The following is a 144,179-nucleotide window of genomic DNA, read 5'->3' on the forward strand; positions in this document are numbered from 1 at the left end:
TGTGTTCAATTTAGTTCTATGTCGAAACAAATCAAGAGATCGAGAAACAAATGCTGGACAATAAGTAAGACCATGTTCCATGTGTTTGTCCGGCTGATATCATGAGAACAGAGGATTATATGATCACTTATCTTAAATGGCGTATCATCATCATCTCAGTTCCGAGAGACTTTGAAAGAGCTACGATTGCTAGTCGGATTTTGAAGTCATATTCGCAAATATAGTTATTAGACTTATCCAAGTGGGAGACTGTTGAATATAGTGTCTAAGTCCATAACTTTATTTGGTATGTACTTGACCCGACCCGGCATGGTCCATTTGGGTTGCATGGCATTGCAATACTTGGATAGACTAAATGAGAGAATAAGGCACTTATGATTATTAATATATTATAAGTTCTAATATATTAATAATAGTATTATTTAATTAGTATTGATCAAGTATTAATCTAGGATTAATTTGGTGATCAAAGTGAGACTAATTAAATATATATAGGGTTGATTATGACAATCATCAATTCTTTTATGGTGGATTAATGGTCCATGGTTTATGGGTTATGGATGTAACCAAATGGAGCTCCATGGATAGTCCATGGGAGTTACAAATCCATGGGTCATGGGAAATCAAGAGTCATGACAATTAAGGGCATTCATGTGTAAACCCTAATTGTGACAACACTATAAAAGGAACCCTATGGCTAGCAAAATCATGATCTAGTGGACCTAGTGTTACTAGAGAGGGCATAACCAATTTTGAGTGCTAGAAGTATTCTCTCAAGTTATTCCAAGTCTTGTGGTGTTGTGTGAAGCATTTGAGGCACAACATTTGGGGTGCTAGGCTCACAAAGTCTTGAAGGAATCCAAGCAACAACAAGGTATGTATTTCTACTAGTTTCTATGTTTTATGTAATCCCCATGCCATGCTAGTTAGGAAATAACCTTGAAAAAGAAATTTGCATGTATATAGAGAAAACATAGATTCAAGGTTATTAGGGTTGCATGTACACTTAGGAAGTGTTAGAATGCTCAAAGCCCATCAGTATATGGTACAGCGGACCCCATAAAGGTAATGACTTCAAATCTTGAGAGCGAATACCACCGTTCCCAACTCTAAATCATGAGTATGGTATCTTGTCTCGTGCGACTTCAGTTGCCGCAAATCCATGATGTGTCTCAAACTCTTGTGGTCCGTGTATATGGTACAACGGACCCCATAAAGGTAATGACTCAAAATCTAGAGAGCGAATACCATCGTTCCCAACTCAAAATCATGAGTAGGGTATCTTGTCTCATGTGGCTTCAGCTGCCGTGAAGCATATGCTATAACCCGTACCCTCTGCATAAGAACGGCTCCCAGTCCTGTGATGGATGCATCACAGAAAACCACAAAATACTCCGCTCCCTCGGGGAGGGTCAAGACTAGGGCCTCGCACAATCACTATCTGAGGGTCTCAAACGCCCTCTGCTGCTCGGGGCCCTACCAGAATTCCACCCCCTTCCTCGTCAGACAAGTGAAGGGTATTGCAATCTTGGAGAAATCCTGAATGAATCTCCGGTAGTACCCTGCCAAACCCAAAAAGCTCCTGATATCTGAGGGAGATTTCAGAACCTCCCATTGCATAACCACCTTGATTTTGGCCGGATCGAACAAAATCCCATCCTGGTTCACAAGGTGCCCAAGGAGCTGAACCTCTCGTAACCAAAACTCGCACTTTGAAAACTTGGCACAAAGCCGTTCTCGCCTCAAAACTCCTAATAGTTCCCGTAGATGCTCCTCATGCTGCTCTCGAGTCTTGGAATACACCAAAATGTCATCTATAAACACGATGACCGAGCGATCGAGCATCGGTCTATAGACCCAATTCATCAGGTCCATGAATAATGCTGGCGTGTTGGTGAGCCCAAATGACATCACTACGAACTCATAATGCCCATAACGAGTCCAAAACGCAGTCTTCTCCACATCTTCCTCTCTAACCCTGAACTGGTGATACCCAGACCTCAAGTCTATCTTGGAAAACCAAGATGCACCCTGTAATTGATCAAATAAATCATCTATCCTCGGGAGTGGGTAACGGTTATTCACCGTTAACTTGTTCAACTCTCGGTAGTCGATGCACATCCGGTGTGAACCATCTTTCTTCCGGACGAAGAGGATCGGTGCTCCCCATGGAGAACTGTTTGGTCGAATGAACTGCTTGCCTAGCAGTTCCTACAGCTGTGATGACATCTCCTGCATCTCTGGTGGCGCCAATCGGTACGGCACCTTGGCGATAGTGGCCGCACCTCGCACCAGGTCGATCCGAAACTCGACCTGTCCCTCAGGAGGTATCCCTGGTAACTCCTCCGGAAACACGTCAGCAAACTCCCTGACCACTGGAACCTCTGACACTGAAATTCGATCCCTGATTCGCGTATCCACCACATACGCTAGATAACCCGCACACCCGTGCTGAATATACTACCGAGCCCTGGCGGCTGAACAAAAACCTGATCCCACTCTGGTACCCTCACCATAGACAATCAGCTCTCCCCCACTTGGGGTTCGAACCACTACCCGCTGACCCTCGCAGTCTATCATGGCACCGAATCGACTAAGCCAGTCCATCCCTACAATCATACAAACATCCCCCATGGGGATCAGAATCAAGTCGATCGGGAAAGATACCCTGAAGATCTCTAACACACACCCCCGGTAAACCGACGAAGCAGAAACCCCGTGTTCGTTGGCGATAGAGACTTGCAACGGACACTCTAGCTCTCCTACTGGCACACCGAACTCCCTACTAAATGTCTTAGATACAAAAGACCAGACTCGCCCCCGAGTCAAATAAGACCAATGCAGGCAATGAGTTCACTAAAAACGTACCTAATCACAGGTACAACCTGTAAGCATAAACCAGATACAATCAATAAGATAAAGGATAGAAACATACCAGCAATCACATCCGGTGCTGCTCTGGCCTCATCCGCTGTGAGCTGGAAGGCACGTCCCTGAGCCCTCGGGGGCTCCGCCCTACCCTGCCTCCCGTCAGTAATCCTCAGTGTAGCCGGCGCTGGAGCCTGTATCGGCCTAGCAGTGAGCTGCGGACAGTTGGTCTTCACATGACCAACCTGATGACAGTGGTAGCAGATCCTCATATCCTGAACCGGGGCCGTCTGGCGACAATCCCTCATGAAATGCCCCTCCTGGCCGCATTTGCGGCATCTGCTACCCAATCTACAAACCCCTGAATGACCCTTCCCGCACTTGCCACAAGTGCGGCCCTGCTGTCCCCCAGCTCTAGAATTAGCGGTCTTAGACCGCTTCGGCACCGGCTGCGACTGTGCTGGGGCCCGCCGCTGCTCCCTCAACTGCAGCTCAATCTCCAACTCACGCCGCCTAGCGGCCACCTATAGCTCTAGCAGGGTATCACACCGCTGAGTAGCAACAAACTGACGGATGTAAGTCTTGAGCATGCTCAGTTAATGCGTCATCTGAGCCTGCTCAGAGGCAAACTCCGGGCAGAACATAGCCCTCTCCGTGAACATGCGGGTGATCTCAGTCAACGTCTCACTATCCTGTCTCAACTCCAGAAACTCCTGAGCTAGCCACTCCCGCTCGACCCGTGGAATGTAGCGAGCGCGGAACATATCTCGAAACTGCTCCCAAGTAATTGCGGCTCTCTGATCATCCGAATAAGCTCCAGTCATCAACCTCCACTAGTCCTTTGCCCCAGACCTCAGCAGGTTCAGGGAACACCTAACCTTCTGGTCAGTAGGACATAAACACGTGAAGAAACACCCCTCCACGTCAGATATCCTCCTCATGGCTTTGATGGGGTCCTGAGTCCCATCAAAAGTAGGGGGCTTCGTGTTGTCGAAGTCCCGATACTGGAAAGTCCGACTGGCTCCCACCCCTACAGCAGATACATCCGATGTAGCTGCTACGGCAACCGCCTCAGTGAGGGCTGCATAGCGATCATAGAAATACTCTACCATGGCGGTCTTGATAGAACCAAACATCTCCGGTAACTGAGCCCAGAACATCGTAGCCACCTCATCATGCAGGATCTCCCTGATCCTGGTGTCCATCTCATCTAGCCCCATCTGGTCGATAGTCTCAGGCCCCATGGGTGCCTCCTGTCCACCATCTCTTGATCCTGACCTGGATCTAGTCACTAATCGTCGAGTAACCAACATGCTGAAAATATACCAGAAAGATATCAGACGTTCCATATAACAACACGTGAACCAACTCCCAACGACAACCTAGGGGTTGTGACTTCCTTGCTACGTGTATGGGTCCTGTGCTTTCAGTAGTACGGGCCCATACTACCTTCCACACCTACACATATTTGTCTCAAGTATCATCACAACACCCTAAAAAAACTATACGCAAGCATGGCATGCACTCAATCCTCACTCCTAAAGGGAGGCTACGCATCTCATAACTGGCGGACTCATCCCAAACAACCTATCCATGAAACTTACACCAACCCTGCAACACTCGTGTATGCTAGCCATACATAACGTTGGACCCTATAGACTTTTGAATATTCGATCCTACCCTAAGCCCCTAATCAAATAAGAACAGAACATAAGGCCAAACCAAACATTCTCAGGCTATAAGATCTTAATTATGTATAACCGTAATGCATACACTAAGCAACTATAGTAATGATGTCAATTTCATATAAAGAAACCCTAGGCTAGCAGGAATCATATAATCAGGAAATTCTATCATGCAATTCCTGAAGATCCCTAGCCTATCTTTAGTTTGAGATCGGATTCACACGAGTGTTCCTCCAATTCACTCAAACCAAGGCTCTGATACCAACTTGTAACATCGATAAAAATCAAGCCAATTTAAAACTTTTTCAATCAATCAAAAACCATTAGTTATTACAATTGTTTTCAAAATAGTTTTCATATCAGAGTATTCCCAGAATCAAATCATAAACATGAGGTGGTGCACAATCACTAACATAACAACCATCTTATAACCAGGATACAAATCAATAAGCATATCATGCAATAAACCCGGATACAAATCCGACAAGGGCCGACATTGGTGCCTTAGACCCGGTTGATATAGTGAGGAGAACTCACCTCTCAACTGTCGAATCGAAGTTATAAACTCAAACTCTCGAACTACGTCCATGAACTCCACCACCTATATTTGCCATAAGACCAATTTCATAAATTTCCAATTTACTAAAATACCCCCATAAATCAAGCTAGTCAACCGTTGGTCAAAGTTAAAGTCAACGGTCAAGGTCAACAGTCCATGTTGACCCAACTCGTCGAGTGCAGCTTACTGACTCGTCGAGTCCTTCCAGAACTCGAGAAGTCATGAATCCCCCAGTTGACTCGTTGAGTTACCCTGCAACTCGCCGAGTCCATGCATATCCAAACATCGGGAAAACTCTAACTGACTCGCCGAGTCGTCCTACTGAGTCACAGAGCTCATGCAGAACCCTGCATGGCAATCTTCATCGGACTCGCCGAGTTGGCCATACAACTCGTCGATCCCCTTCAGTCCTTTATCCATACAGATGCTTTTAAGCCATCCCAAGCTTCCATATTGCAGATCCAACTTCCCAAGGCATGTTTATCACATAAAGTTGCAAACTTTACGTGTATGCAAGGCTCTAAAAGCTTAGAATGTCAATTCCAAACTTATAATGGGGTTTAACTCAGCAAGGAATGTTCATACTTGCTAAAGCTGGAGACTTTATGGCTATAGAGGCCAATATAAGCTCAGATCTGAAGTGCAACTTCAGATCCTAGCCCATACCCGAAAATGGTTATCACCCATGCTATAAAAGCCCTAATCTTCAACATGAAGAGATCTAGAAGGAGGGAAAGTCAAGGTAACGACTTGTTACCTTCAAACTGGTGCCAATGAACAGAAGAGTCAGATCTCCAGCTCCTCTTTGCACAAATCCTCTTATACTTCAAGTCTTCTTCTTCCAATTCACCTTCTAAGCTTGCAAATCACACAAAATGAAGCACACACACAAATTAGGGTTTCTGGACTCACAAGGGGTTGTAAGGGGAGGCTAAGGGGGCAAATGATCCTTTAAATAGGGTGCAAAACCCCGAAATCTAGGGTTTCATCCTCCATCTCGAACTCGTCGAGTCATGCCTCCGACTCGGCGAGTTGGTCACTTGAACACGTGGCCGAAAACGTTCCTACTCGGCGAGTCAAAGCATCCGACTCGTCGAGTAGACCTTTGAAACATGGAAAACAAAGCTGTAAAATCAATACCTAAGAGTTGGGGAGTTACAAATCGATCCTATATCTGAAGCATATAGGAGTCGATTATGTCCTACATAAAGACCTGATATCTGCTCAGTCTCTTGCTATAATATTTCCATATATTGAATTTCCTATGTTTAACCATTTCAACACGATATTTATATATGTTCAAGACTAAGTTTCATTAAAATCCTTTAATCTAAACTTTTAGACTTGAAACAAAGTATGAGTGCCCTCTCCCTTAAATCTATTTATAGCGAAACAATTTCCGAACTTTGCAACTTGCAAATTTGTAAACTTTGTTTCCTACAATTAGTATTGCCAACTTGCACCACTTAGCATAACTACCATGCTCCCACTAGCATAACAATTATGCTCCCACTAGCTTTGACATGTATTCAGAAATCAACTGGACTTCCAGAAATCTATACTTTTTGACTCTCTTACTAAAGTGCAGAGTTCTAATATGTGATGCTTCAATGAGTCTTCATCTAGACTTCTCAAGCTTATACACCTTCATTAGATAGTATAAGTGTGTGTTTAAACCCTTTCAGAACTTATAGCTATAAGTCCTGAATGTTCAAACTATTTCTTGCCACTTCTTACAATTCGAACTATGAAAAGGGATGTCGTAATTATATTGCGAATTTGAGAACACAATTAACACAAACACTAACCTAAATGATATTTATCAATCTTTAAAATGTACTAGCGAAAGTAATTGCTCATAATCATTTTCATGAATTAGAGCGAAACCTTTTGCCACCTAGATTTTATGGTGTATGTGATCCATGTGAATCTATGATTACTAACCTACAATCATAAGACAAGGTTTATGACAAATTCAAATTCTAATTTAGCTTTCATGGACTAAACTTTACTTGTTCTTAATTTCTTGCCTTCTGGTAGCACAAGGCCTACCAGGGCTTCCATATTGTTTAAGCAACTCACCTCCATTGACCAATGTACTATCACTGATCAACGCGCTCTGCCTTTTGCATTCAAATGAGAACAATAGAACTCATAAGCATTTCCAACTCAACTGGAAGGTGCACAGAAACAAGAATATATCAACTTTAACACGATAGGTTATCAACCTCAAGTTGTGTGCTAGTGATAACTAACATGTTTATTCTTGATTGACTCCTGAAACTCTTCAAGACCAATAAGACTCCCACTGGCTTCTTGACATATAAGTTTTTTTCTCAAGGAACAATCATTGATGAGAAAAAACACATATTCAAACGTTAGTATGGATTCTCAACAAGAAAACACTTCATGGAATTGGTCTTATTTCATCCTTTGTTTTAACCATCACATCCAATTCCAAATGTTCTAGAGTAAGAAAATATTATTACTCTACATTTCATGAGGTGTTATAAACCTACTTAGTATGAAAGCAAGCTTCAAGATATGATTTGTAGTTACTAGAATATGATTCTAAAACTTAAATTGGATACAAAGTATGACTCATCTCTTGATTAAACCATTTCACCAATATCCGATTCCTCTTCTTAGTCGAAACAATTGTACTAAGATGTTCTTTGAGGATCAATTGTGATATAGTTTCACAATCCTTAAGATGATCACAAAACACGATACTAAAGTACTCTCATTTCCTTTCAGATTGGAGAAACTTTTATCTTTTTGCCTAATAGATTCTTTTATTCGTTCTGCTACTCTTTAAATCTTTTTCAAAGTGTCAGAATTATGCTTAATCTTATAAACACAACCATGTTTACTAAACTATCAGTAAATCATGACGCATATACTTCTCATCCTTTGTGGTGGATCTAATCTGTCCATATCAATATGTACTAGATCCATTAGTCCTTCACTTTGACTCACATAAACATGTGATCAATGAATTAGTCATAATCTTCCAACGATCAAGATTCTCATACATCATGCAATTAAAATTGCATGACTCCAAGTTTATATCCAGTTGAAACTTGGGCGGTGAGAATTCCTTTTCACTTGGTTAATTATGACAATACCACAAACGATATAACAATAATCAAATCCATAATTAATATTGCTAATTATAAAAATGTAACCAACACTTTCATAAATGCCATTGCAAAGAAATATAAAGTAAACTAGATAAATCAAAAATTCACTTTATTGATAATAAGCAATAAATTTGGAACTTGTCCTTATAATGCAAAATGAAAACTATGTTTCTAAACATCTCCTAACCAATCTATTAAATTATCATAACTCCCAAGAGTAGCTTCCAAAATCTGATCATCGAACAATGCGATCGAAATCCATCTCTCACGATCAGATTCAGCTTATTCTTCTTAAGCGCCACTCTTTCTCTTAGATCCTGCAAAACATCAAAATGTGATCATCACATCATGTATTAATAATCTACTAATAGGAACTTATTAAAATAAAATAATGGAGTTAGATAATGGATGTACCTGAAGTGGAGTCATACGACTTGACTTTACCATCTCCGAGATCTTTCAGGTAATCAGGGCAGCTTCGCAACCAATGCCCCTCCAATTGGCAATAGAAACATATGGACCTTTTAGGATTAGCACATGGAACTATCAAAGAACTAGCCTTTCTCTTTACCATATGGTCAAACAGTTTGATCTTGTTCGATCCCTTTCCATTGGGAAGAGAAAACTTTTCTAGACTACCATTGTTGCCATTTTCAATATCCATGGGAATTTGGGAGACATATCCTTCAAACACTCTTGCTTCGATTATGCTCTTAAACATTTCTGCTTCAGCAACAATCAACATATGTGTTAGATCAATTAGTGTCACGTCATGGTTACTCATATAAAAGTCTTTAATGAACTTACTATATGACTCAGGAAGCGAAAGTAGAACCAAGTCAATAGATAGATCCCTTGGGAAAACGACACCCAACATACCCAATTACTCAATGTATGATTTCATTTTGAGAACATACTCACACATAGACTTTCCATTTAGATGTTTACATGCCAATAGGGCTTGAGTAATTTCGTGTTTTTCAACTTGAAGGAAACATGACTTAAGGAGAGTCACTGGAGAAGGAGGGGGAAGAGTTGAAGAAGCATGACCTCCATTTCCACCATTGCTCGAAGATGGGAACATACTTTCACCATGATCAGAATGTGGAAGATCATCTTCAGAAGGTATAGGAAAAACATTTCCAGAAGAACGAGGAAGACCATTGTTATCTGAACTTGACATCTATAATAGGAGAAAAGAGAGTTCAAGTTAGTTAATTTTAATCCTTAATTATCAACCCATAAATTTAAATTAAGGCTACAATCCATATTTTCGATTCGAACTTTGAAGAGGGATGCCGTAATCAAATTCGAATCTATTTTAGGTAGGTAAAGCATTACCAATTTCAATCTCATGAAACTCCTAGATCATTTGAGATTCATTGAATCTAATCAATGACATATTTAATCTCGATTATGCTCTCACTTTGTGATTGGGATGCCGAGGATCACAAACAAGATGTGAATAACCATGCAAATTAGCTTGGATATCTCGATGTTATTTATCATCTCATTTTAATGTGCCGGTTAACCACACGCGCTCAATTAATCAACGATAATTTTCAAGACGCCTATTACCACCCTTTGTTAGTCCATATTAGTGTGTCGGTTAGCCACACACGCTCCACTAACGACTTCTAAAGAGTAATGTGCAATTTCATGGGTTAGCATCGAATTCATATTTTTCCTAAAGTAACTAAGAATGAGATTTTTGAAAATAGTTTAGTTACTTTTCATCATTATACTTTTAATGAGGTTATGTCCTATCAAACTAGTTCGACTAACGACCCTCCACCAATCAAGGGAGCGGTGGGTAAGAGTGGATACCCAATGGCGGTTATTTTATTGGCCGCTTCCTTAAACTCTCCTTATAGACCGACTTTGTGAATGAGGCGTACTAGCGGTTCGACTGACTTAGTCTTATACATATAGTAAATATAAAACATTTAATTTTACATATAGTATAAGGAGTATTTTAAAACATTTTAAAATTCCAAGGGTTTAATCTTTTAATAAATTAAACTTTTAATTTAATTAAATTTAAACTATCTTATGGATTTATTGATTACATTTTAATTAATCATTTAATTAAATTAATAATAAGATCCATAATGATGTATTTTAAACTTTTAAAAATACTAGGGTTTTTAAATTTTAAAATTAAAAGAATTTTAATTTAAATTTAAAAATTAAAAACAAATGATTTAATAATTATCTTATTAGTTAAAAATTTAATTAATTTATTAAAATAAATAAGGATTATCCAATTAAATTAATTAACATAATTTAATCCTAATCATATCCCCCTAATTTTCAAAAATATGGGAGGGCTAAAACAAATTTTATAATTATCCAATTAATCAAATAAGGAGATAATTACCAAAAATAAGATAACCCTACCAAAAACCCTAATTTTCGAAAATAGAAAATCTTGGGGAGGAAGGAAAGGATTTCAATCCTTGCAATTTTTGAAATTATGGAGGGTTAAGGAAACCCTAAATTTTGAAACTTGTAAGGCAATGGAAAGGGTTAAAACCCTTTCCTAATTTTTGAAACCTAAGGCTTAAGGAAACCCTAATTTCGAAAATCCCTAAGTCCAAAAGGGTTTAATTGTCATAAACCCTAATTGATCAAATTCAACAATTGTAATCAATTCAATAGGAAACAAGCCAAGGCTATGGTACCACTGATGGGTTTTGAGCATAACAAACAAAACCTATGTGTGCATGTAACCCTAATTTTCCCGATCTATGTTTTCTCTAATTGAGCATACAACATTTGAACATCAATTGGGAAACCATAATACTACTAGTATAATTTAATTAATCACTAATAGGGTTAGGAAAATAAACCTTAATTATTATATAGCAATAACAATGAAATCCTAGTCTTCTTGAACTTTGAGAGCAAGAGTGACAAGTGTCATGCCTCTAGTGGTTCACACCCAATACAAGTAAGAGGATTAGAGAGGAGAGAGGTGAGGAGTGCTAGGAATTTAAGCTATTCCTTTAGGGTTTCAAGTGGCCGAAAATGTGAAGGGTTAATGTTCTTTATATAGGTGAGGTAGCTTAGAGCCAAAGCTAGGGTTTTAAGAGGAACCCTAATCCCTTAGCTTAAGGACCAAGCAACCCAAGAATTCCCATCCAAGAACCCTTAGACCAAAATTCTAGGGCCTTCCTAGAAGTTTTCATCCAACCTCTTCTAAGGAGATTCTAGAGCCTCTTTCCTCAACTATCAATAAAATGCCAGACAGCCCCTGTACTTTTAATTAATTCAATTAATCCCAAAGTTAATTCCAATTAATTTCTGATTAATTATTAATTAAATAATATGATTTCTAATTAATATATTATTCTCATAATATATTAACAAATCATTTATTTCAATTTATTAATCAAATAATAAAGTTGACCTGTCTAGGTTCTAGTTTTGAGGGCAACCCAAAAGGACCGTGCTACCATCAATTCAAGCATATACCAATTATAGTTATGGGCTTAGACACCTAATCCAACAAAAATACCTAGCGTCACCTATGTCGTATTCACCATTTCCTAGGTTGCGGTAAATCTGCATTATCAAATTCGAGTTCTTACAATATACACATCTTTTCACTTCTATTGTAGGTATCTATAACATTCCTTTTCAGGATTGATCAGATAAAGACAATGGACATTAAGGAAAAGTTTTTGAGGAAAACCTTCCGCCATGGTACGGTAGCTAGGGTGTCACGATACAACCATGTGTTTAAGTTATCGTGTGCTTTAGTTCATGTCCGTTATATGATAGCCTCCACATCCCAAAATGCTAGGTTTTGGGCCTTGGGCCCTATTTAAGGAAATATATGTTTAGGGTTTGCTCTATCTCCAATCATTTTTATCAAGAAAGAAACCTCGGTCCTTGTGTGTGCCTTATGTGCATGTTCTTGGTGTTTTGATCTTGGAAGAGCATTGGAAGGATAATATGCTTATTGCTTGAAGTGTGGTTCCCGCATTAGATCTTATATCTCTTGCATCTTCTTGAGTTGGAGAAGGTATGAAGCTCATACCTTTTGAGTTCTTAAGCTTATATTATGGATGAAATCTTTGTTTTGGTCCCTTTATGAATTCCTTGGGAGTTGGAAGAACTCTAATGTTTTAGAAAGTATTACTTGTCTTATGGACCTTTTGAGTTGGAAAAATGAGAAGTTTTGCACCATGTTTGAACCTTGCACGAGTTATGGTCATTTTGCGTCAAGTTGGGAAACCTGGTGAGCACATTGGATTTTCAACCCACGATGATATAATTATTATCTTTAATCAATAAACAATCAACCCAATTACCCATCCCCATTATCTTCTTTATTCTTAAAGATCTATCCTGAGAATCATCTATCCTTCATTCAGTCATTCCTAAGGATCTTCATAAGGAATAGGCACGAAGTCCATCGCTGCCAGGGTTTATCTAACATGCACTAAGTCCATAGCTGCCAGGGTTTTTAAATTACAACTGGTGAACACGTAGTTCAAAACATCTGGTGAAAACTTACTTCAAAAATACCTAGTGAACGGTTAGTTCAAAAATACTTAATGAACACCTAGTTCAAAAACACATACTGGTTACGAACGTGCTAACATTCCACTGGACTATCTAGAATAGTCCGTGATCATTGTCTATACTCTGCTAGATGAGTAGATCATCTTAAACATCGAGACCTCTCATCAATTTTTATTTCATCATACATCATATAATTCATCTACCCATGTTTTACCCAACATATTGTAGATATAAAATACATATACAATTTAAATCATTTAAAACATGTATAAAATTGTTCATCCAGCATAGATATCAAGAACACAGATAATATGCATACATTGCACGTAATTTATATTAAATAATTCATATCTATGTGTAAGATGAAAGTAACTATGCACTCACCTTAGTAGTGTGATTTGATAGAATCTAACTTCAAACGCTCAGCGGTTCGTGATCGTCGGGCTCGGGATGCAGAATGCCTTCAGCAAACGAGAGAGAGAGAGAGAGAGAGAAAAGAATTTGGTGTAAGGAATGAAAGAGTCGAATTTGCTATTTATAGGGTGTTTTGGCTCTCTCACGTAGTGAGAATCAATGCTCACGTCGTGAGCTATGGCTGTATCATCTCGTAGACTTGCCATTTGTGTTTCTAGCTTCGAAAGGTGTCCGTTTGACTCCTCACGTCGTGAGAAAACATGCTCATGTCGTGAGCCCTAAACTTATCACTCCGTAGACTTTCCATCTGCATTCTAGCCTTGAAAAGTGTCCATTTGACTCCTCACATCGTGAGAAAAACTGCTCACGTTGTGAGCCCTGACAGATTAACGTTTTTGCCACGTATTATGCTCTTAGACAGCTACATCTTCGAGAGATCATAACTTTTGCATACAAGCTCTGTTTTTTATGTTCTTTATATCCACGCGTAGGTGGAGAAGTACTCTACAAATTGTTTTTAGAACACTAAGTCTAAAAAGTACTTTATCGTAAACTCACTTTCTTTTTACGATTCCCGGTGTCGTACCGGTTTTATCGCGAAACTTCGATAGGTCATAACTTCTTCGTTATAACTTGGATTTTGGTGTTCTTTATATGTATAGAACCCTTGTGAAATGTAATATAACTTAGTTAAGATTATTTATTATAAATTATCTTCTATCAAAAAGTCATTTTTGACGCTTATTGTCTCTAAATTAACTAGCCCGAATTTGTGGGCGTTACAATTATCTCCCCCTTAGGATGATTACGTCCCAGAATCATCAACGCAACAGGGTTTTTTTAATGACTCCATATGTTATATATTCATCCTAGGTAATAACCGTAATTTCTATGTTCCTTCGAATGAGTATCTAACTCTTGGACTTCTTGACTGCAGGCGGTGCTCAATCTTGCACCCACTCTCTATCTCGCGTTGGAATTTCAATCGTAACCTTCGAGTTACAAAATAAATCCTTATTAAATACTCATTCTTCTTCTTAACAGACTTAAGACAAATTCTTTCATTCAATTACCATAATAGACTGATGGTTCATGTTCTAATGACCTCTCATCGTATGATGCAACGCTTAGACTTAGGTCTTTTAGAGTCAAATTCCATAATGGAATATACCTTCCTTCATATTCTAATGTGATATAATCACATTCTAGCATGTAGCACTTCTAGCTACAAGCTTCTTTCTTTAACAAAAATCGCGATACTTCTATTGATCGCTTCGATTATCTTTCACTTCAATCTTTTGGCTTAAGTCAGATGTTACATCGAACTTGGACCTCTAAACCATGTAACATACTCATCTTAGTCAGACTCGATTTGATATGACCACTAGGGTCGGAATAACAATCATCTTCTTAGTCATTACCGAAACAATGCTAACGACAGGCATGAACAAAACAGAATCAATTACTAGCGCTTTGGTAACCTTGTGACTTTCCCTGATCCAAGTGCGAGTCCTGTACTTCCAGTAGAATAGGCCTCTACTACCATTCACACCTACTCATACTCGTCCCAAGTATTTTCTCATAGTCCCCAAGTTCTTATTTCCTAAAATCACAAAACGATTTAACACATACAAATGTGTCTAAATAATCATAGAAATTTCCATAGACTCCACTAGGACTTCTTCCATGCGTATCTTCAATCATCAATTTTTCTTCAACTCGATTGGTGGTGGAAACACCAGACGATGGGACAACTTCAGGAATTATGCCAGTCGTTTTATCATCCAACCTATCGAAAGTGTACTTCGGACGTATCGTACTCCTCTAGACGTACTGTTATTTTATCATATGTATTATAAAGGTAAGATACCAATCTTTCGATATCTTCTGATAGATATCATCTTCAATCGTAATCCTTCTCATTTCCTCCATTTTCTCAATCCGCTACGAGTCCTTATCATGTCGTTCCATACACCGTAAAGTTGTTCATGTAACGCCCGCAGATTCGGGCTAGTCAATTTAAAGACAATGAGCGTCAAAAATGACTTTTCGATAGAAGAGTGTTTAGAATAAATAATCTTAACCAAGTTGTAGTATATATCACAAGGTTTTCATACATATAAAGAACGCTGAAATCCGAGTTATAACGAAGAAGTTATGACCAGTCGAAGTTTTGCAACAGAACCGACACGACACAGCGCGATGTAAATAGTGAATTTACGATGGAGCGATTTTTGGCCTTAGTGATCTAAACGAAAGTTGTAGAATACGTTAAACCGAGAGCGTGCATAAAAAGAACACCCAAATCTGACTTCGCATGAGGAAGTTATGATTTTTCTAAGTCTCGACTTAGCAGTATGCAGACCAAAACTCGAATATGAGACCGAGTGATTTCTAGCCAAAACAATCTAAATGAGAATCGAAGATCTCGTTAATAGTAGCGCAACGGTAAAAAGACAGACGAAAACGGACGTCGGATGAAGAAGATATGAATTTTTAACGGACTTCTCCTGTCCCGGCCTGTTAAAAATATAATAATAAAAATAAAATCAAAATTAGCCGACGGAGTCTAAACGAGAGTTGTAGAGCATAATCTCACCTATGCGTGGATATAAATAACGTTGAAAACGGAGCTCGTATGCAAAAGATATGATTTTCTAAAGTTCGGGGCGCGAACTTCCACACTATGTTAGAGCTCACGGCGTAAGCATAGGGCTCACGACGTGAACTCTGAGATTTGACCCCTTCAGAGCCTGCAGACCCAAGTTGCGATGACGCACCGGATGATGGTCGACCTCACGACGTGAGCACTTGAAACTCACGACGTGAGTATAGGATTTTTGCCCTATAAATAGAAATCGAAGGGCAGCCGGTCATAGTTGCTAATTCCTTCACTCTCTCGCTCCCGATACCCTATCTAGCCCTCTTGAAGTACCCCCGAAGCTCTGGTATCATCCCGAAGCCCGAAGCGAGTCCCGACGCTCCGAAGATCCCGAGAAGAAAAGAGTTTCAAGCCGGAGCTGTGCCTGCGAGAAGCCCGGTGTGTGACGATATCCCGGTTACATCAAAAGAATAGTACTTGAAGAGTCGTAGTGCTGTCCGAGCATCGTCTAATCAAGTGAGTGTGTAGTTACTTTCTTCTAACACATAAATATGAAGTATTTGTCATGAAATACGTGCTATGTGTTTATATATTGTTGTTTATTTGAGATGAGTGTGGAATGGATGTTTTATATAGTTTTTAAATGATTTAAAATGTATATGTATTTATATCTACGAAAATGTTGGGTAGAACAGGGGTAGATGAAATAGTTGGTGTGTGATGAAATATGGTATGAGTAAACCCTGGCGACTATGCGACGTAGTGCCTATAGAGTAAACCCTGGCGACTATGCGACGTAATGCCTATAGAGTAAATCCTGGCGACTATGAGACGTAATGCCTATTGAGTAAACCCTGACGACTATGAGACGTAGTGCCTATTGAGTAAACCCTGGCGACTATGAGATGTAGTGCCTATTGAGTAAACCCTGGCGACTATGAGACGTAGTGCCTATTGTATAAACCCTGGCGACTATGAGACGTAGTGCATGTCGTGTGAACCTTGGTAGCAATGGGCTTTGGATAAATTCCTTAGGTCAATTCTTAGGAATGAATGGATGAAGGATAGTTGATTCTTAGGGTAAATCCTTAAGAAATAAAGGAGATATGGGGATGGGTAATTAGGGTTATTGTTTGATGATTGAATATAATAATTGTACTATTGTGGGTTGAAAACCCTATATGCTCATCATGCTCCCAAGCCTGACCCACTCAGTTTATTTGTATCATAGGTATCGATACGAAGCTGCTTTGCACTGAGAGATTAAAGGAGATGTAAATCACTAGTGTAAATGAATGTATGTTCTGTTTATGCTTTTGGTCTGTATCGATTTGGACATCCTGAGTTTTGTAATAAAACGAAAATACATTTCTTTAAGAAATGCTTTGATAAATATTTATTATATTTTGTTTTGGGGACAAATTCCGCAACACCTTTTGAAAGATTACTCCGATTTGATTTCAAAAAGCATAAACGAAATTGGTCTTTTCTGGCCGTGAAATTGGGGATGTCATAGTTGGTATCAGAGCATTAGTTTAAGCGAACTAGGAATTTGTAGGATTTCTAGACTTAAACTCAGAATGCTAAGTGATGATTGTGAGATGAGTGTCTACTATATTTTAGACACGAGCACTAGTATATTTTAGGAAAGCTGCCTAATATGCTTTTATGTGCTAAATGTTATATGTTTTCCATATATGATATTATTTTTTTGGATCTATGGTTTGTTTCCGACCGGATCTGGAAACCTTATGTGTTTAGAATTCTAAGCGTATAGCTATGATATTAGAACTAGCATGTAAATGTTTTGGAGTGATCAAGAGGAATCTAAATATCTATCGTGAACGAGGATCTAAATTTCACCTTATTCGGTTTATAGATCAAATATGGCAAGAACCAGAAGTGGAGTTGGAAATGCGAATGAAAACAAGAATCAACCACCTGTGATTGAGCAAGTAGATGTTGCAGCAGCAGCACCTAAGCCAATGACAACGGCTGGGGTACAAGCGATGATTCAAATGATGTTGGATCGTCAAATGGAGGAAACTAGACATCTGCTTCAGCAAAAATCGTGAGTAACATACAATACCAATTGAAGAGCCCGAAGTGAATGAAGGGCAGTCGGAAGGAGGAAACTTCAGTGGGACTATTGGTCAAGCCAACCCACCGATTGTTAGGCAAAAAAAACTAGGATGGAGGAAACGATGGTCACAGATGCAAGTATAAAGATTTAATGGCATCCAAACCACCGTGTCTATCTGGAAGCCCGACACCATTGGAAGTTATGGACTGGATCTCCGAGATGGAGACAATGTTTGAGAGTTTCAAGTGCAGCAACAGACAGAAGACCGCTCTTGCAATTCCTCTGTTAAAATCTGGAGTATTGAGCTGGTGGAAGTTACTGGCTGGTTCGATGCCCAAGGGGGAAGCTAACAAGATGTCTTGGGAAGAGTTTGTGGTGCAACTAAAAATGCAATACTGCTCTGAGCAGGATCTTCTGGAAGTTAACAATGAGTTCCAAAATCTGAAGAAGGGAAGAATGAGAGTCACCGAGTACGCTACTGGTTTTACAGAAAATATGAAGCTTATTCCTTATCTAATTCCAACTGAACTCTCCAAGGTTAACAAGTTTGCCCAAGGATTACCAGCGGACTTTGGTCTGATAGTCAAGCTAGCAACCACTTTGAAAGCCTCCATCTGGGATGCTAAGAATTTCGAGACTCAGATAAGAGAGAAGGGTGTGGAGAGAGCTGAAGTTGGAGAGAAAAGGAAGCATGAGGGATCTTCAATGAATAACAAAGAAAGAAAATTCTCGAAATCTGGAGGAAGATATGAAGCTAAGTGGTGTGAGAAGTGTAAAAAGAAACACTCTGAGAAGTGTAGCGAGGAGATGACTTGCTACAAATGTGGGAAGACATGTCATTTCGCCAACAAATGTGCAGCTAACAAGAAGGTGTGCCACGGATGTAACGTAGAAGGGCATATTTCTAGAGACTGCCCAAAGAAAAACACATCGCCACAGCCAAGGGCATTCCACATCATCCTCGACGAAGCAGAAAACAATGCGAGGATTCAAAGATGAAGACTTCATATCAATATATAAAGTCTGTATCAGGAAGTGTAGCCTATTAGAGGCATATAATAAAGTGAACTTGAACCTTTGTGTAATCGTTTCAAGAAATAATATAAACCCTGGTTTTGTGATCTGATGTGTTGAATGATTGTATGATTTATGTATGGTGACTTGCTCGACTGCGGGACAATACTTGGGATGAGTATGAGTAGGTGTGAATGGTAGTATAGGCCTATACTACCGGAAGCACAGGACTCACACTTGGATCAGGGAAAGTCACAAGGTTACCAAGAAGCCAGTGATTGATTCCGTTTTATTCGGATATGTCATTACCATTGTTTCGGTAATGACTAAGCAGATGATTGTTATTCTGACCCTAGTGGTCGTATCAAATTGAGTCCGACTACGATGAGTTTGTTACGTGGTTCCGAGAACCGAGTTCGATGTAGCATCTGACTTAAGTCAGAAGGTTGAAATCAATGTGATTAATAGTATCGTGCTCCTTGTTAAAAGAAGTTTGTAGCTAGAAAGGCTACACGCTAAAAATGTGATTATATCACATTATAATATGAAGGAAGGTATATTCCGTTCTGGAATTTAACTCTAAAAGACATGAGTCTAAGTGTGGCATCATGCGATGAGAGGTCATTAGAGCACGACCCATCGTTCTGTTACAATAGATAAAGGAAAGTATTTATCCTAAGAAGAAGAAGGACTCCACAATAAGGACTTATTTTGTAACTTGAAGGTTATGATTGAAAGTCCAACATAGTACGAAAAGCAGATGCAAGATTTAGCATCATCTGCAGTCAGGAAGCCCTACAGTTAGATACTCTTTCAAGGAAACATAGAAGTTATGATTATTACCTTGGATGAAGAGATAACGTATGGAATCATTATGCAAGCCCTATTTCGTTGATGACTCCGGGACGTAATCATCCTAAGGGGGAGATAATTGTAACGCCCGCAGATTTAGGCTAGTCAATTTAAGGACAATGAGCATCAAAAATGACTTTTCGATAGAAGAGTGTTTAGAATAAATAATCTTAACCAAGTTGTAGTATATGTCACAAGTTTCCCGTACATATAAAGAACGCTAAAATCCGAGTTATAACGAAGAAGTTATGACCAGTCGAAGTTTCGCAACAGAACCGGCACGACACAACGCGACATAAATAGTGAATTTACGATGGAGAGATTTTTGGCCTTAGTGATCTAAACGAAAGTTGTAGAATACATTAAACCGAGAGTGTGCATAAAAAGAACGCCCAAATATGACTTCGTATGAGGAAGTTATGATTTTTCTAAGTTTCGACTTAGCAGTATGCAGACCAAAACTCGAATATGAGATCGAGTGATTTCTATCCAAAACAATCTAAACGAGAATCGAAGATCTCGTTAATAGTATCGCAACGGTAAAAAGACAGACGAAAACGGACGTTTATGAATTTTGAACGGACTTTTCCTGTCCCGGCCTATTTAAAATATAATAATAAAAATAAAGTCAAAATAAGCCGACGGAGTCTAAACGAGAGTTGTAGAGCATAATCTCACCTATGCGTGTATATAAGGAACGTCAAAAATGAAGCTCGTATGTGAAAGATATAAATTTCTGAAGTTCGGGGCGCGAACTTCCACACTGTGTCAGAGCTCACGACGTGAACTCTGAGATTTGACCCCTTCAGAGCCTGCAGACCCAAGTTGCGATGACGCATCAGATGATGGTCGAGCTCATGACGTGAGCACTTGAAACTCACGACGTGAGTATAGGATTTTTGCCCTATAAATAGAAATCGAAGGGCAGCCGACCATAGTTGCTAATTCATTCACTCTCTCACTCCCGATACCCTATCTAGCCCTCTTGAAGTGCCCCCGAAGCCCCGATATCATCACGACGCCCGAAGCGAGTCTCGACGCTCCGAAGATCCCGAGAAGAAAAGAGTTTCAAGCCGAAGCTCTGCCCGCGAGAAGCCCGGTGTGTGAAGATATCCCGGTTACATCAAAAGAATAGTACTTGAAGAGTCGTAGTGTTGTCCGAGCATCGTCTAATCAAGTAAGTGTGTAGTTACTTTCTTCTAACACATAAATATGAAGTATTTGTTATGAAATACGTGCTATATGTTTATATATTGTTGTTTATTTGAGATGAGTGTGGAATGGATGTTTTATATAGTTTTTAAATGATTTAAACTGTATATGTATTTATATCTATGAAAATGTTGGGTAGAACAGGGGTAGATGAAATAGTTGGTGTGTGATGAAAGATGGTATGAGTAAACCCTGGCGACTATGGGACGTAGTGCCTATAGAGTAAACCCTGGCGACTTTGAGACGTAGTGCCTATTGAGTAAACCCTGTCGACTATGCGACGTAGTGCCTATTGAGTAAACCCTGGAGACTATGAGACGTAGTGCCTATTGAGTAAACCCCGACGACTATGAGACGTAGTGCCTATTGTATAAACCCTGGCGACTATGAGACGTAGTGCCTGTCGTGTGAACCTTGGTAGCAATGGAGTTTGGATAAATTCCTTAGGTCAATTCTTAGGAATGAATGGATGAAGGATAGTTGATTCTTAGGGTAAATCCTTAAGAAATAAAGGAGATATGAGGATGGGTAATTGGGTTGATTGTTTGATGATTGAATATAATAATTGTAGTATTTTGGGTTGAAAAACCTATATGCTCACCAGGCTCCCAAGCCTGACCCACTCTGTTTATTTGTATCACAGGTATGGATACGAAGCTGCTTTTCACTGAGAGATTAAAGGAGATGTAAATCACTAGTGTAAATGAATGTATGTTCTGTTTATGTTTTTGGTCTGTATCGATGTGGACATCCCGAGTTTTGTAATAAAACAAAAATACATTTCTTTAAGAAATGCTTTGATAAATATTTATTATATTTTGTTTTGGGGACAAATTCCGCAACACTTTTTGAAAGATTACTCTGATTTTATTTCAAAAAGCATAAACGAAATCGGTCTTTTCTGGCCGTGAAATTGGGGATGTCACAGTTCAATACGAGAAATTTAAGATAGAGAAGGTTTAGACGCATAATCCTCCTTATTACTCCGAAAAGTTACTTGTCAGTTCTAATATCGTAATTAAATGTTTAGAAATCTGAACACATAAAATTTTCAGATCCGGTCGGCAATAGAACATGGATCCGATCAAATAATAGCATCATAAAGCATATAAGGCTATAACATAAATCATTTAGCACATAAAAGCAATTTAGGCCTCTAATCCTAAAGTAAGCTAGTGTGTGTGTCAATTCAGGTGTACTACCTAAAATATAATAGACACACTCCTCACGATCATCACTTAGCATTCTAAGTTCTAGAAATTCTACAAATTCCTAATTCGCTTAAACTAATGCTCTAATACCAACTGTGACATCCCCATTTTCACGGCCAGAAAAGACCGATTTGTTTATGCTTTATTTTAAAAATCGGAGTATCCGTTTAAAGAAAAGTGTTGCGGAATTTGTTCCCAGAAAACATGATAAACATATTATCAAAGCATTTCCGAAGAAATGTATTTTTTTTATATTAAAACTTTGAGATGTCATTGTCAATACAGAAACATTACCATAAACAGACCTTACATTCATTTAAACTAGTGATCTACATCTCTTTTAATCTCTCAGTGTAATGTAGCTTCGTATCACCACCTATGATATAAATAAGCTGAGTTGGTCAGGTTGGCTAACCTGGAGAGCACATAGGGTTTTCAACCCACAATAATATAATTATTATGTTTAATCATCAAACAATCAACCCAATTACCCATCCTCATTATCTTCTTTATTCTTCAATATCTATCCTAAGAATCATATATCCTTCATTCATTCATTCCTAAGGATCTTCCTAAGGAATAGACATGAAGTCCATCGCTGCCAGGGTTTATCTAACAGGCACTAAGTCCATAGTTGCCAGGGTTTTTAAATTACAATTGGTGAACACGTAGTTCAAAACATCTGGTGAACACTTAGTTCAAAAATACCTAGTGAACACTTAGTTCAAAAGTACTTAATGAACACCTAGTTCAAAAACACATACAGGTTACGAACCTGCTAACGTTCCACTGGACTATCTAGAATAGTCCGTGATCGTTGTCTATACTCTGCTAGATGAGTAGATCATCTTAAACATCGAGACCTCTCATCAATTTTTATTTCATCACACATCATATAATTCGTCTACCCATGTTTTACCCAACATATTTGTAGATATAAAATACATATATAATTTAAATAATTTAAAACATGTATAAAATTGTTCATCAAGCATAGATATCAAGAACACAGATAATATTCACATATTGCACGTAATTTATATTAAATACTTCATATCTATGTGTAAGATGAAATTAACAATGCAAACACCTTAATAGTGTGATTTAATAGAATCTAACTAGAAAAAGTCAGCAGTTCGTGATCGTCGGGTCGGGACGCAAAATGCCTTCAGCAAACGGAGAGAGATAAAAGAATTTGGTGTAAGGAATGAAAAAGTCGAACTTGCTATTTATAGGGTGTTTTTGGCTATCTCACGTCATGAGAATCAATGCTCACGTCGTGATCCAAGGCTGTATCATCTTGTAGACTTGCCATTTGCGTTTCTAGCTTCAAAAGGTGTCCGTCTGACTCCTCACGTCGTGAGAAAACATGCTCACCTCGTGATCCCTAAACTTATCACTCCGTAGACTTGCCATCTGAATTCTAGCCTTGAAAAGTGTCCATTTGACTCCTCACATCGTGAGAAAACATGTTGTGACATCTCCAATTTCACGGCCAGAAAAGACTGAATTGTTTATGCTTTGTTTTTAAAATCAGAGTAATCGTTTAAAGAAAACTGTTGCGGAATTTGTCCCCAAAACAAAATATAATAAATATTTATCAAAGCATTTCTTAAAGAAATGTATTTTCGTGTTATTACAAAACTCGGGATGTCCACATCGATACAGACCAAAAGCATAAACAGAACATACATTCATTTACACTAGTGATTTACATCTCCTTTAATCTCTCAGTGCAAAGCAGCTTCGTATCGATACCTGTGATACAAATAAACTGAGTGGGTCAGGATTGGGAGCCTGGTGAGCATATAGGGTTTTCAACCCACAATGTTATATCATATATATATATATATATATATATATATATATATATATATATATATATATATATATATATATATATATATATATTAGAACTCACAAACTTATACAATTTCACCAAAAGCAACTCTTATCCCACCCCATCGATCCTCACAACGACACGATCTAAACTCTCGTATTTAAAATTTTCCTCTTTACCTGATCCCTACTTACGGATCTAAAACTAATCTCTTCACCTGATCCATACTCACGGATCTAAAACTAACCTCTTGGTCTGATCCATACTCCCGGATCTAAAACTAATCTCCTGATCTGATCCATACTCCCGGATCTAAAACTGTGCCCAATCCATACTCCCGGACTAGGGACAATTAACTATGTCTTAATCCATACTCCCGGATTAATAACAAGTTTATCTCGTTTATTGACAGTATCGTTTTCGAGTCCCTCTCACAATACATGTCAATGGGTTTTTAGAGTACATCGGTGAACATCAAGTTCACAACACCTACAAGTTGCGAGCTTGCTAGTGCTCCATTGGACTGTCTAGAATAGTCCATGGTTGTCATCCCTACTCTGTTGAATGACGGGGCCATCGCTTGGGTCATCGCTTGGTTCATCGCTTGGCTCATCGCTTCTCACCATATCTTACCACTCATATATCATCGCTCATCTTTCATCGCTCATCACTTATCTCATCATTTTATCACACATCAACTATCTACCCATGTTTTAACCCAACATATTTGTAGATAAAAATACATATACAGTTTAAAACTTGTATAAAACAAATATTCAACACTTATTTCAGATAAACAAATAATGTATAACCACATAGCACGTATTTCATAGCAAATACTTCATATTTATGTGTTAGAAGAAAGTAACTACACACTCACTTGGTAAGACGATGATCGGACAACGCCTTGTCTCTTAAAATAATCTTTTCAGATAAAACCGGGATGTTTTCTCCAAAACCGGGCTTCACGCGGGCAGAGTTTTGGCTCGAAAACTATCTTTCTCGGGATCTTCGGGGCTTCGGGACTTGCTTCGGGTGTCGGGATTGATACCGGGGCTTCGGGGGTATTTCTTGCAAAGTAGAAGAAAGAAAAAGGGGTGAAGAAGTGGAAATTAGCAAATGAAATCGGCAGCCCTCACATCCTATTTATAGGGTGCTGAACTCTCGATTACGCTGGGCGTAACTTCAGAGTACGCGGGGCGTACTCCCTCTTCAACGCGTACGCTGGGCGTACTGGCTCGTCGACATGTACGTTGGGCGTACTCTTCAAGTACGTTGGGCGTACTAAGCGGATTAGATCGGATGCGTCATGGCTTCGGGCCCGAGGCACTCGAGTGGTGGAGTGGGGCGATGTGGCCCAATTCAGACCATGTTCATGAGTACGCTGGGCGTACTCCGCATTTCCAAACTTCAAAAATTCGTATCTTTCGCATACAAGCTCCGTTTTTACGTTCTTTATATCTACGCGTAGGTGAGACTATGCTCTACAACTTTTATTTGGATTCCGTCGGCTAATTTTGACTTTATTTTTATTATTATATTTTTAGCAGGCCGGGACAGGAAAAGTCCGTTAAAAATTCATATATTCTTCATCCAACGTCCATTTTCGTCTGTCTTTTTACCATTGCGCTACTATTAACGAGATCTTCAATTCTCGTTTAGATTGTTTCGGCTAGAAATCACTCGATCTCATATTCGAGTTTTGGGCTGCATACTGCTAAGTCGAAACTTAGAAAAATCATAACTTCCTCATACGAAATCAGATTTGGGCGTTCTTTTTATGCACGCTCTCGGTTTAACGTATTCTACAACTTTCGTTTAGATTACTAACGCCAAAAATCGCTCCATCGTAAATTCACTATTTACGTCGCGTTGTGTAGTGCCGGTTCTGTCGCGAAACTTCGACAAGTCATAACTTCTTCGTTATAACTAGGATTTCAGCGTTCTTTATATGTACGGAAACCTTGTGACATATACTACAACTTGGTTAAGATTATTTATTCTAAACACGATTATATCGAAAAGTCATTTTTGACGCTTATCGTCTCTAAATTGACTAGCCCTGATCTACGGGCGTTACAATTATCTCCCCCTTAGGATGATTATGTCCCAGAATCATCAACGAAATAGGGCTTGCATAATGATTCCATACGTTATCTCTTCATCCTAGGTAATAACCGTAACTTCTATGTTTCCTCGAAAGAGTATTTAACTCTAGGGCTTCCTGACTGCAGAAGATGCTCAATCTTGCATCTGCTTTTCGTATTATGTTGGACTTTCAATCGTAACCTTCAAGTTACAAAATAATTCGTTATTGTGGACTCCTTCTTCTTATTAGGATAAATGATTTCCTTTATCTATTGTAACAGACCGATGGGTCGTGCTCTAATGACCTCTCATCGCATGATGCAACGCTTAGACTCATGCCTTTTAGAGTTAAATTCCAAAATGGAATATACATTCCTTCATATTCTAATGTGATATAATCACATTTTTAGCATGTAGCCTTTCTAGCTACAAACCTCTTTTAACAACGAGTGTGATACTATTGATCGCATTGATTTCAATCTTCTGACTTAAGTCAGATGCTACATCGAACTCGGTTCTCTGAACCACGTAACAAACTCATCGTAGTCGGACTCAACTTTGATATGACCACTAGGGTCGGAATAACAACCATCATACTAGTCATTACCGAAACAAGGGTAATGACATACCTGAATAAAACAGAATCAATTACTAGTTTCTTGGTAACCTTGTGAATCTACTACCTTTCACACCTACTCATACTCGTTCCAAGTATTGTCTCACAGTCTCCAAGTCCTAAAATCACAAAACAATTTAACACATAGGAATGTGTCCAAATAATCATCAAAATTTCCCTAGACTCTACTAGGACTTTTTCATTGCGTATCTTCAATCATCAATTCTACTTCAACTCGATTGGTGATGGAAATACCAGATGATAGGACAACTTCAAGAATTACACCAATCGTTCCATCATCCTGCCAATCGAAAGTGTACTTCAGACGTACCGTACTCCTCTAAACGTAATTTTATTTTATCAGGCGTATTCTAAAGGCAAGATACCACTCTTACGATATCTTCTGATAGGTGTCGTTCATCATCATAAGCCTTTTCATTTCCTCCATTTACTTAATTCTCTACGAGTCTTCACCATGATGTTCTGCACACCAAAGCGGTCGTTCGATGTATCGAGATGAGAATATAGATAGAGGAAGGTTTAGACGCATATTCCTCCTCATTACTTCGAAAAATTACATGCCAGTTCTAATATCGTAATTAAACGTTTAGAAACCAGATCACATAAAATTCCCAGATCCGGTCGACAACAGACCATAGATCCGAACAAATAATAGCATATAACATTTAGCACATAAAGGCATTTTAGGCATCTTTCCTAAAATAAACTAGTGCTCGTGTCAATTTAGGTGTACTACCTAAAATATATTAGACACACTCCTCACGATCATTACTTAGCATTCTAAGTTTAAGTCTAGAAATTTCCTACAAATTCCTAGTTCGCTTACACTAATGCTTTGATACCAACTGTGACATCCCCAATTTCACGGCCAGAAAAGACCGATTTGTTTATGCTTTGTTTTTAAAATCAGAGTAATCGTTTAAAGAAAACTGTTGCGGAATTTGTCTCCAAAACAAAATATAATAAATATTTATCAAAGCATTTCTTAAAGAAATGTATTTTCGTGTTATTACAAAACTCGGGATGTCCACATCGATACAGACCAAAAGCATAAACAGAACATACATTCATTTACACTAGTGATTTACATCTCCTTTAATCTCTCAATGCAAAGCAGTTTCGTATCGATACCTGTGATACAAATAAACTCAGTGGGTAAGGCTTGGGAGCCTGGTGAGCATATAGGGTTTTCAACCCACAATGTTATATCATATATATATATATATATATATATATATATATATATATATATATATATATATATATATATATATTAGAACTCACAAACTTATACAATTTCACCATATAAAAGCAACTCTTATCCCACCCCATCGATGCTCACAACGACACGATCTAAACTCTCGTATTTAAAATTTTCCTCTTTACCTGATCCATACTCATGGATCTAAAACTAACCTCTTGGTCTGATCCATACTCCCGGATCTAAAACTAACCTCCTGATCTGATCCATACTCCCGCATCTAAAACTGTGCCCAATCCATACTCCCGGACTAGGGACAATTAACTATGTCTTAATCCATACTTCCGGATTAATAACAAGTTTATCTCGTTTATTGACAGTATCATTTTCGATCCCCTCTCGCAATACATGTCAATGGGTTTTTAGAGTACATCGGTGAACATCAAGTTCACAACACCTACAAGTTGCGAGCTTGCTAGTGTTCCACTGGACTGTCTAGAATAGTCCGTGGTTGTCATCCCTACTCTACTGAATGACGGGGCCATCGCTTGGGTCATCGTTTGGTTCATCGCTTGGCTAATCGCTTCTCACCATATCTTACCACTCATATATCATCGCTCATCTTTCATCGCTCATCACTTATCTCATCATTTTATCACACATCAACTATCTACCCATGTTTTAACCCAACATATTTGTAGATAAAAATACATATACAGTTTAAAACTTGTATAAAACATTTATTCAACACTTATTTCAAATAAACAAATAATATATAAACACATAGCACGTATTTCATAGTAAATACTTCATATTTATGTGTTAGAAGAAAGTAACTACACACTCACTTGATAAGACGATGATCGGACAGCACCTTGTCTCTTAAAATAATCTTTTCAGATAAAACTGGGATGTTTTCTCCAAAACCGGGCTTCACGCGAGCATAGTTTCGGCTTAAAAACTATTTTTCTCGGGATCTTCGGGGCTTCGGGACTTGCTTCGGGTGTCGGAATTGATACCGGGGCTTCGGGGGTATTTCTTGCAAAGTAGAAGAAAGAAAAAGGGGTGAAGAAGTGGAAATTAGCAAATGAAAGTGAAGACTAAAGCTGTAACGGATCGTTTTTAAAAAAATATGTACACTTACATGTCAACTTTAAAATGTAAGTTCTAGAGTTACTAGTTTGTTATTTTTAATGTACTCGTACTTTTAATTTTTTTTAAGTTATTATATATGAGCGGAAAAAATATTTGATGTCACTATAACTGTCAGACGTATGTCCCTGATTTTAGACGTTCCGTTTGCAACCTTAAACATGGGCTAATTTCTTTCTTGATTATTTTTTTTAATGTATTTTGACTATTTTCTATCTATGGTATATGGTCTACTAGTGGATATATGTATATAACTATTATTTGAGATTTTTTTTTCAACATTAGGACATGTTTCGATTGATTGAGTTAGGTATGATTTGATTTTACTTTCTTGGCGACAAAGATGGGATCGAATTTCACTTGGATATAAGTTAAAGAGGATTAAGTTTTAACTTGAAAAATGTTATCATTATGTTGTAGCTAGGGCTGTAAACCAGCCAAACGAATACGAGCGAGGCTTGTTCATGTTCGTTCGTTTAAGTTAGCTGAACAAATAAAAGAACACGAATGGATAAACGAACAAGTTTTCTTGTTCATGTTTGTTCGTTTAACAAATTACATTGTTTATGTTCGTTCTTTTATGTTCATAAACATGCTAAACGAACATAAACGAACGAGCATAACTAAACAAAGATAAAAGAAACATAATTGAACATATGACATATTAATATAATCAAACACAATTAAGCATATATGAACATAAAAGGAAGTTAGGTGAACGAACATAAACGAATGTAAACAAAAAACATAAACGAACGTTCACGGACATAACTGAACGGATGAGACCATTGTTCATGTTCGTTCGTTTAATTAAACGAACGAGAATTTGTGTTCATGTTCGTTCATTTATTAAATAAACGAATATAAACGAACTTCCAACCGAACGGTTCACGAACAGTTTATTGAACGTTCAGTTCGTTTACAGCCCTAGTTGTAGCAATGATTTTATTAAGAGGATAGAATCCAAGCAAGATCGTTTAAAGGAAAGAGTATTAGTATTTATATATTATGAATTGTTTTAGCCGAGAGACGTTTTTAAGCAAAACTGTATGTATGGATTATGATTATGTTGAATGTTAGATGGTTAGTGGTTTAATATTATATAATTGTATTAAATCTTTATATAGTTTGCATACTCTTCAATATGTTTAGTGGAATTTTAGTTAACGTTACTTGTTATTTTCTTTTAGTATTATGATATGTATTTTAAATAAATTTATAGATGTTTCTCTTTAGCAATTAAGCTTATTAGTCTTAAGATTAAATATATTGTGGTTGTAATATACATATATGACTTCATTGTGGTTGTACCAACATAACAATCATAGGGTATCATTAAACACTTTCATCTTGGACATCAAATACCTTTAGACCGAACCTGATTATGTGCTATGTGGAAAGTAGTATCTTAGTAGAATCAGAGGTAAACAATTTTAAATATACATACTATAATTTTTATTCAAACAAAGTTATTGAAGGTAAACAATACAAACGAATTTATTCAACACAAGAAACAAAAATCAAACTCTTCGAATATCACTTACAAAGCGTCATTGGAAAACCACCTCATAAGCATCATTAAACATTCATTTGGTTTATAATCCGGAGCAATGTGACCTCCTCCCTTTAAGAACAAAAATATATCAAACATCATGGTCATCATGACATGAAATGGTTCTTTTGCCTCATAAAAATGGCAAACTTTCTTTCTATTTCAAAAGGTTTACAAACATGTCATCAAGCTGAAATTAAAGTTTAAGTTCACAAGTATTGCTACATTAAAAAAAAATAGTAAGCCTTTTAAAAAATCCAAACATTACCATTTTCACGAGACAATAACACAATGTGGTAGAGAAGTTAATGGAAGGAAGATTTTGTACCTTTATAGTAGCAAATGTTAAGTTGTAGTCATTATGTAAATATTTCATAGTGTAGCTGCAAGAAAATAAAATAGAAAATCAGATTGAAACATTAGAAAAAAATTATAGAATTTAATTAATCTGACATAGTAAATCATGTCTCTCCTAATGAAAAAAACAACTAACCCGGCTACTTGTCCATCGACAAACCAAGGTCCCCAATCATTATTGACTAATAAATTTAGCGATTCAATCCATTTCAACGTACTCAAATAGGAAACGGACATGTCTAGATCTCCACTGCTCAAACAAAGAAGGAAAAAAATTCCACAATGTAAAGGATGTTAGTTTGATTTCAAGTTCTATATGTACTAAGTGCATGCATGAATAATTCGAGCAATAGTGACTATAGTTTCGTAAGCAATTAGTAACTAAATCAAGATATGTGACAAACACTTGGATAAAAATTAAGAAAGGTAACGAATAAAGGTAATACCTATATACAAGAGATCGACAGTTTTTATTAGCAAGGTGTCGATGATAGGCAACATTACTCCATTTATTATGTGTGTATGATATGGGTTCCTTGTCATAATAAAATCTCAAGCTTTCATTGCATCCCACCCACTCAATTTCATTAAATACCTGGTGGATATAAGCTCATCGGATTATTATCTTAAATTAGAATATAAAAAGAAAGATAAGTGAAAATAGTGGTGGAAAGAAAGAGTTATTACAAAAACATAGTTATATTGAAAAAGAAATTGATGGTCGACGTGTCTCTCAACCATTGTTGGATAATCGTCAGTATTATTAGTAAGCTTCGTGACTTAGAACAAAAAAAAATGCTGGATTTATGTCAAAAAGCTAAGATTAAATAGGCAATAAAAGGAGATGAAAACTCAAAATATTATCATATGATGAGATTATAAATAAAAAAAGACGACATCTTGCTATAAGTGGAATAAAAAATATGGAGTTTGGATTCACGAACTGGAGAACGTTAAAGATGTGTTATTTTTGAGTATTTTAAAGAAAAAATTCAAGAAATTTGATGGGGTTACGCTTCAAAACCGTAGCCAAAAGTTTAAAAGCCTGACTTTGGCTCAAGCGTATGCCGTCGAGTTGCCTTTCTCGGTTGAGGAGTTTCGTGAAGCCGTTTGGTCTTGTAGTGGTAATAAGTCACTATGTCCAAATAGTTTTTCATTTCAGTTTGTGAAAAGAATTGGGATATTTTGAAGAATGAAATTATGGATTTTGTAACGGAATTTTATTTTGAAGCAAAGATCCGATTTGGATGTAATGTGTCCTTCATCACGTTGATTCCAAAGATTTCAAGCCCGATGGTAATTTCTGATTATCGTCCAATTACTTTAATTGGTTTGCACTACAAAATAATTTTCAAACTATTAGCAAATCGGATTGCTAGGGTGGTAAATAATATTGTTAGTTTGGAGCAATCTGCGTTCGTTAAAAATAGGCAAATCTTCGATGGTCCATTAATAGTCAATGAGATTGTAGAGTGGCATAAGAAAAGAAAAAAAGATGGTGTTATTGAAAGTTGATTTTGCTAAGGCTTATGACTCGTTCATTTGGGATTACTTACCAAAAATTATGAAGTTTATGGAGTTTGAGAACAAATGGATAGGATGGATTAAAGTTTGTCTGGTGTCGGCCACAACTTTAATTTTGGTTAATGGTAGTCCAACCGATGAATTTTGATTGGAAAGGGGGTTAAGACAATGTGATCTATTATCTTCTTTTTTTTATATTAGCTATGGAAGGTCTTCATGTGGCGATTAAAGATGCGGATGATGCAGGTCTTATTCATGATTTAAAGCTTGGTAAAAATAAGTTCCCATTATCACATCTTTTTTATGTGGATGATGTTTTAATGACGGGTGATTGGAAGGTTTAAAATGTTGTAAATATTGTGTCAGTTTTCACCTGTTTTTAAATGGCTTCGGCCTTGAGATTGAATCTACAAAAATCAAAATTATATGGGGTAAAGGTGGATTTCGATGATGTCAACCACATGGCGATTTTGATGGGTTGTGTCGCAGACAAAATTCCTTTTTTGTATTTAGGGATCCTTGTGGGTTTAAATATGACTCAAATTCAAGGATGGCATGTGATTGTTGATAGATTTGAAAAAAAAAGTTGTCTAAATGGAAATCAAATATGCTTTTGATTAGTGGAAGGTCAATGCTACTATCGGCTGCTCTTGGCTCTCTTGGAATCTATTATATGTCACTTTTTTATGCCTTTACAGGTTAAAAGAAAGTTGGAGGCTTTACGAGCAAGATTTTTCTAGGGTGTTGATGAAAATTCCAAGAAGATTCATTGGGTCAGTTGGGATCTAACGATTGCTTCGAAAGAAAAAGGTTGTATTGGAATTGGAAGATTAGAAGCTTTCAATCATGTGCTTCTTCAAAAATGGCAATGGAGGTTTATGTATGAAAAAGACACGTTATAGGTTCATGTTATTAAATCAATCTGTCGGAAGAATGCATATATGGTGGGAGGTGTAAAACCTCGTGGGCAATGTATTTGGCCGAGGATTATGATGGCTTGGCACAAAATGAATCATAAAGGTATTGTTCTAATGTCTTCTTTGCTTAGAAAAGTACTTAGTGGCGAAGATATTATTTTTTGGGAAGATGTGTGGATTGGTAGTATTCATTTAAGGATTTGTTTCGCTACTCTAATTGGTCTTGAGAACAATAAATGATGCATGTTAAAGATCATTGGGTCGATAATTAGTGGAGATGAGATTGGCATAGGGACCTCCATGAGGATGTAGAAATTGATCAATTAAATGCTTTATTATCTTTGCCAAGTAACATCAAACTAGAAGATGGGTTCAATGCTTGGATTTGGGAATTTAGTAATGATGAAAACTTTGATGTTAAATATAAGAGAAAACAAATTGAAGATATTATTTTGCCGGATAGTGAAAGGGAGAATTCTTGGAACAAATTCATTCCTAGGAAAATTAATAATTTTTTTTGGCGTTTATCGATAGATAGGTTACTCACTCGTATTAATTTGGCTTATAGAGGTGTTGGCATTCCTAATACTTGGTGTTCGTTGTGTAACATGTTTCCGAAGACGATATCTCATGTTTTTTGGAATGCCAGATTGCTAAGAAGACATGGAAAGGTTAGATATGGACATTCCATGGGAGATGGGAATTGTGAACTTAATTACGTGGGTTGAATTTTTGGAAGTTTCTCACGTAAAGAAATAAAATACCGATGTTACAGTTAGATCTACTTGTTGGCTGTTTTGGAAATACAAAAATTGGGTCACATTTACGGATTCTATGTGGAGAAGAGATCCTATATTTGATTCAATTGTTGGTTTGTCTTTTTTTCAAATAGATACCAAAAGAATTTTATGTCTTGGGTTTCTTGGCTTCAAAACCAATTGAACTTTATGTTATTTCCCTAGCTTTTTGCTAATTTACGTTTATATTTCATTTAGCTATTCAAAAAGAAAAGATTATTATCCTAAATGGCACGATAAACATGAATATAGTTGATAATAAATTGAACTGCATACAAACCTCACGGACGTGAAGAGCCTCTCGCACATCTCTTCTATTAGCCCATACATAGGCGTACATCGGTTTATCCTGTAACAAGTATATATGAAAGATAAAAATCTTGAAAATTATCATCTAAAAAATATACATTTCTCTTTTGAATATATGAAACACTATCAACCTTAATATATTAAATTTATGTTCAATTATGAACATACCAATGTTAAACCATGAATATATATATATATATATATATATATATATATATATATATATATATATATATATATATAGTGGTGTTTATTATGATGACATGTGCAGAATTAGAAAGATCTAGTGAATCATCATGTAAAATCAAGAACACAAGGAGTAAATAAATCTTTGTAAGCTCATATTAGATCTAGAAAGGATATACAAATGGATTTGTACACAATTTCTCTCTCTAGTCTAACACTCCAAATGGTTCCTTTCATAATGGGAGTCACTCACTTCCTATTTATAGGAAAGACTCAACCCATTTACACATACAAGAGGGTAAGTCTAAAATACTACATCCAAGAGTGACTTTGCACCCTAACATTCTCCCCCTCAAAGTTAGGATTGGATGACCCGGCTTCAGTCTCCAACGAGCTAGCGCGATCAAGACCAAACTCCCCCTCGAAGTAACACCGGTCTTCAAATCCGCAAATGAATATTCGACAAACCCGAGAAGCTTCGAATACCCATCATTCTCCCCCTTTTTATAATCAAAAAATGATTATAAAACTCACTAAGGGTGAGAAGCGCCCGAGGAATAGTCTTCACGATACTCCCCCTTGATGTGTACCAAAAATGAATCACCAAAAATCTTGCACGGAGAAACAATCACGAAAAAGCCACAAAAAAATTTCCAATTTTTGACTTTTTGGGTGAAAGTTGCAAGATTATTCAAAAACCGGGTAAAAAATGTAACTTTCTGAATTCTGCAGGGACCCGTTGCGCCCAAAACAGCCAAATATGCAAAACTCTCCCCCTTTTCCAAAGCTGGGTAGAAAGCGTCAATTTGCACAAACTGTAGGGGCCTGAAATGTATTTTCTTCAAATTTAAGCAAAAACAGTCCTTTTTCGAATTTGGGTATGAACCGCCAAACATTCGAAGCCTCAGGGACTATTTTCGAAAATTCTGTCATTTGTGTTCCAAACATACGAAGAGTTGTCCCAAATATTCGAAACTTCAAAAAAAATTTCGAATTTGGGTGAAAAGTGTCAAACATTCGAAACTTCAATTAATTGTTGAGGTTGTCAAATATTCGAAAGTTCAGGGGCTGAATTCGAAAATTATGCTTTTTGATCAAAACATACGGAAATTTGATCATTCATACTAAGCCTTTTTCTATTTGTCAACCATTCGAAATTTGAGGGACTACATTCGAAAATTTTACTTCTTCATTCCAAACATACGAAAATTTTGCATCCAAACATATGAAAATTTTGCCATTCGTACGAAATTGTCATGTGACAAACATGTGAATCTTCAAGGACCATTTTCGAAACATTTCTTTCTTCTTTCTAAATCATACGAAAAATCCTCTATGAGAAGCCTATCCAATGAACAGTAATAAACAGTAACTTCTTTCTTAGCTTCATCCAACCTCTGAATCTAACATTTCGTTCTTACAGTTCTTCCAAAATCATTAACAACAAACTCAATCTTCATCACCTATCGATTTTGACTTCAAGTAAGGGACTTTAGTTCCCAACAACAGTCGATCGATTCTCGATTTCAACTGTAAACCATGGCTTCGCATTTTGAAAAAAAGCGTCGATATCAAAATCAACAATCCGTGACCATCGAATTTTCAACATCCAAACACAGTTCTTCGTTCCTTACAGTTCTTCCCAAACTATTACTTTTGAATCACATCCCCAGATCTATTACTTTGCCAAGACATTCGAACAATCCCAAGTCCAGTCTAAATCGATTCCTTTGTACATCACACTTCGTTCCATTCGTTCTTTAAATCTCAACATAAACTGATCATTAACCCTTCGAATCTTCATCATTAACAAATCTCATGAAAAGGCATCCATATATCATTCGAATATTAAACCCAGTTACAAAAATCTTCTTATCAAAATCGAATTCTTCAAACCCACAAAACAAACCTTCACAAATCGAATCTCCAAATAAAACTTGTTGTCATCCCAACCTAATTTCAGTTGAATTCGATGTGAGCGATTCCAAGAATGGATTTTTTTTTTTCGTTCTAGACACAAACAGCAACACCCACTTCGATTCTAAGAACCCCATGAACACAAATTTTAGTCAAAATTAGTTTGACTCCAATAAACATCGTTCAATCCTTCATAGATGCAAACAATCTAAAATCGAAACTGAAGAATATCATCGAAAGTCGATTTCAAACTACGAACTCAAGAAGCAGACAAAATCGAAATCATCCAAAACGACGTTGAATCAAATACGACTCCAAGAATCGGTAACAGAAACTAATTTCGATCCTAATTTCAAATTCGTATGAATCGAGTATCAATTTAATTACAATCTCACAGACAAAAGTCGACTTTGACTTTTAATGGACATTCGATTTCAAATCAACAATTTCGATTCAATGTTAGACACTTTTAGAACTGAATAAGAATGGAAGATATCGTAAACTTGAGCTTGATACATGAACAGTAACGAGTTATCAATTTGGGCCTAAATTGAACTCAATGAATGAACAGTAAATGATTGTAGATCTGAATCGAAACTGTTTGGGCTCAAAAGTATAAATGGATGAATTATAAAATTGATTTTGAAATCATCAATCGAATTCAGCGTTCATCTTGAAATCGGATGATTTATATGATTTTGGGCTCCAAAAGTTCTTGAACAGTAACAAATATTTGAGATTTGGGCTCACTAAAATGGATCGATGAACAGTGCATTTCAAAAGAGTTTAATTTGGATTTTGGGTTTAAATCAAAAACAATTTGGCTTGAATGAATAGTGATTTTCGAAAAAAAAAAATTGAGAATAAGATTTTGATTTTAAATTGATCTAAACAAAAATAATTGGATCAATCAATGGGGTTTGAAACGGTTTTGATCCAATGAGGCAAATCGATCAAAAATGAAAAACGCAAAATACGAATCGAAATCATGGATGTTTTGGAATCCATTTGAGAATTTGAGATACCTTTTTGACGAATCGAGTTCCATTTTCAACGAACGAATCAAATTTAGAAGATCTTGGTTCTTTTGTTGGAATGAGAAAATCTTCAATTTGAACATTGTACCACCCACTATGCGAGATGTATAACTCGTTCTTCGTGTTCTCATCAAACCAAGAACATCTTCAAAAGAACCACCAACACTTTTGGGTTTTGACTTCAAATTTAATGCAACCTTTGGAGATTGTTGCTTTGGAACCCAAATTTGCTTCACGGATTTCGACTTCACAACATTTGACGATTTTTGTGAGTAAACCCGCTTGTTTTTCCGATTAATCTTCTTCTTCTTTTTCTTTCTCATCTTTTTGCATCTTGAAGACTTGATCTCATGAACAAACCCACTTTTCACAACTTCAACTTTATGAGTTTGAATCAAATCTTTTGGAGTTTGATACTTGTGAATTTCTTGGATCATCGGCTTCTGATAAGGAATCATTCCTTCAAACGAATCACAAGAACACAAAATATCATCGGTTTGAACTCCAATCGAGCAAAAAACTTTTTCATCATAAGAATCAACTTGAACTCCTTTTTCTTGAACATCATGAACATCCGGGTAAGAAGCAAGAACATTATCACCATATTTGCATTCATCAAGACTAATTCCTTCAATTACTTCACCATCTTTCTTCTTCTTCCTTCTTTCATGATAAGTTGTTACCAAACGATCAAGCAACACCTTATGATTATCATGATCTATAGGATAGCCATTGAAATTTCCACATTCACATTTCTCCTTAGAAATGCGTGCTTTTCGCTTAAAATACCCGGTTACAAAACAATTGAGAACTCCTTCAAAAGTGAATGACCATGGAAGATCCTCTACAAACCAATTTTCACGAATTGTTTCTTCCATTTTTGATCGATCGATAAGATATTGGGTTTTTCTAGAGAGAGAAAGTGAATATGAACCAAATTCTAGTGAGAGAAAGTGGTACAAACAAGTATTCTAGAGAGAAAAAATCGAATTATGGATTAACTCAAGGAAAAATTCGATTTCTAGAACACAAAACAATCTCTAAACACGAAGATCAATAAGAGCATGAAGAATCACCAAATCTAGATAGCCATCAATGATCAATTCTTGATCTAATCAAGAACACCCGCTCTGATACCAATTGTAGTGGTGTTTATTATGATGGCATGTGCGGAATTAGAAAGATCTAGTGAATCATCATGTAAAATCAAGAACACAAGGAGTAAATAAATCTTTGTAAGCTCATATTAGATCTAGAAATGATATACAAATGGGTTTGTACACAATTTCTCTCTCTAGTCTAACACTCCAAATGGTTCCTTTCATAATGGGAGTCACTCACTTCCTATTTATAGGAAAGACTCAACCCATTTACACATATAAGAGGGTAAGCCTAAAACACTACATCCAAGAGTGACTTTGCACCCTAACAATATATATATATATATATATATATATATATATATATATATATATATATATATATATATATATATATATATATATATATATATATATATATATATATATATTCTCTTACAAAAGGTCATATTTTTCATTTGGTTTTAAAATAAATCATTCGTTTTGAATTATATTCGTTTGAAGCTTTTAAAACCTTCCATCTTATCTTTTAATAGGGATGAGCAAAAACCGAACCGAAAACCAAAAAAACCGAGAAAAACCGACATAACCGAAACCGAAAAACCGAAACCAAAGCAATAACCGACGATTTAGGTTTGAATTTTACAAAAACCGAAAAATAACGGTTTGGTTCGGTTTTGATGTATAAAACCGCCCATAAAAACCGAACCGACCCACATACATATTATTTATTATGTTTTAAACTTTTAGTTTTAGACATTAGACTTTATCCCTTTAGTACTTTATGTTTATTTTCAACAAACTATTAATTGTGTTAAACTTTGATCTTTTGAACACTTTTATGTTTTTAGAATACTAGAATCCATAATGTTTATTTTAGTATATTTAAAGTAGATACAATACTATTTATCGCAACGTACTTTCACTAGGTTTAAACCCAAAAACAATAAAAAAAAACAGGAGCTCATAAACCCACGGTTTAAAACCGAAAACCCATAAACCCAACCCTGAAAACCGAAAAACCAAACCACGCAAAAACCGAACCTATATGGGTTTAAAAAGCGAAAAAACGAATTTCTACGGTTTGGTTTGGTTTTAGCCAAAAACCGACCCAAACCGACCCATGTTCATCTTTATCTTTTAATTACTGCTTCTCGAAACATTTCTTATAACTAAGAAAAGTAAATTGTTTAATTAACAAGTAATGTTTATTTTTACATTTTGAAGCTATTTAATAACGCAAAAATTTATTTATTTAAATAATAAAGTATATTTTCTATTATTAATAAAAGTAAATAAAATAAAAGTATTTAATTTAATGTTATGTAATTTTAAATTTGCATAATAATTATACTATACGTGAGAATGTCTCTTGAATGCTTTGTATATTAGTTATTAAAATATCAAAAATTCATTCAAAAAATATTTTTAACTTACTATTTTTTGAAGTTTAATATATAATTTGTAAGATATTTAATTCCAATGAGACTATAAAAATAAATTATCATGAAAGGATACATTAAAAAACACAATTAATTATCATCTTGATGACCTAGTGGTAGAAAGGCTTGTGAAAACACACTCCAATAGCGACCCAAGTTCAATCCCTACTTGGTTTAACATAATTATTTAAAATTTTATTTAATTTTTTAATTTAAATATCTATAATTTTGGTGGAGGTATTTTTTAGTCTCACATAAGTCTCTTATATTGACATAAACCATATTTGATACTTATATATGGTAGTAGTTTTATAACCTTCAATTTTATAATATTTCATGACAATATTAATTTAAACTAGGTGTAAGACTCATGTATTATATAGGTTAATTAAAAAAATTAAATATAAAAGTCTAAATATTTAAAAACTTTGGATTTATAAGAAAATAAAAAAATAATAAATTATTAAAATTGATTTTTTTTATCTTTTAAATTTAAATAGATAAACAAAATAAACTAATGAGCTTTACTTTAGGAATTTTAAAATAAGAAGGTAAATCTATTAGTGAAAATTGATATTCATTATTACTACATTTATTGTAATTATACATTAAAATATTATGTGAAATTTATTAAAATAGAAAAAGCCATAAAATGACATGTGGAAAAGAAATTAATTCAAAATAACTATAAAATGACATTTGGTAAATTGAATGAGAGTGTGACATGTGACAAAAAACATTCATTTATTAGAGTAGATATTTTGAAGTGCATTATATTTGGAAATTTTAGTTACATCAACACAAGAATTAAAAAAGAGGAATATTATTGATGAAACCGAAGGTTTAATAGATATATAAGTTTATTATTTATTGTTAGATAATGTATTTAATATGTTAATAAATATATTTGTTAATTTAAATATCATAACTTTACTTGCGGTATTTGTTCGGTGATGTTTGTTTTTTTGCAAAATCTTTTCCTGACTTCTTATGTCTGCGTCGTGCAGATGACGCGCAAACATTTGCCTCACAAACTGTTTGTTTTTGGAAGACCGCAGACAAAAAAAAATATGCGCGTCCAGATATGGATCTATGTCTTCAGGCCTCTTCTAATATTTTTTTATTTACCTCGTGCCGGATAAAAATAAACACCTTTAATTATGAAGCGAAAAATGAATTTAAAGTTTGTTTGTCTCTTCTTAAATTTCCTTGTTTCATCTTTTTTCTATATAAATAAATATATTTAATTATGTATGATAAGTAGGCAACGAAATCTATAATAATTATCAATAATGTTCCATATCTTTTTCTAAGAATTTCCTAGAATGAAAATACACCACCCTTTTTTATTATACTATTTAATTTTCAAACATTTTTGGATAGTTATATATATATATATATATATATATATATATATATATATATATATATATATATATATATATATATATATATATATATATATATATATATATATATATATATATAAAAGTAAGTTCAATTGAGAAAATAAAAAAAGTTGAGAATGGGGGAATCACTTTCAGCCACTCATTTATTTTTGCCGCAAAAGCCTTCGTTGTACCAGCGGAAATGGATAAAGAATACACATGTGTTTCCAACAAAACATGTTTCCTTAAACTATGCTAATCATTACCTTAATATATATACAAAAACATAGTTTTTTTCGTTTTTTTAATTTTTAAGAAGCTATTTTTATCGAAAAATGATTTTAAATATACCAAAATTCATGATTTTTTATTCTCTACAAAAAGACATCCATATTGATATACTTTTAAGATAAAATAATTTTTTTTATATTTTCAGCTATCGTTATTCATAAGTGAATAAAAATGCATCAGATTTTTGCTACAGTACATTCGTTATTCACTTATGAATAAAAATATATAATTAATTTTTTTACAGTTTAAGTATCATTTATACTACTTATTCATATATGAATAAGAAATTAACTGTAACAAAAATCTGATAAATGTTTTATTCATATATGAATATAAAATATGACGACAACTAATATACATTTTATTCATATATAAATATAATATATGACGAAAGATGATGTAAAGAAATATATTTTAAGTAAGAAAAACTTTATTACGTGTCATATTCATATATGAACGATACTTAAACTATAAAAAAAAAATTTAAGCATACATTTTATTCATAAGTGAATAACGAATGTACTATAATGAAAATCTGATAGATTTTTATTCACTTATGAATAACAAGAGCTGAAACTCTAAAAAAAAAAAATTTTTTATTTTATCTTAAAACTATATCAATATGGATGTCTATTTATAGAGAATAAAAAATTATGAATTTTGATATATTTAAAATATTTTTCGATAAAAATGGCTTTCTAAAAAAAACAAAAAAAAAAATATGTTTTTATGTATATTAAGGTAATGATTAGCATAGTTTAAGGAAACATGTTTGGTTGGAAAACACATGTTTATCCGTTATCCATTTCCGACGATACGCTTAAATGTTTTGCGGCAAAATAAATGTGTGGCTGAGAATGATTCTCCCATTCTCAATCTTTTTTTTTCTCAATTGAACCCTCCTCTCTCTCTCTCTCTCTCTCTCTCTCTATATATATATATATATATATATATATATATATATATATATATATATATATATATATTCTCTTTTTCTAAATAATTATATGTTTATATATTTAAAAAAAACATTTCTTCATGTATTTGTAATATAATTATATCTTTTTTTTAAACTTTATCAATATCAATCTATACTTATTAGAAATAAAAATTGTGAGCTCTTGATTTATAAGTATGATTGTTTTATTGGTTGATAGTTTTTAGAAAATCTAAAATTATTAAACTATATATAATTAGTTCTTAGGGTCTTTATATGTTTATATTCTTTTAACTATTCTTATTAACCAATTAAATTCCTTAAAACATATACTATTCGAAAGAATGGTAGTACATCATGTCAGGAATATATTGCTCAGCTACGAGATGAAATTGGTGAATGCAAAATATGGAATCAATAATTTATAAAAATTGTTATTATTGTTGTATGAATTAGTTTTAGAATTATCAGTTTACTATAATTAATTTGTTAAACTTAAATTGAATATTATATTTGACTTTGATCTTTAATCTACAAATATAAGTCACTGGGATAATCCAGTTATCATAGATTTCTCTTTTATCACATGATCCATACTAGTTAACATGTTTTATATCAAATTTGTATAAAAATTATTATTATTCAATAATAAGTGAAAATGACATAAGTACTTTTCTCTCTCTCTCTCTATATATATATATATATATATATATATATATATATATATATATATATATATATATATATATATATATATATATATCAAGATTATAATTAAATATTTGTATTATGTACAATGTATAGACATTAACCTAATATATATCACCATAGATGTCGAGTTCCACAACTATCTTAAGGAATGTGGTATTGTTTCACAGTTAACTTTTCCCATAACACCACAACTGAATGGTGTAGCTATGAGGCGTAATCGAACCTTGCTAGATATGGTTTGTTCCATGATGAGTCGAGCTTCACTTCCTATTCATTTATGAGTGTATGTCATAGAGATAGCCATCCATATTTTGAATCTTGTTCCAACAAAGAAGGTTGGAAAACTACATCATCAGATGTGGATAGGAAAAGCTCTCTCACTTGCACATATCAAGGTTTGAGGTTGTGACACACTCGTAAGACGAGAGACACATGAAAAACTAGAACCCTTAACCGAGAAGTGTTATTTCATTGGCTACCCATAGAAGTCCTTTGGATACTTGTTCTATACACCAAGTGAGAACATGGTCTTTGTAGATCGAAGATGAGTCTTTTGCGAGAGAGAGCTCATATTCAAAGAGAACAATGGGAGTGTTATTGATCTTGAAGAAATTCAAGAGTCATCCAATGAAAGAACCCCAGACAACACTGGCACTCAACATGAGGAAAAGGTTTCAGTTGAGATAGTTGGCAACTCGTTACCCCTTCTACATTCGAGTAGGGTTAGCATGCCACATGAGTTCTATGGTTTCCATATTATTGCTGATGGTGACATGTTTATTAGTGGTCGTACACTGATAAATTTGGATGAACCTGCTAACTACAAGGAATCTATGGTAGTCCCTAAAGCTGCTAAATGGAAGGAGGCAATGGACAGTGAGATCCAGTCCATGTACGATAACCAAGTGTGGAACCTAGTTGATCTTGTACCTGGTCGAAAGATAGTCGGGTGCAAATGGATCTTGAAAAAGAAGACCTACATGTATGAGAAAGTACACACTTATAAACTAGGATGGTTTCAAATGGCTTAACTCAAACCCAAGGGATTGACTATGATGAGACCTTTTCACCAGTAACTAAGATAAATTATATCAGGATTATGCTTGCTATAGCTGCATTTCATGATTATGAAATTTGGCAAATGGATGTTAAAACTGCTTTCCTTAATGGGAAAATATCTGAGGACGTCTATATGAGTCAGCTAGAGGGTTTTGTGTATGCCAAGTTTCCTGATTGGGTGTGTAAGCTTGAGAAATCCATTTATGAATTAAAACAACCATCTCGCAGTTGGAATCTTAGCTTTCGTGAGGAAGTCAAAGAGTTTGGGTTCTCTATAAGTGAAGACAAGTCTTGTGTATATGTCAAAGCTAGTGGGAGTATAGTGACTTTCCTATTCTTGTATGTGTTGGATTAGATGTTTAAGCCCATAACTATTATTAGTATGTACTTGACCCGAGAGTAGCATGGTCCATTTGGGTTGCATATCATCAGGACAATTTGTTAGGATGGACTTTTGAGAGAAGGTTATTTATGGTTTATTAATATATTATAAGTTATAATATATTAATATGAAATCATATGTTTTAATTAGTATCGATCAAGAATTAATTTGGAATTAATTTAGTGATCAAAAGAGACTAATTAAATCTATGGGGACTAATTATGATAATTAGTTATATTTATATGTGTTGGGCTTATGATCCATGTTGGACCAAGTTTATGTATGGATACATAAAGAGTTGGGCCACATGAACCATGGATCATAAAACCCATGGGTGTGGATTATGGGTTATACCCATGACCCTTAGAATCCTACATATAAATAGGTTACTCCATAGCCAAAATCACCACTTCTTTTCTTAGAGAAATATAGAGGTGTTTTGGTGCATGGAATTCTCTCTCAAGAGCCACCTTTGTCCTAGGTGTGTTGTGATTCCATTTGAGGCATTTCATAATATTGGTGCTAAGCTCTTAAGGCCAAATACATCAAGACTTCAAGCCACATAAAATGTATGTTTCCCTAACTAGTATATTATATGGTTTATGTCAAATGCATGCTAGTTATAGGTTTAATGCCTTGGAAACCATTTGCATGTATAATAGAGAAAACATAGATCCAAGGTATTTAGGGTTGTATGTGCACCATAGGATGTTGTAGTATACTAAAACCCAACAGTGGTATCAGAGCCAGGTTGTTTTCTATTATATTTGATGCAAATGTTTTATTTTCAAGTTGAAAAAAAAAAGGAAAAAAAAAACATGACGTTTGTCAAATTTTAAGATAATTACTTGTTTTTTGAAAAACGAATTATTTGTAAATTTTGAATCATTTGTTATATGAGTTGAATTAGGTCAAATTTAGTAAAAGATAAAATGATATGATTATTTTATTAGTTTTAAAAGTTTGATCTAAATGTTTTAAGGAGTTACATATTTTGTCATAAAATTTTGGAGCTCAAAAGTTTTTTTTAAAGTTGTGATCTTAAGGGTTTTTGAAACTTCCATAAGTTATGGATATGAAAGTTTTTTTTTAAAAAAAAAAAAAATTTTGATTCAAAGTTTTTATGGAGTTACAAAATTTGGTATTAATGTTTTAAAGAATTCCATAACTTGTTCTTAAGTTATGGAACATGGAAAGTTTCATCATAAAACTCCATTAATTCCATAAGTTATGGAATCCAAAGGTTTTCAAGAATTACAAAACTTGCCCTCAAGTTTTGGAATTTGAGAAAAGTTTTTTATGAAAAAAAAAAGAATTGAATTCTAAAACTCTTGGGTTCATAACTTAAACAATTAATTAAATGGTTTTAATTTTGAGTTTAATAATTGGAATTATGATGTTTTGTTGAATAGTTCAAATTAACTCTTATGGACTTTATTAATAGTTAATTAAAGCGTTTAATTAAAAGAGTATTATTAAATCCATAAATATATGGTTTGAGTTTAATTAAATTAAAAGTCTAGTTTAATTAATAGATTAAACCACCAAGTATTTTAAATGTCTAAAATACACCCTTATACTATTATAATATTACAAGTTTAATATATTATATGTATAAGAGCAAGTCGTCTTACCATTAGTAGGCCTCATTCACGAAGCCGGTCTATAAGGGGGGTATAAGGTTACTGCCTATAAAATGGCAGTTTAATGGGTGTCCACTCTCACTCACCGCTTCCTTGACCGGTGGAGGGTCGTTAGCCGAACAGGTAGGACAAGGACTATAATTCTCCCTTCATTATAAGTATAATGATAAATACTAAGTAACTAAACACTTATAAATTCCCAATCTTAGTTACTTAGGAAAATGTGAATAAGGTGCTAATCCATGAAATTACACTTTGCACTTTGTTTAAGCTGTTAGTGGAGCGTGTGTGGTTAACCGGCACACTAACCTGGACTTAACAAGGTAGGCAAAGGGTAACTTAATGTTTATCATAGTATCGTTGGAGCGTGTGTGGTTAACCGACACATCGATTGAGGGGTAAATATTAAGGGTACCAAGTATATTTGCATGGTTACTTCACACCTTGTTTTATGATCCTCGACATCCCAGTCACAAAACCTGAAGGGCACACTCGAGATTGAAACATGCCATTGAAAAGTTCAATGAATCTCAAAAGAATCTAGGAGTTTCAAAACCAATTAAAACCTAATAATACATTTCGTTTATCTTGATGGAAATTGGTGAATCGTCATTCACCTACCTTCAAATATTTTATAGCTTGGATTACGGAATCCCTCTTCCAAGTTATAAAATAGTTTGTTGGGTCCTAGCCTTAATATATCATATTGGGTGTTATATTAAGGACTTAAATCAACTTTACATGAATTTCTCCCATTGTTGATGTCTGGTTTAGACAACAATGATCTTCCCAAACCAAGCTTTCCTAATGAATATGACTTCCCGAGTTTGGCTCATGGAAGTCAAATTTCTCTTCCTCCACCTCCTCCAACTATTCTCCCTAACCCACAAGTTCAAGGTCACTCAAGCCCTAATGGCAAGCAAGGTCTATGTGTGATCACATCTTAGAGATGAAGTCACATATTGACAAGCCGGGAGAGTTGGGTGTCAAAGTCTTGAGAAAGTTGGATGTTCAATCACTTTCTAAGTCACATAGTGAGTTCCTTTGGGACTACTATGAAACAGACTATGACATGAACCTTAATGATCATATCTATTTGCTTGGTGCTGCTGAATCACCAATGATTTGGAACGATAGTAAAGCAAATTTGATTAGAAGATCAACTTCCCAAAAACTTTATGGACAGTGACAATGGTGACACTGGAAATCCAGAAAAAGCATTCTCTTCCCAATGGAAAGGGATTGGCCATAGTCAACCCGGTTGACCAAATGGTAAAGAAAAAGGCTAAGTCTGAGATAGTCCCATTACCAAAGGGTCCATATGTTTATTTTGCCAAAGGAAGGGGCGTTGATTGCAAAGCTGCCAAATTTACCTAAGCATGTTAAAGTCAATAAGTTTGACTCTACATCAGGTAGAGCCCATTATCTAACTCTGTTAAGTTCTATTCTGAGATCCTCATTACATGATGTGACTGAGTCACATGTTGATGTTTTAAGAATCAAAGAATAGAGAGAAATCTTAAAGGAAGTATATGCTGATTCTAATCGCGAAGGTGGATTTCGATCGCATCAGAATTTTGAGCAGTTGCTTAAGAAGTTATGATATATTGCTAAGGAATAGATAACAACAATTTTCCATGTGGATTGTAAGGATAAGTTTTTCTGCAAATTTTTAAAATAAAAGAAAATTTGTTTAATTTTGTTTATTTGAAGTATCCTTACAATGGCATTTGTGGAAAATTGTTACTTATATGATTCCACTGACAGCAATATTGGAAAATGGATTTGATTCTTTCATTTGTGGTAGTGTCTAAATTTACCAAATCAGGAAAGTTCCTCATCACCCAAGTTTCAATTGGACCGAAACTTGGAATCATGCAAGTTGAATAGTATGATGAATGAGAACTTTCAAGCATTGGAAAATCCAGACTAATTACTTGTTCACATGGATGTGTGAGTCAAGTGAAGGGCTAAAGGGATCGAGTACACATTCTTGTGCACTGGTCATGTCCACCACAAATCTCGTTAAGACTATTTGATTTACTAAAGTTTAGTAAATATGGTTATACTTACAAGTTTAAGTATAATTCTGAAACATTGGAAAAGTCTCAATGTATGGCAGAACGAATGGGAAGAATCAAATTAGGCAGAAAGATAAAAGTTTCTCAAATCTGAAAAGATGGGAGAGTACTTTAGTATCATGTTTGTGACCATCTTAATGATTTAGAAATCATATCACAATTAGTCCTCTAAAGGTCATCTTAGTGCATTCTTATGACTAAGAAGAGGAGTCATGAATTGTTGAAATGGTTAGATCAGGAAGATGAGTCATACTTTGTTCCAAAACAATTCTTAGAGTCATACTCCAAGATTGTAACTTGAGTGACATATCTTAAAGAAAGGTTTAAAACACTTGTCAAATGTAAGAGTAAAAGTGTCCTACTCTTGTACATTTGAAATTGGTAAGTTGTGATGTTTTGGATAAAACAAAGACCAACTAAGGCCAATTGTGTGAAGTGTTTGTCTTGATAAAGAATCCGCACTATCTCTTGAATATTTGGCAAGATAGTCTTATATGTCAAGAGGATAGTGGGAGTCTTAAAGATCCTAAAAAGAATTTCAAGAACTAATCAAGAATAAAACCTGAGGTTCTTCACTAGCACACGACTTGAGGTTTATAACCTATCGTGTTGACATATTTTGTGCCCATTCCAGTTAAAGTTGGCTTTGCATAGGAGTTCTGAAAGTTCTTAATTGGTTGCATAACAACTTGGAAGCAATGGCAGGCCCTGTACTGCCAGGTGGCAAGAAGTTAAGATTGCATAAGTTCAGTCCATATGAGTTTGGATTTGTCATTATCCTTGTCTTGTGACTATGGTTTTGACGATTCACATGGATAAGAACACATACACCATAAAATCTAAGGGTCATAAGGTTTCTCTCCGATTCATGAAAATGATGGTGAGGAAACACTTCCACCAAGTAGATTTGAAGCAGATGACAAAAGGTCTAAACAATTGAGACTATGATTACGACATCCCTTTTCATAGTTCTGAAATTGTTTAGACACACATGCATGCTATCTAAGGAAAGGTGTATGATTTTGATAAAGTTTTATCAAAGCATCTCGTATCAGAAATCTGAACTTTGGTAAGAAAGTCAATAAAGTATTGATTTCTAGAAGTCCAGCTGATTACTGAGTACATGTCAAAGCTAGTGGGAGCATAAGTGTTATGCTAATAATCATCATGTTAGTGGGAGCATGATAATTATTGTTAGTGTTGCAAGTTAGCAATGTTAATTATAGAAAACAAAAGTTTCAATTCGTGAGGCTGCAGGGATTGAAAAAGTTGTTTTGCTATAATTAAGGGAGAGGATATACTTCATTTCAGTTCTAAAGGCTTAGATTGAGACCTTAATCATCTTTAGTCAAGAATATATATATGAATTTCATGTTGGATTGGTTCAACTTAAGGAAATTCTATATATTGCGTTCTCAAAATTCGATTATGATTACGGCATCCCTCTTCATAGTCAAATTTTGAAAACATGGCAAATAAAAATATTGTAGCAAAAGACTGGTCTAGAATCATGTCTTTATGTGAGACATCATGAATCGTGTACCATTTGCTTTGGGTACAGGATCGATTGCATGTGCTATAATATTTGTCATTTCTAAATTTTTCCAAATGCCCAGAGGCATTAAGAAGGGAAAAGGTCTAGAATTGGATATGACTAAAATGATTAAGCAATTGTCGAGGACAATCTGAGGTTTACCAAAGATTGGTTGCTCAGGGACAGTTGGAAGTATAGTGCTAATTTTGGAAGGACCATATTGACATATTCTGAAAAGAGGCATCTCTTATTCACAAGTGATAGTCAAAATGAGAATATGGAGTTGTCTCCATAGGTGGAAGTTATCTGTGTAAGATTAGAAAACTTAATGCAAGAAGCATGTCCAAAGCAATGTACTTTGAATATGAGACTTAGTTTCCATGGAGTTGATCTCCATTGGAATACCTTATAATGACTGTTGACAAGTCTTTGTGACTTTGTACATATTCATTACAGGAGGGTCAGTGCATATAAGTTTAAAATCTAAACAGATTTCGATAAATGATAGGAATTTGAAATTCTCACATTTTTCGATAAGGATTTGGGAGTGTGAAATTAGAATCATTGAAATTATGTTCAATTGGTTTATTTCACAAAGTAAGGATCATAGATAAACATAGAGTGCATACTTGGTGTATGGCAAAGATATTGTTTAAGAAAAACATAGTGTACATGCTTGGAGCATGGGACAACTAGTGTTTTTAATTCAAGTATAAAGTTGATAAAACCGAAACAATGAATAATGAGTAATCAGTATGGTGATAAATAAAAGTGTTTATTTATATTCATAGGGTTTTATACCATATTTGATTCATTTATTCTTGTGTTTCACTTTGCATGTTTTGACTTCCAGAATAACTAAGTCGCTCTTCCCGAGTGATTAAGTTATTCAAACCATCCACAGTCGGTCATATGTTGGAAGTAGATATGAATCAAGACTGTCATGGGTTGGTTTGTAGAGGTCCAAGTTGGTGGACAAAGTGGTGCTACAACACTCATGAGTGCTCATAAGTTCTGAGTATTGGATTCAACCCGCTCATTTGAATCACTTCATGGATTTTATCACGAGTGATCATGAGACGATAATATCTTATATTCTTCAAACCTAGAGATATGAGTTGTTACTATGAGTTGGTTATACATTGATTGCACGAAAACGCATTTGGTAACTCGATGTTATAAAACGTGCCTTTGTGTATGATTCAACAAGTAGTAGAACAAGCCATATGAGTCGAAGTTTATCCATTCCTTTTACCTTTGGGATAAAAGCGATATCTGTGGGCCCCTCGATGATTTAGCGATGACACATGTGAGTGCTTGGCCAAGCCAGGACTGATTTGATTTGTTCAATCAGTCAGTCATCATAAATCGAAAATCGGGAAACAACAAATGGACAGAGAGAATGATTATAATCCATGTCTCAGTCCATATGATATCTAGAATGGAGGAATATATGATCCCTTATCTAATGGACGCGTCATTGATTTGTTCAGAGTTCGACAGCGGCTTTAAGAGCTACGATTGCTAGTCGGGTTATGAAGTCGTACTTGCAATAATAGTTTTAGACTTATCCAAGTGGGAGACTGTTGGATTAGATGTCTAAGCCCATAACTATTATTGGTATGTACTTGACCCGAGAGTAGCATGGTCCATTTGGGTTGCATATCATCAGGACAATTTGTTAGGATGGACTTTTGAGAGAAGGTTATTTATGGTTTATTAATATATTATAAGTTATAATATATTAATATGAAATCATATGTTTTAATTAGTATCGATCAAGAATTAATTTGGAATTAATTTAGTGATCAAAAGAGACTAATTAAATCTATGGGGACTAATTATGATAATTAGTTATATTTATATGTGTTGGGCTTATGATCCATGTTGGACCAAGTTTATGTATGGATACATAAAGAGTTGGGCCACATGAACCATGGATCATAAAACCCATGGGTATGGATTATGGGTTATGCCCATGACCCTTGGAATCCTACATATAAATAGGTTACTCCATAGCCAAAATCACCACTTCTTTTCTTAGAGAAATATGGAGGTGTTTTGGTGCATGGAACTCTCTCTCAAGAGCCACCTTTGTCCTAGGTGTGTTGTGATTCCATTTGAGGCATTTCATAATATTGGTGCTAAGCTCTTAAGGCCAAATACATCAAGACTTCAAGCCACATAAAAGGTATGTTTCCCTAACTAGTATATTATATGGTTTATGTCAAATGCATGCTAGTTATAGGTTTAATGCCTTGGAAACCATTTGCATGTATAATAGAGAAAACATAGATCCAAGGTATTTAGGGTTGTATGTGCACCATAGGATGTTGTAGTATACTAAAACCCAATAGTATGTTGATGACATACTCCGTATAGGAAATGACTTTCCAACTTTGCAAGAAGTTAAGTATTGGCTTAGGATGTATTTCACTATAAAACATCTAGGGGAAGCGTCATATATTGTAGGAATAAGGATTCATCAGGATAGAAAGAATCGTGGTCTTAGCCAGAGTACATATTTGGATAAAATACTAAAGCGTTTCAGTATGGAGAATTCAGAGAAATGGGAATTGCCTATTCATAATACTATCAATTTGAGTAAGACTCAAATTCCAAGTACTGATGAAGAGATAGCTAACATGAGTCAAGTCCCATATGCTTCGGTTGTAGGATCGATCATGTATGTAATGATATATACTATACTCGCCTTGAGGTGTCTTATTTTTTGAGCATGGTTAGTCGATTTCAGGGAAATCCTGGCAGATCCCATTGGATTGCAGTGAAGAATATTCTTAAGTATCTGCGAAGAACGAAAGACATGTTCCTAGTTTTTAGTGGCAATGATACGTTAAGAGTAAGTGGTTACAGTAACGCTAGTTTTCAAACAGACCAAGACAACTTTTGTTCGCAGTCTGGCTGGGTATTCTTACTGAATGGAGGAGCGGTTACTTGACAAAGTTCCAAACAAGACATAGTGGTTGATTCCACATGTGAGTCTGAGTACACTGCAGCGAGTGAAGCATCAAAGGAAGTGACTTGGCTAAAGAAATTTATCAAAGTTCTCAAAGTTTTTCCATCTATTCAGGAACCCATAGAACTGTTATGTGATAATGAAGGCATGGTTTCTTTGACAAAAGAACCAAAGGATCATGGTAGATCCATGCATATCGACATAAAGTACCATGACATTCAACGTCGGGTAGAACAAGGACACCTTCTGGTGAATAGAGTATCATCAGAAGATAATGTTGCAGATCCTTTCACAACGGCCCTAAGCAGAGTCAAACACTACTAGCATGCTAGGTGCATAGGCCTAAGAGACGATGTTAGTTTTAGTAGTTAGGTGATATGTTTGAAACTTGTAACAAAATAAATGGAATTGATTTGGTCAATGAATAATAGAGAATTATTTATGAGTATCACACTTCCGTATTCAATTATTTATTCTTGTGTTTCTTTTTTCATGTTTACACTTCCTAAGTAATTTGAATTATTCAAACTTCCACAGTCGTTCATGCTTTTGGAAGTAAGTAGTAAATTAAGAATGTCATGAATTGATTGTAAATTGTCGATTGAGGTTAAGACATTGCAATACGAATTATGATAATATTCATAAGTACTTTGAAAATAAGGATTTTAAGTATTAGATAAACCCACGCTTAGATATTACTTCATGGATCTCATCACGAGTAATTCTAGGATGATAATATATTTTATTCTTAAAAAAGAGATATATAGTTCATAGTTTATAGATCAGTTATACATTGGTTTACTCAAATGCATCTCGTAACTAGATGTTATAAAGGGTTATTCCATGTGTAATTTGATGTGTGAATTGCATGACTATGTTGTCAAAGTAATTCATTCCTTTTTCCCTAATAGGAAAATCGATATCATTAGGCCCCTTGATGATTTGATGTTGACTATATATAGTGTTAGGCCTAGCCAGGACTAATTTATGTGTTCAATTTGAAGTCCTATAAAGTTTTTGTAAATCGGGAAATCAGGAAACATAATCATGTACAATGAGATTGATTATGATCCATGTCTTGTGTCCATACGGTATCTTGAAGAACGAAGGAATAGGTGATCACTTATCTTAGGGCCAATAGCTGATTTGAATCAGAGTTGACAGTGACTTTGGAATGCACACTTTGGCAGTGACTTTGCAATTGTAGTTACAAACTTATCCAAGTGGGAGTCTATTAGATTAAGGTGTCTAAGTCAATAACTAAATTGGTATATTCTTGAATTAAAAGCAAAGTCCTTTTTGGGTTGCCCTCATAACCGATAACTGAATAGAATGATTTTTGGAGAGAGAGGTTGATTTTTTAATTTATTATATGATAAATAAATTGTAACAAATGATTTGTTAATATATTATATGATTAATATATTAATTATAAATGACAATTATTAATTTGAAATTAATTAGAAATTGATTGGAATTAATTTTGTGATTAATTGAAATAATTGGAAGTACAGGGGGTGAGCTGTAATTGTTCAATAGTTGAACAAAATAGGGTTTCTAGAACCTTATAAACGTGACCAAATTTTTGGCTTATCTTTTAGGTTTTTAGTATAAGCCTATTAGATAATTATGAATTTGGATAATTACCAATTTGAAATATATTATTATATTGTTCAAATTAGGGTTTTAAGGGTTCTTTATCAGCTATAAATAAGACCATTATGAACCCCATTTTCATCCACATCTATAGACTCACAAGAGCCGGAAATTTTCTCTATCCTCCCCTCTCCTCAAGTCTTCTAGTTATTAGGGTTTTGGGTACAAGCCATTATAGGCACACATTCCTTTGGTGCTAGTTTTCCAAGATCTTGAAGAAGGATTCTGCTATGATTATTTACTATAATAATCAAAAGGTATGTAACCCTAATTTGATATGAATTTTTATTTCACAGTCTCTCTCCTTGGGTTTCTTAATATTCATAGTGAATTGCTATCAATAGAGAAAACAAAGATCCTTTCTAGGTTATATATGAACTTAAGGGTTTAAGTGTTTTTCAGCCACATGTAAAAAAAATATAACCTAGTAAACCTATCATTTATATCTTCAGGTAAGAGAGGGAATTATAAGAATATAATTTTATCAGAATTTAAGAAAGGCTTGAAGGTTAAGTAATCAGATACCAAATAGAACACTACAATTAAAGAGAAGATAAAGAAGTATAAATATAAGTATTATAAGAGTAATGCAATAAAACACATGTTGAGTAATGTTATAATTGCTATGTATGTTCTCGGAAAGAAAAAGATCCATCTAGCTCTAGCTCGCTAAGTTTTCAAGTTCAAGGAGGTAAGTAATACTAACTCTTCTATCATATAGGCATTAATTGTTTTATGCTATTGTCCACGGATACCCTAATCTGGTAGAGTGAACAAGAAAAGGTAGAATGTGGTTTGTTCTCTAGTGAGACAAGTTGCACTATTATCTCTTATTTCCCTATTAGGGAGTAAAAGGATGGGTAGTTACCGGAAGGGGGAACAAGGTTATGGTTGGTACCAACAGCATGTGTTAGGAATGTTTATGTTTATGTTATGTTTTATGTTATGTTTTATGTGAAATGTGTTATATGTTATGTGTGCTATGTGTAAGTAAGTGATCTATAAAATGTAGAGTAATGTGTTTGCTCACTAAGCATTTAGCTTACCCGTTGTTATTTAACATTTTTCAGGAACATCAGGTATTGCCTAGGGAAAGAGACCGGGTGAATGCAGACGACATTCTCTTAAAGATTCATGAAGTTACAATATTATGTTTTAAACCTGGGATGTTTTTTTCTTCCCCAAAGTTTTTAGAAATATTATTTTATAAAAGTAGTTGAATGTTTTTGAAAACTTTAATTATATTTTTTTAAAGGGTAACGACTGTCTTTACTTTGTGTTTATATATTAAAAAAATTGGGTCGTTACAAGTTGGTATTGGAGCATGGTTTGAGGGATTTAGAGGCACGCTAGTGTGTTTAAACTCAAAACCAAGGCTCGAAGTTTTTCAAAAATGTTTACAATAAGAATTTAAAAATAAAAATAAATGTTTGAAAGTTAAAGTTTGAGAAAAGAAAGAGAACGTGAAGCATGCAGTCATCTGGAGCTTAATGAGTAGTAAGCCACTTAGTCACAATAGGTCATATGTAAAAGTGTTAAGATATTTGTAATTTTATGCTTTGCATGCTAGAATTGACTATTAGGTTGCTTATGTGATTATCATGTGTATTTGCTTATGATGCTTATGTGTTATGATGCTTATGTGCTTATGATGCTTATGTGATTATGTGCTTTATATGTACCTTATATAAAGTCTGTTTTTTAGTAGTACTCAGTTGATCCTTATAGGCGGCATGTATCTTGAAAGCTATGATTGTATACATCTAGGATCATATAGGTTTAGAGAACTTATTTGTACTTACTTCTTGTTCCTCGTTTGGTTGTGTTCTTAGGGTAGAATCAACTTCTTTAAGTCCTATTCTGGTTTGAGGGTAGGCATCATCATGCATCCATGGTGTACGCTTGTGTATAGGAGAAACGTGCGATAACATGAAATGATAGAGTAGGAATGTATCCTCATGATGAGCTAAGAATAATAAAATGATATATAAGTAGATTAATATCTGACCCGTCATGTAGATAGAGAAGTTTCATGTGATCTCTCCAGACAAATATCTATAGGTGTGAAAGATTGTAAGGGACCTTACTATCTGAAACGCAAGATAGACATTTGAGTCAGGAAGAATCAAGAAAAGGCCTGAAGGATTGATGAGGTAATATAAAAATAATGTATAAATGATCAAAATATTAATGTTATAATACCCATGAATCATGTTTTAGAAAATAGTGAATACTAGAGGCAGACTATCAAACGTATATGGGGTTCTGAGACACCCAATCTTAGGGAACTAGTGGTGAGTGAGGTTCATGAAGCCATCTAGGAACTTTTTCGTGAGTTGTTTGTACAAATCAAAGATAGAATAGAAGACTTAGTGGATGGAAAGATTGCCTCAGTGATGCAAAATCCAAGGGATTTAGGTTAGGGAAAATTTAGGGGATGGATTTACCGATACTTCTCGGCCTGCAGCCGCTACCTTTTGGTGGGAAGAAAGATCCCTTAGTAAGTAGTCAGTGGCTAGCTGACATTGAGGGTGCCTTTCTCACCGATTTTTGTCCTACTAAGGCAAATATATCTTTAGCTACTATCTTGTTGCGAGATGTAGTAAGAGAGATTGGTAGGGCCTGATGAAGAAGTCTCATATCGATGTAGAGGTGGCAGCCATAACATGGGAATAATTTAAAGAACTATTTTGGAAAGAGTATATTCCACAAGTAGAGATCAAGGTATCCTAAGTCTTCAAGAACTGTATTATGGAGATCTCTGATGTAAGGTTCTCTATTGAAATCCTATCCTAATAAGGGAGATTAGCATGGCGGTAGATATGGATTGGTTGGGGTGAACCCTTGCTCTAATCGACTGAGAGAAACTATTAGTGCACGTTCTAATCCCAAGTGGGTGGAGATATGGTTAATCCTAATGAGAAGAGAGAAGTGGTTCTTATGAAGTAAGGGAAATTTATCTTTTATGCTTCGAGATAGTTGAAGCTACATGAGTTGAGGCATTTGACTCACAATTTGGAGCTTGGAACTATAGTTTTTATTCTAAAGATATGGAGACATTACATATATCAGTAGGATTTGAACATAAAGTATTGTAGATAGTTGATGTGCTTAAAGATCGTGATTATGAGATACTTTACCACTTGGGTAAAGCAAATCTAGTAGCTGATGTGCTTAGTAGAGAGAAAGTTGAAACAGTAGTTCATGCTACATACTTGAGGATGACTAAATTTATCCTGCTATAAGGTATGATCAAGAAGGCGCAAGAGGAGGCAGTTGCAGTTGTAAAAATGCAATGGTGACATCAACATAGGTCAAAATAGACGTGGGAGCCAAAGAGGAAATATAATCATATTATCCATAGTTATCGAAGATGGAAATGTCAAAGAAGAAATTTTAATAAGTGCGGGAGAGTTGTAACATCTTATTTCTCGTTAGTAATTCAGGAAACGATTTTATAAGTTAATAAGAATAATCATATACTTAGGGATAAATATATTAAGGAGTTATATCGGTAAATAAAGCGAATAAAATGCATTCGATAAATTTGAAGTGGTTAAATAATAAATAAAGAAAAAAATTAATAAATAAAATAACCTAAATTAAAATAATGTCAAATAACACTCAAAACAATAATGATAGACGTTTCTAAGTTTTTGGGCAGAAAATGTCAAGTTTTAAAACTGCTATTTGTCAAGAATTCTATTTTGAGGGTTAAAAGTGTCATTATGGAAAAGTTAGGGGGTCAAAAGTGTAAAATACGAAATTAAGACTTCTTGGATCGGTATTTAGCATGGGCTTATTTTTGGTCAACCGATTCCATCGTTCCATGAGTATCTGAGCAAAACCCTAACACCAAACACCCCATAATCTTGCGTTCATATTTTGGCGTCCAAAGAAGAAGACGGGAACCAAGAAAGAAAAAGGAGAAATAAATGTAGAAAACTACTCATTGGGTGCCATTAGATCACCTTGAAGGAATGTAATCTTCATTTTAATGCCTTACATGAGTATGAGTGAAAAGAGAAGAAAAAAGGGATAAAAAGGTTTGATTTTCGAAGTTGGAAGTTGCATGTCCTAAAACAAGTGCAACGATGGACTTAGGGCTATGATTTTTTAAATCTCGCTTTACTATTTCATATTTCATAAGTAAAGCTATGTTTCTAGAGTTTTTAGAGGAAAAATGGTAGAGATAATGTTGAAATCGATGACGTGAGAGACAACATGTCCAAAGAGATGTTGGGCTGAAAAAAAAAGAAAAAAAAACAAGAGGATTATTTTGACGCAAGGTTTTCTCATGGAATCTATAACTCCACACATACTAGGTAAGAAATTTCCTTTTTTGTATTCTTCTAAAAATGTACTCATATGTGTTGCCTCTATATTTCTTATTGGGTTAAGCCATACCCTACACAAATTTATGATTTCATGTCATTAAACTCTTGAATTGGAAGTGCAAATTTATAAATCATAGACACATAATTCCTTGAGATTAAACATCTAATTAGGATATTTTCCTATATATTAATAAGTTCATGTGTTAATGGCTAAAGTCCATTGCTCTATGCCTTAGTATAAGAAGTCATTGAAATCAATGAATGAGAAAGTTTGTAAATTTGCTGCAATCTGCCCCAATGTTCAAAAAATCACATAAGATTGTGAGACTGTCCAAATTATATTATCTTTAAATCCCTCGAAAGGTACGAATGTCTACTAGATTTCATCTTTGAAGTGCTTAAGCTAGTTCGAGCTCTATAAAGCTAGCAATGACATTTGTTGAGGTTATCCATTGTACCAATTCCAATCTTGTAAAAAAATCTTCAAATTCAAATTCTCATTAAGCCATGTTTTAAAAGAATTAAGTTAAGTTAACTTGTATACCCTTATAACCTAATAAGTAACCATTGAATGTGTTAAAAGTGTTCATGTTAAATCTAAATCATTAAGTTCTTAATGGGACACCAAAAGTAACTTAAAAGTTAATATGACCTATATCTCAGAATATGTCCTCCAACTTCTAAATATCGTGAAGGACTATAAGAGTGTCCAAAAATCATGAGACATAGTTTTCTGGAAAGCTTATTTTGTCTAGTTCCTCTGAACTTTGAATCACTTTACCTAATTCCAAATCCTTGAAGGGTATAATTGTCAATGCTCTAAGACTGGTATGTGCTTTCACATATTTCATTTTTTGTCTTTCAAAAATTCATAATAAATTCATTATGATTCCAAATGTCAAATTTATAGAGCCTATAGTTAGATATAAATGTGTAGTCTCCCCCATATAGAAGGGCTTGATGTAATTCCTAGTATATTTGTACAGTTTATTCAAAGAATGATGAGTGGTCTGAAAAGCGATTGAAATTATACATCAACTTGTGACATGCATAATTAATTCTACAAAACTCCAACACATGAAGATTCAGATGATATGGTTAAGTTATAATGTCTATTATATCATGAATTACTCCTATGATTTATCTTTTAATCCTCTTATAGTAAAAGTTACCACCTTTGCATGTGTGTCCAGAAAGTAACACTCCGAGTTGCTAACTTGTAAAATTAATATAAAATCAACCAAGATTAGTTAGAACTAGGTCATTATATCCCAGAAAACTAAGAGAGGGGAATTTATGAATATAATTTTATCATAATTTAAGAATGGCATGAAAGTTAAGTACTTAGATGCCAAACATAACACTATAATGAAAAAGAAGATAAAGAAGTATAAATACAAATATTATAAGGGTAATGCAATAAATCAAATGTTGAGTAATGTTATAATTGTTTTGAAGGTTCTCGCAAAGGAAAATATCCATCTAGCTCCAGTTAGCTAAGTTTTCAAGTTCAAGGAGGTGAGTAACACTAACTCTCATATTATATAAGCATTACTTTGTTTTTATGTTATTGTTTATAGATAACTTAATCCGGTAGAGTGAACAAGGAAATGCATAATGTGGTTTGTTCTCTAGTCACTCTTATATCATATTTCCATATTAGGGACTAAGGGGAGGGGTAGTTCCTAGAAGGGGGAACAAGGTTATGGTTGGTACCAGCAGGAATGTTTATGTTTATGTTATGTTTTATATGAAATGTGTTATGTATGATACGTGTAACTAAGTGATCTATATAAAGGTAGAGTAATGTGTATGCTTACTAAGCGTTTTGCTTACCTGTTGTTATTTAACATATTTCAGGATCACCATGTATTGACAAGGGAAAGAGATCAGTATGATTGCAGGTAACATCCTCTTAAAGATTTTTGAAGATACTATATTATGTTTTAAATCTGAGATCTTTTTCTGCTTCTGCAATGTTTTTAGAAATATAATTTTATAAAATTGGTTGAATGTTTTTGAAAACTATAATTATATTAAAAAAAACAGGTAACGATTGTCATTACTTTATGTTTATCTATTAAAAAATTGTCACATGTCAATCTATTGATTCTCCATTTCAAATTTCAAATTTTAAAATTTTCACTCTAATTATATTAAATTAAATAATAGAATATTAGAATAAAAAATAAATTAAAATTAATACATATTATAAGGTCACGTATCTATTTACATAAATGGTTATAATTTTATATAACAAAAAAAATCCCTTAATTAATAATTTATTTAAAATAATTGATTAATAATTTTGAGTTTTTTTACTATGAAAGTTTAATTAATTTTGTAACTTTGGTTCCCACGGGTTATAAACTAATATATATATATATATATATATATATATATATATATATATATATATATATATATATATATATATATATATATATATATATATATATATAGGGTGAAGTTCAATAGACAACCATAATTAACCAATGAACCAATCTTTTTTTCAACCTTTAGAATTTATTTTTTATAAAAAAAACTAAAAATACAGAAATTCATAACTTTTTATCATTTTTCCAATGATATCAAATTCGATAAAAAATTTTTTTCGACAAATTCAAAATGTAAATCTTTGAAAATTCACAATGTGAATCTAAATTCACACGGTGAATCCGAAAAATATATTAAATATTCACAATGTTAAGTTATAATTTTAGATTTTTTTAGTTTTTGTTTTCGATAAAGAATAAGCTCTAGAACTTGAAAAAAATATTTGGTTTCTTGGAGAGAACCAATAATTATGGTTCTCTATTGAACTTTTCCATATATATATATATATATATATATATATATATATATATATATATATATATATATATATATATATATATAGTGAGGTTCAATAGAGAACCTTTATTAACCATGAAACCAAGGAACCAATTTTTTTTCTTCAATTTTTAGAGTTTATTTTTATAAAAAAAACTAAAAATACAAAAATTTATAACTTTTTATACTTTTTCCAATGATATCAAATTCGATAAAAAAAATTAATTTTTTTTTGTCAAATTCACAGTGTGAATCTGTACAGATTTACAATGTGAATCTAAACTCACACGGTGAATTCAAAAAACGTATTTAGCATTTAGAATGTGAAGTTATGAATTAAGATATTTTTAATGTTTTTTTTCGATAAAGAATAAACTCTAAAACTTAAAAAATAATTGGTTCCTTGAGTACAATTGATAATGGTTTTCTATTCAACTTTTATATATATATATATATATATATATATATATATATATATATATGTGTGTGTGTGTGTGTGTGTGTGTGTGTGTGTGTGTGAGAGAGAGAGAGAGAGAGAGAAATACATTACACTCTTCCATTTGAAAATGCTTCTCAATAGATCTTAAATCACTCCCGGATCGAGAAGATTTCAAGGTAATTAAAGGGTCACAATATGGTTCTAAAACGTTTTCCTGTTTAATTCTTTTGAGACACTATATTTCAAAAATAAGAAACCATTAAACGAAATATAGATTCGAGATATGACGTCACTAATTAGCAAGTTATTAAATTTGAAGTCGAGATGATGTACCTTATCTACTACATTAAGATCATGTACACACAGACTATTGTTGGAATCCACATTCAAGTACTCTCCTCGACAATTTCTTTTTGTTGACTACAAAAAGATAGCAACTTAATTCATGTAGATATTTTTAATGTTATTGGGTGCAAGATGTGCCTAGAATTTTGTTAGAAACTGATATCCACATACTAAGTGCATTATAAAACAGCTCAATAATTCTAATTTACCTTGTAGATGGTATTTGATAAGAGTGCCAGACGATGAGCAAATGGAATCCTTAAATTATATTCTGCACTTGTGTCTGTAACAGGATTACCAATAACATACCCCTAAGCAATAAAACATATATCAAATATAGTGATCCGTGTAAAGATTACATAATATTATTTACAAGCACTATGGTGATCAAATCCAATGTAATCAAGCTTAAGAAGCATAAATTTTTCATTTTACAATTTAAAGGAACTAATATAATCTATACACTAATAAATAAATATCAAATTACATTGATCAAATAGATTAATCCATACATACATTGATGTTGATATGTGGCTCTTCTCCAATTTCATTACCTACAATTTTAGTACAAGCCAAAACATTATGTATCTCGACATGAGCTCTCTCAAGAAATACCTTTATTTAGTCGGATATTAAGAAACACCTTTATATATTTCTTGAACAATCATTGGAACCAATAAGCCACCATAGGAATCAGCACCAACATATAATGGATTCTTGAAAAACTTAGGATGATCATCAAGCCACTGTTCGGATAAAATTGATATTTGTTAATTTGTATCTATTTTCAAGGAAATAAATCGAACCTATGTGTAAGCATTGAAAACTATACATGGAGGTATCTATCAGTGATAATGTAAATTTTTTCAATAGTAAAGTACTTTACCTTCCTTAAAAATTGGTAAGCTTGCATTGCCGATAATGTATCGTTTGTTATATAAGACTCTGGATTTTTTGCATAGGAGAATCCAGTGCCAGCAGGGTGATCAATAGAAATTATGTTTGCCACCTATAATTTTAACACTGATTTTATTATATCACTAAAATTACACTCATTGGCTTGCTAATATAAAAAAAACTATAAAAAGGTATATTAAGAACACATCACACTTGAGTATATATATATATATATATATATATATATATATATATATATATATATATATATATATATATATATATATATATATATATATATATAACATTCAAGAGATTTGCCTAAATGAGTGATTCTCAATGTACTTTCATTAAAATGAAATTTTATTTTCAAGTCAAATGGTGGTTTATTTTTGATTAAGAACTATATATATATATATATATATATATATATATATATATATATATATATATATATATATATATATATATATATATATATATATATAAAAGGAGTAAAAGTACATTGTAAAACTAGATGTACCTTAGTCCAACTATAAGGATTTATCTCGAGTGTGGGATTCTCTAAAGTGGAATTTGCGTAGTTGAAATTGAACGGACCTATGGGCATTAACATGTTAAATGGAAGGAAATTTTACAAATTAAACATTTTTTTTATGTAAATACATTAATATCATGACAATAGATACTAATTAATAACAAGAAGTTATAAAAGTTACTATAAAAATAATCATTGGAATCTACTTATCCAAATGAAAATATTTTCCCATCGATTACTTTAGTCAACCAAATGATTAGAATCTCATTCATAAATTAAGGGTTTTTTTTAATATCCATTAGGCTAAGATACTAAGAGGTAAGTAGATAAATAGAAAACAACATAAACGTTTTCAAGGTAAAAACATTTTCATGAAAAAAACACGAAGAACTAGAGGATATATTATTAATCGAATAAGGAAGGGAGGGTAGTTTTTAAGAAAATCGATGGAGGGATATATTTTGGATGCCTAGGTTAAAAGTAGTAGCCTATTCAAAGACTAGTAACTAGAATCATACGCTAATGCAAACATTATACGTACCAAATCTAAACAAATTAAAATAAGATAACTTTAAACCCATTAAAACTAGTAGGAATCCGGATCACCAAATAAACAACATTAACTTTGACACAAATTCCCTCCTTTAAGCAACAATTATTATTTTAAATCCATGAGTAAATATTGAGTAAAGATCAAACTTGGTAACAAGAACTGAATTTGTCAGCATTGAAATAGGGTTATTATAAGTAACCCTAGACAAATCCACACAAATAGACAAACCAGTTGCTTGCAAATTTCTTGAAACACCCTTAGACATCATATGTTTTATCTTTTCCTTTATGTCCAAGGCTTCATAAACCTCATCAAGATTGAGGGTATTGTGACTATAAAGAATGGCATCTCTTAAACTAGACTAACAAATCGACAATGATCATAATAGGAAAAACCTAAATCTTCCTCTTCATGGTTAACTTCCATCAATTCTAGTTCAACTAAAATTTATTTGCAATAAAACATGTTTTTGCAGTTTCTTCTATCTTATAGCTTATCTAGAAATAGTTTATTATTTCTTGAGATGAAATTTACCAGTGAGATTTTCTTTTCATGCATTTCTTTCACTTTTAGCCAAAGTGCATTTACATTCTTTTCATTAAGAACCTCATACATAATTTTGTTATGAAGATGGAGATGAATATGAGCTAAGGATTTATATTATTTCTTCTATTGTTTAGTAGTCAAGTCTGTTTGTCTTTTACTCCGTATTCTATACATTATATCATTATAATACGTTTAGACTAATAACACTATCATCATGACTTTTCATAATGAGAACTAGAAGTCTGGATTTAGCATAAAAATATTATACTTCATTGATATCATACTATCTACTAAAACCTTTTTGATGTTTAAATAAAGCCAACTAAAACCTTTATAGATTTAAGGAAAACTGACTATAACATTTCGAAGTTTAAAGAAATCATGTTTAATGCCACTAGGCTAAGAGAGAACTATATAAAGAGGAAAACAAACACAATTTTGGGATGAAAACCCTTTTGAAGAAAACCCAAAAACACAAGACTATATAATTAATAGATAAAGGTGGAAGGAAGGGTTATAAGAAAATCAATAGGGGATATAACTTTTGGATGTACGGGATTAAAGACATCCTACTTAAAGACTAACAACTAGAATCCTATACTTACTCTAAACTATACCTAACGAAACAAATAATGAGAAAACTACCATAAAATCAAGATGAACTCAGAGAATCTCGAATACCAAATCAAAAGGGGCTGCAGATATTTCAGCAACTACTATTTTGGAAATATATTTGTCCATTGGTTGGATCCTTGAGAGTTGTCTTTATTAGTTAATGTTTTACAATTTTTGTACACAATGAAGTTAAATAAAAGTGACTTGCTAGCTCCATTTTTATAATGAAAAATTATATATATTTACAATGGATTTTATTAGAAGTACTTAAAAGGAACACAATCTTACAAATACATGTATTATACACAATACCAATTTGTAAAACAACATAAACAAATAAACCAAAAACTAAAAATTTTAGCAATACCTGTATTAGACACAATCTTACTCAAGCCAGAACAACCTGGCCCACCGGAGAGCATAAACATTATAGGGTCGTTACTCGGAATCCCTTCAGACTCGACGAAGTAGTAAAATAATTGCACATCATCAGATTCTCCCACTCCAATGTAACTAAAAGTACATTAATTAGAATATTAAAATAATTTTAAATCGTCAAATTGAAAGAATCTATAAGTTGCTATAAGAATAGAAATAAGTTTTATCCTTAATTAAATCTCTTTAATTTTGGAAGCTATTAACTACTCTATGATCATTTATTCTTTCAAAACACCACTACAAAATCATTCTTACATTATTCTCGTGATATATATATATATATATATATATATATATATATATATATATATATATATATATATATATATATATATAAGCTTAGGTATCTAAACCCACGATACTATATCATTCTGTATCATATATGTTGAACAATGCTCTTAAGCTTCAACTCTTAACTTCATTTATTTCCAAAATTTTCGAAATTTCACTATTATATTCATGTTACATCACAACTTTCTGCTGAACATATACTAGACTAAATTTATTATAGTTGCAAAAAAATTATGTAATAAGATGATAATGGTGAAATTTTTAAAAATCTTGGAAGTAAATAAAGTTAGGAGTTGAATTTTAAAAATTTTGTACGATTACAACGCATATATATATATATATATATATATATATATATATATATATATATATATATATATATATATATATTAAACAATAATAATAATAATAATTTTCGGGCCCTAAATTTTCTAAATTTTCCCGGGCTTTGTGCGACGGAACATTTTGAACACCCCTAGGGTCGGTTCTATATATATATATATATATATATATATATATATATATATATATATATTAAACAATAATAATAATAATAATTTTCGGGCCCTAAATTTTCTAAATTTTCCCGGGCTTTGTGCGACGGAACATTTTGAACACCCCTAGGGTCGGTTCTATATATATATATATATATATATATATATATATATATATATATATATATATATATATATATATATATATATATATATATTAAATCAAAGCAAAGCTTTACCCTGTTTCGAGTGATACATTAAGATCACCAGATAAACCCGGCAATGTTTTAATCATGAACTTGGACCCAATAACCTCGGAGGGAACTACCAAAAAGAACAGACCAACGAATACCAGACTCATGAGCTTGTTAAAGAGCTTACACGGATGACATTGAGATTTCGACCATGGTTTCATGGTTATTCTCTATAAGAAAGGGTTAAGTGACAAGGAGAGATTAATAGAACTCAAGATTCCTATTGTTTGTGTATCGTAATAATGCATATTGGTCATTACCATTTTAAATGAAGAATAAAATTCTAAATAAGTTTTTGTTCAGATAGTATATAAGACGACTAACACGTTTTTTTGCAACAAATGTTAATTTGAAATGGAAACGTGTTGTTTGAATTTTGGGTCCCAATGAAGCTCAATCTTCCTTTTTTTATTTTTTATTTTTTTTGAAAAGTGAAATAATGTAATCTTCATTTCTATATTTGATCGTAACTAGGGATGAGCATATGGACCGGGGAACCGGCCGGAACCGGTCGGGCCGGGACCGATACTATAATTTCGACAATTTTTGGAACCGGGACCCGGTAAGAACCGGTCGTTGGAACCGGCCCAAAACCAGGAACCGGACCGGATAACTCACTCAAATTTTGAAAGTTGTATAACTCACTCAATTTAACTTTTTTTGACCTGAATCTTTTTCCTACATGTAGATTATGATTTGTAGTTAAGTTTATACTATAAAAACGTTTGATTTGGTTAAAAATTGAATGAGTTACAAGCCCCGCAAGGAAGGGTGTCAAATCAGAATTTTTTTTTATGTTTCAGCAATTAAATGTAATCTGACTTTGTTGTTCAAATGTGCATAACTCACTCAATTTAACTTTTTTTGACCTGAATCTTTTTCCTGCATGTAGATTAGGATTTGTAGTTAAGTTTAGACTATAAAAACGCTTGATTTGGTTAAAAACTGAATGAGTTACAAGCCCCACAAGGAAGGGTGTCAAATCAAATTTTTTTTTTATGTTTCAGCAATTAAATATAATCTGACTTTGTTGTTCAAATGTGCATAACTCACTCAATTTAACTTGTTTTGACCAGAATCTTTTTCCTACATGTAGATTATGATTTGTAGTTAAGTTTAGACTATAAAAACGCTTGATTTGGTTAAAAATTGAATGAGTTACAAGCCCCACAAGGAAGCGTGTCAAATCAGAATTCTTTTATGTTACAGCAATTAAACGTAATCTGACTTTGTTGTTCAAATCTGCATAACTCACTCAATTTAAGTTTTTTTGACCTGAATCTTTTTCCTGCACGTAGTTTAGGTTTTGAAGTTAAGGTTAGACTACAAAAACGCTTGATTTGGTTAAAAATTGAATGAGTTACAAGCCCCGCAAGAAAGTGTGTCAAATCAGATCGGTTCCAAAATCAAAAACCCGACAAAAACCGGTAGAACCGCCGGGCCGGTTCGGTTTTTGATTTTGGCCGAGACCGGTTCTGGGTCGGGTTCGGGTCGGACCGGTTCCGACCGGTGTGGTCTGTTTGCTCATGTCTAGTTGTAACAACACTTGCCAAAAAAAGTAAAAACGAAAACATACTAAAAGTGACAATTTCGATGTTATAAATACAATTTATTAATTTGATCCCATTTATGTAATCCACATTTTCCTCATTTATCCTCAATGGAGCATGTAATCCACACCTTTCTTATTTATCCTCAATAGGTGTCCAAAAAACAAATGTAAGAGTTTCCCTTCTCACTTATTCAATTTTTCTCTAAGTTTTATAAGATTTTAGCTTGAATAATGTAAGGTTTGATAATTTATCTCACATGTATAATATATTTATTTCATTATATCTTAACTTTCGTAGTTTGTGGCATACACAATATTTGTAGGATCGCAAATGCCCTTCTTGCCCATGTGGGACGTGCGGAGGGATGGGTAAAATGGTAGCTACACAAGGCCTAACTTTTTTTATTATATATATATATATATATATATATATATATATATATATATATATAAATAGTGATAAATGTTTTTTTTTCCGGCTCGTCAATGACACTTGAGGATATTTAAATCTCAAGGCCAACCCAACTTGCCCTACGAATGATTTCGGGGAACAAAGATACGTCGGAATTTCCTATAAAGTTCCAAGAGGATTATGAGAAAGAGTGACGAACGTGTTTTTAATTTATTAAATTATATTCCCTCAAAAATCCACCGGAAGTTCCTATGCATTTGAAGGGATATAAACACATAAAAGGGAAAAAAAACATACAACACCAAAGATTCAAGCATGAGTTTGCAATTTTATCCAAGTGTTCTAATGTTGAATTTTATAATTAGGGTTTTATCATTATTATTTCCTTGAAAATCTCTGGGAAATTATTATTATTATTATTATTATTATTATTATTACACATACATACAAATAGTAATAATAGCTAGTGAAGATTCCTCGGCTTTGCAAGGGTTGGAAATCATTGAATGTTTGCAAAGGGATGTTAAGACAAAGAATTTATTACTTTATGCATTAACGTGGAGGTCATTACATTCATTAGAACATGAACATGGTTTTGTAGCAGGTAAATATAACATGGAATTCTAGCTACCAGGCAAGAGTTGTGTGTGAAAGACACAAACCAATGAGCCATTTGGCATTAGCCCTGTGAAGTAGTTTTGCATGAACCCAGCTCAACTGCTCATTCGATTCCTAAGACTTTGATAAGTGACCTAAGTTGCTTGTTCTATTTCTCCATAGCAGTGTATTTCTTCATACCCTTTGACCTGCCACTATTCCAATTCCAGAGTCCAGACGCAAGAATGAGATAACGAATGGAATCATAAATAGTTTATTGATAGAGATAAAAAATTTAACCTATTACCCCGCTCCAACAGCGTATTAACTTGATTTATGCGACCCCTGAACCGATACGAAGGGGATCTTGATCCTGGTGTATGGATTAATCTGACATTTTAAATTTTTTAAGTTTCATTAATCTATTAATAATTGATTTACTTCAATATATTACTTAATTATTGGTTATGGATAATTAATAATTTATTTGTTGCTGTATATTACCTGATTATTGATAATTTCATCCATTTTGTCCGTTATTACAAATATATAAAAAATCAGACATATTACTATGACACCATATTATATCGTTAAAATGTTTATATATATTAAGGCTTCAAGAACATAATAAAAAGGTTAATTCAACAAATTGTTAATTTAATATTACAACTTATTAATTTTATCATCTAAAATGACTTATGTACTTGCGTGATCAATCGATGGACGGAGGAATTGCATGTGGTTTGGGATTTCTATTTTCTTCAAAAATCTATCCAAATATGGAATGGCAAAATATGTAAACAATTATAGAAACCTACTTGCAAAGCCTTACACACAATCCATGTACTTATAGTTTCTAACATATACAGGTACATTACCTTGATCTATAGTCATATCACAAAAAAACGAACCTTTAATCTTCTTATATGTTTTCGATAAAGCATGTAATTTCTTTAATTAAACATTTACATATAAACTATAAAAGAAAATGAGCAAATAAGGGCTAGCCTATATTTGTCAAATCTTGAATTCAAGCTTGAGGGAAACATACATCAAACTTTTAAAAAAGATATCAAGAACATGAGAAATCAATTCAAAATAATATTAATAATAATAACAAAATCAAAACATATTTCTTCCTCTAACCAAATTCCTTGAGGCGGTGAGGGGAAGGTGGTTGTTTTTTGGTGGCGGTGAGTGTTAGTTGTATTGTATGTAATCTATGTAAGGTGTATAGCCAAGAGCCTATAAGAAAGAATAAAATTAGTTGATTTGATTTTTTGTAGGTTTATTAAAGATCTTCATTTATAATTAAGAATATACCCGAAGGCAGCCATTGTTGTCCTGTACTCCTGGTAGAGCTGAGTCTCTTTAAAGTTATTTCTCCAGTTTCCATGGTTTATCCATCTATGCATACACATTAGTGAGAAGACATAAATACCTTATTAAGGAATAAAAACTAACAAAAACCAAAAGAAGTAAAAACAAAACCAATGTTGATATGAACATGAAACGCAAGATATATACCTGAAAGTTAATTGTAACCTTAAGGTATCTCCTCGAAGAAAAAGGGCAATATGAATAGTTTTCTCATAAAATTTAACAGTATGTACAACAAATATGTACATTAGGCATTCCATAAAGTATTTCTCCTTAATCTTTAGAAGCCAAAGGCATGTCTCTCCTCCTATTGCATATTAAAATTCAACAAAAATGTTAAACATAAATTCCTACAAATCAGTTGTTATAATGTTCTCCTTCGTTGATGACTAAATTGAAAACAATCTTCAGGATATTGAATACAAAGTCAAAATTTTAAAATATAACTCACCTTGGAATTATATCGAGCACCTGGACAGAAAAGACAACCAAGTTTTATCAGACTCCAAATGTTGTCTAGTCACAAAAGTAAAAACATATGCAAAAGAATACATGAAATTATAAATAAAAGTTATTATAGATTATCGAAACTAAAGAAGAGGGTAATCTTTTGTCTATCAAGAGACACATTACCCTTTTAGACAAGAAAATATTCACGAAACTACTTTCATCGATGTCCGGATTTTAAACTAGAATTGACGTTTAATGCCCTTCCTGGACTATCATTCACGCCCTTACTAATTGAGGAGTTATCTGTTAACAAGTTTAGTTCAAAATTTCAAAACCTTTCTAATTATTCTCTAAGCTTAATAGTTCAAGTTCTAATTGCTACCATTTGGGAAATAGAGAAATCACGCCTAATTGGTCAATTGCACACCCTGAAAACGACATTGGTGGTGGCGATGATGTTGTTTTTCCCCTATTGTTTGGTATGGTGGCCGGAAAGAGCTGTACATAGGTGTTGGAAGTTGCTGAAAAACAAAAATGAAAAAGAAATTAGAGATGAGAGAATGAAAGTAAAAAAAAATAGGGCTCAGATTGGTCGTGTTAATATCCAAATGGAAATGGACATCAATCCAAACCGTTATCGAAAACACCTGCCTGAAGAACATACTTGGGATCAGATGGCCAACCCTGTCCCTAACAAAGGTAGGCGACGGTGGAGGTGGAACAGTATGACGGCGAGTGGGATGAGAAACGACCACAGCTGATCCAATGGGAATCGAAATCGAAGCACCATCGCTCCACTCTTTCACTTCTTTATCCATTCGTGTGAAGCTCGTCCTCATGGCCTCCTTCCATTCTAAATGATTATCCACCATTTTCGACTATGTTCTTTACTATCTAAGACGGGATACTCATTATTGTAACGTGGCATGCATGATAACACGGGTGAACACCGCCCCAACTACCTGTTTTTGCGTGATGCGTTATTGTCTGTGGCCATGGTAACAAAAGACAATGAGAGAAATTCGAACGATGCGACTTCTTTTTGACCATTTTCAAACAATTACCTTTAATAAAAAAAATTATCTGTAACACCACCTAACTAGTTGCCCATTTCATCTATTTGGTGTTATAACACCATATTGACATGACATGTGAGGTTGCAACTTTTGGGTGTGATAACACCCCTTAACTAGTTGCCCACACCCACTAGCCTATCACCTCAAATTTTAAACCAATTTTTTTTCAAAAAAAATCATCAAAATATTGTTGATAACCCAAAATCAAAAACATAAGTGTCAAATACAAATCATAAGTGTCAAATACAAATCATCATCACATAATATCAGAGTATCACAGACTACCCCAGTAACAAAATCTTCCAGCGAGTGTGTACAATAAGACCTTCGTCTTCCTGCGGTCCTCATAAGTGCCTAAAACACATATATCAACAACCGTAAGCACAAATCTTAGTGAGTTCCCCAAGATACCACATACAACATATCATAAATAAACAGCTATGAGTTATCACTAACCCTGGGGACTATGATCAGTCCCAGTGGCCAACATCACTCCCTATGGGTTGTCATCAACCCTAGAGACTATCCGCAGTCTCAGTCATACATAAACAACATAATAAAAAGTAATAGTAGACACATATGGTCATCATAAATACAACAATTCTACCACAGAGGTAAGAATAAGCGAGGAGACTCACCTGATACTGATGGCAGATAAATCTCACACTCGAATTGCTAGAACTAGACTGTAACACTAGTCAAAATAGGTCAATAGACAATCACATGTGATTATGCCAATCATGTAATGTGATTATGTTAACCTAGTAATGTGATAAGAGTGCTATGTAGTTGATGATAAAAGAGAGTTGTAGTACTTGTAAATACCTACGCGTGCATATAACGAACGTCAAGAATGGAGTTCGTATGTGAAAGTTACGACCTTCCGAAGATTAAGTTGTCAGAAACCCTAATCTGACTGAGCTCACGACGTGGGCACAGAACTCACGGCATGAGGAGTCAGTTATCCACATCTCGGAATCTAGAAGGTGTGTGACGAAGCTGCGAGGGGATAAGGTCCAAACTCACGACGTGAGCAAGGATATCCCATGACGTGATGAGTTACATGGCCACCTTCCGAAGCTAGGGACACAAATGACAAGTCTACGGGGGATAAGATCTTAAGTCACGACGTGGGCCTTGTAAAACCCACGACGTGGGGGTCCAAAATCCCTACTATAAATAGCAGGTCCGACTTCAGCCATTCTTACACCTAAACTTCTTTCTCCTCTCTCCTTTGCTGAGGCTATCTTGCATCCCGATCCCTGACGACCTCGTACGCTGACCGTTTCTGCTTAGATAACATAAAATCACGCTACTAGGGTGAGTTTCACGGCCCCACTTTCTAATATTTTGGGGGAAAACGCATGCTAAATATTATATATACGTTATTATTATGTCTATATGATAGTATATTAGTATCAACGTAGCTAGTTATAATAACCGGGATATAGTTATTTCGTATATGAAAGTATACAACTATCGTAAAGTTGTTAGCATGTTATTGTTATAGTAGTATACTAATGTAGATCTTGAGTTATACTTAGGATTCTATATATATGTTGTGTGCAATATAGTTCCGAAGTTATATTCGGAAGTTCTATATGTTAAGTTATAAAGTATGTTGCTATTATTGGTTTTATGTCAAAATAAAACTGGATATGTTATATGTTGTTATTGTTAGTTTTATGTTAAGATAAAAGTTAGTATTTTTATTGATAGTTTTATGTCAAGATAAAACTAGGAATGTTATATGTTGTTATTATTGGTTTTAGGTCAAGATAAAACCTGGTTTTACTTCAAGATAAAACCTGGTTTTACTTCAAGATATAGCTGTTATATTGCCTAAATGTTATGAAGTTAGGAGTAATGTTTAAAAGCATAGTCTAGTAACTTAGGGTTTTAGACATGAAGATGCTTTTGTTGTTAGAGCTATAGGAAGCCGTCGAAGTCTACATGAGTAATTGTATTCATCAACTAAGATTGGGGATCTTAGCGGAAATCCTCTGAACTGTAACCGTTAATCCCGTGTGAGCGAGGAAGTTGTGTATAATTAGTATACGGGTTGACCACCCCACTTGTGATTGTTAGCTACAGTCAACCATAAGCAAGTGACGAACTATCCTTTTACTTGTTATTGTTCCGGCGTCGATGAAGCGTGCGGTGTTCCTCATGGAAATCATGAGTGGGTTTTCCTCATGTAAATCATGAGTGGGTTGTCCTCATGTAAATCATGAGTGGGTTTTCTTCATGGAAATGATGAGTGAGTTTTATCAGAGGTATTATGTCATAGCAGCGGTTACAAGCTCATGGTAGCAAATTGTTAGAAACATTATACTTTATCGTATACAAGTATAAATGTTAAGTATAAGTTTCCCCCTACTTTTACCCTAGGTACTATTTGTATATTAAGTAAATAATTATACCTAATACACATACTCGTATAGAATTGAAATACATTTATACGTAGCGGTTTTACTCGTATAGAATTGAAATAAGATTTATACGTAGCAACTTTCATTTGTGTGGAATTACAAACATTTATATTTATAAAATATGAGACTTATAGGTATATACTTATTCGGTAAGTAAACCATTATACCTAGGATATATATACTAAACGTTGGAGAGTCAAAATGATACTTTCAAAACTACACTTTTGAACGTGGAAAATGTATTATTTTATGGAGTCAAAACCTGTGGACTCACCAACTTTATGTTGACGTATTTTAAAATGCATGTGTTTTCAGGAACTTGAAAACCAAGTATGTATTCGAACAGAAGAAGTTTTACTATTACCTTTCTGTTCATTAAGAAGTATGCCATAGTCGGATATTATGTAATAGGTCCTAGAAAAACAGTTATGTAACTTTCAGTTATTAATAAAGGTATGTAATTTCTTTAGTACTGTTCAATGTATGTTATATAAGTGTGATACGAAGAATAACGTTACATCACCCGGTGTTTCCGCCGATGGCTGGGGGTGTGACAGAAATTGGTATCAGAGCTATTAACTATAGTGAACTAGTACTTTCTTAGGAAAGCACGTCTATAGTTTAGGGCTTACTCTATTAGGTTTAGGTATATCCCTTAGCCTATAAATAAAAAGTATTATTAATTATTCTACTGAAGGACTACTTACGGGAGCGGTGACAAGGATAGACATGTCGATTTGGGTTGCTGGATTTCAGAACGACTATATGATAAAATGATCCTGCCCTTTCGACTGTCCTGACTGGCCGGAGCCTTATCAGATAGAACTGAAGTAACAAACAATAGTTAAAGCGTGAATACAATAAATAAGAATATAGAGTCATATATAAAGACTCAGACCCGCGATGAGAATACACCTTAATACCCGAAATGTTTTTGATCTCAAGGATTTAGATCAAATATTCCAACTAAAGTTTATATGTGCGTATATCCTATCACAATTAGGTGTAGGTGCGCAACTACATTTTATTATGATCAGATCATATGAACTATTTAATTTGGGAGTAATATTTGATAGACTAAAACTCTTGGTGATCCAAAACGTATAGGAATTCGACATGGCACATTCACGAGAATGGATAATCATCGAGGATACGGATGAAGAAGAGGAAGTTTCATTCCCCATGATGGTAGGCGATCCTTACTACCCTATAAATCCAACCACCTTTCATCCAATACCTTCTGACGATGAAGCACCTTTACCCTCCAACGAATGGGAAGAGAGTGAACCAATGGAAGAAAGCGAATCCATGGAGGAGACAGAGTCGGTGGCATCATCTTTACCACCACTGAACACTCTTTACCGTAAAGTTCTAGGAGGAGTAAAAATGAAACGCACGGCGCGTAAATCCATACCGATATGGCAAAAGATTAAGAAGAATCAGAAGGCGACATCTTTAGGAAGTCGTAGAGTTCAAGATGAACCTGCACAAATCGCACAAACCCTTGATAAGTGGGTGGCTGGAGAAAGAGCTGCTAAGATGTATGAGACTGGTCAATCATCTCGACCACATCTTCCACATTCTTCTGAAGCTAATACTTTATCTCAATTATTTGAGAAAAGTGTGAAAATTTAAGATAAGATGGAAATTGTCGAAGGGAGGGCTACTCATCTCTCTGGAAGAGTACGAAGGCTAGAAGGACAAAGGACACGAGATCAGGAATCGGTGATGGATATCCATCATCGTATAAATTTCGCTTATAATGACATGATTACTCACGATGCCAGGATTGCAGAGTTAGAGCTCTACAATCAAACCTCAAGAAATGAAGAACGCACAGGAAGTCTTGAGCAGAGAACTCAAGCACTTGAAGAGCAAGTGATTAATGTCACTGACATGCTAGGTCATCACTTAGGTTTCTGGTAGATAAGCTACAACTAGTGGTTGTGTAAATAGAGAAATCAGACTAGTTAAGGCAAAAAGAGGGAAAGTTTATAGCAAGGATGTAGAAAACCTTGCAAATTTTTTTTTGTAATGTTTATAGAAACTTTTCTCTTATAAGCCTAAATAAACTGATGTAACCGTTGGTAATAATATGAAGCATATATTACAGTAATCATGGTGTTGTCCATTATGTTTTACACTTTGAAGAATAATTGAAGTATTTAGTACTCGTGTATTAAATAATTAACAAAACTTATAAAATTCTTATTATTTTAGGAACTAAAACAAAATGCCTAGAAGGAGTAATCGACTAAACCCTAACCGACCATCAGCACCACAACAACCACCAGAACCAAACCCCCCAATAGGTACAGCACAAATGGAAGAAATCATAGCTCAAAGAATTGCTGCGGCTCTATCTAATGTCACAAGAGATGGAGTTAGAAATGAAGGCCATGTAGGGACCGCTAGAACGTGTACCTACAAAGATTTTATGAATTGCAGGCCAAAAAGCTTTCATGGAAATGAAGGGGTAGTTAATTTGACGAGGTGGATGGAAAAGACAGAGTCCGTCTTTCAAATAAGCTTCTGTCCAGATGATTGTAAAGTACGACTTGCAGCATGTACTTTCGCTGATGCAACACTCACATGGTGGAACAACCATGTGAATACAATGGGAATTGATACTGCAAATTCCATGAAATGGGAGGAGCTAAAAATGATGCTAGTGAAGGAGTATTGTCCTAGGGAGGAGATACATAAACTGGAACAAGAACTGTGGACCCTAACCATGAAGGGTTCAGAGATAAAAGCTTATACCGCTAGATTTAATGATCTTGCAGTAATGTGTCCAACACTTATAACCCCTGAATATAAGAAGATTGAGCGATATATCTGGGGTTTAGCATCGTAAATCAAAGGCCTGGTGATCGCATCAAAGCCTACGACCTATGACATCACCAAGAGAATATCTCATCAGTTAACCCTCACAAAGATCTAAGGAACAGAGGTGGTCTCAAAGGCTGAGTCTCCCAAATCTGGAACAAACAAGTGCACGTTTAATAGGAAGAATCCCAAACAATCATCTGAGAAAAGACAAGAAGTGGCAACCAATTATGCAACCATGACAGCAGTACCTACGCAATCAAAATCTTCATGGTGCAATCAGTGCAACCGTCATCATCCAGGTGACTGTTTTGTCTGCATGAAGTGCAAGTCTGTCACACCCCCAAACCAAGGATGGCGGAAACGTCCGGGGGTGGAGGACTTCATGTATAGTATCACAACAACGAGTATAATAGTGCTGAAAGTAAATACAACCATCATAAATATAATTGAAAAGGTTACACCATAGTATATGTTTACATGTTCAAAATCAATTACATTATGATGACAAAATGAATTGTTTGACGATTTAACGTTCCATCCTCAAAATGCTGTTGATTTCCTGTTTCACTGATTTCCTGAAAATATAAGTAGTTTTGGAAAAAGTGTCAACAATTAAGTTGGTGAGTTCATAAGATTTTTATTTGAGAAAGAAATCGTTTTTCCTTTGTAAAAGAGAATGAGTGTGATCCCAGAAAATCCAATATTTTCTTTAAGAGATGTGAAATGAAAGTTTCTATGTTAGGAAATAATGTACTCTAGAAGATCCATAGATTCCTTCTATAATCACCCAGTGTATATAAGTTATATAAAATTAAAGTTAAATAAACTGTCGAATATAATGGGTCTGCCCTAGGCCCACAACCAAACAAGGAACAGGAAATAGGGCGGACCCACCAATGCTAAGTCGATTTGTGACTGAACTCTTATATAACTCCAACTTATACACTCAGCAATTATACCCAAAACCTACAACTCTAGTTGAGATGTAGTCTTAGCTATCCTAAGACTAGAACTGTATCCATGTTTTATGCACTTATGAAAATATGCACAAGCTTAGGTTGTCGTAAATACGACTTAGTGATAGAACACCGCGTAAATCTTATGTTTTGCGAATACCCTAAGTGAGTTATTATAACCATGCTATGACCTAGTTGGCCTGAAACGACGTTCTTCAGGCGTCGGACGTTAATGACATTTGTCACCCGTAGACCTCGAGGTCCTACTGCAGCTAACATCAAGGTGTGGGGTGCCAATCCCAATATAGATCTATATACAACTATCACGCTCTCCCTCTAGGAGACTCTGGTTACAATTACAGGACTTTTGATTTCGTTACTTTGGAAGTAACGTGAAGCGAATGTCTCACAAAGTTATTCATTAACAGATTTACGTGAGGTGAACCGAAAACTCTTTTGTGTAGAAATAAAACCTTTCGTAGGAAGTTTGCTCGTATAACGTAAACTATCTTTGTCATAGTTTATCAAATTGTTTGTAATGTAAATGAACATAAACTATACCTATTATAGTTTATCAAAACGTTTGTATTGTATAGTTTTCTTGTAAAAGTAGTGTTTGTTATGTAAATGAATCATAAACTATACCTATTATAGTTTATCACATAGTGGTAGTAGTAGTGAACATAAACTATACTTACAATAGTTTATCAAAATGTTTGTATGCAATGGATATAAACTTTGTTTATTATAATTAATTACCATACTCGTGGAGATAAAAATCCATTTGTTTTCTGATGTATGTCTATTTACCAGGACAAAATTACATATAATATAACACATATATGCACATAATAATACACACCTTGCTCATCAAGTTACAAGGTGTAAATGAAATTGTTAACCATTTTCTAGTTTTAACCTTTTCGTTCCTGTTCTTATAAAAATCATAGAAAAATCATTTGAACTCGAAATCAGACTTCGTAAATTCTGGGAGTTTGGAAAATGTTTCTAGTTTGTTCCTAATTTTTATTATGATTTTTAAAGAAATTTAACTTGTGTAAAAATGTCCACATTCATAGACTGGTCCGGATTTGTTCTTGAAATGATAGGCTGTTTTGTAAAAATCACCATAAACTGTAGGAAAATCGTATGGAGATGTGCAAGTACTCATTTTAAAGGTATGAATATGAACTATTTGCTGCTGATACAGTTTTGAAAACTAAAATGTTTAAGTTGACCAAAACAGTCCGTGAATGGAGTTAAACTTTTCTGATGAAAGCTGTTGAATGAGTTTAGTTGTGTTCTTGGTGTTTTAACTTGTATTCCCCCCCCTTAAAACTTAAGAAAAACATGAAAAGATAGGGGTATGAACTCACCTTGAGTAATTTCAGTAGATGGATGATGAAGAAAAGGAGTTTCCAAGTCAAGAACACTTGGGAGATGCTTGAAGATTCGAAGATCTAACAACAAATATGACGATATTTGTGTAAGGAACTCATGATTTGAGTGAAGAAGTGTAACGAAATCAAGTGTGGGAAGAGATTTACTTACCAAAGGTGTGTGAAGAGCTCAAGATTAGCCTTGAATCTCGAATTCTTGGTGAGGGGAAGTGAGAGAGAATGGGTTTTGCTTTTTGGTGAAAAGTGAGTGAAATGGGAGGAGAGATAAGGGTCCTTCTAGCCTTTGATCAAGATTATGGCTGGAAATGAGTGTAAAAAGGACAATGATTGACTAGGTATGGGTGAATAGTGACTGAGAATGGTCATGGAGTGGGTGTGGTGGGTTGCTTGTGTCATAACTCAAAGGTAAAGTCAACACTCCACCTTAAAATCTCACCCACTAGATTTTATTCCAAAAGTAAAGATTGCACTCAAAACGTGATTAAATTATGAAATATGGGGTCTTATATGTTGAAATATAATTTTGGGTGAAAATCCCACGTTAAAATAAAAAAAAACGGGCTTAAAACGGAGTCGTGGTCGAAAACCGGGTGAAAAATGGAAAATCCGAAGTCAGGGGCGAGGTTCGGTCTTAGCAGCATTAGAACCGAAGGTAGGGTTCGGTTGGTGTATTGGAACCGATAGGGAGGGGTTTCGGTCTGAGCTATCTCGCAGGCGAACTCATCAGAAGGGACCGAAGGCGAAGGCAGGAAGAAGCGAAGGCGAAGTTCGGGTGCTACAGTCTCGGGTTCGGTTCTAACTTCGGGTTCGGTTCCTAAGGTTTCGGTTCTAATGGGCTTCGGTCCTCAGAGGTTCACCTCTAAGAGGTTCGGCCCTAAGAGGGTTCGACCCTATTTGGCTGTTCTTCAAATAAACTTCTCGTTTCGATCGGTTTTTCACCACGTTAAGTGCCGGGATGACCCGAAAGATTATAAAAAGTTGAGAGAGATTTGGGAGAGATTTCACATACTTGGGGAGATTTCTCATATTGAGAGAGATTTGGGAGAGATTTCACATACTTGGAGAGATTTCTCATATTGAAAGAGATTTCACATACTTGGAGAGATGTGGGAGAGATTTCACATACTTGGAGAGATTTGGGAGAGATTTGAGGTAGAGAGAGATAGAGTGAAAGAGGTTGAGAGAGACTATGTTTGTGATCTTTTTGAGTGTTTGGCTTCGTAACGCAAGGTTCGTACACCACGTTAAGCGTCGTTATGATTGTTATACGCTCCCGAGGGGTATGGAATAATGTATTATCGAGTAGATTCATCACTTACCCTGATTAGGGTTTAGAATTTCCGAACACGTGAAAACTCTAAGTGATACTTTGTATTAAGATCGCGAGTTGTACAATAAGAATCATAATGGAAACCCTAATATACAAGGGTTAGATGAGTTGACCGGTTTGACTTGTTGACTTTGGTTGACTTTGACTTGACCAAAAATTGACGGTTGTCACAAAGAAGAAGGGACATACTGCTAGTCACTGCAGGAGCACAACCCCTGCAACAGTGAATCAGGGAACAAATACTGGAGCAGGCCATGGTGAAGGAAGAAAGTGTTATGAGTGTGGAGAGGTTGGACATATTAAGAAAGAATGTACAAAGTTAAGGAGTCAAGGAGGCATAGGACGTGGCAGGGCATTTATGATCAGAAGCAGAGAGGCTATCAAGGACCCTTCGGTCGTATCTGGTACGTTTCTTATAGCTAATTTATATGCTACTATACTCTTCGACTCTGGAGCAGATCGAAGTTTTATAACTCCGACGTTTAGAAAATTATTAAGTCATAAGTCTAGCAAATTAAAAGAAATCTATGAAGTAGAAATTGCTAACGGTCAAACTGAGAAAACACATGAAATCCTAGAAAACTGTCTGTTAACTCTTAATAACTACCTTTTTCACATCAACCTCATGCCAATGCCTGTCGGTAGTTTTGATGTCATAATTGGCATGGATTGGTTATCTTTACACCACGCCGAAATTCTATGTCATGAAAAAGCCATACGACTACCCTTACCAAACGGCGAATCCCTGATTATCTATGGTGATAAATTTGGGAAGAACCTCAAAGTCATCTCTTGTACTAAGACCCATAAATATCTACATAAGAAATGTAGCGCATTCTTAGCCCACATTATAGATAAGAAGAGAAAGACAAAAGAAATCATGGACATACCTCAAGTATGAGATTTCCCTGACGTGTTTCCTGAAGATCTACCTGGAATACCTCCCGTCCGACAAGTCGAGTTTCGAATCGACTTAATCCAGGAGCAGCAGCAGTAGCGAAATCTCCTTATCGGTTGGCTCCATCTGAAATGCAAGAATTGTCTAGCCAACTACAAGAACTTCTTGACAAAGGCTTTATCCGACCAAGTTTTTCACCTTGGGGAGCACCAATCTTGTTTGTCAAGAAGAAGGACGAATCCTTTCGAATGTGTATTGATTATCGGGAGCTGAACAAGCTAACAATCAAGAATCGTTATCCGCTTCCAAGAATTGATGATCTATTCGATCAACTGCAAGGATCCAGCTACTACTCAAAGATAGATCTTAGATCAGGATACCATCAACTCAGAGTACAAGAAGATGACATTCCAAAAACAGCATTTAGAACTCGTTATGGTCATTATGAGTTCTTAGTTATGTCTTTTGGATTGACCAATGCCCCAGCAGTGTTTATGGATCTCATGAATCGTGTTTGCAAACCATACCTGGATAAATTCGTGATCGTATTTATCGATGATATATTGATATATTCACGAACCAAGGAAGAACATGGTCAACACCTGCAAATAATCTTGGAACTACTAAGAAAAGAAACGTTGTACGCTAAATTCTCCAAATGTGAGTTTTGGATTAGAGAAGTACAATTTTTAGGTCATGTAGTTAGCAACGAAGGAATTCATGTTGACCCATCCAAAGTTGAAGCAATCAGGAATTGGGAAGCACCAAAGACGCCAACAGAGGTGCGTCAATTCCTAGGACTTGCTGGCTATTATCGTAGATTCATAGAGAATTTCTCCAAAATAGCCAAGCCGCTTACAACACTAACCCAGAAGGATACGAAGTTCAACTGGGAAGACAAACAAGAAGCTGCTTTTCAGAAACTGAAGCAAATGTTGTGTAGTGCACCAATCCTATCCCTTCCAGATGGGACAAAAGATTTCGTTGTATACTGCGACAATCAAATCAAGGATTGGGATGTGTGTTGATGCAAAGAGGAAAACTTATCGCCTATGCATCACGACAACTTAAGGTGCATGAGAATAATTACACTACCCATGATCTTGAATTGGGAGCTGTAGTTTTTGCACTAAAAATTTGGAGACATTACTTATACGGTACTAAGTGTACTATTTTTACCGACCACAAGAGTCTCCAGCACATCTTCAACCAAAAAGATCTTAATATGAGACAACGAAGATGGGTCGAATTGTTGAATGATTACGAATGTGAGATTCGTTATCATCCCGGAAAGGCAAATGTGGTAGCAGATGCCTTGAGCCGGAAATAATATGTTAAAACCCGACGGGTACGAGCATTAACTATAACTATCCATTCTAACTTTACCGCACAAATTAGAGAAGCTTAACTTGAGGCTCTAAAAGAAGAAAACATCAAGAACGAAGCTTTGCGAGGAATGGAAAAGCAACTTATACAAAGAGATGACGGAACGCGACACTTTATGAACCGAATTTGGACGCCTAAGTTCGGTGGAGTCAGGGACTTGGTCTTAGAAGAAGCCCACAAGTCCAGATATTCCGTACATCCAGGCTCTGACAAAATGTACTTAGATTTAAAGGTACATTATTGGTGGCCAAACATGAAGGCAGAAATTGCTACTTATGTGAGCAAATGTTTGACTTGTTCTAGAGTAAAGGCAGAACATCAAAAGCCTTCAGGTTTACTTCAACAACCGGAAATACCTGAATGGAAATGGGAGCAGATATCAATGGACTTCATCACTAAGTTACCTAAAACTCCTAGTGGGTCTGACACTATTTGGGTAATAGTCGATAGATTAACTACGTCCGCCCATTGCTTACCAATTAAGGAGAACGACAAGATGGAGAGGCTAACTAGAATTTATCTTAAGGAAATTGTCAGATTGCATGGAGTTCCAAATTCTATTATTTATGACCGAGATAGTAGATTCACTTCACGGTTTTGGCAATCTTTACAAAAATCCTTAGGAACACGTCTAGATATGAGTACAGCTTACCATCCACAGACTAATGGTCAGAGTGAGAAAACCATTCAGACTTTAGAAGATATGCTCCGAGCCTGTGTGATAGACTTTGGAAATGCATGGGATACTCATCTACCATTAATTGAGTTTTCCTACAACAATAGTCATCACACCAGCATCAAGGTTGCACCGTTTGAGGCTCTTTACGGACGAAAATGTCGTTCCCCAGTGTGTTGGGCAGAAGTTGGAGATACACAGATGGCCAGAGAACGTACAGGCGATACCTTACGTACTGGACCAGAAATAATCCACGAGACAACTGAAAAGATCGTGCAAATTAAGGATCGATTAAAGGCTGTACGTGATCGTCAAAAGAGCTATGCTGACGTAAGACATAAGCCTTTAGAATTCCAAGTTGGAGATAAAGTAATGTTGAAGGTCTCTCCTTGGAAAGGTGTAATTCGATTCGAGAAACGAGGCAAACTAAACCCACGGTATATAGGACCTTTTAAAATTCTAGCAAGAATTGGTTCTGTCGCATACCAACTCAAGTTGCCTCAAGAGCTAAGTAATGTGCACGATGTTTTTCACGTATCAAATCTCAAAAGACGTCTTTCCGATGACACTCTTGTTATACCTCTCGAGTAGATACAAGTCAATACGAAACTTAACTTTGTAGAAGAACCTGTTGGGATCATGGATCGAGAAGTCAAATGATTAAAGCAAAGTCGTATTCCCATAATGAAAGTTCGATGGAACTATTTACGAGGACCTGAATTTACTTGGGAACGTGAAGATCAGATGAAAGAAAAATACCCCCAACTGTTTGACAAAACCCCATCCATAAGATAAATTTTGGGACGAAATTATTCTAGCGGGGGGAGAATGTAACACTAGTCAAAATAGGTCAATAGACAATCACATGTGATTATGCCAATCATGTAATGTGATTATGTTAACCTAGTAATGTGATAAGAGTGATATGTAGTTCATGATAAATTCTAATACAAATATGAACTTTCTTTATGATACATCTCAAAGAATGCGTCCATACGATTCCAAAAATATAGAGAATGTCTGAATCTGACTTCGCATGAAGAAGTTATGATAAACCGAACACTATAAATCTCTATAATAAGAGTAATTTAAAATAGACTTAGAATTAGCTATTAGAGCATAAAAGAGAGTTATAGTACTTGATAATACCTACGCGTGCATATAAAGAGCGTCAAAAACGGAGTTCGTATGTGAAAGTTACGACCTTCCGAAGATTAAGTTGTCAGAAACCCTAATCTGACTGAGCTCACGACGTGGGCACAAAACTCACGACGCGAGGAGTCAGTTATCCACATCTAAGAATCTAGAAGGTGTGTGACGAGGCTGCGAGGGGATAAGGTCCAAACTCACAACGTGAGCAAGGATATCCCACGACGTGATGAGTCACATGGCCACCTTCCGAAGCTAGGGACACAAATGGCAAGTCTACGGGGATAAGATCTTAAGTCACGACGTGGGCCTTGTAAAACCCACGACGTGGTGGTCCAAAATCCCTACTATAAATAGCAGGTCCGACTTCAGCCATTCTTACACCTAAACTTCTTTCTCCTCTCTCCTTTGCTGAAGCTATCTTGCATCCCGAGCCCTGACGACCTCGTACGCTGACTGTTTCTGCTTAGATAACATAAAATCATGCTACTAGGGTGAGTTTCACGGCCCCACTTTCTAATATTTCGGGGGAAAATGTATGCTAAATATTATATATACGTTATTATTATGTCTATATGATAGTATATTAGTATCAACGTATATAGTTATAATAACCGGGATATAGTTATTTCGTATCTGAAAGTATACCACTATCGTAAAGTTGTTAGCATGTTATTGTTATAGTAGTATACTAATGTAGATCTTGATTTATACTTAGGATTCTATATATATGTTATGTGCGATATAGTTCCGAAGTTATATTCGGAAGTTCTATATGTTAAGTTATAAAGTATGTTGCTGTTATTGGTTTTATGTCAAGATAAAACTGGATATGTTATATGTTGTTATTGTTAGTTTTATGTTAAGATAAAACTTAGTATTGTTATTGATAGTTTTATGTCAAGATAAAACTAGGAACGTTATATGTTGTTATTATTGGTTTTAGGTCAAGATAAAACCTGGTTTTACTTCAAGATATAGCTGTTATACTGCCTAAATGTTATGAAGTTAGGAGTAATGTTTAAAAGCATAGTCTAGTAACTTAGGGTTTTAGACATGAATATGCTTTTGTTGTTAGAGCTATAGGAAGCCGTCGAAGTCTACATGAGTAATTGTATTCATCAACTAAGATTGGGGATCTTAGCGGAAATCCTCTGAACTGTAACCGTTAATCCCGTGTGAGCGAGGAAGTCGTGTATAATTAGTATACGGGTTGACCACCACACTTGTGACTGTTAGCTACAGTCAACCATAAGCAAGTGACGAACTATCCTTTTACTTGTTATTGTTCCGGCATCGATGAAGCGTGCGGTGTTCCTCATGGAAATCATGAGTGGGTTTTCCTCATGTAAATCGTGAGTGGGTTGTCCTCATGTAAATCATGAGTGGGTTTTCCTCATGGAAATCATGAGTGGGTTTGATCAGAGGTATTATGTCGTAGCAGCGGTTACAGGCTCATGGTAGCAAATTGTTAGAAACATTATACTTTGTCGTATACAAGTATAAATGTTAAGTATAAGCTTCCCCCTACTTATACCCTAGGTACTACTTGTATATTAAGTAAATAATTATACCTAATACACAAGCTCGTATAGAATTGAAATAGATTTATACGTAGCGGTTTTACTCGTATAGAATTGAAATAAGATTTATACGTAGCAACTTTCATTTGTGTGGAATTACAAACATTTATATTTATAAAATATAAGACTTATAGGTATATACTTATTCGGTAAGTAAACCATTATACCTAGGATATATATACTAAACGTTGGAGAGTCAAAATGATACTTTCAAAACTACACTTTTGAACGTGGAAAATGTATTATTTTATGGAGTCAAAACCTGTGGACTCACCAACTTTATGTTGACGTATTTTAAAATGCATGTGTTTTCAGGAACTTGAAAAGCAGGTATGTATTCGAACAAAATAAGTTTTACTATTACCTTTCTTGTCATTAAGAAGTATGCCATAGTCGGATATTATGCAATAGGTCCTAGAAAAACAGTTATGTAACTTTCAGTTATCAATAAAGGTATGTAGTTTCTTTAGTACTGTTCAATGTATGTTATATAAGTGTGATACGAAGAATAATGTTACATAACCCGGTGTTTCTGCCGATGGCTGGGGGTGTGACATAGACTCCGCCTAATAATACAATAATTAACCCGAGTTAATAATTAAGGTCCATAACTACACTTGTGAGTCCAAAACCCATAACTAAGCCCCTTAAGGATAAAAAGACCATTTTTCCCCTCCCATGGTACGAAACCCTAAATCTTGACCAATGGTTAAAAGTCAATAAAGTTCAAATGCCCAGTGCATACGCTGGGCGCACTCTCTCTTACAGGGGGCGTATAACTCAATCAACGACCAATCAGGGACATGACTGGCTACGTGGGGCATAGCCAGGTGTGAGCCCGACGTACCCTGCCTGATCCAACTTTATGAACTTTTTTGTCTTAATTCGTTAAGATACTTATCCTAACTTCAGATCTAACCATCATAGGGTGTCTTAACCTATAAAGTCATCGACTTTAAGCCTTTGCATGGCTAGAAAGGACCCAATGCAACAAACTCTAACTTCCTTCACACTCTAAGTCACTTTACTCATGTATGGGCCAAGGGAAATGATCAAGCAACCATTTTTATGAATCTACAAGACCTAAAATGCATGAAAGGATAACTAATATTCTTTGGAGTGCCCCATACACACAAAGGTTCAAGCGTTTGGAAAAAAGCTCATAAAACTCATCTATGGAGATCTAAAAGGAAACTCATCAAGGTATAAACTTTATACCTGAAAAGGATGCACAATGAGGTGTAGTTTCTGGATTTAAAATATTGCTACCAACACCTTCTTGTTCACAAGCCTTCTTTTTCAACAAATAACCACCAAAATCACTATTAAGCTCCAAACTCTCACAAACAAAGCTTAGACTCAAGATTAGGGTTTTTGGGGGAGAGGTGGATGATAAGGTATATCCAAGGGAGGCATAAGGTGGTTTAAATAGGGAGTAAACCCTTAAAATTAGGGTTTAGAGTCTGGGCTAGTATGACTGGCTTACCACACGTTCGCCCAACGTAATAGCATGGCTTCCGCGATCCTGCATCTCACGAGTACACTGTCCGTACCCTCATGTACGCCCAACATACGGGCTAAAATGTGAAACTTTAACCACAAGGGAACAAATGTACAAAATTTGATTTAGTTATGGTCTAAAATGATAATACCTGATAATTGGATGTTATAATTCTCCCCCACTAGAATCAAACTTCGCCCTCGAAGTCATCCTTGGGAAACAGATCAGGATAGTGCTCGCGCATCTCAGACTCAGGTTCCTACGTCCACTCCGAGTCCTTATGGTGTTGCCACTGAACTTTGACCAAGTTCACTACCTTGTTCCTCAAGATCTTGACTCTCCGCTCCAGAATTACCATGGGCTTCTCAATGTAATTCAGGCAATCATCGACCTGAATGTCCTCCAAAGGGACCACAACTTGATAGAACCCATTTTTATACGAACGGTGGATGCAGAAGAAATAATATCTCGAAATTTATCATGTACTCAAAATAATAATGAAGAACATATGATGAGAATTCTTGGAAAGATGAGAAAGAAAGAGAGATAAAATATAATTCATGAAGAACATTGGTGGGAGAGAGAAACTCTCCCTAGGTGGAGAGAACCCACCAATTCTCTCTCTAGAATTACATTGTGACTAAGAGTGCATACTAAGAAATGACCACCTCTCCCTTTATATAAGAGGAAGATATAATACACCAACAATACAATAAAGGGAAAAATACAACCTAGCTACCACTCATTATTTGTAGAGCATTTCCATGCTCCAACACAACTGTCCAATCAGCTATACACTTCCTCAACTGGGAGACATGGAACATATCATGAATCTACCTCAACTCCTAGGGAAGCTCCAACCGGTAAGCCACCTTGCCCATCCGGGACAACACTCTGAATGGGTTGATAAACCTGGGGCCCAGCTTGCCTCGCTTCCTGAAGCGGATAACACCCTTCCAGTGTGACACCTTCAGCAACATTAAATCCCCCACCTGGAACTCTAGCTCATAGTGTCTCCGATCCGCATAACTCTTCTGGTGTCCGGGCCGTCAAAAATCTCTGTCTAACCATCTAGAAAAGTTTGGTCGTCTTGAGTACTACCTCCATGCTCCCCATCACACTCTTTCCAACCTCGCCCCAACAAATAGGAGTTCGATATCTCCTCCTATATAGAAACTCAAAGAGGGGCATGCCAATACTGGCATGATGGCTGTTGTTATAAGAAAACTCAGCCAATGGGAGATAAGAGTCCCAGCTCCCACCAATGTCAATGATACAGGCACGCAACATATCCTTGAGCGTCTGAATAATCCGTTCGTTCTGCCCGTCCGTCTGCGTACGATATGCAATACTGAAATGTAACCAGGTACCCAACTCCTCATGAAGACTCTTCCAAAACCTGGAAGCGAAACGAACATCCCGGTCCGACACAATCAAAGTCGGAACCCCATGCCGAGACACCACTTTGTAGGCCGTCAAATCGGGTCGTCGTGTCGTGTTTTTGTCTGACACGACACGACACGACAAGGTTTTTTGTAACACGAACACGACACGACACGATGTCATGTTTTTTTCACTAACACGAAAACGAACCAAATAAAAAACGACAACACGATACGACACGACAAATATAATATTACATAAATATTATTTTATTTAATTCATATTTAATCATATATAACACGATAAAAACGACAAACACGAAAAACACGACAAACACATTCTCAATCGTGCAAATTTCGTGTGGATTTGTAAACACGAACACGACACGACACGACATCGTGTTTTTTATACTTAACACGAACACGACACGAAAATGAATTCGAATTTTGATTTCGTACCGATTTCGTTTCGTGTCGTGTATTTTTGTCGTGTCGTGTCATAAATTGACACCCCTACCACTTTGTAACACCCTAAATCGGGCATGGCTTGAAAACCCTCGAAGAATTCCAATTTTGTCATAAATGGTCCCTTGGAGTACGCTGGGCGTACTTATGAGTACGCTTAGCGTACTCTGCATGAATGATCACGGGGGCATTTCGCGTACGCGGGGCGTACGTAAGGGTACGCCGGGCGTACGCAAGTGAAGGCCAAAACCCTAAATCCGGACTTGAACCCCTATTTAAACATCTTTTGGCCACTTGGACCAAACCCTATCAGCCTATTTAGTCCCATTTCATCTACTTTCAGCTGAGATAGAGTGTGAGTGAGAGTTTGAGCTTAAGAAGAGGGTTTTAGTGAGCATTTTGGAGTTCTTTCAAGAAGGGGAGTTGCTAGGCAAGCTTGGATCGGTTTGGTGCTTCAAGAATCTATATTGTCGTCATCTTGCAAGACTTCTAGAGGTAAAAAGCTTGCACCTTTCCATCTAAATCCTTAGATCTAGCTAGGGTTTTCTAGTTTACCTCTTTTTGGTTGGTTTTGGACCTCTTTTGGTGAGTTAAGCAACTCCATGAGGTGGGAATGTCAGATCTGAGGTCCCTTAGTCATTTAGAAGCATAAAAATGGGATCTTGATGGATGTATTGGTCTCATGCATGGATTAAGGACCTTGGAAAGGTCTTAATGGAAGTGTTGGGTGTTTATGAGACATGCAAGGGCATAAAGTTGGCAACTTTATGCCTTAGGATGTTTAAACAAGTCTAGATCTGACTTTTGGACGTGATGGAATTGAGCATTAAGCACTTAATGAAGAAAATGCTTAAACTGATTGTACGTTGGGCGTAACCAGCTGTACGCGGTGCATAGTCCCTAAACACTTAGTACGCTGCGCGTACCAGGGTGGTACGCTGGGCGTACGCAACACAGTTGGGCCCTAAACTGTTTTGGGCCTTTGAGCCTTTGGGCTTCATTTGGTTTTTGGGCTTGATTGGATTCTGTGAGTTAGGGGCTTTTTCATCTGTTGTGGGCCATGGATTCAATGGTTGGGCCTTTTGGGCCAAAAGGATCATTAAGGATATTGGACTTGGACTTTGGGGCCCATTAGCAAGGATATGGTATTTGGGTCTTGAGTGAGGGTTGGGAGGTTGAATCGTAACGCCCCATTCCTGGTACGTATTTAATTTATTAAATGTCTTTTATAAAGAGCTACTCGGCGAGTAGTAGCCCTAACTCGTCGAGTAGATTCCAGGTTAGACGCGGGTTTTAAGTGATCTACTCGGCGAGTCCGCGCCTGGACTCGACGAGTAGGCCAGTCTGGAGGAAACCCTAATCCTTAGGGTTTGTACCCTATTTAAACATCCTTATAGCCCCCATCCCAGCCTCCAGCACCCTTAAAGCGTTCCCCCTCAAAACCCTAGCCTCCATTGGTGAGCTTGAGTGATTCCTTCTTGATTTTGAGTGTTTTGGTGTATTCTTGGAAGGGTAGAAGTGAAGGAAAGAGAGAAGGTGCAAAGGAGAAGAAGGAGATCCAGAAGCTAGCTTCCATTTGCTACTTCATCTGGTAATAAAGCCTCTACCTTGTTCATTTTCCTAGTAGATCTTCATATATGCTTGTTTTGCCACTTTTGGGACATTTCAAGGTCCAAACTCGAGATTGGAGCTCCCTTAGGGTAGTGAGCTATAGATCTGGGCATCTTTGAGCCCCAGGAGCTCAAAGTAGCTACCTTTATGCAAAGCAAGGTCTTGTTCCAAACCCTAGGTTCCCATTTCTAGCTTATTTTGGTGTTTTAGCTTCATACCTCTATGCATGCACGTAAAGTTGGCAACTTTACGTGTTATATCGGCCCTAGAAGCTCAGATCTATGAATTGGATGCACTGAAATCGATTAGAATCAACTGTTTAGTGAGGACATGCATAGGACTCGACGAGTTGTTCTTGGACTCGGCGAGTCGGAGCGCAAATCCTCCCAATTTCTCCGATTTTGGAATTGTCAGTTGAAACAGCGAGGGGAAGAGGACTCAGTGAGTTAGAATAAGGATCTGGAAGTAGAGGGACTCGGCGAGTCCACGTCCCGACTCGGCGACTCGAGTCACGAGTTAGAGAAGTGTGAGTCCGGGAACTCGGCGAGTTCATAGTAGGACTCGGCGAGTAGAGTCGACCAGGAAGTTGACTTTGACCAGGAAGTTGACTTTGGCCAGGGGTAAAATAGTCATTTTACCCTGAGATTAGTTATCAGTATTTTGATTTAGTGTTTATGGGATTTGTAGCCAGGGAGTTCCGGAGCAGCAGTCAGACAGTCTCAGATTTAGCACCTCAGCAGCCAGCGTTACGAGGTGAGTTTCCTTCTAGTGGGAATGGGTCTACGGCCACAATGCCGGCCTGTTTATTTAGCAGTAGTTCCGGACTTCGGTCCGATGCAGTAGTTCAGTGTGCTTGATGTCTTTGTGATTCAAGCATGTCTTTGTGTTATGTGTTCCGGACTTTGGTCCGATGCAGTATGCAATATATGTGTTTATGCTAGTAGTTATGATTATGCTATGCTATGTTCAGTCAGTTTCCGGACATCGGTCCGATGCAGAGGGCAAGGCCCTGGTTAGTTTCGGACTTCGGTGCAATGCAGTTTCCAGACTTCGGTCCGATGCAGAGGGCAAGGCCCTGGTTTGTTCCGGAGTTCGATCCGATGTAGTGGGCAAGGCCAAGTAGTTGCTTATATGTTATTGTACGGTATGTGGTAGTTTGGGGGAGCTCACTAAGCTTTGTGCTTACAGTTTTAGTTTTTGGTTTCAGGTACTTCCGCTAGTAAGGGGAAGAGCTCGGGATGATGGCATGGCACACACCACAACTTCAGTTTATACTGGGAGTTTTATTTAGACATTTTGATATGTTTTGACATCAGTTGATTCGATTAACTTATTATGACATTTTGGGACGCATGATCCATGGATTTATCTTTTAATATTTAATGTTATGGTTTAGTAAAGTTTTCAAACGAGAATTTTTGGGTTGTATTTTTCGGATGTTTCAAGTTGGTATCAGAGCCTTGGTTTGAGGGATTCAGGCACACTTTCGGGTATGACTGGACACAAACTAAGGAAATGGTAAAAAATTTTCGAAAGAAAAAAATGTTTTCGAAATAATTTTTGGAAAAAGAAACTTAAATAAAAGAAAAGAGTTGTGAGAAAAGGAGAACGATGTGGTGCATGCGATCAACCGAGCTCAAGTAAGTACTCCCAAATTAGACATACAAGTTTATGTTATGATTGTCAGTTTTAGTGGAATAGCATGCTAGAATAGGACTAAGGATCTAGGAGGATGCCTTATGTGCCTGCTTTATGTGTTCCAGTTGTATGAGAGTTGCATGCTAGTATTGAGTAGACAGTAGTAGGATGGCCTGTTTAGGTTATGCCTGATAGTATGAGCTTAGCATTGTATGCTAGTACAGTTTCTCGTTATGAGAATATATTTGCTTGAGTAGTTTCCTGTGTCCGAATGTTGCTTGCTTTGTGCTTTGTAGGACTCTGAGTGATGGGAGTTAGCTGTTAGATGAATACGTCACGTCACATGTGATCAGGGTTGAATAATCTCAAAGTGCTGGATTTGGCCATATTGCGCAGCTCTTGTTTGAGTTTAACCGTTGTAGGGACGAGTCTTTTACTCGAAGGATTATCTGAGCCTCGTCACATGTGATGGTATTCAGGTGATGGATAATTGGCATTACAAGGAGGCCTTCAGCAGCTGAGGACTGGATTGGGTGGAGTCAGAGATTTCCCTAGGGCAAGCCTAGGATGAGAGTAGCAGAGATCAGTAGTAGTAGAAGTGACTTGGTGGGGTCGAGGCAGTACTTGAGGAAAGTATGGATAGATGTGGAAGGTAGTATGGGCCCGTACTACTGAAAGCAGAGGATCCGTACTTAAATCGAGTAAGGCTGAGATGAGACCAGGAAACTTGTAGTAGTAGCGATCCCTCGAGATATATCTGTGTTTCTGACGTTTGTCATGGTGTGTTTTCAGAATGGTGGTTTTACGCCCTAGGCCAGCAGTCGGCAGTTCAGGAGCCGGTGAGGGATCAGGATCAAGCTCGGGGGCCGAGCATCTAGATGAGTAGACCAGGGAGTTCATATGTTCAGACGTTACTCGCACCATACTTGAGCAGACTCCTGTGATCTTCGGTTCGGTCAAGGAGGGTATCCTAGAGTTCTGGATGAGAAGCTAAGCGCGTTCCGTACTGAGGTAGCGGCCATGATGGGATCGAGCACATTGACGTTCAGGGAGTTCAGAGCTTGTAGAGCTCCAGACTATCATGGGGCGCGGGACCCCATAGCGAGTACTAGGTGGTTGGCAAATGTCGCCAACGCATTCCGTACCAGCAGATGTCCCGAGGGGGACAAGGTCAGACTAGCATCCTGTCTCCTAAAGGATAGGGCACGAGATTGGTGGGAGGAGATCGGGCATGTTATCGGAGATGACGCAGCTCTTGATGCGATGACCTGGGCTGATTTTACTACCAGATTCAGAGCCGAGTTTGCACCGGTTATTGAGGTGCAACAGTTAGCCAGGGAGTTTCAGGATCTCACCCAGACTACAGAGACAGTGGCAGAGATTACCGCTAAGTTCAGGGATATGGCTCTTCTTGTTCCTCAGTATGCAGCTGATGAGGAGATGAAGAAGGCCCGTTATCATGAGATGTTGTGGAGTGATATCCGGCAGTTTATGAGCCGGTCCAGCTGTAAAACGCTGGATGATATGATTGCAAGGGCTCGTGAGAGGGAGATAGATCTGGAGATGGAGAGGAAGAGGAAGCCAGAGGTGGCTTCTAGTACAGGGAGTTCGGGCAAAAAGCCCAAGGTATCAGATCACAGATCTAGAGGACAGCAGAGCCATAGTCGGTGTGGCAAGTGTGGGAGATTGCACGATGGGGCGTGCAAGGCAGGTAGTGCAGGTTGCTATAAGTGCGGCCGGACCGGGCATATGAGTAGAGATTGTACAGCTACTACCACCACCACCACAGTAGCTGATCTGATTTGCTTCCATTGCAATCAGAGGGGACATAAAAAGTCCCAGTGCCCGAGTTTAGCAGCAGCAGGGAAGGTGGCAGCACCTGCCCCTGCTACTTTGAGGATTACAGACGACCGTCAAGGCCGGGATGAGGCGCCAGTGGCGAAGAGTAGAGCTTTTCAGATGACAGCAGAGGAGGCGTGAGCGACTCCTGATGTGGTGACGGGAATGTATTTTCCTCTTATCTCCTTATTGATATTTATTGTTTCTCATGGTTATATGTTTTCGTATAGGGTCGTTCTTAGTGAACGACATTTAGCTACAGTATTGTTTGACTCGGGGGCTACCCGATCATTTGTTTCACTTGCGCTTAGCAAGAGATTTAGCAGAGCTCCGGGGGAACTGGATTGCCCACTTGAGGTTGAGATAGCTGATGACAGGACCGTTAGGGTCGCGGGAGTACATAGGGCGTGTTTGCTGCAGTTATTTGATGAGCAGTTTTCGGTGGACTTGGTTCCCATTCCCCTGCGAGGGAATAAGGTTATAGTGGGTCTGGATTGGCTGAGCCCCAAAGGGGTAGTGATTGATTGTGAACTACAGTTAGTGAGGGTTCACACTACTAGTGGGGGAGAGTTAGTGATTCAGGGCGATAGGCCACAGCGCGAACCGATTCTTTGTTCAGCAACGAGAGCGAGACGCTACTTTCAGCAGGGTTGCGCAGGGTACATCGCCTATGTTATAGATGCCCGGGAGAAGGGTAAGGTGATAGTGGACGATGTACCAGTAGTGCGAGAGTATCCGGACGTATTCCCGGAGGACTTCCTGGGGATACCTCCGGAAAGACTGGTTGAGTTTCGGATTGACCTGGTTCTGGGTGCGGCTCCGATAGCCAAGGCACCATATCGGCTGGCTCTTCCAGAGATGCAGGAGTTGTGTACGCAGCTGCAGGAGCTGCTAGACAAGGGTTTCATCAGGCCGAGTAGTTCACCATGGGGAGCCCCGATCCTGTTCGTGAGGAAGAAGGATGGGTCGCACCGTATGTGCATAGATTATCAGGAACTGAACAAGGTGACGGTGAAGAACCGTTACCCACTCCCAAGGATAGATGATTTGTTTGACCAGCTTCAGGGAGCATCTTGGTTCTCCAAGATTGATCTACGGTTAGGATATCACCAGATGCGGGTCAGGGATGAGGATGTGCAGAAGACCGCTTTTAGGACCCGCTATGGTCATTACGAGTTTGTGGTGATGCTGTTCGGGCTCACCAACGCCCCAGCCACATTCATGGATCTCATGAACCGTGTATGCAGACCGATGCTGGATCGGTCAGTGATAGTGTTCATTGATGACATCTTCGTCTATTCCAAGACTCAGGGGCAGCATGAGGAGCACCTGAGAGAGGTTCTAGAAACGCTGAGGAGGGAGAGACTTTACGCGAAGTTCTCCAAGTGCGAGTTCTGGTTGCGCGAGGTGCAGTTCCTTGGTCACCTCGTCAACCAGAAGGGTATACTAGTAGATCCGGCCAAGATAGAGGCTGTGATGCAGTGGGAGGTCCCGAGGTCTCCAACTGAGATTCGGAGTTTCCTAGGACTGGCAGGGTACTACAGGAGATTCATCCAGGATTTCTCCAAGATAGCAGTTCCGCTCACCCGACTGACCAAGAAGTCGGTGGTGTTTCGCTGGGGGCCTAAGCAGCAGGCAACATTTGAGACCCTCAGACAGAGATTGTGCGAGGCGCCGATTCTCACCCTGCCAGAGGGAGTAGAGGATTTTGTAGTTTACTGTGATGCTTCGATCACAGGTATGGGAGCAGTGTTGATGCAGCGAGGGCATGTGACAGCTTATGACTCTGGGCAGTTGAAGCCTCACGAGGCTAACTATCCGACTCACGATTTAGAGCTGGGGGCGGTGGTGTTCGCCCTCAAGATTTGGAGACATTACCTCTATGGGGTCCGCTGTATTATTTACATGGATCACAAGAGTTTGAGGTACCTCATGGATCAGCCGAATCTGAACATGAGGCAGCGCCGATGGTTATACGTGGTAAAGGATTATGACTGTGAGATCCTTTATCATCCGGGCAAGGCCAACGTAGTGGCCGACGCCCTGAGCCGCAAGGCGGTAGCAGCCCCGATCAGGGATGTATGTCTGAGGATGACAGTGATTACTCCATTGTTGGAGCAGATCAGAGAGGCACAGGTTGAGGGCCTGAAGGAGGAGAGGCAGAAGTGTGAGAGGATTGTGGGCCGAGTAGCTTCCTTTGACTATGACCGTCGGGGATTGTTGACCCTTCATGGGAGAGTTTGGGTACCATACTGGGGAGGAGTACGACAGGTACTGATGGATGAGGCCCACAAGTCTCGGTTCTCCATTCACCCAGGGGCGACGAAGATGTACAGAGATCTTCGACCCGATTATTGGTGGCCCTGCATGAAGTGGGATGTAGCTTGGTACGTGGAGAGATTCCTGACCTGCAGGAAGGTCAAGACAGAGCATCTGAGACCCCACGGCAAGATGTAGCCGTTAGACATTCCCGTGTGGAAATGGGAGGATATCACTATGGATTTCATCACTAAGCTTCCCAGGACCGCACGTGGGGTTGATTCGATTTGGGTCATAGTGGATCGGCTGACCAAGAGCGCACATTTCATACCGATTCAGGAGAGCATATCGGCCGAGAAGCTAGCCGATATCTATGTGCGCGAAGTAGTGGCACGGCATGGGGTGCCTATATCAGTAGTATCGGACCGGGATGTCCGGTTCACTTCCAGGTTTTGGAAGCGGTTTCATGACGAGATGGGGACTCGTCTTCACTTCAGCACCGCTTTCCACCCTCAGACGGACGGGCAGAGCGAGAGGACAATTCAGACTCTCGAGGACATGCTGCGGGAATGCGTTCTAAATTTTGGTGGCAGTTGGGATACGTATCTTCCATTAGCAGAATTTTCGTATAACAACAGTTACCACGTCAGTATTGACCGCCCTCCTTTCAAGATGCTTTATGGGAGGAAGTGTAGGACCACGATTTGTTGGGGCGAGGTCGGTCAGAGGGTCATCGGGAGCACTGAGGTGGTGCTCAAGACCACAGAGTTGATCCAACAGGTCTGTAGTAGACTGCAGACTGCGCAGAGTCGGCATAAGAGTTACGCCGACAGGAGGCGTTCGGACTTGGAGTTTCAGGTGGGCGATATGGTCCTCTTGAAAGTGTCACCCTGGAAGGGTGTTATCAGATTTCGGAAGAGGGGCAAGCTGGGCCCCAGATTCATTGGCCCGTTTAGGGTTTTGGCCCGGGTGGGTCGGGTTGCTTATCGGTTAGATCTTCCAGCAGAGCTCAGCCAGATCCACAGCACGTTCCATGTTTCTCAGTTACGAAAGTGCTTAGTGGATGATTCAGCAGTAGTACCCCTGGAGGACATTCAGGTGGACGATGGCCTGAACTATATTGAGAGACCAGTGGCGATTCTAGATCGCAAGGTGAAAAAGATGAGGAACAAGTCAGTAGAGTTAGTTAAGTTGCAGTGGCAGCACCGCAAGGGTTCAGAGTGGATGTGGGAGGCCGAGGAAGAGATGAGGAGCACTACCCAGCGTTGTTTCCAGAGACAGCAGACTTCGAGGACAAAGTCAAAGATAAGTGGGGGAGAATTGTAACGCCCCATTCCTGGTACGTATTTAATTTATTAAATGTCTTTTATAAAGAGCTACTCGGCGAGTAGTAGCCCTAACTCGTCGAGTAGATGCCAGGTTGGACGCGGGTTTTAAGTGATCTATTCGGCGAGTCCGCGCCTGGACTCGACGAGTAGGCCAGTCTGGAGGAAACCCTAATCCTTAGGGTTTGTACCCTATTTAAACGTCCTTATGGCCCCCATCCCAGCCTCCAGCACCCTTAAAGCGTTCCCCCTCAAAACCCTAGCCTCCATTGATGAGCTTGAGTGATTCCTTCTTGATTTTGAGTGTTTTGGTGTATTCTTGGAAGGGTAGAAGTGAAGGAAAGAGAGAAGGTGCAAAGGAGAAGAAGGAGATCCCGAAGCCAGCTTCCATTTGCTACTTTATCTGGTAATAAAGCCTCTACCTTGTTGATTTTCCTAGTAGATCTTCATATATGCTTGTTTTGCCACTTTTGGGACATTTCAAGGTCCAAACTCGAGATTGGAGCTCCCTTAGGGTAGTGAGCTATAGATCTGGGCATCTTTAAGCCCCAGGAGCTCAAAGTAGCTACCTTTATACAAAGCAAGGTCTTGTTCCAAACCCTAGGTTCCCATTTCTAGCTTATTTTGGTGTTTTAGCTTCATACCTCTATGCATGCACGTAAAGTTGGCAACTTTACGTGTTATATCGGCCCTAGAAGCTCAGATCTATGAATTGGATGCACTGAAATCGATTAGAATCAACTGTTTAGTGAGGACATGCATAGGACTCGACGAGTTGTTCTTGGACTCGGCGAGTCGGAGCGCAAATCCTCCCGATTTCTCTGATTTTGGAATTATCAGTTGAAACAGCAAGGGGAAGAGGACTCAGTGAGTTAGAACAAGGATCTGGAAGTAGAGGGACTCGGCGAGTCCACGTCCCGACTCGGCGACTCGAGTCACGAGTTAGAGAAGTGTGAGTCCGGGAACTCGGCGAGTTCATAGTAGGACTCGGCGAGTAGAGTCAACCAGGAAGTTGACTTTGACCAGGAAGTTGACTTTGACCAGGGGTAAAATAGTCATTTTACCCTGAGATTAGTTATCAGTATTTTGATTTAGTGTTTATGGGATTTGTAGCCGGGGAGTTCCGGAGCAGCAGTCAGACAGTCTCAGATTTAGCACCTCAGCAGCCAGCGTTACGAGGTGAGTTTCCTTCTAGTAGGAACGGGTCTACGGCCACAATGCCGGCCTGTTTAGTTAGCAGTAGTTCCGGACTTTGGTTCGATGCAGTAGTTCAGTGTGCTTGATGTCTTTGTGATTCAAGCATGTCTTTGTGTTATGTGTTCCGGACTTTGGTCCGATGCAGTATGCAATATATTTGTTTATGCTAGTAGTTATGATTATGCTATGCTATGTTCAGTCAGTTTCCGGACTTCGGTCCGATGCAGAGGGCAAGGCCCTGGTTAGTTCCGGACTTCGGTCCGATGCAGTTTCCGGACTTCGGTCCGATGCAGAGGGCAATGCCCTAGTTAGTTCCTGACTTCGGTCCGATGCAGTTTCCGGACTTCGGTCCGATGTAGAGGGCAAGGCCCTGGTTAGTTCCGGACTTCGGTCCGACGCAGTTCCGGACTTCGGTCCGATGCAGTGGGCAAGGCCCAATAGTTGCTTATATGTTATTGTATGGTATGTGGTAGTTTGGGGGAGCTCACTAAGCTTAGTGCTTACAGTTTTAGTTTTTGGTTTCAGGTACTTCCGCTAGTAAGGGGAAGAGCTCGGGATGATGGCATGGCACACACCACAGCTTCAGTTTATCCTGGATGTAAGACCATGTAGGGTAGCCCATGACAGTCCTAGGTAAAGACCATGTGGGGGAGCCCATGACATTGGATGTAAGACCATGTGGGGTAGCCCATGACATTCTTACATGTTTTATGTATGCATGGCTTATGTGATATTTTTGTAGATTTAATTAGCTAGCAGGATATGTGTATGTGTACTGTGTGTGGTATGCTCTGGAGAACTCACTAAGCATTTCGCTTACAGGTTGTTGATTTGTTTCAGGTACTTCTGAGCCCAAGGGCAAGGGCAAGGCGTGATGGCGCGGCGTGCACTCTATCTCTCTTTTACTAGTGTGTTTGGGACAATCTGATGTTTTAAAAGAAAAAATAATGATGTAATGAATGTGGATTTAAAAACAGATGTTTTGGGTATTTATGGTTATGGCAAATAGTTTTTGATTAATTAAAAATGAAAAATTTTCTATGAGAAATTGGGTCGTTACAAGTTGGTATCAGAACCTTGGTTTGAGGGATCCGGGCACACTCTCGAGTGTGTCAGGACTCAGACTAAGGAAACGGTGAAAATTGTTTAAAAAAATAATAGTTTAAAAAGGTTTTCAAAAGAAATGAAAAGATGAGAGTGCAACGCGCGTGATCAGCCGAGCCAAGTAAGTAGTTCCTAAATGTATTAGCCATGCTATACTGATATTTGAGTTTGTTGATTTCGTGGAACTTGCTATGTGTATGTTTTTAAAACTGTATACGGTTAGGAGCTTATAGCCTCTGAATGATTGATTTGGCCTTATTTCCTGTTCCTTGTTTGGTTGTGGTCCTAGGGTAGAATCTTTTATTCGAAAGTCTATTTGATCCTCTTCTGTGTATAATTTGCATGCATAAAGGCAACCTGTTATGATTGGTATGTTTGATGTGGGTAGAACAATTCTTAGGATAATTTGGGTTTTGGGTTATACGGTGATATGTGATATACGATTTATTGTGGGCCGAACTGGAGTTATCAGGTAGTGCCTTGGGGAAAGGTACAGGTAGGTGTGGAAGGTAGTATTGGGCCCGTACTACTGAAAACAGAGGACCTGTACCCGAACCGATGTTAGATCTGACAACTTTAAGGAGGACCGGTATGGGAGGATCCCCAATATAGATGTCCTGATTATTATCGTTTATGACATTTCAGTCAGCATGGTGATGACACGATTTGGGGCAGGGGGATCAGGATCGGGGTCTGGATCGGGATCGGGCAGTGGTACTGAGCCCATTGAATAGAGGCTGCGCGAGGTCATTGCAGCCGAGGTTACGAAGGGCATCCTTGACGCTACCCTAGTGATCTTTGGGACGGTCAAGGAAGGTATTATGGAGTTCATGGAGGAGAGGCTCAGGTCATTCAGAGTCGAGATTGCTGCGGGCCAGGTTGGGGACCGAACTCCCTCGTTCCGGGAGTTCAAGGTGTGTGGAGCACATAAGTTCTTCGGGGTCAGGGACCCCATCGTTAGCCGACGTTGGGTGGCGGATATGGAGAATGCCCAGCAGACGAGTTCCTGCCTTGATGTGGCAAAAGTGATTTTTGCTTCATGTATGTTACGAGACCGAGCCCGAGATTGGTGGGAGGAGGTGACCAATCAGGTGGGAGCAGCCGGTGTGGCTGAGATGACATGGACCGAGTTTGTTCGGCGATTTGATTTGGAGTTTGCACCACCTATTGAGGTGCAACGACTTGTGAGGGAGTTTCATGACCTTCATCAGACCACCGAGACTGTGGCAGAGATCACCGCCAAGTTTCGAGAGTGAGCATTGTTGATTCCTCAGTACGCTACGGATGAGGATATGAGGCGGACGAGGTATCATTCCATGCTGAGGGATGATATCCGTGAGTTTGTGAGGTTTACAGGGTGTAAAACCCCGAATGAGATGGTGGAGAAGGCCCGTGAGAGGGAAATGGAGTTGGATACCCGCACGAAGCGGGAGGTTGATCAAGCACAGACAGCAGGAGGTCAGGCTAAGAAGCCTAAGATCTCTGATTCTTTGGGTAGGGGCCAGCAGGGCTGGGGCAGGTGTGCCAAGTGCGGGAGGTTTCATAGTGGGGCTTGTAGGACAGCTGTGACATCGGGATGTTACTCTTGTGGTCAGCAGGGCCACGTGAGCAAGGATTGCCCCAAAAAGGGCTTGATATGTTTCCACTGCAACCAGACTGGCCATAAAAAGGCCGATTGTCCGAGGTTGTAGGGAGAAGGAGGAGCAGTGGTGGCGCCCGCGCCCGCCACAATCAGGATCACAGATGGCCGCCCTGCTAAGGCGGATGCCCCGACAGTGAAGAGCCGTGCTTTTCAGCTGACTACCGAGGAGGCTCGGGCAGCTCCGGACGTCGTGGCTGGTACGTATCTATATTTTTCTCTGCTCATTATGATTGTATGACTTATGTATATATATTGCATATATAGGGACCTTTTTAGTAAATTGTATGTCGGCACATGTCTTGTTTGACTCGGGTGCTACCCGATCATTCGTATCTCTTGCACTTAGCAAGAAGTTCGGAAATGCGCCGGGGACCTTGGATTCCCCGCTCGAGGTGGAGATTGCAGACGACCGCACCGTTAGTGCTACAAGGGTATATCGGGATTGCGTACTGAATGTATTGGGCGAGAGGTTCCGTGTTGATCTCATTTTGATACCTTTACGAGGGTTGAAGGTGATTGTCGGTATGGATTGGTTGGGGGCCCACGGAGCCATGATCGATTGCGAGCGCCAGTTGGTCAGGGTTCTATCACACCCCCAGCCATAGGTGGAAACATCGGGTGATGTAACGTTATTCTTCGTATCATAGTTATATAACATACATTGAACAATACTAAAGAAAATACATACCTTTATTGATAACTGAAAGTTACATAACTATTTTTCTAGGACCTATTACATAATATCCGACTATGGCATACTTCTTAATGAACAGAAAGGTAATAGTAAAACTTCTTCTGTTCGAATACATACCTGCTTTTCAAGTTCCTGAAAACACATGCATTTTAAAATACGTCAACATAAAGTTGGTGAGTCACAGGTTTTGACTCCATAAAATAATACATTTTCCACGTTCAAAAGTGTAGTTTTGAAAGTATCATTTTGACTCTCCAACGTTTAGTATATATATATCCTAGGTATAATGGTTTACTTACCGAATAAGTATATACCTATAAGTCTCATATTTTATAAATATAAATGTTTGTAATTCCACACAAATGACAGTTGCTACGTATAAATCTTATTTCAATTCTATACGAGTAAAATCGCTACGTATAAATCTATTTCAATTCTATACGAGTATGTGTATTAGGTATAATTATTTACTTAATATACAAGTAGTACCTAGGGTATAAGTAGGGGGAAACTTATACTTAACATTTATACTTGTATACGACAAAGTATAATGTTTCTAACAATTTGCTACCATGAGCCTGTAACCGCTGCTATGACATAATATCTCTGATAAAACCTACTCATGATTTCCATGAGGAAAACCCACTCATGATTTACATGAGGACAACCCACTCATGATTTACATGAGGAAAACCCACTCATGATTTCCATGAGGAACACCGCACGCTTCATCGACGCCGGAACAATAACAAGTAAAAGGATAGTTCGTCACTTGCTTATGGTTGACTGTAGCTAACAGTCACAAGTGGGGTGGTCAACCCGTATACAAATTATACATGACTTCCTCGCTCACACGGGATTAACGGTTACAGTTCAGAGGATTTCCGCTAAGATCCCCAATCTTAGTTGATGAATACAATTACTCATCTAGACTTCGACGGCTTCCTATAGCTCTAACAACAAAAGCATCTTCATGTCTAAAACCCTAAGTTACTAGACTATGCTTTTAAACATTACTCCTAACTTGATAACATTTAGGCAATATAACAGCTATATCTTGAAGTAAAACCAGGTTTTATCTTGACCTAAAACCAATAATAACAACATATAACGTTCCTAGTTTTATCTTGACATAAAACTATCAATAACAATACTAAGTTTTATCTTAACATAAAACTAACAATAACAACATATAACATATCCAGTTTTATCTTGACATAAAACCAATAACAGCAACATACTTTATAACTTAACATATAGAACTTCCGAATATAACTTCGGAACTATATCGCACACAACATATATATAGAATCCTAAGTATAACTCAAGATCTACATTAGTATACTACTATAACAATAACATGCTAACAACTTTACGATAGTGGTATACTTTCAGATACGAAATAACTATATCCCGGTTATTATAACTATCTACATTGATACTAATATACTATCATATAGACATAATAATAACGTATATATAATATTTAGCATGCGTTTTCCCCCGAAATATTAGAAAGTGGGGCCGTGAAACTCACCCTAGTAGCATGATTTTATGTTATCTAAGCAGAAACAGTCAGCGGACGAGGTCGTCAGGGCTCGGGATGCAAGATAGCCTCAGCAAAGGAGAGAGGAGAAAGACGTTTAGGTGTAAGAATGGCTGAAGTCGGACCTGCTATAGGCATTATGAGTTTGTGGTGATGCCGTTTGGGGATATACCGAAGACAGCTTTCAGGACTCAGTATAGGCATTATGAGTTTGTGGTGATGCCGTTTGGGCTCACCAATGACCCAGCAGCATTCATGGATCTTATGAACAGGGTATGCAGACCGATGCTGGATCGGTCAGTGATCGTTTTTATTGATGATATCCTGGTCTATTCTAAGACCAGGGTGCAGCATGAGCAACATCCGAGGGAGGTATTAGAGACCCTGATGGTGGAGAAACTTTATGCAAAGTTCTCCAAGTGTGATTTCTAGCTGCGGGAAGTGCAGTTCTTGGGGCATGTCATCAATCAGGAGGGTATTTCGGTTGATCCAGCCAAGGTGGAGGTTGTGATGCGGTGGGAAGTACCAAGGAATGCATCAGAGATTCGTAGTTTCTTGGGTTTAGCGGGCTACTATCGGAGATTTATCCAGGATTTCTTCAAGATTGTTGTGCCATTGACCGGCTTGACCAAGACAAATGTGACTTTTCGGTGGGGTGCGGACCAGCATATGGATTTTGAGACCCTGAGACAGAGGTTATGCGAGGCTCCGATTCTAGTACTACCTGAGGGGTTAGATGATTTGGTGGTGTACTGCGACGCATCGATTTCAGGGTTAGGTGCGGTACTGATGCAGAGGGGACACGTGATAGCTTACGCCTCGAGGCAGTTGAAGCCTCATGAGGCGAATTACCCCACTCATGACCTGGAGTTGGGGGCAGTGGTGTTTGCCCTCAAGATTTGGAAGCACTATTTATATGGAGTGCGGTTCACTATCTATACCGACCACAAGAGTATGAAGTATTTGATGGATCAGCAGAACCTTAACATGCGGCAGAGGAGGTGGCTGGGAGTGCTGAAGGATTATGATTGTGAGATTCTATACCACCCAGGGAAAGCGAACGTGGTGGCTGATGCATTGAGCCGCAAGACGGCGGGATCCCCGATTAGGGATATTTGTATGCGGATGACGGTGACCTCTCCTTTGTTGGATATGATCAAAGTGGCTCAAATCGAGGGGTGAAGAAGGAGAATTGGAAGGTCGAGCGGATTCAGGGACAATATCCTTTGTTTGTGGGTAGTCGCGGCCTTCTGACGCAATGTGATCGAGTATGGGTACCGGTGGCAGGGGAGTGAGACAGAGGCTACTAGAGGAGGCGCACAAGTCCATGTTCTCTATCCACCCAGGAGCTACAAAAATGTATAGAGACTTGAGACTGGGTTATTGGTGGCCCTGCATGAAGTGGGAGATCACCTGGTTCGTGGAACGGTGCTTGACCTACAGGAAGGTCAAGGCCGAGCATCAGCGGCCGCATGGCAAGGTTCAGCTGTTGCCCATCCCTATGTGGAAATGGGAAGAGATCACTATGGACTTCATTACAAAACATCCGAGAACGGCGAGGGGTGTGGATGCCATATGGGTGATTGTGGACAGGTTAACGAAGAGTGCCCACTTTATTCCGATTTCCGAGAGTATATCCGCGGAAAATTTGGCGGATATTTACGTTCGAGAGGTAGCGGATAGGCACGGGGTGCCAGTGTCGGTGGTTTCCGATAGAGATGTTCGGTTTACATCTAGGTTTTGGAAGAAGTTCCACGAGGAACTGGGTACTCAACTACATTTGTAACACCCGGATTTCCAGGTATATTATTTTAATTATTTATTTTTGTGAATCATTGATCTACTCGACGAGTTGGTGCTATAACTCGTCGAGTAGAAGCGGGGTGGCCACGTAAGTTTAATGAACTACTCGAAGAGTCCAAGAGTAGACTCGCCGAGTAGGCGCTGTGGGTGGAAACCCTAAATCCCCGGGCCTGTGCCCTATTTAAGGGACCTTATGGCCCTTATTTGCGGCCACCATCACCCTTGAGAGCACCAGAGCATCTGAGAGCGTTGTGTGAGAGAGAGAAGGAGCCGTTTTCATCATTCTAAGTGTGATTTTTGCAAGAAAGAAGGAAGGAGGGCAAGCAAGGAAGGTTGAGGAGCTCAGATCTACCACCATTTGATCAGAAGAGGCTGCTAGAGGTATTAATCTGTGCTCAATCTCGTGTATTTGGTGATCTACTTGAATCTAGGGTTTTCTTATGCCTTCTTTAGCTTGGATTCGAAGTATGTAAGGTCCCAAGGTGGAGTTCTTCTTAGATCTGGACCTTAAGAGGTCCAGAGAGTCCTATCTATCTTGCTTTATGCTATTCCATTAGAGATATGAACCTAGGTTGCCATTTTAGAGGCTTTTTCGCCAAAAGAAGCTTTATAGACGTTGTATGAGTGTAAAGGTCAGACCTTTACGTGATTTTTGGGTATGGTAAGGTCAGATCTATAGGTTAGAGAAACAGATCTGACCTTAGAAGGTCATTTAAGTGTTGCCATGGAAGGGACTCGCCGAGTCCATTAGTGCACTCGACGAGTCGAGTCGGGGTTGCCCTGCGATTCATGACCAGTGGTAACCGTCGAGTAAAAAGTTAACTCGACGAGTCGAGTGGAGATCTATGAGGATTCGTAAGACGCCTGGACTCGCCGAGTCACACGAGTGTACTCGACGAGTCTGGTCAAAGTTTGACTGCTGACTTGAGTTGACTTCAGTTGACCTTAGAGTTTTGGTCAAGCTGATTCTAGAGAGAGATTTGGAAGGGGTAGAATGGTCTTTTACCCATTCCTTAGAAATGGGGACAAGAGAAAGTATTGATTAGAGATGTTATTATTTTAATAGCAGGAGGCTAGGTCGGGTTATCGAGCACGAGAGGTTATTCGGCATCGTACGAGGTGTGTCTTCTCACTATACTGTATCTAGAGTGGTACCTATGTGTGACCGGAAGGTCTTATGTGCTATGTGATGTATGAGCTGTATGTTGTTATATGATATGGAGGTGTTATGTATGTTATGAATGCTCAGGACCGGAAGGTCATTATGATATGGACCGGAAGGTAAATATGATATGGACCGGAAGGTCATTACGGGTAGGACCGGAAGGTCTACCAGGGTTGTGGGATGGATGTCCTCTGAGACACAGTGACCGGAAGGTCTTATATCCTTGAGTGGCGTATGTGGGTATTTGGTATTTTGTGGAACTCACTAAGCATTTATGCTTACACTTGTTGTGTTATCTGTTTCAGGTACTAGCGAGGATCGCGGGAAGGTGCCGGCATGATCCGTACACACTCATGGTGTTTATGTCTTGAGATTCTGGGATATGTTTTTGTTATGATAACATTGGATACATTATGTTTGACATTATCTTATGAATAAAAGTATGTTTTAAAAATGAAAAATTGTTTTGGAAATTTACGTTGTTACAAGTTGGTATTAGAGCCTTGGTTTGAGGGATTCGGATGCACCTTCGGGTGTATTTGAACTCAAACTGAGGATTTCAGAAAGTTTTTCATAAAAAGGAACAACTTTTCTAAAAAAATAGAAGACTTTAAGGAAATCAGAAAGGAGTAGTGTGTACGATCAGCCAGTGCCCGAACGGTGATTTCCCAAAATACCCTTACATTATGTGTTATGAGTTATGATATGTTACGCATGCTAGAGTAGGCCAGGTATTCATTTAGGACTAGAGTGGCCTGATTTGTGATGCCTTAGCCTAGGAAAATTTCTACTGCTATGAGATGCTTGAGAGCGAGTAGGTAGCAGTGAGGAGCTTATGAGGGGTCTACCGAAGGGTAGCCTATGCTAGCGAGATGTAGAGTACTTGTGATCTAGGATCCTAGGAGGAGGACTTAGGGTGAATACTGATGTGGTGTGGACGGTAGTATAGGGCCCGTACTACTGAAGACACCGGATCAGTACGCAGTCCAAGTAAAAATCCTTACGGTACTAGGGGACAAGTAGGGTTGAGTGATCGAGTGCGAGTATGCTCGAGCGAGTCTCTGATATTTTTATGTTTTATTTCAGAGACATTATGGTTGGGACACACCACAGACCTGAGACGAGCGGCGTGAGTGACGAGGTGCTTCGTCAGATGATCCACGATGAGGTGGCTGCGGCAATCCGAGCCGAGATTCTGGAGATGTTTGGGTCTATCAAGACCACATTGATTGAGACCTTTGATGAGCGGTACGCAGCGGTTACTGAGGCTGCGGCTGCTGCCGCTACAACAGCTGTTGCTGCTGCTAGACCTCAGGGGGGGTGACTCGTTGCTGTTTCGGGAGTTCAGCAACACGAAGCCACCAGAGTTTGATGGGACGCAGGATCCGATTACTGCGATGAGATGGGTTTCTGATATCGAGGGATGCTTCTACAGCTGCTCATGTCCGGAGCATCTGAGGGTTCGGTTTGCACTGAACCAACTTCGCTTGGGGGCGAAGGACTGGTGGAAGTTTGTGACAGCAGACTTCACTACGGCGGAGCTTACTGCGGTGACCCGGGAGAGGTTCACCATGATGTTTCGAGATGAGTATGTTCCCCCTGTGGAGAGGGAACGTTTAGCCCAGGAGTTCTTGTCCATCAAGTAGGGAACTGAGTCTGTGACGGTGATTACGAGGATGTTTCATGAGAGGGCGTTGTTTTGCCCTGAACACGTGTCGTCTGAACAGGCACGTATGAGCCGGTACTTGAGCATTTTGAGGAGGGATATCAGCGAGTTCGTGGCGAACTCATCATACCAGACATTTGTTGAGCTCCAGGAAAATGCCCGGAAGAAGGAGATTGAGCTGGAGACTCAGGCCCGGGAGGAGGCCGAGTCTCAGGGGTGGGACCGGCGGCCGGCACAGTCTCAGCCGGTAGCCAAGCGGACAAAGCCCGTCGATTCGAGATCTAGAGGCCAGAAGGGCCGCACTTGTGGGAAGTGAGGCAAGGGACATGATGGGTTTTGTCGATCTGGTGCTTGCTACAAATGTGGCAAGGAGGGGCACATAGCCAAGGATTGCCCGAAGGGGTTCATGGTTTGCTTTGATTGCAACCAAACCGGACAACGGAAGGCCGAGTTTCCGCAGCTGCGAGGGACAGCACAGAGAGCACCACAGGGATCTGCCCCTGCTACTGTGCGAGCTACTGAGGTTCGGCTGGTGAAGGCCGAGGCACCGAAGGCTCGCGGGGAGCCTTCTAGTTGACAGCGGAGGAGGTCCGCGCAGTGCCCGATGTCATGGCTGGTATGTATTCTTTCATTTATTTATGCTGAGTTTGAGATATTGTGCTTATATTATGATATGCGTAGGTACTTTTCTTGTGAATTCTGTACCTGCTTTGGTGTTATTTGACTCGGGTGCGAGTCGATCATTTGTGTCTTTAGCCTTTAGTCAGCACATCAGTATTCAGCGGGAGGCGTTGAGTCGACCTCGACGAGTTTCCATAGCTGACGAGCGAGCGGTGTATGCTACGGATGTGATTCGAGGATGTGTACTCGAGATCTTCGGTGTGGAGTTTCCGATTGATCTAGTCCCGATTGCGATGGGGGACGTGTGTGTCATAGTGGGCATGGATTGGTTGAGCCGATTTGGGGCTGTTATAGACTGCGAGCGACAGTTGGTGACGATACGAGACCCTAGTGGGGGAGTACTTACGGTGTACGACGAGGGTACCCGTTCTGGGTCAGCATTTTGTTCGGCTGCTAGGGCGAGGCGGAGCCTACAGCAGGGTTGTAGCGGGTTTGTGGCTTATGTGATGAATTCACGGGGGGCCGCAAACGGGCCGGGTTCGGTTATTGATGTAGCGATAGTACGCGAGTTCCTGGATGTTTTCCCCGAGGAGTTGCCAGGTGTGCCTCCCGAGAGGCAAGTGGAGTTTCGCATCGATTTGGTTTCGGGAGCGGCGCCTATCGCCAAGACGCCCTATCGCCTTGCGCCGCCAGAGATGCAGGAGTTATCCTCACAGCTTCAGGAGCTGTTGGGGAAAGGATTTATCAGGCCGAGTAGCTCACCTTGGGGAGCGCCAATCCTTTTTGTCAAGAAAAAGGATGGTTCACACCGGATGTGCATTGATTACCGGGAGTTGAACAAGTTGACGGTCAAGAACCGTTATCCACTACCGAGGATTGATGATCTGTTCGATCAGTTACAGGGAGCATCTTGGTTCTCCAAGATATATTTGAGGTCTGGATATCACCAGATGAGGGTGTGAGATGAGGATATCCAGAAGACGGCGTTCAGGACTCGTTATGGGCATTACGAGTTCGTGGTGATGCCTTTTGGGCTCACCAACGCACCGGCAGCGTTCATGGATCTCATGAACAGGGTGTGCAGACCGATGTTGGATCGTTCGGTGATCGTGTTCATCAACGATATACTGGTGTATTCGAGATCCAGAGAGCAGCATGAGGAGCATTTGAGAGAGATCCTCGGAGTACTGAGGTCGAAGAGGCTTTACACCAAATTCTCCAAGTGCGATTTCTGGTTACGAGAGGTCCAGTTCTTGGGGCATCTCGTTAACCAGAATGGGATATTGGTCGATCCGGCCAAGATTGAGGCCATGATGAGTTGGGAGGTGCCGAGATCCCCCACCGAGATCAGGAGTTTTTTGGGGTTGGCCGGCTACTATCGGAGATTTATCAAGGATTTCTCCAAGATTGTCGTGCCTCTCACCAAGTTGACCCGTCAGGGCGTTGCTTTTTCATGGGGTCCGGAGCAGCAGACCTCGTTTGAGACTCTTCGCCAGAGGTTGTGCGAAGCCCCGGTGTTATCCCTTCCAGAGGGAATGGAGGATTTTGTGGTGTACTGCGATGCATCGATATCGGGGTTAGGTGCGGTGCTTATGCAGAGGGGGAATGTAATAGCGTATGCATCGAGGCAGCTGAAGCCTCATGAGACGAGGTATCCCACCCACGATCTGGAGTTGGGGGCAGTGGTGTTCGCCGTCAAGATCTGGCGTCACTATCTGTATGGGGTTCGGTGTACCATATGCACAGACCACAAGAGTTTGAAGTATTTGATGGATCAGCCCAATCTCAATATGCGCCAGAGGAGATGGTTGGATGTGGTAAAGGATTACGATTGTGAGATCCTGTACCACCCGGGAAAAGCTAATGTTGTAGCTGATGCTCTGAGCCGTAGGGCAGAGAGTTCCCCGATTCGAGATACTTGTATGTGATTGACGGTGATGACTCCGGTGTTGGACACCATTCGAGAGGCCCAGGCAGAGGCCGTGATACCAGAGAACCACAAGAGGGAGCGGGTGATCGGGCAGGTGTCTGAGTTTGTTACCAATAGCCGAGGGCTGATGACCTTTCAAGGTCGGATTTGGGTGCCGTATACAGGCGGGGCACATACCATTCTGATGGAAGAGGCGCACAGATCGAGGTTCTCGATCCATCCCGGGGCCACTAAGATGTATTTGGACCTGAAGAGTGAGTATTGGTAGCCCTGTATGAAGAGGGATGTCGCGTGGTTTGTTGAGAGGTGCTTGACCTGTCACAAGGTTAAGGCCGAGCACCAGCGACCGCATGGCAAGTTACAGCCACTTGAGATTCCCCAGTGGAAGTGGGAACAGATTTCTATGGATTTTATCACCAAATTGCCGAGGACCGCGAGGGGCGTCGATGCAATTTGGGTGATCGTTGACCGGCTGACGAAGAGCGCTCACTTCCTTGCTATCAGTGAGAGCTCTTCAGCAGAGAGGCTGGCCGAGTTGTATGTGAGAGAGGTGGTATCGCGTCATGGAGTACCGATCTCGATTGTTTCAGATCGAGATGTACGTTTCACTTCCAGGTTCTGGAAGAAGTTCCATGAGGAGTTGGGTATGAGGCTGCATTTCAGTACCGCATACCACCCACAGACGGACGGGCAGAGTGAGCGGACGATTCAGACACTCGAGGATATGCTTCGAGCATGTGTGTTAGACTTCGGAGGAAGTTGGGACACGTACTTGCCGTTGGCTGAGTTTTCCTATAACAACAGCCACCATTCGAGTATTGGTATGCCTCCCTTCGAGTTGTTGTATGGGAGGAGATGTCAGACTCCCATTTGTTGGGGAGAGGTAGGGCAGCGCGTGATGGGTAGCACCGAGATAGTGTTACAGACGACTGAGCAAATACAACAGGTCAAGCAGAGGTTGTTGACAGCTCAGAGTCGCCAGAAGAGTTATGCGGATAGGCGACGATCCGAGCTTGAGTTCTAGGTGGGAGACTTCGTACTCCTGAAGGTGTCTCCTTGGAAAGGAGTGATCCGATTCAGGAAGAGGGGCAAGCTTGGGCCCCGGTATATTGGTCCGTTCAGGGTGACCGCGAGGGTGGGCAGGGTAGCGTACCGTTTGGAGCTACATGCGGAGTTGAGCCAGATTCATGATACCTTCCACGTGTCTCAATTGAGGAAGTGTATAGCCGACGAGTCGGCGGTGGTGCCGCTGGAGGATATTCAGGTGGATGCGAGACTGAAATATGTTGAGAGACCGATCGTGATCCTGGATCGGAAGATCAAGGTCCTGCGAAACAAGGAGGTGCCCCTGGTTTAGGTCCAGTGGCAACATCGGAGAGGGTCCGAGTTGACTTGGGAGCAGGAGGCGGAGATGGGGGAGCAACATCCTGAGTTATTTGCGAAGCGAGACTTCGAGGGCGAAGTCTGATTCTAGTGGGGGAGAATGTTGGATTAATGTCTAAGTCCATAACTATATTTGGTATGTACTTGACCCGACCCGGCATGGTCCATTTGGGTTGCACTTCACCGGCACAATTTATATGGATAGTCTTTTGAGAATAGTATATTTATGATTTATCTTAATATATTATAAGTTCTAATATATTAATATGGAATCATATTATTTCATTAGTATTGATCAAGAATTAATTTAGAATTAATTAAGTGATCAAAAAGAACTAATTAAATATGGACTCTTATATATATGGAATGGGCCAAGTTCATTTAGGTTGGGCTAAGCTTTCATGGATGGTCCATGGAGCTTTTAACCTATGGATCCTATGTAAATGAAAGGTCATGGGTATTAGGGTTTACATGGATGTAACCCTAATCCTCCATAATATATAAAGGGGTCCTTGGCTCACAAAATTGGCACAAGTGTGTGAAAATCAGAGTGGGCCGATTTTAGTGTGCATACATATTCTCTCAAGTTCTTCCAAGGTGTTTTGGTGATTTGTGATTCCATTTGAGGCTTCCACACTATTAGGGCTAAGCTCTTAAAGCTTGAAGAAATCAAGCACCAACAAAGAGGTATGTAATTCTACTAGATTTTATATTACATGTACTTTATATTATGCTAGTTAGAACAATACCTTGGAAAATTGATATTTGCATGTATAATAGAGAAAACATAGATCCAAGGTATTTAGGGTTGCATGTACACCATAGGTGTGTTAGAATGCTCAAAACCCGACAGTGGTATCAGAGCCATGGGTTGTTTTCTATTATATTTGATGCAAATGTATTTTTTTTTTCAAGTTGAAGGAAAAAAAAGGGAAAAACATGAAGTTTGTCATATTTTAAGATAATTACTTGATTTTATGAAAAACTAATTATTTTTAAAATTTGAGTCACTTTACTATATGAGTTGAATTAGGTCAATTTTAGTAAAAGATAAAATGATATGATTATTTTATTAGTTTTACAAGTTTGATCTAAAGAGTTTTTTGAAACCTCCATAAGTTATGGATATGAAAAGGTTTTAAAAAAAATTGATTCAAAGTTTTTTATGGAGTTACAAAACTTGGTCTTAATGTTTTAAAATTCCATAACTTGTTCTTAAGTTATGGAACATGAAAAGTTTTTTTGTGTTACCTTGTTTTATGAGTTAATTTAGATTGATGAAAAATATTATTTGTTAAGTTGCTTTCAATCCATATTAATCTAAAAGAAGTTCATAAAAGGTGTTTTTGTAACTTTTCTTCAAGTCACATAAAAGGTCACATTTATGAATCTTAAAACTCATAAAAGTGCCATAGGTTACACAAAAATGAAGAGTTTTTTTTTCATTAAACTATTTTATGGCTCCATAACTTGTCCTCAAGTTATGGATGTTTAAGAGTCACTTCTTTAAAAGTGTTATTAAAGAATAAGAGGTTACATAAAAATGAAGAGTCTTCATTTTAATGAACCATTAAACTCATAAGTTATGAAATGAAAGGTTTTGAATAGTTTCAAAACTTGCCCTCAAGTTTTGGAATTTGTAAAGTCTCACACACATTAATGCTTTAATTCCAAACTCTACAATTTTAAAAGTTAAAATTCAAACTTTATGGACTTCATTAAATTAGTTAAAGTGTTTAATTAAAAGAGTTAATAATTCCATAAAGACATGGTTTAAGTTTAATTAAATTAAGAGTATAGTTTAATTAATAGATTAAACCACCAAGTATTTTAAATGTTTAAAATACACCCTTATACTATTATTATAATTTTAATTATATAGATATGTATAAGATAAAATCAATCTTACCATTAGTAGGCCTCATTCACGAAGCCGGTCTATAAGGGGGGTATAAGGTTACTGCCTATAAAATGGCAGTTTAATGGGTGTCCACTCTCACCCACCGCTTCCTTGACCAATGGAGGGTCGTTAGCCGAACAGGTAGGACAAGGACTATAATTCTCCCTTCATTATAAGTATAATGATAAATACTAAGTAACTAAACACTTATAAATTCCCAATCTTAGTTACTTAGGAAAATGTGAATAAGGTGGTAATCCATGAAATTATACTTTGCACTTTGTTTAAGCTGTTAGTGGAGCGTGTGTGGTTAACCGGCACACTAACCTGGACTTAACAAGGTAGGCAAAGGGTAACTTAATGTTTATCATAGTATCGTTGGAGCGTGTGTGGTTAACTGGCACATCGATTGAGGGGTAAATATTAAGGGTACCAAGTATATTTGCATGGTTACTTCACACCTTGTTTTGTGATCCTCGGCATCCCAGACACAAAACCTGAAGGGCACACTCGAGATTGAAACATGCCATTGAAAAGTTCAATGAATCTCAAAAGAATCTAGGAGTTTCAAAACCAATTAAAACCTAATAATACATTTCGTTTATCTTGGTGGAAATTGGTGAATCGTCATTCACCTACCTTCAAATATTTTATAGCTTGGATTACGGCATCCCTCTTCCAAGTTATAAAATAGTTTGTTGGGTCCTAGCCTTAATATATCATATTGGGTGTTATATTAAGGACTTAAATCAACTTTACGTGAATTTCTCCCATTGTTGATGTCTGGTTTAGACAACAATGATCTTCCCAAACCAAGCTTTCCTAATGAATATGACTTCCCGAGTTTGGCTCATGGAAGTCATACTTCTCTTCCTCCACCTCCTCCAATTATTCTCCCTAACCCACAAGTTCAAGGTCACTCAAGCCCTAATGGCAAGCAAGGTCTATGTGTGATCACATCTTAGAGATGAAGTCACATATTGACAAGCCGGGAGAGTTGGGTGTCAAAGTCTTGAGAAAGTTGGATGTTCAATCACTTTCTAAGTCACATAGTGAGTTCCTTTGGGACTAATATGAAACAGACTATGACATGAACGTTAATGATCATATCTATTTGCTTGATGTTGCTGAATCAGCAATGATTTGGAACGATAGTAAAGCAAATTTGATTAGAAGATCAACTTCCCAAAAACTTTATGGACAGTGACAATGGTGACACTGGAAATCCAGAAAAAGCATTCTCTTCCTAATGGAAAGGGATTGGCCATAGTCAACCCGGTTGACCAAATGGGAAAGAGAAAGGCTAAGTCTGAGATAGTCCCATTACCAAAGGGTCCATATGCTTATTTTGCCAAAGGTAGGGGCGTTGATTGCAAAGCTGCCAAATTTACCTAAGGATGTTAAAGTCAATAAGTTTGACTCTACATCAGGTAGAGCCCATTATCTAACTTTGTTAAGTTCTATTCTGAGATCCTCATTACATGATGTGACTGGGTCACATGTTGATGTTTTAAGAATCAAAGAATAGAGAGAAATCTTAAAGGAAGTATATGCTGATTCTAGTCGGGCGAAGGTGGATTTCGATCGCATCAGAATTTTGAGCAGTTGCTTAAGAAGTTATGATATATTGCTAAGGAATAGATAACAACAATTTTCCATGTGGATTGTAAGGATAAGTTTTTTCCGCAAAGTTTTAAAATAAAAGAAAATTGTTTAATTTTATTTATTTGAAGTATCCTTACAATGGCATTTGTGGAAAATTGTTGCTTATATGATTCCACTGACAGCAATATTGGAAAATGGATTTGATTCTTTCATTTGTGGTAGTGTCTAAATTTACCAAATCAGGAAAGTTCCTCATCACCCAAGTTTCAATTGGACCGAAACTTGGAATCATGCAAGTTGAATAGTATGATGAATGAGAACTTTCAAGCATTGGAAAATCAAGACTAATTACTTGTTCACATGGATGTGTGAGTCAAGTGAAGGACTAAAGGGATCGAATACACATTCTTGTGCACTGGTCATGTCCACCACAAAGATCGTTAAGACTATTTGATTTACTAAAGTTTAGTAAATATGGTTATACTTACAAGTTTAAGTATAATTCTGAAACATTGGAAAAGTCTCAATGTATGGCAGAACGAATGGGAAGAATCAAATTAGGCATTCTCAAATCTGAAAAGATGGGAGAGTACTTTAGTATCATGTTTGTGATCATCTTAATGATTTAGAAATCATATCACAATTAGTCCTCTAAAGGTCATCTTAGTGCATTCTTATGACTAAGAAGAGTAGTCATGAATTGTTGAAATGGTTAGATCAGGAAGATGAGTCATACTTCGTTCCAAAACAATTCTTAGAGTCATACTCCAAGATTGTAACTTGAGTGACATATCTTAAAGAAAGGTTTAAAACACTTGTCAAATGTAAGAGTAAAAGTGTCCTACTCTTGTACATTTGAAATTGGTAAGTTGTGATGTTTTGGATAAAACAAAGACCAACTAAGGCCAATTGTGTGAAGTGTTTGTCTTGATAAAGAATCCGCACTATCTCTTGAATATTTGGCAAGATAGTCTTATATGTCAAGAGGATAGTGGGAGTCTTAAAGATCCTAAAAAGAATTTCAAGAACTAATCAAGAATAAAACCTAAGGTTCTTCACTAGCACACGACTTGAGGTTTATAACCTATCGTGTTGACATATTCTGTGCCCATTCCAGTTAAAGTTGGCTTTGCATAGGAGTTCTAAAAGTTCTCAATTGGTTGCATAACAACTTGGAAGCAATGGCAGGCCCTGTACTGCCAGGTGGCAAGAAGTTAAGATTGCATAAGTTCAGTCCATATGAGTTTGGATTTGTCATTATCCTTGCCTTGTGACTATGGTTTTGATGATTCACATGGATAAGAACACATACACCATAAAATCTAAGGGTCATAAGGTTTCTCTCCGATTCATGAAAATGATGGTGAGGAAACACTTCCACCAATTAGATTTGAAGCAGATGGCAAAAGGTCTAATGAATTGAGACTATGATTACGGCATCTCTTTTCATAGTTCTGAAATTGTTTAGACACACATGCATGCTATCTAAGGAAAGGTGTATGATTTTGATAAAGTTTTATCAAAGCATCTCGTATCAGAAATCTGAACTTTGGTAAGAAAGTCAATAAAGTATTGATTTCTAGAAGTCCAGCTGATTTCTGAGTACATGTCAAAGCTAATCGGAGCATAAGTGTTATGCTAATAATCATCATGTTAGTGGGAGCATGATAATTATTGTTAGTGTTGCAAGTTAGCAATGTTAATTATAGAAAACAAAAGTTTCAATTCGTGAGGCTGCAGGGATTGAAAAAGTTGTTTTGCTATAATTAAGGGAGAGGATATACTTCATTTCAGTTCTAAAGGCTTAGATTGAGACCTTAATCATCTTTAGTCAAGAATATATATATGAATTTCATGTTGGATTGGTTCAACTTAAGGAAATTCTATATATTGCGTTCTCAAAATTCGATTATGATTACGGCATCCCTCTTCATAGTCAAATTTTGAAAACATGGCAAATAAAAATATTGTAGCAAAAGACTGGTCTAGTATCATGTCTTTATGTGAGACATCATGAATCGTGTACCATTTGCTTTAGGTACAGGATCGATTGCATGTGCTATAATATTTGTCATTTCTAAATTTTTCCAAATGCCCAGAGGCATTAAGAAGGGAAAAGGTCTAGAATTGGATATGACTAAAATGATTAAGCAATTGTCGAGGACAATCTGAGGTTTACCAAAGATTGGTTGCTCAGGGACAGTTGGAACTATAGTGCTAATTTTGGAAGGACCATATTGACATATTCTGAAAAGAGGCATCTCTTATTCAGAAGTGATAGTCAAAATGAGAATATGGAGTTGTCTCCACAGGTGGAAGTTATCTGTGTAAGATTAGAAAACTTAATGCAAGAAGCATGTCCAAAGCAATGTACTTTGAATATGAGACTTAGTTTCCATGGAGTTGATCTCCATTGGAATACCTTATAATGACTGTTGACAAGTCTTTGTGACTTTGTACATATTCATTACAGGAGGGTCAGTGCATATAAGTTTAAAATCTAAACAGATTTCGATAAATGATAGGAATTTGAAATTCTCACATTTTTCGATAAGGATTTGGGAGTGTGAAATTAGAATCATTGAAATTATGTTCAATTGGTTTATTTCACAAAGTAAGGATCATAGACAAACATAGAGTGCATACTTGGTGTATGGCAAAGCTATTGTTTAAGAAAAACATAGTGTACATGCTTGGAGCATGGGACAACTAGTGTTTTTAATTCAAGTGTAAAGTTGATAAAACCGAAACAATGAATAATGAGTAATCAGTATGGTGATAAATAAAAGTGTTTATTTATATTCATAGGGTTTGATACCATATTTGATTCATTTATTCTTGTGTTTCACTTTGCATGTTTTGACTTCCAGAATAACTAAGTCGCTCTTCCTGGATGATTAAGTTATTCAAACCATCGACAGTCGGTCATATGTTGGAAGTAGATATGAATCAAGACTGTCATGGGTTGGTTTGTAGAGGTCCAAGTTGGTGGACAAAGTGGTGCTACAACACTCATGAGTGCTCATAAGTTCTGAGTATTGGATTCAACCCGCGCTCATTTGAATCACTTCATGGATTTTATCACGAGTGATCATGAGACGATAATATCTTATATTCTTCAAACCTAGAGATATGAGTTGTTACTCTGAGTTGGTTATACATTGATTGCATGAAAACGCATTTGGTAACTCGATGTTATAAAACGTGCCTTTGTGTATGATTCAACAAGTAGTAGAACAAGCCATATGAGTCGAAGTTTATCCATTCCTTTTACCTTCGGGATAAAAGCGATATCTGTGGGCCCCTCAATGGTTTAGCGATGACACATGTGAGTGCTTGGCCAAGCCAGGACTGATTTGATTTGTTCAATAAGTCAGTCATCATAAATCGAAAATCGAGAAACAACAAATGGACAGAGAGAATGATTATAATCCATGTTTCAGTCCATATGATATCTAGAATGGAGGAATATATGATCCCTTATCTAATGGACAAGTCATTGACAAGGTCAGAGTTCGACAGCGGCTTTAAGAGCTACGATTGCCAGTTAGGTTTTGAAGTCATACTCAATAATAGTTTTAGACTTATCTAAGTGGGAGACTGTTGGATTAATGTCTAAGTCCATAACTATATTTGGTATGTACTTGACCCGACCCGACATGGTCCATTTGGGTTGCACTTCACCGACACAATTTCTATGGATAGTCTTTTGAGAATAGTATATTTATGATTTATATTAATATATTATAAGTTCTAATATATTAATATGGAATCATATTATTTAATTAGTATTGATCAAGAATTAATTTAGAATTAATTAAGTGATCAAAAAGAACTAATTAAATATGGACTCTTATATATATGGAATGGGCCAAGTTCATTTAGGTTGGGCTAAGCTTTCATGGATGGTCCATGAAGCTTTTAACCCATAGATCCTATGCAAATGAAAGGTCATGGGTATTAGGGTTTACATGGATGTAACCCTAATCCTCCATAATATATAAAGGGGTCCTTGGCTCACAAAATTGGCACAAGTGTGTGAAAATAAGAGTGGGCCGATTTTAGTGTGCATACATATTCTCTCGAGTTCTTCCAAGGTGTTTTGGTGATTTGTGATTCCATTTGAGGCTTCCACACTATTGGGGCTAAGTTCTTAAAGCTTGAAGAAATCAAGCACCAACAAAAAGGTATGTAATTCTACTAGATTTTATATTACATGTACTTTTTATTATGCTAGTTAGAACAATACCTTGGAAAATTGATATTTGCATGTATAATAGAGAAAACATAGATCCAAGGTATTTAGGGTGGCATGTACACCACAGGTGTGTTAGAATGCTCAAAACCCAACAGAGAATTGTAACACCCGGATTTCCAGGCATATTATTTTAATTATTTATTTTTGTGAATCATTGATCTACTCGACGAGTTGGTGCTATAACTCGTCGAGTAGAAGCGTGGTGGCCACGTAAGTTTAATGAACTACTCGACGAGTCCAAGAGTAGACTCGCCGAGTAGGCGCTGTGGGTGGAAACCCTAAATCCCCGGGCATGTGCCCTATTTAAGGGACCTTATGGCCCTCATTTGCGGCCACCATCACCCTTGAGAGCACCAGAGCATCTGAGAGCGTTATGAGAGAGAGAGAGAGAAGGAGCCATTTTCATCATTCTAAGTGTGATTTTTGCAAGAAAGAAGGAAGGAGGGCAAGCAAGGAAGGTTGAGGAGCTCAGATCTACCACCATTTGATCAGAAGAGGCTGCTAGAGGTATTAATCTGTGCTCAATCTCGTGTATTTGGTGATCTACTTGAATCTAGGGTTTTCTTATGCCTTCTTTAGCTTGGATTCGAAGTATGTGAGGTCCCAAGGTGGACCTCTTCTTAGATCTGGACCTTAAGAGGTCCAGAGAGTCCTATCTATCTTGCTTTATGCTATTCCATTAGAGATATGAACCTAGGTTGCCATTTTAGAGGCTTTTTCGCCAAAAGAAGCTTTATGAACGTTGCATGAGTGTAAAGGTCGGACCTTTATGTGATTTTTGGGTATGGTAAGGTCAGATCTATAGGTTAGAGAAACAGATCTGACCTCAGAAGGTCATTTGAGTGTTGCCATGGAAGGGACTCGCCGAGTCCATTAGTGCACTCGAAGAGTCGAGTCGGGGTTGCCCCGCAATTCATGACCAGTGGTAACCGTCGAGTGAAAAGTTGACTCGACAAGTCGAGTGGAGATCTATGAGGATTCGGAAGACGCCTGGACTCGCCGAGTCACATGAGTGTACTCGACGAGTCTGGTCAAAGTTTGACTGTTGACTTGAGTTGACTTGAGTTGACTTCAGTTGACCTTAGAGTTTTGGTCAAGCTGATTCTAGAGAGAGATCTAGGAGGGGTAGAATGGTCTTTTACCCACTCCTTAGAAATAGGGACAAGAGAAAGTATTGATTAGAGATGTTATTATGTTAATAGGAGGAGGCTAGGTCGGGTTATCGAGCACGAGAGGTTATCCGACATCGTACGAGGTGAGTCTTCTCACTATACTGTACCTAGAGTGGTACCTATGTGTGACCGGAAGGTCTTATGTGCTATGTGATGTATGAGATGTATGTTGTTATATGATATGGAGGTGTTATGTTTGTTATGAATGCTCAGGACCGGAAGGTCATTATGATATGGACCGAAAGGTCAAGATGATATGGACCAGAAGGTCATTACGGGTAGGACCGGAAGGTCTACCCGGGTTGTGGGACGGAAGTCCTCTGAGACACAGTGATTGGAAGGTCTTATAGCCTTGAGTGGCGTATGTGCTTATGTGGTATTTTGGGGAACTCACTAAGCATTTATGCTTACAGTTGTTGTGTTATGTGTTTCAGGTACTAGCGAGGATCGCGGGAAGGCGCCGACATGATCCATACACACTCATGGAGTTTATGTCTTGAGATTCTGTGATATGTTTTTGTTATGATAACATTGGATACATTATGTTTGACATTATCTTATGAATAAAAGTATGTTTTAAAAATGAAAAATTGTTTTGGAAATTTACGTTGTTACAACATTTTAGCATGGCATACCACCCTCAGACTGACGGTCAGAGTGAGAGGACGATCCAGACACTGGAGGATATGCTTCGAGCATGCGTGCTGGGTTTTGGAGGGAGTTGGGATACATACCTCCTGTTGGCAGAGTTCTCATATAATAATAGTTACCGTGCCAGTATTGACCGAGCTCCATTTGAGATGTTATATGGTCGGAGGTGCAGGACACCGGTGTGGTGGGACGAGGTTGGGCACCGGGTCATGGGGAGCACCGAAGTAGTGCTCAAGACTACCAGACTGATTCAGCAGGTGCACGACCTGTTGTGAGTCGCGTAGAGCCGTCAGAAAAGTTATGCTGACCGACGGCGTTCGGATCTCGAGTTTCAAGTGGGGGATTTTGTATTACTGAAGGTGTCGCCCTGGAAAGAGATTATCAGGTTTCGAAAGAGGGGCAAGTTGGGGCCTCGATTCATAGGCCCGTTCAGGATCACGGCCCGGGTGGGTAAGGTGACATATCGCTTAGAACTCCCTGAGGAGCTTAGTCTGATTCACAATACTTTCCACGTGTCCCAGCTTCGGAAGTATGTTGCTGACGAGTCCGTAGTTGTTTCTTTGGATGACATTCAGGTGGATGGGAGTTTAAATTATGTTGAAAAGCCGATCGCCATCTTGGATAGGAAGACAAAGGGTCTTCGCAACAAAGAAGTGAAGTTGGTAAAGGTGCAGTGGTAGCACCGGAAGGGCTCCGAATGGACATGGGAGCCGGATGAGGAGATGCGAGAGCATTATCCTGATCTATTCGCTGCTGCAGACTTCGAGGACGAAGTCTAGTTCAAGTGGGGGAGAGTTGTAACGCCCTAAATCAGGTATGGCTTGAAAACCCTCGAATAATTCTAATTTTGTCATAAATGGTACCTTGGAGTACGCTAGGCGTACTTATGAGTACGCTTAGCGTACTCTGCATGAATGACCGCGGGGGCATTTCGCGTACGTAAGGGTACGCCGGGCGTACGCAAGTGAAGGCCAAAACCCTAAATCCGGACTTGAACCCCTATTTAAACATCTTTTGGCCTCTTGGACCAAACCCTATCAGCCTCTTTAATCCCATTTCGTCTACATTCAGCTGAGATAGAGTGTGAGTGAGAGTTTGAGCTTAAGAAGAGGGTTTTGGTGAGCATTTTGGAGTTCTTTCAAGAAGGGGAGTTGCTAGGCAAGCTTGGATCGGTTTGGTGCTTCAAGAATCTATATTGTGGTCATCTTGCAAGACTTCTAGAGGTAAAAAGCTTGTACATTTCCATCTAAATCCTTATATCTAGCCCGGGTTTTCTAGTTTACCCCTTTTTGGTTGGTTTTGGACCTCTTTTGGTGAGTTAAGCAACTCCATGAGGTGGGAATGTCAGATCTGAGGTCCCTTAGTCATTTAGAAGCATAAAAATATGATCTTGATGGATGTATTGGTCTCATGCATGGATTAAGGACCTTGGAAAGGTCTTAATGGAAGTGTTGGGTGTTTTATGAGACATGCAAGCGCATAAAGCTGGCAACTGTATGCCTTAGGATGCCTAAACAAGTCTAGATCTGACTTTTTGATGTGATGGAATCGAGCATTAAGCACTTAAAGGAGAAAGTGCTTAAACTGATTGTACGCTGGGCGTAACCAACTCTACGCGGCGCGTAGTCCCTAAACCCTTAGTACGCTCCGCGTACCAGGGTGGTATGTTGGGCGTACGCACCACAGTTGGGCCCTAAATTGTTTTAGGCCTTTGAGCCTTTGGGCTTCATTTGGTTTTTGGGCTTGATTGGATTTTGTGAGTTAGGGGCTTTTTCATCTGTTATGGGCCCAAAACAGTTTAGGGCCCAACTGTACTGCGTACGCCCAGCGTACCACCCTGGTACGCACAGCGTACTAAGGGTTTAGGGACTACGCGCCACGTAGAGCTGGTTACGCCCATCGTACAATCAGTTTAAGCACTTTCTCCATTAAGTGCTTAATGCTCGATTCCATCACGTCCAAAAGTCAGATCTAGACTTGTTTAAACATCCTAAGGCATAAAGTTGAGTGAGGGTTGGGCCTTTTGGGTCAAAAGGCCCATTAAGGATATTAGACTTGGACTTTGGGGCCCATTAGCAAGGATAGGGTATTTGGGTCTTGAGTGAGGGTTGGGAGGTTGGGTTGTCTCCTTGGTTAATCTACAGTCATAATATTGATTATGTTATTATTATTATTCAGCTCGGGAGGTTGCGGACGGTTTGGAGAGCAGTATTTGTATTCGGCAGTCTGAGGTGAGTCTTCTCACCATACCCATGGGTCTAAGGCACCAAGGCCGGCCCATTATGTGATTATGATTTATGTAGTAGTCATTTTGTGATTTGATATGATATGTGATGACATGTTTTGGATGTAAGACCATGTGGGGTAGCCCATGGCAGTCCTAGGTCGAGACCATGTGGGGTAGCCCATGGCATTGAATATAAGACCATGAGGGGTAGCCCATGGCAGTTGTCACACCCCGCTAAAGCGGAAACACAAGGCGTGGCAGTATAAAGGGTTTCATAGCAAAAGTTAAAAGACAACACCAACCATAGTATTAAAAATCATTACAAATTTACAATGGGTTTGAATAGCTTTTAAAAGAAATTACAATGAAAATTGGAATACAACACATGCGAATGCTCCTAACAGTGAAGTGTCCCTAAGTGCCACTTACTCGATGATTCCTGAAAAAGCATGTAAAACGAGCGTCAACTATAAAAATAGTTGGTGAGTAGTCGCAGATAAACAAAATAATATTGGTTCCATGAATTGAATTCAAAGTTTTGATAAAAGTTTCCAATAATAAAAGTATATTGTTAAAATGAGTAAATAAGTTTGTAAAAACAAAGTTCTTTGTCATCATGAGAGATAAAGTATGTTGCCCAAATAAGATACAACATTCATATTCTCATGGAAGATAAAGTTCGTTACTCAAACGAGTAAACAAGTTTCATTGCTAAAATGAGCAATCAATTTCGTTGCTACGAGGAGCAAACAATTTCATTGCTAAAACATGTATATAAGTTTTCAGTGATAAAAGTTCGTTGTTGTAATGAGAAACAAAGTTCATTACTATAATTAATAAACAAGTTTATTGCTATAATAAGTAACGAGTTTGTATGTGTATGAGCAAACAATGAGTTCCCAACCAAGCCTATGACTGATGCCCTATCAAGATCTATGCTTATCGTTCCATAGATTATATGGTATCATGCACTCCAGCAATCGGGCGAGTGAGGAGGTGTCAATTCCTAATAGCGCTATCCACAATGACCATTGCCTCAAAGAGTTAATGGTTGGAGTAAAGTATAAGGGAAGGGACTTAAGACGATAAGTTCTCATGTTCCGTGTTGCATAGACATACATAGCAGAATATAGCAAATTATAGCAAAATATAGCAATCGAGTTTGATACGAATCAATTTAAATACAACGAACAATAAATAGTTTTTCGGACATGCTTTTCCACCCGAAAACATAAAAACCGAAAATAGGGGAGTGCGTGAATACTCACAATGCATTGAGATGATGCAAATGGTGCCTTGAACTACGTTCCACATGTACCACTACCGATTCCTACAATAATGGTATTCGCTAGTGAGTCTCTAATCGAAATCTAACACTAGTATACTTACTACTACAATAGAATTATGCCAATATTGTGTCAAAATTTAATATTGATAAGTTACAAACATTTTTCTGTGAAAATTAAATTTCAATGAATCAATAGTTATATAACAATTTAAGTGGAAAATTGTCATTAGTGAAATGTTAATATTTAACATTTTAAGAGGTGTTCTAATGATTAAATACTCAAAAACTAAATCAATTTAGTTCTAAATTTCCCAAACTTTGTATTTCAGTTTTAATTGAAGTCAAAGACCTTAAGATAAATTTTCTTGAATTTTTGATTTGTCTAACTATTTTTCACCATTTAATTCCTTGAATAATCATAAAATCATGGAAAAATAGTGAATTACCATGAAATAATATTATAATTTTTTTTGTAACTGTTTTACAGTGTACATAATTTGGGAAAAATATTAATATGTGTTTTCAAAAAGTTTAACACAATTTTTCTGATTTTTGTGTATTTATTCTATACAAATAGAAATAAACAGATAATAGTTTCAAAAATTCACAAAACTTTTTTACAAGTGTTATTACACATACTTAAGCTGGGAAAAATATAAAAATGGATTTTTAAACTGTTTAACCCAATTTTATGATTTTTGTACATTTAAGTGTATTAAATCTTGGGAAAATAGAAGCAAAATAGCATACAGAAGTTAAAATTCATCAAAACTTTTATGTATCATTCTAACATATTATAAAAGTTTCTGGTAAATTTTCATGAATTTTGGATGAGTAAAACTATTTTTCCTGTTTTTAGTCCATTATAAACACAAAAATCATGGAAAAATAGATATACATTTTGAAAAATTCCCAAAATATTCTTTTGAGTCTTAAATATAAGGTAAAAGCTGTGAAAAATAAGAAATAATATTTTCACATTCCCTAAAGTGGTTTTATGATTTATTGGAGCTAAATAAAAAGAAAATTAAAAACCATACTAAAAAGTAACAAAAATCGATGAGACTTTATGAGAGATGTTTATTAACTTCAAGGGTCATCCACAAATACTTCCAGAATTTATTTACAAGTGTAATTATTTTATATGCTTTAACACTCTATTTTCTTATTATTTTCATGTAAAAATAAAGAAAATATATATTGAGCTGAAAATTTCCAGAATGCAACTTCAAACAATTTAATAACAATGAAAAATTGTTTTCTTATTTTTGATGTCTAAAAACATGCCTAAAGGCTCAAACAATTATAGAGAAAACATGATTCTTGTGATTTTGGTAAAGATTATTGATGTTATTTTGAGAATTTTTGCAATATGTTCCAAAGGCTTTTGAATCAAGATCTTTTTATACCTCTTAATACATGATGTTAAGTGCTCAAAATAATTTTTGAATGATTTGTAGTGATGAATAAGTCCTTTGAACATGCAACACAAAACTAGTATTCACAAAAAGGTGCTGATTGAGCAACAGTTTTGTCAAAATTACTAAAAATCGAAATATTGGACTTTTCCAGTGAGGTCAGATGGGTTTGAAAGCTAACTCAAAATATTATATTTCAGAAAAAGAATTTCGAATTTTGGTTACGAAATGAGTGAGATATGGTAGTTTAAAGTCAGGTAAAGAAATCTGGCAGATTGCATGCATGATGATTGGTTAGAAAAGTGAGTTTTCATCATTTCTTTGAGTAAATCTTTTGAAATATTTTAAAGATATCATGATAAACTTATATTCTAGGCATGTTTCCAGAGATCAAAAGATTAAAACTTATCAAAATGTATACATGCATTTATGAACAAAATTTTGTTTCTCAAGAACTCTTAACTTGCGTTTTATGTTTTAGATCCTTAAAACCGATTTTTGCACTAAGATCATGAACATGCAACCTTGTTTATCATACATGCATGGTGTTAAAACACATCCATGATGTTCTAAAAACCATTTTAACCAAAAGAAAACAAATTTGAAGAAGATCAAGAAGTAGAAGGTGGTTTTTGAAGTAATATGCACATAAAATCATAAGAAAATAGTGGAAACTTGCATGCATGATTTAGTTAGGTGTTTTTACCTTGATGAGTCATTATGGATGATGGATATTTTTGTGCAAAATGGTGGTTTTTTCTGGAAATTTTCGTGGCAAAAAGGAAGAGAAGGAATGGAGGTTTTAGAGAGAAGAAAAGAGAGAAAAGAGGGATTCTATCTCTCTGGATAGCTCATCTCTCTCGTCATCTCTTTGGGGCTATACTCCACCAAAATCGTTCACCAAAATACTGACATTCATGTTGACTCATGAATTATTTACTGTGAGAATCTCTCCCATAAATTCAGCTTCAATGTTCGTCAGTTTTAGAGAGAAGTGAGAGAGAAGTTTTTAGAGAGAGAAAGAAGAGATGTGTGTGTGTTGGAGAATGAGAGTGAAATGAGGTGAGGGGGGCCGATTTTTGAGGTGTAATACCCCTTTCTATTTCATTTTCTTTTATAAAATTTAAGTTCTTTTATAAAATATCTCAATTTTTATATAAAATGTGCACTAAAATCAAGTTTTTATTCATAAAACCTTGATTTTTGATTTATAAATTAAGGGTAAATGTTAATGAGTTAAATTTTATTTTTCTTGAATGCATTTTCATAATTTTAATTATTATAAGATCATATTATAAGGTTCATAACTATTTTTATAGAATTTTTAAGGTTAAATTTCATAAATTTAGGTTTTTAGGGCATTTAGGGTTTTTGAGATTCGTAAATCTTTGGATATCAAAATCAATAGAATCTTTGAGACTTAAATTTATCTTATGATATTATAACTCTTTTCATAGTTATAAATAATTTTTGTAACTTATTTTATTGGTTTATTGGCATTCTATGTAGTGATTCCGAGATTCAAGCGAAATTGAGGAATCGAGTATACTAGTCCTAGTCTTCAACTTTGACTTAAGTTTCTATGAGACTTTGACCTAATTTATACTTTTAAGTCAAGTGCATGATGTGTGTGTATGATTCATGAAAAGGTGTTCGAGTCAAAGAGTGGCCCGAATATGGATAGTCTCTATAGTTAAGTAGTTGTAGAATTCACATACCAATGTGAAATCTAAGTACACCATCCATTGTTTCTATCAGTTTCCAAGTTTCTACTAGGTTATAACTTAGCTTCTAGTTACTAAGTCTAATATGTGTTGTGCCTATATGTGCAATTATGTCTAGTCAAATCTAGAACCGACTCGAATTTTGACGGTTGTCATAGCAGTCCTTGGTAAAGACCATGTGGGGGAGCCCATGACATTGGATGTAAGACCATGTGGGGTAGCCCATGGAGGTCCTAGGTAAATATCATGTGGGATAGCCCATGACATTCTTACATGTTTTATGTATGCATGGCTTATGTGATATGTGTGTAGCTTTAATTAGCTAGCAGGATATGTGTATGTGTACTGTGTGTGGTATGCTCTGGGGAAGTCACTAAGCATTTCACTTACAGGTTGTTGATTTGTTTCAGGTACTTATGAGCCCAAGGGCAAGGGCAAGGCGTGATGGCGCGACATGCACTCTATCTCTCTTTTACTAGTGTGTTTGGGACACTCTGATGTTTCAAAAGAAAAAATAATGATGTAATGAATGTGGATTTGAAAATAGATGTTTTGGTGATTTATGGTTATGGAAAATGGTTTCTGATTAATTAAAAATGAAAAATTTTCTGTGAAAAATTAGGTCGTTACACACTTCTTGGACATAAATCTCAGTCAGTTTCTCTGCAGAAGAGCTCTCACTAATGGCTAGAAAGTTAGCACTCTTCATCAAACGTTCCACTATCACCCATATAGCATCAAAACCCCTCGCAGTCTTCGGCAACTTCGTAATAAAATCCATGGTGATCTGCTCCCACTTCCATAGTGGAACCTATAAGGGTTGTAACTTGCCATGAGGGAGCTGGTGCTCGGCCTTGACCTTCTGGCAGGTCAAACATCCCTCTACAAACCAGGCCACATCTCTCTTCATACATGGCGACCAGTAACTATGCTTCAGGTCAAGATACATCTTGGTAGCCCCTGGATGAATAGAAAATCACGACTTGTGGGCCTCCTCCATCAATATCCATCGAGCCCCACCCGTATAAGGTACCCAACCCCGCCCGCGAAGAGTTAGAAACCCAGTGTTGTTGATATCAAAAGCTAAAACCTGACCAATCACACGCTCACTTTTCCAATTTTCTTCCTTTATGGCCTTAGACTGTGCTTCTTTGATAATTTCGAAAACTGGGGTCATCATAGTCATCCTAATACACACATCCCAAATCGGGGCACTAACCGCCCTTTGGCTCAAGGCATCGGACACCACATTGGCCTTGCCCAGATGATACAGAATCTCACAATCATAATCTTTCACTACATCCAACCACCTCCACTGCCTCATTTTCAGGTTAGACCGATCTATAAGATATCTTATGCTCTTATGGTCAGTGCAAATGGTACACCAAACACCATAAAGATAGTGGTGCCAAATCTTGAGGGCGAAAACCATCACCTCCTACTCCAAATCATGAGTAGGATACTTCGCTTCGTGAGGATTCAGCTGCCTCGAAGCCTACGCAATCACGTGCCCCTCTGCATCAATACGACACCCAACCCTACAATAGATGCATCACAGTAGACCACAGAATCCTCAACTCCCTCAGGGAGGGCAAATACCGGTGCCTCACACAGTCTCTGGCGAAGGATCTCGAATGATGCCTGCTGCTCAGCCCCCTAAGTGAACACAATATCCTTCTTCATCAACTTAGTGAGAGGAACAACAATCTTGGAGAAATGTCGAATGAATCTCCGGTAATATCCTGTCAAACCGAGGAAGCTCCGAATCTCAGGTGGAGATCTCGGTACTTCCCACTGCATCACCACCTCTATCTTGGATGGATCGACCAAGATACTGTTCTGGTTGACGAGATGTCCCAGAAACTGAACCTTGCGCAACCAGAAGTCACACTTGGAGAACTTGCCGTAGAACCTCTCCATCCTCAAAACTCCAAGAATCTCGCGTAAATGCTCCTCGTGCTGCTCTCCAGTCTTTGAATAGGCCAAAATGTCATCAATGAAGACGATCACCGATCAATCCAACATGGGCGCACATACCCAGTTCATGAGATTCATGAACACCTCCGGTGCGTTGGTGAGCCCAAAAGGCATCACCACGAACTCGTAATGCCCATAGCGAATTCGGAAGGCCGTCATCTGAATATCTTCTCTCACAACCTCATCTGATGGTAGCCGGACTTCAAATCGATCTTAGATAACGAAGACACCCCCTGTAGCTGGACGAATAAACCCTTTTCCTAAAAGATCCTGAAGTTGAGAGGATAACTCTTGCATCTCCAGCTCCATCTGCACCCTCGTTACTGATAGAGGCATTTTTACAGAAATCAACAATTAGATCCTTGAAAACGACTGGATTAGAACGTAACGCGTGAGAATTTCTGCAATTATTCAAGCCCACAAACATGGATCTGAATTCTTGATGAGCAGCAGGAGGATCCATAAGAAATCCAGCAACATTGTGATTTTCATAGAACTTTAACTCATCTGCCATTTATCTGCACCAAACGAGTCAAGTAAGAATAATTGTCCAAAAATATTGATTTCGATTCAAAGTTTAATTATTAAAAATACTAAGAACAATAACTTCTTATTAAAATTAATAACTTCCTTTTTGACCAAGCGTTTACGGTCAGAGTAAAATTCTGTTGGGTCAAAAATATGGTATATACTTTGCTTTTCTAGGAAATTGTATTGTTATGTAATATCGTATATGTGTTGTGAGTTTACGACCGTAAACTGAGTTTACGGCCGTAAACACGTTTACGGCCGTAAACCCAATTTGCGGCCCAGTCCAGTATATATAGGGGTGAGGGGTGTGAGGAATTGAGTGATGAACATGAGAAGAGAGAAACTAGAGAGAGAAGAACAAGTGTGTGTTTGTGTGTGAGAATCTATTGTAAGGATATTTCATTCATATCATCAATACAATCAAGATTCTTATTATTCTTCTTCTCCTTCTCTTCTATTTGATCTGACATCATCCGTTTGATTGGGATTCCGCACCATCAAACGGATCTGATTGATACACAAGCAGATTAGGGACTTACAATTGGTATCAGAGCTTGGTTGTATCAATCAATTTTTTGTCAGATCTGGAGCTTATTTGATATTATTTTTGAAAAATTCCCGCATTTTTGGATAGATCTCTGAAAATTAGGGGGGGTTTCTTCTTCGCGTTTTTCCTAAAAACGAGTTTTTGATCGAGTTTTGGAGCAAAAAAAAACGCTGGTTTTCGTCAAGAACAGCGATTTCCGAAGTGTTTACGGTCCTTGAAGATTCAGAGTTTACGATTCTTCAAGAGTTTACGATTCTTCAAGAGTTTACGGTCTTTGAAGGATTTACGGTCCGGAGTTTACGGCCGTAAACGTGTTTACGGTCGCCGGAGTTTACGATCGGCGGCTTGCGGTTCGGAGTTTACGGTCGGCGGCTTGCGGCTCGGAGTACTTGGTGGATCGCGGCTTGGAGGACGGATCGGCTCGGCTCGGCAGCATCTGTGGACTTCAGGCGCGCTTCAATAAAAAGGGACGCGAAGTTGGGGGTGCCAGGGATCGAACCCGGGACCTCTAGGTCATTGCCACAACGCGCTTAACCATCTCAACCAGCCAATACCTTGTGTCTTACCTTCGAATTTTTAAACTTAACATCTCATTCCCGCATCCAAGTTTCGCAATTTGACAAATTCAGCCCAAAATTCAATTTCTTCTCATTTTAAATTCCAATTTCAACCAAAAATTTTAATTTTTAATTTTTGACTTTTATTTTTGTCTTTTTACTTAAAATTTTGTCTTTGACTTTAAAGTTTGACCTTTGACTTTAAACTTTGACTTTCTCGTTTGACTTTTAAAATTTCAAATTTAGCTTTTCGGTTTGACTTTTAAGTTTGACTTTTAAGTTTGACTTTTAAGTTTGACTTTTCAAGTTTGACTTTTTTAAATTTGACTTTTGAGGTTGACTTTTGAGTTTTTAGTTAAAGGGCATATTTAAAAAAAAAATGAGTTCTTCAAACGTTCCAGTCACTAAAGTTTCATGTACTCCATCTTGTAAAACTACGATTAAATTTCTTCGGGAACAAATTGATTTATTAAAAAGAGAAGTTGAGGACCTGAGATATGAAGAATATCAACTCAGGAAAGGACAGAAACCCCTGATGGCTGAATTAGAAACCAAAATAAAGGATTTTAGAAGAATTCAGTCAGAATACAGTGAAAAATGTGAACTGTATAATTACATTAAAAGGCAAAATGATGCGCTAATTACCGAGCTTGATTCATTAAAAGGTCAATTTGAAAATGCAGATTTTAAATTTAGAAAATTTGATGGATCAAGCGAGGTAGTTGCCAACATGATCGATCATTGCATGGATTTTAAACGAAACCAACAAAAGGGTTTGGGATACGATAGTGTGCCTCCTCCTTATAATCACACATATCAATATAAACCCTTGTCTAACGATGAGATTGCCAGTGAACCATTTATGGTTTATGGAAAACCATCTGGTTTCGTCACAGGAGGGTTTATAAATGTTGAAAGTACTGACGCTTCTACTTCCCCTGCAGATCAATCCTTAGATCAGTCAAAGCACAAAGTTAAAGAACCTGATGTTTCTGTTTCCAATGAACAACCTTCTGTTTCTGATGTTAAAGTTGATGATACATCTTGTGATGCCTTTGATGCTTTTGCATCGGATCATGTTGAATTAAATTTTTTTGACATATTTGATTATTTGTTTGAAAATACTGATGTTCCTGTTTCTAGCACATCTACTTCATGTACAGGTAAAGTAGCAGAGGATGAGAACAAGGAGAAAACCATTGAACAAACCAACATCTCCTTGAGCCCTGAATCTGTTGCTTCGAACTCAGTTGCTTCTAATCAACCTGCTGTTCAGAAATACAGGCCACCAATTCCAGTGAAACAGAGTGCCTGCTGTAACTGTGCATGTGGGAACAACCAACAACAAGGCAAAGAAACGCCACCAGGGGCAGGAAGAAACAACTTCACAGTGAAGAAAAAGACATGTTTTCACTGTGGAACACCTGGACACATTGCCAGAAATTGCCCTAATCGCGCATATGTTCCCTACTATGCACAAGGCTGGCAGAACGCGCCAAGAGGGAGATACTTCAAAAGAAACCCCTCAAGGTCACGTTCAGACCATGATGACTGGAACACGCACAAGGCCAAGAATCAATCCCACAAGGCCAAGAATCCGAATCCCAAGGGCAAGAAGGGAATGTCGGCCAAGAAGCCAAATCAAAGAGATGCTCCCGTGAAGCCAAAATCAAAGTCATCTCAACGGCCGACATCAATATCAAAAGCAAGTACTGAGCCACCCATCAAATCAAAAAAGAAATGGGTTAAACCCAACTACAAATGGGTTCCAAAGGCTCACTTTCCCAAATCAACTAATGACTCTAATATTTCTTCATCTTCTATTTGTGATAAACAGGATATGTCATGGGAGAGAGTACCGTGCAAGGATGACAAAGGTCGACCCAGTTTCAAAATGGACTGGGTTCCAAAGACCAACTGATCCCGCTCTGTGTCGGAGCAGCTATGGAGGCATATCATCAGACTTCGGTTTGTTGGTAGTGGCTGTTCCTGGCACATGATAGGAGACATCTCTCAACTATACAACACTCAAAACATTGTTTGGGAGTATGTGTCCTTTGCAGGAAAGGAATAAAAGAAGAGATCACAAACGGGGTTAGTGCTTAATGACATGAAGAATTTTCGGATTTGTTCTGAGATTATGCGTGCTGTTCTCAGACCTTCTGGATGCAAATTCAATCGGTGACTTACGGTTTGAGTTTTCTTCTCTATACTCCTGAGTTTATCTTACTCTGATTCGCTTCAAAGACTAATTTTTATTTTAGGATAGTTTAAATTTGCGCATTTACTTTCGTTTCTCTCCTATGCACAAATTTAGGGGGAGAAATAAAAACAAAACAAAAAATTAGAAAGTTTTAAAAAAATCCAAAAACATTAGAAAATCAGAAAATCCAAAAATATGTTGGTTAAGGAAATGAGTTTGAGTGAGATGTTTTGGGAAGTGATATAATCATGTGATAACAGGCAATCTGAATCTGTGTAAGGGACTGAATCTAGATTGTCTAGGCTATGTGCTCGATGCGCTGGTAGGCACGAAAGATTCTAAATGGACTTGACTAGGCAGAGTTGAACTTTAGGAATTCAAAGACTTGACAAATCTTGACCTAGTTAGATCCGTTTAGCCTGACAATACGACGCTTGGATAGGTTGAGCTGGGAGATATATATGGGAATCTATTGGTCACATTAAAGAACCTGTACTTGGAACCGTGGATTAACTTTTCCTCGATGTGCGGATTCTGTCCTTAATTCTGGTATTGATGGGGCGACTGGTAAATTCCGATGAATTAGGTCTGTAGAAAATTGTTTTCTTTCTCTATCTGTCTGTTAGTCATATGTTACCTCCTCTGCGTGACTCAAAATCCGACCTGGACTGTAGCATATGCAATTCTATTTCTCTGCATCTTCTATCTATGCAATTCTTTCTATCTGTTAGCCATATACTGTCTCCTTTGCGTGACTCACAATCCGACCTGTACACAGTATATACACCATTCTACTTCTCAATCCCTCTAAAACTTCAGTTAGTCATATGTTTCACCCTCTGCGTGATTGGAAGAGATCCGACCTGGGTGTATAGCATATGCATTCTAAATCTATCTTCTCTCTTAATGATTGTCTGCTCACCCGATGTAAGGAGTATTCTGGAAGTTCTTGATTACTGGAGCATATCAGGAAGCAGGAACCATGTTCTAGTACAATTAAAAATTGAACACTTACAGATTGTCTATAGATCTCGCTGCTCAATTTAGGTGGACAACAATATCCCTGGTCGTCGTCAGCTGAATGGTCCTTAAGAAATAGTATCTAGGAACTTAGGATCACATTGTCTTGTCACTTATAGTATGTCCTAATTCTGTCACAATTTTTTGTGTTTAAGTGGACAACAATACCAGCGATCGACCAGACAAAGACGTGAAGATAAAAGGTGCCGACAAGTGGATTAAGGCTGTCTAAAAACTTTGATCCCAAATCACTCTTAAAGTTAGATATCATTTTATTTTTGTTAAATTTGTTCATAGTTTCTTGTAATTTAAATATTAGGGGAGAATTAAAAAAAATTAAAAACCAAACAAAAATCAGAAAATTAAAAATCCAAAAATAGTGTTATTTCTGTTTTATTTTTAGAAAATATGAAAAATCCAAAAATATTGTGTGCTAAATTTTTCTTTTAGTTTTGCTTTGTCTTGAATAGTGATTTCAGGTGAAGATGAAACTCATGGAAGTTTGTGTTGAAGATTTCTGAGCCAAGGCTTCATCCGTGATCATCGAAGAATTCTCATTCGAAGGAGTAAGAAATGAAGATTATTCTTTCAACATTCAATTTTACTACCCCAGAAGGAAGGTGAAGCTGAAATTGAAGATTATGTGACGGATTGCATTGAAGCCACCTCAATCAGTCTGCTGCTATCTTGAACCTGCTGAAGTGATCTAGAAGTTTATTTCTCTCTAAAGTTCTCTCTGAAGATTTTCAAGCTGAAAGCACCAATTTTCAAGAATCTTATCAAGAAGCCTCCTCACCCAATGTGCGTTCAATGCCAAATTCTGAAGAAATTCCAACTGCTCAAGATGAAGTCAATTATTGAAGATTCATCATGTTCATCTTGAAGCTGTGAAGAATTCGAAGATTAAAGTTGAAGCCAAAGCTCCCAATGAAGATTATCAAGAAAGCCAGCTACTTTTTAGGGGAGCTTGTTGGGTCATTTGAGAAAAGAAAAGAAAGCTATAAACCAAGGGGGAGATTGTTGGGTCAAAAATATGGTTTATACTTTGCTTTTCTAGGAAATTGTATTGTTATGTAATATCGTATATGTGTTGTGAGTTTACGACCGTAAACTGAGTTTACGGCCGTAAACACGTTTACGGCCGTAAACCCAATTTGCGGCCTAGTCCAGTATATATAGGGGTGAGGGGTGTGAGGAATTGAGTGATGAACGTGAGAAGAGAGAAACTAGAGAGAGAAGAACAAGTGTGTGTTTGTGTGTGAGAATCTATTGTAAGGAATTTCATTCATATCATCAATACAATCAAGATTCTTATTATTCTTCTTCTCATTCTCTTCTATTTGATCTGACATCATCCGTTTGATTGGGATTCCGCACCATTAAACGGATCTGATTGATACACAAGCAGATTAGGGACTTACAAATTCTTTTAACTAAACGTTTACGGTCAAAGTCAAACTTCAATCGTTTATGGTCAAAGTCAAGCTTTCACCGTTTACAGTCAAAATGATGAATTCCCTCGTTTACGGTCAAATAATGGTTTTCCTCATTTACGGTCAAATAAAAGGGTTTCCAATAGGATCCGGATCAGAACGAAAACTGAAAGATTAACCGACGATTCATCGTCGACATTTTCGTCGGAAGCACCGTCATTTCATCGAAAAACCTTCAAATATTCTTCAATATTTCCACGAAAAAACATGATAGATGAAACATCAAACTCAAAATAAATGTACCTACACACAATAGCAGTCAATCGAAATGAGATGTGGATGAAAGTGAGACGATGAACGATTTTAAGGGAAAGGGTTTTGAGAGAAAAAAGAATAGCTCCTCTTTTGTGTTCACTGAAAAATGAAACGAAAAAAAGAAAATTCAGGTTTTTATACTTACAAAGTTTTGGGTTCACGGTCCAGTCCATGGGTTCATAGTCCACTGGGCTTAATTTTAAAAGGACTCTATTCGAAAATAAGTAACAAAATAAAAACAAAAATAAAGTTTAAAATTTAATAACAATCAAAAGGCAAAATATAAAAATAAAATTTAAATAGAGCAAAAAATAAACACACTTTAATGAAAGAATGAAACTAAGAACAATATTTTTGTATATTTTTTTTAATTTTTATGATTTTTAGTGATTTTTAATTTTTTAATTATCCCCCTAAATTTGTGCATAGAGGATAAATATGAACAAATTTAACAAAAAATAATTAAATATAAAATAAATCTTTTGGGATCAAAGTTGTCAGACAATTCAATGTTGTTTAACAGCACACACCTGCATGAATAGCTCTAGTCAATCACCAATATTGTGGTCCACTTAAACACAAAGGATATTGACAAATTTAACAGATTATAAATGACAAGTCATTGAGATCATAATCCTAAATAATATTTCTAAGTAATATGCCTAAATATTATTCCTAAAAAGACCATTTGACTGATGACAACCAAGGATACAATTGTCCACCTAAATTCAGCAGTGAGATCTACAGACAACCTATTAATTGGTTCAATTTTAGATGTACTAGAACATGTTCCCCACTTCCCGATATACCCTGGCAATAAAGAACTTCCAAAGAACTCCTTACTTTAGGTGAGTAGACAATCATTAAAAGAGAAGTTAGATTTAGAAATGCATATGTTGTGAACCCAGGTTGGATCTCTTCCAATCACGCAGAGGGAGTAACATATGACTAACCAGAATAGAGGGATTGAGAAGTAGAATGGTGCATATGCTGTGTTCCAGGTCGGATCTCTTCCAATCACACAGAGGAGACATCATATGGCTAACAGATAGAAAGAATTACATAGACAAGAAGATGCATGGAGATAGAGTTGCATATGTTGCATTCCAGGTCGGATCTCTTCCAATCACACAGATGAAGCAATATATGACTGACAGATAGAAAGCAAGAAAATAATTTACTACAGACCTACTTTATTAGAACCTCCCTGTCGCCCTATCAGTGAAAGACCCACACTTTCATACTTGAGACATTGTTACTCCAAGTTACTCCAAAACATGCTATATGCATATTCATAAATAATATTTTACATTGATAATTTGATTACGAAAGACTGGATACAAACCGACTATTTAGACTATTACAAAGTGTTATATATTACATAACTACCCAGAATATTATAGTTTTATACATACATGAGTACTAAATACAAAAGTAATAGTTTTAACTATTCAAAATCTTCTATCAGTATATGACTATACTGGATGCTTATTACTTGCAATTGTTAAACACTGAGAGGGGTAAGTGGTGACGCTTAGTGAGTTCAATAATGGATACAGTATAACGTTATACCATATATATACTTCAATATGACATAAGCAAAGAGGAACAAGGAACAACAAAGGCATATGTGAATCATGTGACAAGCTTTCCATATCAATCAATGATTTGATTAAAAGATATACAATCAATGAGACATAACAATTTCAATACTTGATATACATCAATAAAGCTTCGGCCCAAATGGCATAGAAGACATACAATTTGTGATTAAACATTTTGGTAGATTTCACGATTTCAGCCATATCTAACCTTCTGCCAATGCCATAGGGGTAGAAGTCATTCTCTTGCGAGACATGCTCTACACGGCCAGAGGTTACATACCAATACCACCGTGAATCTAAGTCCTTTCACTGATCACATGATCAAAGGTACAACTTTGCTACCATAATAGCACGAAATAACAACACGGAAAAGCACATAACACATATAACACATAACATAAAATTGTTCCTATATATTGAACTCACCATGAATTAATCGGGGGTTAAAGTATTAATTTGGGCAACACTTCGACTCTAAACATGACTTTATGTGACGAAACCGAGGATTTTTGTTGAAAACCGGGCCTTGCGTGGGTAGAGTTTCAACTGGAAATATGATTTTCTTGGGAACTTCGGAGCGTCGGGACTTGATTCAGGTGTCGGGGATGATACTAGGACTTTGGGGGTTAAAAGTAGGCTAGAGAGGGCTTTTAGAGTGAAAAAGATTGAAAAATGGCAACCAAATACGGGCAGCCTCGCATCCCTTTTATAGGGGTCCGAAGCACCTTACTACGTGGGGCGTAGTCTCGCAGTACGCGGGGCGTACACATTGCGGCTCAGTACGCTGAGCGTAAATCTAGTACGCGGCGCGTAGTGATGCGTGGCACTCGTTTGGTTCCCGGACCTCAGACGTGTATGATGCGTGTCTGCATGCAAAGCTGAGGGGGAGGTGGCTGACTCCTGACCATGTTTTCGAGTACGCTGGGCGTACTTCTCCGGTCCAGCCTCGTAATTTGTGCCATCAACTTCAAAAATTCGTATCTTTTGCATACGAACTCTGTTTTTGACGTTCTTTATATCCACGCGTAGGTGAATTTATGCTCTAGAACTTTCGTTTAGACTTTGTTGGCTAATTTTGAAGTCATTTTTAATATTATATTTTTAACAGGCCGGGACAGGAAAAGTCCGTTAAAAATTCATAACTTCTTTATCCGACGTCCGTTTTCGTCTGTCGTTTTACCGTTGTACTACTATTGACGATACCTTCAATTCTCGTTTAGGTTGTGTCAGCTAAAAATCACTCGATCCTTATTTTGAGTTTTTAGCTGTCTACTGCTATACCGAAACTTAGAAAATCTTAACTTCCTCATACGAAGTCAGATTTTGACGTTCTTTTTATGAAAATTCTCGGTTTAACGAATACTACGACTTTCATTTAGATCATAACGGCTAAAAAGTAGTTTATTGAAAACTCACTTTTTACGTCATACGGTGTCGTGTCGGTTCTGTCGTGAAACTTTAAGGAGTCATAACTTCTTCGTTATAACTCGAATTTCGATGAGGTTTTCACCTAAATGTTTCTAACGAGATTCTTTACAACTTTCAATGATATAATTTTACTTATTTTCAACTTTATATTTTCGTTAATTTCAATAACTGACATTTGATTGGAATCTCATAAGATTTCCCATCACTTTCTGAATGATTCTAAACATAGTTTTACTTCAATTCTCGTAAAAACTATCCGTTAGAACTCAACGCTCAAAATCACATAATATTTCATAATATTATTCATTTTTAAAAGTTACAAAACACGATAACTGAACGTGTATGTTACAAATACCTCCTCCTTTTGAGGATTTCGTCCCCGAAATCACAACGATTTAAATAATTGGGGATATTTCGCTCTTATATCATTCTTATTTTCCCAAGTATAATTTGGGCCTTGATGGTGTTTCCACTTGACAAGCACCAGCTCCACTTCTTTATTATGCAATTCAGTCATTCTTTCGTTTACGATCTCTTTAGGCTCTTCTACATATCTTAATTTATTATCCAGTTTCACCTCGGATAACAGGACCGTTTCATCATACATGCTTAAACATTTACGCAGATAACTCACATGAAACACATCATGAATACCTGCCAAATATTCAGGCAATTCCAAGCGGTATGCTTGCTTACCAATTCTCTGGATGATTTTGAAAGGTCCAACAAATCTGGGACTTACTTTCCTTTCTTCCCAAATCGCATTAGGCCTTTCCACGGGGATACCTTCAGCATTACAAAATCACCCACCTGGAAATCTATGGGTCGTCTCCTCTTTTCTACATAGGAATTTTGTCGATCCTGGGCCGCTTATATTCTTTCTCGTACGATTTGAATCTTGTCGGTGGTGTCTTGAATCATTTTAGGGCCTCCAAGGATGTTCTGTCCTACATCACGACAACATAATGGCTTACGACATTTACGCCCATATAGTGCTTCATATGGTCGCATTTTGATTGAAGTGTGGTAACTGTTATTATACGAAAATTCGACAAGAGGTAAGTATTTATCCCAGTTACCACCGAACTCCAAGACGCATGCACAAAGCATATCTTCTACTGTTTAGATTGTTCTCTCCGTCTGACCATCTGTCTGGGGATGATCAGCTGTGTTGAGAGCAATTCGAGATCCCAATTCACGTTGAATACTTGCCAATAAATGAGAAGTGAAACGAGTATCACGATCGGAAATAATCTTTAGTGGCACACCATGTGTCGCAACAATTTCATCCAAGTATACTTGTGCGTATTTCTCCATTGGAGCCGTTTCACGCATGACGAGAAAATATGCACTCTTAGTCAGTCGGTCGACAATTACCCAAATGCTATCATGCTGTCTAGCAGTTTTTGGCAATTTGGTAATAAAATCCATAGACAGTTCTTCCCATTTCCACACTGGAATACTATGACTTTCTGGAATTCTGTAAGGCTTTTGGTGCTCTGTTTTGACTTGTAAGCATATCAAACATTCCTGCACGTGTCTTCCAATGTCTCTCTTTAATCCAGGCCACCAATAATCAGCTCGTACATCATAGTACATTTTACTTGTACCAGGATGTATAGACAACTTAGACTTATGAGCTTCATTTAAAATCTTCTGTTTTAATCCGCCAATCTTTGGAATCCATAACCGATTCTTAAATACCTTTAATCCTCGTGGATCATCAAGTAAAACATCAACATAATGTACCATCCCTTCCTTCTTCACATTTTCTGGTTTTAAGGCCTCTACTTGTAATTTTTCTAGTTCATCAAGAATAGTGAACTTCACTGTAGTGTGAGTAATAACGTAACACACACTATTATGATAAACCTTCCTGCTAAGTGCATCAACAACTACATTGGCCTTTCCAGGATGGTACATGATTTCACAATCATAGTCTTTGATAAGCTCCATGGCTCGTTGTTGTCT

The 144,179-nt window shown here is 37.4% G+C and overlaps 1 protein-coding gene across 3 annotated transcripts; it reads right to left on the bottom strand.

Annotated features, from left to right (window-relative positions):
- Window positions 1–27,708: 27,708 nt before the first annotated feature.
- Window positions 27,709–67,724, bottom strand: LOC145114714 (serine carboxypeptidase-like 13). Of its 3 annotated transcripts, none has more exons than XM_079050793.1 (16): window positions 67,598–67,724; window positions 66,361–66,506; window positions 64,265–64,341; window positions 63,731–63,853; window positions 63,488–63,590; window positions 63,361–63,398; window positions 63,054–63,155; window positions 62,833–62,919; window positions 62,606–62,734; window positions 34,522–34,590; window positions 31,450–31,598; window positions 31,140–31,253; window positions 30,975–31,029; window positions 30,639–30,718; window positions 28,791–28,980; window positions 27,709–27,872 (listed from the first exon to the last, which is right to left on the bottom strand). In XM_079050793.1, the coding sequence occupies exons 1-15, from the start codon at window positions 67,621–67,623 to the stop codon at window positions 28,839–28,841; spliced, it is 1,440 nt and encodes a 479-aa protein (XP_078906919.1). In that variant the 5' UTR covers window positions 67,624–67,724; the 3' UTR covers window positions 27,709–27,872; window positions 28,791–28,838. The 3 variants fall into 3 exon arrangements, with proteins under 3 accessions (XP_078906919.1, XP_078906917.1, XP_078906918.1); XM_079050791.1 differs by having other exon boundaries at window positions 67,456–67,724; XM_079050792.1 differs by lacking the exon at window positions 34,522–34,590 and having other exon boundaries at window positions 67,456–67,724.
- Window positions 67,725–144,179: the final 76,455 nt, after the last annotated feature.

Source organism: Lactuca virosa, chromosome 5 (assembly GCF_052849685.1).
Source record: "Lactuca virosa cultivar CGN04683 chromosome 5, Lactuca_virosa_CGN04683_v6, whole genome shotgun sequence".
Taxonomy (NCBI): domain Eukaryota; kingdom Viridiplantae; phylum Streptophyta; class Magnoliopsida; order Asterales; family Asteraceae; genus Lactuca; species Lactuca virosa.

Excerpts from the sequence above, each read along its gene's own strand:
- LOC145114714 (XM_079050791.1), bottom strand. The coding sequence starts at position 67,631 with ATGAAACCATGGTCGAAATCTCAATGTCATCCGTGTAAGCTCTTTAAC. Across the intron at positions 66,507-67,455 it reads AATGTATCACTCGAAACAGG|TTACATTGGAGTGGGAGAAT; the intron begins GTAAAGCTTTGC and ends ATGTACTTTTAG. Across the intron at positions 31,599-34,521 it reads AGGCTCTTCACGTCCGTGAG|GTATTTAATGAAATTGAGTG; the intron begins GTTTGTATGCAG and ends TATATCCACCAG.